The sequence below is a fragment of the Electrophorus electricus genome, chromosome 7 (assembly GCF_041902795.1).
Source record: "Electrophorus electricus isolate QZ-2024a chromosome 7, ASM4190279v1, whole genome shotgun sequence".
Classification (NCBI taxonomy): Eukaryota; Metazoa; Chordata; class Actinopteri; order Gymnotiformes; family Gymnotidae; genus Electrophorus; species Electrophorus electricus.
Genome location: NC_137503.1, coordinates 15,343,811 through 15,487,989, shown reverse-complemented (window position 1 = coordinate 15,487,989; position 144,179 = coordinate 15,343,811). Strand labels below are relative to the sequence as shown.

At 41.8% G+C, this 144,179-nt stretch overlaps 2 protein-coding genes across 17 annotated transcripts in view; one reads left to right on the top strand and one right to left on the bottom strand.

Moving 5' to 3' along the window:
* Nucleotides 1-37,693: 37,693 nt before the first annotated feature.
* Nucleotides 37,694-96,049, bottom strand: chl1b (cell adhesion molecule L1-like b). Of its 14 annotated transcripts, none has more exons than XM_035524140.2 (28): nt 95,766-96,049; nt 84,921-84,982; nt 63,025-63,224; nt 62,522-62,539; nt 61,538-61,646; nt 61,090-61,280; nt 60,406-60,528; nt 59,782-59,952; nt 59,275-59,313; nt 58,840-58,951; nt 58,341-58,522; nt 57,889-58,020; nt 57,425-57,565; nt 54,810-54,921; nt 54,495-54,661; nt 53,923-54,082; nt 53,709-53,833; nt 53,306-53,407; nt 52,709-52,906; nt 52,413-52,483; nt 51,049-51,271; nt 49,935-50,050; nt 48,510-48,714; nt 48,238-48,360; nt 46,482-46,661; nt 42,105-42,236; nt 41,260-41,332; nt 37,694-39,251 (listed from the first exon to the last, which is right to left on the bottom strand). In XM_035524140.2, exons 3-28 carry the CDS (start codon nt 63,122-63,124, stop codon nt 39,050-39,052), a joined length of 3,507 nt encoding a protein of 1,168 aa, XP_035380033.1. In that variant the 5' UTR covers nt 63,125-63,224; nt 84,921-84,982; nt 95,766-96,049; the 3' UTR covers nt 37,694-39,049. The 14 variants fall into 14 exon arrangements, with proteins under 14 accessions (XP_035380033.1, XP_035380036.1, XP_035380029.1 ...); XM_035524143.2 differs by having other exon boundaries at nt 63,025-63,137; XM_035524136.2 differs by lacking the exon at nt 84,921-84,982 and adding an exon at nt 65,988-66,069 and having other exon boundaries at nt 63,025-63,137.
* A 38,522-nt stretch (nt 96,050-134,571) lies between these two features.
* The window catches only part of cntn3b (contactin 3b), a 48,607-nt gene continuing 38,999 nt past the window's right edge, over nt 134,572-144,179 (top strand). The window contains exon 1 of one of the 3 annotated variants that reach the window (XM_081717805.1): nt 134,572-134,590. The gene's annotated coding sequence lies outside the window, so the exon portion shown is untranslated. Of the gene's footprint in view, nt 134,591-138,085; nt 138,728-144,179 lie in introns of those variants that run through there. The other 2 variants (XM_026999658.3, XM_081717806.1) reach the window with 2 other exon arrangements.

Genomic DNA, 144,179 nt, shown 5'->3' with positions numbered 1-144,179 from the left:
TTTTCTTCATTCAGAGTTAAAATAAACACGATATGAACTCACTGGTCTAACTAGTAGTGTATTGATTTTTGTACTTTTAATGAATTGTCAGCTACCCTTGGTAAATTTAATTGGGACAACACCTTGATTAACAAGGAAAATTTATTCATTTTAATTTATGTTTTTATGACTAATGATTCAATTTCAACTCATGAAAGTCATCAATTCGATATGTGATTATTTCTCATCTATCAAGCATTATAATATCACTGGAGGCTCACAGACATAATAACCAAGGTATGTTTATTGAATAAGCAGAGATAAGAAAAACATGCACTACAATTATGGACTAAGACCAGAAGTAGTTAGTTCACTAGAATCATTATAATTACAAGCCTAACAACGTAAACACTCTAAAGTTAACAAACAATTCAGTGTGGATACAAGTATCTAGATAAGATAATAAAGAAAAATAATAGAGAAACAAGATAAATAGATTGATTTACGCAATCTCTGGGAATAATCAAATGAGTAATCTACTTATCAAGACCAACAAAGGAAACTTATTAATCAACAAATTCGTAATAAAGTATGTCTACAGTATAATAGGGGGGATCAGGAGAGAAAGCCGTTGCAAACTGAAGTGGAGAACTAATTAGAAGTTATGAAGCTGTGTCATAGGTGAGGGAAAAATGTTAACGGATCTAATTTGATTAATAAACACTAAAGCTAATAATGATATCAGCTGGTAACATATGAGGGGAATCTTACGACTCGCTCGCGAACAGTCTGCAGATGCACGAGTGTTCCATTGGATCATGCGGACAGCGCGAAAAGTGCAAGGGCGAGTCCATTTGACTTCGGGGTCAGGTCAGTGTGCCAGATGTTAAAACCAGTCTTTCATTCAACTGCCTGAATGGCGATGTAGCGTCTTTGCTGTGAGATTGTCCGATAACTCTGAAGCAGTGCGCTGTTCCTTGACGTTCTTGGTATCCTGTGACTGCACAGAGACCAGGGTTCTTAGACAGAGGAATTGGACCTTCGTATCTGGCTTGATTGAGAGTCACATAGGCCTTCGCGGGCAGACCTTTGCGAAAATGTTTTTTTTTTTGTTTTGTTTTTTTTCCAGGAATATTGGAATTCCGCTCTCGATCAGACGGGTGTGTTCAATAAAAGGCATGGTGGGTCAATTCCGACGAATACACACTAACGAAATTAAATTAATAAGACAATAAAAAAATAAACAACGACATACAATTTAAATATGATAAACTAACACAACCCAGTATTTATAGCTGCTTATCAAGAGGTTATTGACTTGTTTAAGAAACGAAAAGAGAAAAAAACAAAACCTTTGTCTTTGCCGAAGTTTAGTCAGGGGGTAGGTGGGGGTTGACCTCCCTTCTTTGTTCAGTCGCAGTTCACACTTCGGACACGACTAGACTGATCGATTTGACAGACTCTTCCCCACACCTTTCAACTTCTCAACTCCACTCGCCCAATTTCCCCAGCAGGATTTGTCAGTTATCTTTTGGAAGAAAGGAGCCCTGTCCATGTCATGCATATTCAACAACCTCCGTTCATGATTGGGGGAAAATAATTTAAAAGATAGGAATACAGGCATACATAGGACCACAAACCAATTCTAAAGAAATTAAGAAAATAAAGCATAATAATAATAATAATAATAATAATAATAATAATAATAAAGAAAATCACATTCCTATCTATTTCTACCTGCTGGTCTTAGAATGAGGGTAGAGCATTTAGATAATCAGTTTAGTTACTTTCCTGATTTCTAGACGTTACAAACTACTAACTTTTATATATTGTCTAATTAGTTCATATTGGATTTCTGGTAAACACAACTAGGAGTGAGTAACAATTAGTTTACAATATGCATGAGGTTAAGCAACATGCAGATGAGGTAATATGAGTGAATAATACAAATTAATGAAGTACAAGTAATGAACAGAATAATGCGACAACAGGTATTTATAAAACGAGAGGAGCACACATAACCATTTGGAAATTATTTTAAAATCACCATACATTATTGGTTGATTAACTGACATCATAGGTTAAATGGTAACTTATTACTTTGTGAATATGTGGGATGAGCAAAGTTACTTGCCCTGGCAGGAATTTGAGTTTAGTGAAATTTATGGTTTTCCTTACTATACCCAGGATGGTAAGAGCTTTTCACCTTAGCATCCATCAGTTTATGACCGTTAGAGAGAAGGGGGCTGAGGGTCAGGGACCAGGCCATCTTGATAGCTGGGCCATTTATGGCTTTGTTGCTAATCCTCCAGGCACCAGTGTGTCACAGGTCTGGTCTGTGGCTCAGGAGTGGAGCCCCCCTTTGACCAGGTTAGAACTTCATCAGGGGAATAATTTTTATCTATCTTCACTACAACTGCTTAAAAAATGGATCCAGTATATCAAAAAAGCACAAGTATGAATGCTCAGAAATGTTGAGTACTTATACTGTGTTACTCTCCACCCATGCTTTTGTCATACTTCCATTATTAATTCACATTTGACCCCAAAACTATGAACATAGCAGCCAGTGTTTGATGTTACAAGCATGCCTTTTTCTTAGTAGGGCTTGGTTTGGACAGGCAGAGAAATCTGGTTTAAATCTGACAATTTCTGCTATAAATTTGATCTATTCCTTAATGTATAAACAGCAATTTTCTCTCACAATATCTAACATTCAAATCTGAATCACAGTTATATGTCAATGGTGCTTGGGAGTGCAAACAGGCAAATTATCCTTGATAAGGTACATATTCCTACATCAATCATTTTAGCTAATGGTCTCAGCAATAGAGCAACTAATCCCACAAATCTGGGCAGATAAAGAGCATAGCAAAATGTGATTTGAGCATTTTACCCTACTCTCCAACACAGCCTTGTTTCTTTGAAGTAGAAATTGGTACATAATTCCTCTGTGTCTCTGGGAATGTCTTGTTTGCTATAAACCAAGTTCTAGGGATTTGTTTTTATCATAGTTTAATCAAGTAATGTTTGGGTTTCCTTTTGATCTCCAGACTATTAATTATCTAATCAGTGTTGGAGTACTGCAAACCATCTTCCTGGCTCTGAGGCGAGAACTCAGAGGCACCATTTTTCCCCATAGTGCCTCACTAGTGTTGCCACCTGTCTTCACTCCGGCAATCCTTTCTTTAGGCTATGTGTCCAGGTGCCCAGTTCTGACTTGTATTTGTTGTTTTTTGCAATGTTTTCCTAAATTGTGTAGGGGTTTATTTGTCACTCCTCACTTCTCCTGCCCACTGCAAATTTTAGACCAATCAAAAGTTGGCAAGCAAAGTCAAATACAAAGTACAGGTTAAAGACATGTTAATGGTTAATCTAATGGAATGGGAGTGCCTGGGTTAGGCTTGAAAAGGTGTTAACCCTAGGCCTAACGCTGTTGCCACTGCAGGCATTTAAAGTATACACTAAGAGGAAGTTACACACTATAAATAAGTACACACTATAATTAAGCACACACTGTGTAAGTACACACTATGGTTAAGTACACAATATGATTAAATACATACTTTGAAAATCCTCTTGTCAATTGGCTATGAATATGATGGTGCAGGATATGGCTCCAATGTACTTTGTGTGTATGGCTCAAACCATGGCTTCAAGGTACTGTGTGTATGGCTCAAACCATGGCTCCAATCATATGTAGGCAACATGGTGGAAGAAGGAGCGTGGTGGAATATTCAGCATTTCCACTAGTGATGGTGAACATTCAGTTGTTCTGTATGTTCAAAAGCATTTAGCCCAGTATGGAGGTATTCCATTCCTTTTATATGTTCTTTTTCACTAGTACCTTTCCAGGCATAATTCTCTGTGAGACAAACATCATAAGAAAATATGTAGATGCTCTGAACTATTTGGATTTCATGTCAAAACAGCACATAGGTTTGCTCCTAATGAGGTAAAATAGTTGTGTTGAGCTCATAAATAAGATAGGAGTGATTTTCAGGAGTAAATGTGCATTCACTGACATAAATAAATCATACATTTGTTTCAGTAACCCCATAGTGTACTGTGTGCAAGGCAAAGTAATAGAGGTCCTGTTAAGTGACTACACAATTAACCTAACCAGATTTAAAAAAAAAAAAAAAACTTCAGCAATAAATGATTTAAAAATGTGATTTGTTTTTCTCCTGCAAGAATTTGGAATTAGAAAAATGCTTCTCTAGGCTGGCAATTCTGCACTGTTCATGTGTGTGAACATCAAACATGGGTGGGGGGGTGCAGAGAGGGAGGAAAGGAAGGGTTGGCATGGTAAAAGGGCTAGGTGAAAATGTTGCATTTTGGTGACAGCCCAAATGAATCACATTTGTTTTATATCATCCAGGGAACAGGAAAAGGCTGCTCTTGGTGTCAACAAGGCCCAAAAAACCTACTGCAAAAAGCAATGAGGCAGATGTATCCTGCTTCCTAAGAAACAGCTAATGAGGCATCTTATCCTCATAGTTCAAGCTCTTTTCCAATCTGTATATCAGTACTATGTCTATTGAATGAGTGTGTGTGCGCACACGTTACAAGATCCTCAGTTTGACTGCATCTGGAGAGTGCAAGACTGACATATTGAAGTAGCAGGGTATTATGGGGCCTGCATTCTCACTTGACTAGAGTATCTGGCTGCAAGTATTTAAACGTGATAAAAGTTGTAAGTGCATAGTTAATGAATGACACAGGCCCACTGAGTGAGAATGAGTGAAAAAGAGGTGAGTCCACATGAAGGATCAGAGTCAGTCTGCACCGTTTTGATGACAACTTACCCAAATTAATGTTTCCCCCAAGTACCTCACGTGAAATGCAAGCCATCAGCCTCTGTTTCCCACATCAAAGTCTTATCCCGGCACCTTTGTTTACAGACAACTAATCCATGGTGGCAGGTTTTTTTTGTTTGAAAGCCTGCTTCATAGCAATCCATCCCACATGCCCCTAATTGACATTTTCCCTCCCGCTTTGATAATAAACGAGTCTCAAGCACAATGAGGGGCATCCTCCCGTGTCCCAGCAGGCTCTGCCAGTAGCATGACCATGTGTGCCCAACCCCCATATCCTACGGGTGTCGCTGGGTCTCAGTGCGAGCAGGGCGGTGATTCACATACTGAAGGAGCATGGCTACTCGCTTCAGGGGTCTTGACTCTCACTTCTGCAGTCTGATCCTGTAATGAAACGGCAGAGTGAAAAGGAAATGTGAAAACACACACACACACACACATTCACAGCCAAAGGTCTCAGCTCTGAGATCAGAGGCACCCCTGGAAGGACACAGATAGCAAGAGTTGTGTGATCCAAGACAAGCTCCTTTGCTCCGGCTGTTGTGGAGGGTGAGGTTGTTGTGGTAGTGGTTACCCAAATGTATGATCGCCGCTGGGCATTGATTCAAAGATGCTATGGTTAACACAAGTATCCCATTATTCCTCCAAGTCTCAGCTTGAAACTTGTGAGTGGTTCTACAAGCTAAATACCAACAGCTGGCATTACAGCAGATTTAAAAAAAAAAAAAAAAAAAAAAAAAAAAAAAAAAAAAAAAACAGCTGGGTAACATACATGAAAGAACATTGTCCACAGCAAAAGAAACACTGCAGAATCTGATCCAGTAGGAGTAATAGTTTCAGGGGGAAGCACCAAATTCTGGCCCTGAGCACAGTAGATTGCTCAGGGCCCCCTCTCCCTCCACCCTCATTCCACCTTCCAAGAAAAGAAGCAAAGATCTCAAATTCTATATATATATATATATATATATATATGTGTAATGCATTTTTATTGCTCAAATTGTTCAGTCAATTTTAAATCGCTGTGGATAAAAGTGTCATCTAAATACCATAAATGTAAATGAAGCTGGTTGGTTTGTATTTAAGGGTTAATATCAGAAAAGGGGTTCCTGCTTTTTCTCCCTCAGTGACTATGGCTGCTTCTGAAACTAACAGTGCGTGTTTTAAAGTTGTTTGATGGGCTGGCTAACTGTTTGGGAAGGACAGCAGAATTACTGTGTTACTTTATTATCAAAGGGATTACTTGCTGCACTGAAAGAAAGTCCGGTGCTTCTTTATCCACATGTTCTTTTTATAAATGAACGCAATGAATGAATCACTATTTAGCTTACATCACTACATCATTTACACTTTGGCACAGTTCACACTCAAATCTTTTCTGAAAGAATTGTCACGAGTTGCCTGCCCTCTTTTTGCTTTCTCTTACCCTCTTTACACTCCATGTTTAATTTTAACCACATCTGAATTGCTAACTGCTCGCTAGTCAAGAAATTTCAGAAATTTCACAATAAATCTGTGTGTAGGAGAATCAAACCACTTTTGCTTTTGAAGGGGGGGTAGGACTAAAGGAAACAACAGAGAGAACACACAAACATGGAAGACACTGTTTGGTGATATTTATAATAACAGTATAAAATGTTCCACCATTACCCACTGTCTGAAGCCCCTGAGTAGCAAGCTCATTTTAATGGAATTTAGATTCCACCTCCTCCGGTGATTGTTCAACATAGGTCCTTGAGTAAAAGCAGACATGCTCTTGGTAAAATTGCTCCAATTAAATTAGACCATTTCATCTTAAATCTCCATGTGATTGAACAAAGTATTTGCTTTTAAATGCACTTGGTATCAAAAGTAAAACTACTGATTTATGTTTAATATTGTTAAAGAAAATGTATCAGTTAAACCAGATCTCTCTCCTTGAGTAATCTTCTAGTAACATGGAAAGACAGTTCATGCAGCTATAAGTGGTAACAGACAAGAAATGAACAGGTCTTGAGAAAATGCATTTTAAAGTGAAGTTTCTCTTTAATTGTTAAACCACAATTTAAAAAACTCGCGTGTGACCGAGTGCAGTACTGAAGCAAATTCCATAAGCATTAACAGGGAGACCCAGGATTATAATCCTTTTCTTCTACTCACAGCTATGTCAGTGTGATACATTTAGTGGCCGTGAGTGCAACTGGACAAAGCAAATTGACCAGTTCAAACCAATTGCACCCTGACTGGTGTGATCCAGTTTCAGAGTACATTATGTTCTGTTATATATTTTAGGCTCTTCATTTCCCCCCCCATTCAATCTCTGTGGATTATGTTTAGCCTGTCGGACATTGTAGGCTAGTCAGTTCCAAACTGGATGCCAGCCAGTTGACATTGTTAACAGTCCTACCACAGAATTCCAGTGGTCATAAACACATCATGTCTGCTTACATTTCGATGCACGCACACCTCCTCTGACTGAACAGTCACTGTCTGCTGAAGGTTAACGAGAACACTTTGAACTCTGGTGGGTGCATTTGTTCCCCCCAAGGAGAAAACCACACTGACTAGACCAGTGTTGCGAGGGTTTCAGGCACACGCTTGGATTGCCAAACTCTGACTGAATCAATTGGCTGCTCTTGCTCACCAGAGACTCTTTGGCAGGAACTGAGAGCAAGGTGGTGAAAATAATGCTGTTCTATGATGTCGCACTTCCTTCAGAACACCATCTAGTTCTTAACACCAACAACAACAAGGAGTGTGCAATGGGGCACTAGCATTTGCCAAACACAGTGGTGTGGGTACACACACACACACACACACACACACACACACACACACACACACACGATTCAACATGAGTATATGAAAGTCCCATATGTTCAGTAAAAGCCAGCATATGCTTGTGCTTTCCAAACAGGATGATTGATGACCTCATATGCTCTTTAACTTGGTACATTACCACAACTGGAAGAAGACCTTTTCAAAATTCACCTCCAGAGACGAAATAAGGAATCATTTCAGGCATCGAGTCAAGGCCTCAGGAATACTTAAGCTCTCCTGGGACATAGGGTGTCTTTCATAGAATGATCCTTTGAAAAAGGAGTTCAGCAAGTGAGGTGTGAATTGAATGCTTTCAACTACGTGCAGTGTGTAATCCGCTATGCTAGAAGCAGCTGACGCATGCATGGGGGCACCTGCAAAGGGAACTACCTCAACAAATCATCTACTTCAGCTCTATCCTCTATCCACTTCAGCTCTATCCTCTATCCACTTCAGCTCCATCCTAAAAGCTCAGCCTAGGCAACAGGTGGGAAGTGGAGACAGACTCCCAGAGTAAGCCTTCACCCCTTCCCTGTGATGACGGATCTTCAGGGACAAACGGCACCCCCTGAAATATTGATGCACAGCAAAAAAAAAAAAAAAAAAAAAGACCTCGGGCATAAAGAAGCGAGCTAACAAGCTGACTGAGGGACAAGCAGCGACACAAGTTAAGGCCGGCCTAATTTACCCCAATCAATTTCACTCAGAGGCAGGGCTGGAGTACGCTATCGGCGCTATGCCATGCAATTATGCCTACAAGAGGTCATGCTTATAAGAGGAACCATCCCCCATTAATACTAGAACTGAGTGCCACCATGATTGATGGCTTGAAGTCTCAGCTATGTTTATTCCTCTAGGCTCCACTGGGGGACTACTCCAGTGCTAGTCTGACTCAGGCTGAAACAGACAGGCTGGAAACACTGAAGCAACGCCGTTTGGATTTGTGTGTGCGCACCAAAGAACGGGCCTTTTTAAAAAAAAAAAAAAAAAAAACAAAACAAAACACACAGTTGCTACCACAAATCAACATTTCCAAAGTCCAGCTGCAGAATTCTAATCAGCAAGCTGATGGTAAATGTGGAAGAGCTCCCTCCATAGGCATGAGGATGTAGCTGCAGGATTCATACTCAAAAGCCGTTCAACCTGTCAAATTCTACTGTCCAGATTTTGATCTTGAAATGAGGCACCAAGTTCAAAGATACCCAAGTGAGAAACATCCCAATCACCCATATGAAATAACACCAAATGCCTTACACCTTACAAAGACTTCATAGACACTGGATTGAGTTGAAAAAAAAATACAGGATGTTAGATACCTGTGCAAGAAGTTTGAGTTATTTGGAATTTTGCATGATTTGCACCCAACATGATCAGTTACATCTTTAAAGATAAAGTCTTCTTTAAGAAACAACTCGGACATTTTATATGTGAAAAGTCATATTGTAATGAGTTTAGATAACTTCATTGTTATTAAACCTTTTTTTCCCTGTATAATGGCATTTTCTCTTCAATACACACAACATTATATTTGATACACAAGTTATACTATACAGATATTACATTTTTACATGCTACATGTACATGCTAAATCTAAAGACCTTGTTTTAGAGACCTTTTGACTTATGATGCAACCTCTGAGATTGAGATCAGACAATTCATTGGTCCATCAGTGATCCTTCCCTGGGCCCAGAGCCCCTTCACCATGCTTCACAGCTGGGAAGGGGGCTTGATATGCTAATATTTTTTGTACAGGATCTCAAAATACAAAGCTGTATGCAAATTGATTATGCCCTGTATTTTACTATACAATAATCTTACAATTTTATCAAACATTGCTCAAGTAGTTGAGATAGTCACAAAGTTTTCAAAGAGCAGTGGTTTCCTTCATGCTAACCTTATATTGATTACTGCCCTTAATTTTTGTATGGTAGACTCACAGTTCCTTAGCCGTCACCCCAGGGAGCTTCGTCACTTGTTTGAGGCTCCTTCAGCAAGCACTTGCAGAGATCTCCCACTCCCACTCCTAGGCAGAACAGCAACAGTGCTGAATTTCTTCCATTTGCAAACAATCTCCCTGCCTGTGGACTGACTGAGGTCTTGAGAAGTCTTTTTGTAACTCCTTCCAGTCACATTTACTTTAACAATGTTACTTCTATGGCTGTAGTGCACCACAATTCACATATTGAAACAAAATTCTGTTGTAACAGGCAGACAGCCAAATTGCGTGTGTTTTTCTTATATAGCAGGCCAGGCCAGACACTCACCTAAATTGATGGGAACACCTGACTCCAATTACCCTCTTTTAAAGAAGCCCTTAAGTATGTGAGGCTCACATACTTTTTTCCATCAATGACCTTGACTATTTAAACCATATCTTCAGTAAAGATATAGCAATATGAAATGCTATGACATTTGTTAAATAAGTCTTTTAATATTAAGATCAGATCACAATTTAATAGTCGTTCACACAGAAATCAAGGTAATTCAGAAGGCTTCACAAACCCTTTTTTGTAACTTTATAAAAACAGGGTATGTCAGAAATTCAGCATGAGCACATTTTGTATACTAAAATGAGTTCATATGTTGGTTGATAGTTCATGCAGCTATTTATAAACCACAAGTAAAGTCTGAGGGATGTGAATAGCGTTTGTAGCCTCCAGGTGAGGCTGTTCATTGCAGCATGAGGGTGAATGGCACATGGCTCTGAAACAGACCTGAGAGCAAGAGGAATAGAGCAGGGGGAACTCGTCCAGATCAAGAAAGCTGAGTGAAAGTTAGATGTAAGTCTTATTTCTATTATTGGCATTTTATATATGTATATATAGTGACCTAGTATCCCACATCTGCATTTACCAAGAGGTCATGACAACACTAGATAACATCATGACTATAATGTACATGCACTACATGAAAAATCAATGAAAATAATTTTTTTAAACATTTAAACAGTCATGCACATGTTTAGATGAAACAGGTATCTCTCAACATTACCAACCAAAGAAATATCTTAGTACAGACATGAGCTTTACCAATAAACTTGTACTCATACAAACAGCACTCCCTTTAATAAGGACGTCCGATTGCATGACTGTGTGGTCATTGGAAGGTCAGCATCCTGCACACATCCAGTAAAAAAAGCGACAGTAGCAATGATTCCAGCTGTAAAGGTCGCTTACCTGTTTGCCTGCGTGCTGTACGGTTCCAGGTGACGGATATGGCTGATGAGCAAATCAAATGAGGACCCTCGTCTGCAAACCACCCTCCCCCAGCCCCGAGCACCAGCACCACCTTTTGCTTCCGTCTCCCTAGTATGAAACTCTTGTAATGCCTCCCAGCAAATGGGATGAATAATTGATTCGAAAGGGAGCAAGAAGGTATATGATGTAATTTTCGCAGGTCAGTGCACTGTCTCGAGCCAGCTGCTCACCCTTGAAGAGGGAGAACTCTAGGAAAGTGGTCACACCTCGCAGGGAGGAACACAATTGGGCAAAGAAAACTGCTTAACATAACTCATGAGTTTCGAGGACTAATAATTACATTAATGCACAACGTAAATTGGATCTGTGGGAGTGTGTGTGTGTATGGGGTGTAATTCCGCTGTGCTTCCTTCTCATGGGCCAAAAAGAACCCTCTCAAAGTCTTTGTTTTTGCTCTGCTTAAAAAAAAACCAAACAAAAAAAAACCTTCGCATGGCTGGAATGCCTGAAACTTTTGCCCTCATAAAATAGTGTATTGCTTGAAGTTGTTGAGATTTCAGGCTTCTGCAGTTCCCAAGGTGTTGTACGGTTCACACCCGCCAAACACAGAAGACGCTTGCTTGCAGTCTCTCTCTTTCTCTGAATGTATGTGAATTTGTGGATTTCTAGGCCCATGTGATGGTCAGTATCTAAAGGTATGTGGGTCAGATTTCCTCTATGTATATCTGGATCGGCTAGCTTTCCTCAGTCCCCATCTGTATGCTTACATGTATGTGCAGCACTGCAGTACTCTGTGGCTGTCTAGGTTTCAACCGTCTGTGTCCAGTAGTCTCGCTCTTGCTCTAGCAATAATCTTGTTCTGTGGTATAGATAGGCTTTTGTAACCTTTTTACCAATTTACCAATAGATGTCTCATTATTTTCATTCAGTGGGCCACAAGACACTACTTGTACTGTCACTGGCAGTCCCCTCACCTCGAGGCCAGAAAAATGGGAAATGATATCTGATTGAAGTGTCCTGAGTGAAGTCTGATTATGGAAAAGGTATTTTCAGTGCTGGAAACACCCACACATAAAATCAAAATAAAAAATGAAAGACACTGTACTCAGTTTCCATGTCACTACAGAAACACACATTTATTTCAGAAATAAATAATCACTTGGCCACACCATTAAACATGTGACTAAAAACAAACATTACAATATTTTTTCTTTCAAGAATTTCAAAAACCTCTATGAGGATTTAAAAAGCATCAGTACTGAACATCTAGGTACTTTGCAAAATGCAAAGTTTGAAAAAATGTTTTGTTTTTCATAGTTTGTATCTTTCAAAGTCAAAGCCTGTTATATTTCTTTTGTGTACACTGATCCCTTGCTTTGAACCCTCCCTTTCAATCATGATGACAAAACTTGTCATGGAAGATGTTGTACATCCTAACAGCTTACCTGATGCAATACTGGCAGGCTTAAGACCCTACCACAGTTACTGGCGTGGGTTGAAACTAGGCTGACCAGTGATTATTTTGCTGAGATTTTAATTTTTTTTTTTTGCTCTACAAAAATGCGATCAACATAGAACAGGAAGCAGCAGGCAAGCCAGAAAAAGCCCGATGCCAACCTGTTACCTAGCCTATTTGTATCGAGGCAAGCAAGGTCAGACACTCGCGGATGTAGAGCGATGGATTTATTGTATTCCAAGTTCGTGGTGGGTGAACAAGCCAGGGTCAAAGCCAGGAAAGCAAAGGGGTAAATCAAATCATTAAGGTAAACAGTCTGAGTCAAAAAAACAGAGAACCAATCATAAACCAGGCAAACTATTCCAAAAAGGGGCAGGCAAAAATCAGAAGACAGAAAAGCAAAAAAACAAAACCAACACACAGGCGCAAAATCAAGAAAATAATGCTCGGTATGCACAGTAGATCCTAGTAACAATCATTTGCAATATTGAGAAGTTCTATGCAGGTTTTAAAACAGTTGAATGTAGAGAAACAGGTGATATCAATATTCCGGTGATGAGGATCTGAAGGAATATGTATGATTGGTTGAGTCATTAGCCAGGTAACGAACAGCATGTTGGGTGTTGTAGTGTGCTTAGGGTTCAGCTGACACTATTGGTACAGTTCCAGTGATGGTGAGAGACCAGCAAATAGAATGAGGTTGGTGGAAAGCTGGGTTTTATGGAGTGGTTCCAGGACCTCTATCTACTTCACTGGACTGCTATCTTCTTGCCATCTACTTCGGTGAGCTGCTATAGCGAAGAACCTGACTGCTGTGTGGGTGGACCTGAACTGCCAGGGTGAACTTAGAAGGATGGGGAGTTGCACAAAGCAGAGGAAGCACCACAGTCCCCAGTGTGCAGCTGTAATTCTCCGGTCTCTATGTATTTTTGATCCCAGGCATGATTAAAATCCAGCATCATCGTTGCTGGACATCCAGCATGAGGGGATGACCAAGTCCCAAGGCCACAGCATAGCTCCAGAAAATGCTTCCTGGCAATTGATGCAATGTTGTGGGCCAAGCTGGGGCACTGAGAGGGACTGCCTCTTAATATCCCCTCTTCAGGCTTTCCTGTTGGTTTTTGGCTCAGCCACAAAAGCTTGCAATGTTTTTGACCTTTTTTCTTTTTTGTTTGTTTGTTTGAAGGGGGGGGGGGGGGTCATGGATAAAGGACAGAGCTGTTTGGTTTCTGCTCCCCATTATGAGGTGTGTCTCATTTGTTGGACTGTTTAATAACAGAGCTTTCTAGCTCTATTTGCAACAGTAAGATGACAAGGATTTTGTGTTCTGTTATAAAACCCACATGCACAAGTAATGTTAATCTGTTTAAGATAAAAGACATGTATTCATGAGCCTGTGCTTTGTGTCTCAGTCATGATGACATGGCCTGTTTCCTGGCTGTTGTTACAGTATATTTTAAAATAAGTCTAAAATTAGTTTGGATTGTTACAACTGAAAGAAGTCACAACCAAATAAAATGCAATACTACCAAGGCAAATTATGTCTTCTGTTATTTTGACGCATTGACTTTCCCTACTGACAATCAGATCTTATGCTCTTTTTTAACAAGGTACTACAAAATATCATAATTTTACACTTTCTACTGACAGAGTCTTTCAGAGAGGTAAATATATGTAAGAGTACTGCTGACAATGTAAATGTATTTTATTTGATTAAACATTTACCAATTAACAAAGAAAGATTTTTTTTTAATTTGTTTCTCACACCCAGTTTGCACAACCTCTGTAATATGAGGCCTGCAATGTATCAGGCATTTTGCTGTAATGTTCATATAGATATCTATGAAAGATTTATAATGCACTGCAAGCTGTAGAGTATGCTGTATGATATTTACAGTATATTCCATAATACAATGCATGTACATATTTTCAAAGAACAGCTGTTGTCATCTGTCAGGACACCCCGAAAATGATGTAAGACAGCAATTTAATATACACAAATGTGAGGCTATTTAAATGGAGTTATAGCCTTGATTTTTTACTTATAGGGACAAAATTCTTCTATTTTTTCCGTTTATTATATATTTTTCAGTATATAATATCTGTCTAACTAGATAGCGCCTGTTTTGTATTTGTTTTGTTTTTGTGCTAAATAACCCTTACCCTAGTTAGTTGCTAGCTGGCTAAAACATTTTCATGGTGTTAAAATCATGCATCCATAAGGAATTGTAGCTGCAAACATGGTTTGGAATGTAATGGCCAACACTGCTCTTTTGTAAGTGAGCAAGTGAATAAACCATTTTAAATGCAGCTATAGTTTTCTACAGACAATCAATTAAAAGGGTTCCTAAAGGATATTAAGATAGGCTTATGGGGTTTTGCAACTACTAGATGCAGAGATCTTTTGAAGAGTTTCTTGGGGTTTCGCATAGTCTCAATTGTAAGGGAATGTAAGAAAATGGTAGAAATGTAACTGAAGTATCGCATGTCTCTTAATGTGGCCAATTGGTCAAGACTTCTTTGTCTCTGATGACTAATGAAGGGTGACAACACCCATGTTAAGATTTTTAAGTCATTATGTCCGAAGGTCCTTCTTTGGAGATGCTCCCTGGCCACGTATACTAAGCCTTCCCTAAGACTTTGTGTATTGCTTGGTCAATGCTAAAGAACACTGTAATGGCAGTGAACAGTACAGTAATGGCAGTGATGATCTGATATCAGTTACAGTAAATTGAAGTGTACCATTCCCTACCATGATGGTTCCTTATAGAACCCCTTTAAACTGAAAAATGTTCACCTAGGACAAGATAAGCAATGTTCTACCTAAAAGTAATTTTCTACCTTAAGGTGTTTTGTTTTTTTTTCTTCAAGATGCATAATTCACTACAGGTTTTTGGTCCCCTCCCCCCCAGTGTAGATACAGGAAATTGCCTGTTGATGTATTGTTCTCTGTAAGCCACTTAGGTTGTCCTTGCCTCGGGACGTATTATGAGTGCTGCATCCTTTATTTCCTCTTTGCAGAGAATGATTTCAGTGTTTCTTTAATTAGGGTAAAAGGTTCATTCCTCCCCCCAAAAACCATCTAACCCATTTGTTATTACCATGACTGCTTTGTCATGTTCAATGACTCATTTTGTAATGAGGTAGCACACATAACATTTAGCCTTGGTGGTCCATAGAAAAACACAGAACATTATTTTTCATCTCAGGTTTGACATTGGGCTTGTTTTTTCCTTGTCATTTAGTCACAATCCAGTCAAACTCAGACTTCTTCTTTATCTAGAGTGCACTAGTATATTATATGTCATGTGTGAAACCACCAAACCCAGCCCTTATGGTAAAGTAATGACTGGAGCAATTGAAGCAAAAATTGTTTTGAAGGAATCACATATCTGCTCCTCTGTATCTGGATACTTTCTGTAAGACTCCTGATTTCCCAAACTTTTGTGACAGCCGTCAGAATAGGGTTAGAAAAAAACATGGATTGAAAATAATGTTGTTGTTGGTTGTTGAATAAAGCTTGTTGAGGCACATCATCCAATAAATGGGGTGATATATTACTCTGTCGAGGTTGTTTTTCGCAGAGTCAAATCAGAAGCTGTCAAACTGGATCGAGGGTGTCGCAGTGGGGAGACTGGAGCCTTAGACATTTGGAGTTCCAACTGCACCCAAATGAAATGGGCAAGCCATTACTGACTTCCTTGAATTTTTTGTATGTTTGTTTTTTTTTTGTTTTGTTTAAATAAACTTCAGCTTGGTGTCCATGGAACACGCTGCAGGGGAAATCACAACCATGCCTTAACAACACAACCTCATGCAGCACTGCAAGAGAACATGAGTGCAGCTTGCACCGTTATTTATGCAAGTGTAATGGATTCCTTTCCATTTGAACCCGGTCCTTACAATAAAATGCTAATATATATTAACATCTCAATCGGGAATTGTTTAAATTAAACAAGACAGAACAAGCTGTGAGTAGTAACAGAGAGCATGCTCTATAAGTAACATTTAATATTTGTGAACATTTAATGTTTCTAAAAAAAAATAATTACTGAAAAACACCAAATATATATATATATATTTTTTAGAGAAGTAAAAACCAAAATCCCATATATATATATATATATATATATATATATATATATATATATATATATATATATATATATATATATATATATATATATATAGGTGTAACATGAAAAAAATGTGGAAAAGTTGTATAAAATATTGTGGAAAAATATGTATAAAATGATTTATACACACACACACACACACACACACACACACACACACACATATATATATATATATATATATATATATATATATATATATATATATACATGATTTTTGTTTTTAACTTCTCTAAAAATGTGACTGCACATCTTCCATCAAAAAAGAAGCCGCCTCTTCAGATTAAAGCATGTAATATGCTGAAAAATGTATTTAACACAGTGCTAAATAAATTAATAAAAAATTATGCAGTTCACTGAACCACAGAGAGCATTAAAGCATTAAATTGAGATGAAAACCTAGAGCTCTTTGAACTGCGCGATAAAATTTAGAATCTAATGTTCATTATTGCATTTAATCTTCCCAGATACTGACAGCAAGGCATTTGTTTGTTTTTGTCTACTTAAGCTGTGCTATGTGCAGTCACAAGTTATGTGTTGCCTTTAAACACAGTTCAACTTCCGATGGGAATCCACTCTAAAATTGTTGCTTCTAAAGCTGTCTATATTCCATGTCTCCAGTTCAAATTACCTCTTTTTGGTTAAAAGGAGAACATGCTAAAGGATGGGTCATTTAAAAATAGCATTTAGCTTTTATACACTATTATTAACATTAGCATTTTTCTTTAAAGGGATTCTTTAAAAGGTCTCTTGTTCCTCATAAAAAGGCGGGCTAAAATATCCAGGAGTCTGTATTTTTGGCTCAGTGTGTTTAATTATAATATGGAGCACAGTTAAGCAGTGAGGCGGAAACAAACCATTCAGAGCCTTTTAACTCTTCCTCAGAGGTGACATGTATGCCCATGGCTCACACTTAATCATCTGTTTGAGGCAGTGAGAGGCGTAGCCCCACATCTACCCCGCATGAGGGTGCACACAATCAACAAGCCCTCCCTGACAATATGTTTGTTTTGATAACTGCTCATAAACCTCACACCCTCCTCACTCCCCTCTGTCAAGCGGCATAAAAAGGACCCGAATAAAATGGTGCCCCGATCCATGCCACCTTTCAAAGCACAAACCTGTCAAGGTGGCCCCAAAGTGCTACAATTTCGTGCCCCTCTGGCATCTGCTGGTAAAGCAATTCTTTCGCATCACCAAGCCACGCTGGTGGTGAGCTGCCTGGGGTTTTTATGGAGCAGCCCGCGCATCTGCTCCCGCTCATAGCAGCAGCTCAGCCCAGTTTGGTTTCAGATGCAGCCTCAGCCTCAGGAGGAGCTCAGAATCCCGCCTGTTGGACCGCTCGATATTAAGCGGCAGCCTGTCACCCGGGGGACCTCCGGATCCATCCAGATGAATGGAAAATGGCCCACTCCCTCTGCCGTGTCAGCCATCGAGGTGCACAGATAAGCGGGGAAAATGAGAGGCCCAACACGTTGGGGAAACATGGGCACTATTGTTCTGAAAACCAACTTGCTGGAGTATGTCTTCCAAACAGCCACTGTGTACTCTGTTTGTCGGGCTGTGGTGCATCCATTCGGCAGGGATGCGTTCAATAAATGCAGCTGACAGTCTGCCAAGTGCAACTCTGCACCACATTAGACAACACCTTTTTTTGTTTCCTTGCCAAGCAGTAATGAGAGAAATCTCATAATTAAAGCTTCAGAATGCTGGGCCAATAGCTAAATCTAAAAAGAGCAAAATACTCTATTTGAGTTTGCACTACACAGAATTTGTAACTACCCATTGTTGTCCTTCAGGAGACAATACATTTGATTTCTACATCAAGGAGAGCTGTGAACTGGCCTCGTTGCAGCTATGAACAGCAAATTGTGTAAAGTGGCTATAATATGAACCCAGTTTTGCTAATGGAGAATATTTAGTGGTTTATCTTTTCCCCCAACTCATGACTGAATGTTTGAGTGTTTCACAGGGTTTGGGGTTTTGGAGGCTTGGCAATGCATGTGCCTCTCCAGTTATCCTGAAGGGCCATGTCTATAACATTGAATGATTTATGCTACACACAGAAAGCATTGATGCATTTGCAGAGATTGTGTAAGCGGTGACACAAGATACATGAGTTTTCCCCCAAATGGACACTGTTCATCCTACAGAGCATCAGGCTTTGTGATATACAGCGTACGTATGACCCCAGGGGCAAATGTTGTAGTACTGAATGCTGTAAGGAATGTTCAAACTCAAGAATTCCGCACTTTGCCTGAAACTTGAAAAACCTGACAGTAACTGAACTGATCCTTTGAATTATTACTTTTTTTCCATTTGAAAACCACACTCCACACCATATAGAATTACTTAAAGAGAGGTTCTGTACAAGGCTGCAGTATTTAGTGATGCACTATGCTAGACCTGATGCTACGCATGCCCACTCTGGCTGGGACAGCCGTGGACTTGATAAGTGGCAGACGGTAAACCAGCACGAGGGTGAAAAGTCTCTGCCGCATCCAAGATGGCTCCTGTTTCTCGTGTGCAGACCCCAGCCAAATGCTCCTTTTAGATCACCTTCCTGACAAACTCACTTCTGCTTTCCAATCGGAGCATTTTTTACAGTAAGTTACCTGGCTTTTGACCCACTTTCAGTTCTGTAGAACATGTGAATAAAACCCATTACTCTCAGGATGAAAGTATACATTAAGGATTGTGTGCCTATGTTCTCGCACTGCCATCTGGTATCTTGTTCCAAACAAGTTATAACTATTATGATTCCCATCGTGTCTGGACTCACATCAGTGCACTTGTTCTGCTATTTCAGCACTGGAGGTCTACATGCACTTATATGCCCTGAAATAAAAGGTTGGGGGAAAAAAATCATTTCATGTTCCTTCAAGGTAATTTGCAACATGGGGTTCTGTTTTGGATTACTTACATTGTATCCACTCATAAAGATGACTTCAGGGAGAGGCAAAATACTGGTGTTTTCTTCCAAATACATTATGCTTGTCAGAAGGTAATTAGGAAGGCCAATGTGTGCACAATAAGTACAAAACTTCTGATCTATAAATCTCATGTAAGAACCAGATGAGCTCAACTTACAAGACATGAATGGTGGATTAAAAACCTGAGTTGTTATCACTCTTGCATGCTGTTGCCTTCTCCGTGTGCTTCTTAAGACTTACTTTGTTTGTTTGTTTTTTTCATTTAGAAACTATATTCTATCATGGAGAACATTGTTAATTAACCCCAGTGCTCATAAACCTGCAGGCTATGATTATTCTGCAAACACACTCTTCATTACAGCAACTGCAAAAAGAGGCATTGTTCTAACAATGTTTCCTGGCCATACTGTTCACATTATGTGGCAATGCAATTATTCTTACAAATATTGTGTATTCCTACCCAATAATTTTGGTATCATTAGAGTTCATAATTCATGCCAACTTCAGACAGTGCTAGTTCCCTGACCTCAAAGATTAGGTGCTTTATCATTTCAGAGCAACACTGGTCTATTTTAACCAGCAAGTCCCACAGACACAACCTCTGCAAAGTGCACAGCTGTGCCAAGTAGGACAGGGAATTTGTGGTTACTGCAGCACACGGCAAACTTTGGCTCTGACTTTTTTGTGGACATAGGACTTCATTATGTATTTTTCATTCATCTTCTGAGTGAATGGGGTTCAGTTTATATATATCATAACCAGACAGTAGAGCCTAAACAAACTTGTATCCCTGGAAAAAAAAAAGGTCCACACTTATGAATCATCATCTGGCCCAAATGTTCCACACATATAAAATAACACATAGTCTAAATACCAAGACTGTGCTCATCACTACAGTAGAAGGTTGATTTATTCAGGAGCCCCTTACTCGCTAATGTGATTTTTGAACAGTTTAATGGGATTAAAACGACCCAAAGGACCATCTTTCAATTTTTATCGATTTGTCATTTAGGTTTGGTTTATTACCCTTGCAGCTTCATGGAACGGGCTTCTCCATTAAAGCCAATGAGCCTTTAGCATGTCTTGTTCACACTCGGCTCAATAACAGCAAGGTAGATTTTCATTCATCACCTCGGATTGCATTAGCTCAGCAAGTAAATGGCTGTCGGGCTTTTTTGGAGGCTCAACGGATCCATCCGAGAAATGCAGATTGGGACCTTGTCGTCGAGAGATGGTCCGGGGGGTGTGGGGGTGGGTGGCATCTGAATGGCCTGGCACCGGGGTGGGATATACGTTTCACGTTCCTTGGTTTCCACCTGTTTTCAATAGATTTATCAGCACACGGACGAGATAGATGGGGTTTAAAGGTAGCAGTGCAGCCTACGGGCAAGCTGTCTGGAGAGGGCTATTGACTCTGCTTTGTAATCATTGGGATAAGGCACACTCGTCACGTGCTTTTTTCTTCTTTCTTTATTTTTTTTTTATGTGATAATGCAAGCATGCCTCGCTACTCCCTTGTACGTAAAAGCCCAAAACCCGGTGGAGCATTGGATGGGAAAGCACTGGGAGACTCTCCCCTTGTCATCAAAATCCTCCGTTTAATGAGTCATCCCTTAACTGTCTCACCACGTCCCCATCAATGCCACAGCCTGTGCACTGTTTACATTTATATCAGCACCCGCTTGTTCTCTGACTGCCATGCAAAACAATTGCAAATACCACCTTCTAATTCAGACTCAAAATGGATCAGAAGGGAATGTATTAAAGGAAGGGGCTTAGTAGTAGGTGCAAGCTCAAAAATAATCAGCCTAAGCAAATACTGCTTGGTAGGCAGTCATTAGCTCCATTATCTGTACCTCCACCTCTGTCATTATACAATCTCCTGCGCAATCTGGCAGCTCGGGAGGGGGTAATTATGTGTCGGGAGTCTGGATGGATGGCTTTCAGAAAAGGGAGGCAGTCAATTAGTAAACAATTCTTGAAGCACGAGCAGATCTGGGGAAGAGTGCTGCCAAGGTGAAGGTAATGGGCCAGAGCCTATCAGCAAAGCGGTGGCGGCTGCTATCGGCAAAGTGGCAAATGCTGTTATCAAACACATTCCAAGGACCTGCTGCGGTCGCCAACGCGAGCGCAATCTCCCATTACACCAACTAATGAAATGGCTTCACCACTGAGTGACCACAGTCTAAACTAAAGATAACATCTCTGGCATACACAATATGGCCTAAAGTATGTGGACACCCTTTTTAATTAGTGAGTCTGCGTGTTACAGTCACACCCATTGGTAACAGGTGTATGAAATCAAGCACATAGTCATGTAATCTGCTTAGACAAATTCTAAGCCTGTTTGAGATAAAATGCACCTCGCCGTTATTATCAGCGAGAGTAACCAGCAGCAGTCTCAGGAAGACAAACGGGACAGTTTTACCTTCCAACTCCACGTGAGCTGGCAACTCTCATGGAATTCATGCAAATATATAACATTTATTTGAAGAATTTAAAACTAAGTTTCACATGTGAGCATAACATCCACGCACACGAACCATTTTTATAGCTTGCGTGCTGAATTAACTGCAGTTTGTGGGTATGTTTGACAGTGGAGATTCCAGTCAAAGCAGATGAAGCTCAGTTGTCATCCAGTCGTCTTGGCTTGTGCACCCAGGTGAAGAGCATCTGCAAACATCAGCTCTGAAACCTGCAGCCGCCTTGCTCTTATGAGATTATAATGCTGTATGTAATCATGAGGCATCGGTGGCGCAGAAGCAAATTGCACACAAAAAAAAGGTACCAAGGCCGAAGGTCTGTGTAGTGCTGCCTTAAGTCAAATAAGTAGTAGGAGGAGCCATTTTACATATGAAAAAGTAGATGTTTATATCATAACATTAATTCCATGGAGTTCTAAAGTTCCAAGAGTGTAGATGGGTTCTTTGAGTTTCCTTATTTCATTGCTGCCATAGCAAAAACAGGCAATGCAAACAGATGTGTCATTAATACAGTGTCCATTAGTATTAAAATGCCTGGTCGCTGGAAATAATGAATCCTTAATTCTGATGGTCTCAAGGTGTTCAACAAACCAATCAGCAAACTGTCTCTTGGTTTTTCCAATATAAAGCTGATGACATCTCTTGCAAGTAATACAGTAGACAACTCCCATAGTGATGCATGAGTAGGAATGGGTGATGACAATTGATCCTTATATACACACACACACACTTAATCATGTGACATGAAAATATTGCATGGAAGATGGTTCCACAACCATCCTGCTCACTAATAGCTCTGCTAAGATTAACAGTGAGCAACAGGTGCGAAGTGAGCCTATGAGTGAAAATATCTGTTTTTAGTAAATGTCAATACTGCCCCTTTTTCTGTGATATTATTTTGTTTTGCAAAATTGAAAATATAATTTGATTTGCATATTATGATATTTCAGACAATGAAAACAAACAATGACTTGTTTCTCTGTTTCTTGATATTGAATTTTGAAACGAGTACCAGTTAACATTCCATTTTCATTTTTTTTTAATTTCTTTTTTTGAAATGAAAATAGAATGACCAAAGTGTACACAGACCTAGGGTACCACCTTTGCTGTAAGTCAGTTTGTGAAATTTCTGCTAGATCTGCTCAGGTGAAATGTGATTTAAATATAGTGAAATGGAAGTGTTTAGGAGCAACAGCAGCTCAGTCACATTGATCTAGACCACACAAGCTCCCAGAGCAGGGTCACCGAGTACTGAAATGCACAGTGTGTAAAGGCCACCTATTCTCTGTTGCATCACTCACTAGAGATTACCATACTGTCTCTGGAAGTGACATCAGCACAATGGCTGTGCAATGGGAGGGGTCTTCAAGGCCGATCAGCTGCCCACAAGTCTAAGATCACTATGCTTAATGCCAAGCATCACCTGGAGTGGTATAAAGCATGCTGCCACTGGACTATGCCGCAGTGCAAATGAGTTCTCTGGAGTGATGAATCATGCTCCACTATCTGTAGTGAATAGTGCAGTCTGACAGACGAGTGTGGGTTTGGCAGATTCCAGGAGAACATTGCCTAATGGTACGAATAGTGCCCACAGTAAAGTTTGGTGGAGGAGGGAGAGTTCTTCATGATTTTTGTGCTAGGCCTTATTTCCAGTGAAGGATAATGTTAATGCTACATCATAAAAAGACACTTTAGACAATTATAAGCTTTCAACTTTGTGGCAACAGTTTGAGGAAGGCCCTTTCCCATTCCAGCAATGATTGTGTCTCTGTGCACAAAGTGAGGTCCATAAAGACATAGGCTGACGTCACAAATGGTCTTTTGACAAAATGGGGACAGATTCCCACACACACACTCTAAAATCTTGAGGAAAATGGAGCCTGTTATAGCTGCAAAGAGCTTACCATCTCCATATTAACTCCATGATTTTGGAATGGGATGTCCAACAACCTTATATAGGTCAGGTGTCCACATAACTTTGGCCATATAGTGTATAGCCAATTCTAATGCTTTGACCAAACAAATATCACTGCAGTTGGTTGTAAGTTTAGTATGATCACTGTGTCAGAGGTAAGGACAGGGTTTCGATGACTTCATTTCCTGTGGTCTGCCTCCATTGGCAGTCCACCTACTTTCCTGACGACAGTGTGCCTAATGCTAAATGAAAACGTACGGAGAGTTAGCCTGATCCTGTTTGCCTAGCGCTTGCTGGCAGCTAGTAGTATGTTAGCAGTTTTGGGTGATGGATTTAGCTGCAGACAGGCTTTCATCCAATCACGCCTCTGTAGTCATCACATCTGAGGCTGTACAAAGAGAAGCCACGTTGCCTGCAGAAACTCTGGAACACATGTAAAGAACGAATTTTATTTTCTAAGTCCTAGCACAGCATTCTGAGTGACTGTCTAACACAAAGTACAAACATTTGCTGAACACATTCATGGGTTCTTTTTGGCCAATTAGGTGCCATTACCGCCCAGTCAGCCATTAAAAGAAAGAAAAGGGAACTGTTTCTCTTTGTGCGACAATAACTGGAACGTTCGATCATTAGGGTTACAGCACAAAAGAGCTGGCATTTTTCTTTTTTCCAAACATTTTGTCAAGTTAAGGAACATTATAAAATCTGTCAAAGATATTGCTAAGGCAGTTGTGCTGATTTTCATACTTCTGCATAGAGCTAATGTCTAACTGGCAGGCTTTACCTGCTGGTTTATTCCTCAGCATTGAATTTTACATAAGGTCCCCAAAAGCATGGCAGTAGAGATCTCATGTGGTAGAAGAAGAATCACTCTGGATAGCTTCTCTAATAGATAAGATTGGGTTAACTCTGTGGAAACTGAAGCGAATGAGGAGAAAACATTATTTAAAGTAAATGGCAAGTTAGGTTTATACAAATGGCATAGCTTACGGATGTCTCAAAGAAGGCAGAAATGTCACAAAATGTAACCTTGTCCATAAGACCTCAACCTTTGTGATGTTGTTTTGTCACATTCTAACATAAAGGGAATACTGTGCACCATCACTTTTGCAAACAAGGTTGTATAGGTTTAATAATTCACTCTGTAATTAAGCTTTCAAAAAAGCTTTTCTGCCACTATGACATTGGTAAACAATGAAACCTGCTGCAAACTATGCTTTCAGTAATGGACATGGTCAAGAATTTGAATGGACTTTGACACTGAATTGTTGTATATTACATTCTGTAGACTGCTTGCATGAGAATAATCAGGAAGTGCCCATGTCAGGGTTGTCTAGACAGATCGATTGTTGGACCATTTACAGTGGATGGACCTACAGATTAAGAGAAATTAGAAAGTTACAATGAACTCTCCGTACTGCAAGAGAAAACGAGGGAAAGCTTAGCTACAGGTCATGATCATTACTGAGGATATAAATCATGATGAAGCTCTGGCAGTGACATTCTTACCTGGAAATTTAATTTGTAATTAAAGACGTTTGGCTATCTGTCATCAATGGCTAGAAATAAACAATGCTAATGAGAGCACTCCAAATGAGAACACCTATGTCTGAGAAACATTCGTTTTAACACAGAGATTAATTCTCTTCTGTGTGGCCATTCTCTAAAATTAGCTTTGTTTGCTTTTAATTACTTTCTTTTACCACCATTTTTTTAACCAAACTTGTCTTAAGGTGTTAGACTGGCCTTGGTATGTCTTTGCACTTATTTATCTGTTTGTTAAAACGTATTTTGTATTGGCCACAAATTCATAACTGAAGTGATACCATCAATCAACAATGTAGACATTCACTGATGCATGACCATGAAGGTTTTCATCCGATAAATTTCTGTTATTTCCTTAAATGACACAGGCAGTTACCCTGCATTTATCACACTTATACTTACAATTAATGCTGATGTAGGACAAGCTGAAGAGGAATTGCAGATTGTTTATACATTGTAATAGCTTACATGCACGTGCAAACAAACACACACGCGCACACTTAAATGATCTTTTTGGGGACAGAAAGCTACACTTAAACCCAGCCCTACAGTTAACATCATTTACCAAAAGGAAGTCTTTGGTTCTTTCTGTTTTTCAAATAAAAGCTGCAAAAAAAAAAAAAAAATACTATGGAGAAATATATTGCCCAGCATTAAAATAAATTACATACACCACAGCACACACACACGTCTAACAGAAATGTTTGTGAAGAGGATCATATCAGAGAAGATGCAACAGAACCGACATCTGTTTTGTGTTCTGTGAACATTGCTGTGCAGGTGTTATCTTGCATTAAAACGCAGAGGCACGAGCAAGCAAAATTTTGGCAGTGCATCGTTTTTAATTATGGCCTTTTAGTTATCGTGAGAATACCTAAATTTGGGCCAGGTGCTGTAGATTTTAATAACCTTCTTGTTCAGTCACAGAACTGGAGTAAACACATTTGTTGCCATGTCATATGAAGAGAAAAGTTTGATTTAATTTTACTGCAATCCCACATACATCATTAGTCTGAAATAACATGACCTCTTTTGAGGTGAGTTGGTAAATATCTCCACACAGGAACTGCCAAAGATAGGCTACCAGGAGTAGCCAAGGATCTGCCGCTTGTAAATCTTAACTTGGTTAAGAAATTCCACTTCTTGGATTTTTTTTTGTCTTCTTTTAAGCACATTTGTCATATTTGAACACATGAATAAAGAGCACTAAAAATGTAAATTTCACACAACAAAAGAAAGCAGAAATTAGGTTTACCCTGGCGGAAAGTAACATCGCTCAGTTGGGCAGTTTACATTGGTTCAGTCGTCCATAGAGGACTGCTTCAGTGGGGCAATAATGGTGTTTTTTTTTTTTTTTTTTTTAATTGTACATTTATGAACTCTTGTAGCATTGTTACTCTTCAAAACTTTGGCTGTCACTGGACCACAAAACCCGGCTGCCACTAGCAGCGATTCCTGACCCAGGCTTTAACCATCTGAATGGCTTTCAAGGTCAGACTTCATGAAAGTGGAGTGCACACTGTGGACGTTTGGGTTAGTTTCTCTGTGACACAGAGAAAGCCATTTACAAAGGATAAGGCCCTAATCCGCAAAGTGTGAGGATTAGTCTGATAAACGACCCCTATCTGGCCATGTAGCGAGGACTGGCCCCCATTCAAAAAGCTTAAGCCATGATTCAGACTCACGTTCAAAGCAATACGGTTAACCTTTAAGAAACAAAACATACATTGCACATACCTGAATGTAGCTACATTCTGTGGCAATGAGTTTCATGACAACACTGACCATTTTGCACGTGTGCTGGTTTCTGCAGTTCCTGCAATTTAAAGCCCGAATTAAGCATTATCACTAGAGGGTGTTAATATATTTCATGAAAAGAAAGCAATGAATAAATTAGAACAAACTACAATGGAGAAGTAGTAGTTATTTTGGTTTTCAATACTTTTCATATCAACATGACTTATATGTACATGTATTATTTTCAGTGACAAAACCAGCTGCACTGTTCAGCTCAGTTTCACCCTATTTAAAAAGATATATAAAGTTTATAATCCTTGTTGGAGAAGACCAATAAGGAGATTAACTGCTGAGTGGTGAGCAGCTACTATTTGCATCACAACACATCTGCCAACATGTGCCAACAAAGCCCAGAAACGGTGGCATTAATGTTATTAGCACAGAGCAGCAGTTATGTCCTACACCTTATAACTTCACATTTAGGCACACACATGGTACCTCACATGCTTGGTCCCATTTTTGAAATTGCTCAGCTTTACAATAGCTGTATGCTGTTGTGGTCCTTAAAAGATCAGTTTACCATTACCAAGATTAAATGTTTTTCTTAAGAAGCATGTTATTTATTTATTTGTTTATATTTTGGTTGGAAAATGGGCACAGCCTTGTGAAGATAATTGGCTGCTTTGACTAGATGCTAAAGACTGAAAGTTATTCCATTCCATGGCTTCTTGTTAACAATGTAAAGACAAGAATAAATGAAAAACTATAAATAAATGTCCAGTTTGGCTTTAACATAGAGCCACATTACCAGATTCAAAGAATGAAAATATTTAATCTTCAAATTAATTAAAACAATAACTATCAGCCAGTGTTATCACTAGGCACAGTGCCCTTTGGACATGTTATGCCAGCACTATGATAAAATAAGATAAGATAACAAAATAAGATAACATAAAATAAGATAAAATAACAAAATAAGATCAAATAAGATAACAAAATAAGATCAAATAAGATAACTAAACAAAAGAACAAAATAACATAACATAAAATAAGACAAAATAAGAAATATAAGATATCATAAAATAAGATAAAATAAGAAACATAAGATAACATTTTATTGATCCTGAAGGAAATTGAAATTGTCTTAATTTTCATCTCTCACTAGTTTGTGATTGCTACCCACAGTTCACTGGGGGGTTAGTACTGAACCACTTAACTGCAATCAGTCCCATTTTAGGTAACAGACTCAGACTCTTTCAAATAAAACTGCGCTGAGAATGTATCCAAATGTCCTTGAAGTCAAAGCGGCAGGAAGTGAGACCGCATTATAGTATGCATCCCATGCTCCTAAATAGAGATGGATGCAGGGAGTCGTGCTCTAAATCGCAGGTAGATTAACCAATTTAAGGATGCTATTTAAATGTGTGTGTTGAGGTAATCAAACAGGTTTTGGTGCTGTGCTAGGGGACCTAGTCCCAGTCCCAACCAACCTAAAGGACCATAAAAACATTGAAATCTGAAGTTAATTAATGGTGAAACTAAGCTTACTAAAGCCAATTTACTTGTCTTAACGGGCAGTGTTGTGAACATGATTCTGGCCAATTTGAATCCATTAGTCTTGCCCCCCTGTGGGAGCTCTCATGATGAATGATGTTTTTTGTTTCCTGTTCATCATTCCCTTATTTTGTTTTCAAATGTGGCACATGGTAAATCCCTATGATAGTAATACAAATTTCAAATGTATTTGTATTGGTAATGGGTCTGCTACATGTATGATTATCTTGGCATAATTAATTCGATATGTGTGGGCACACTTGTATTTGGTAGTGGAGCAGCGTGTACTATAGATAAATCCCTGACACACAATACAGAGAAGAAATACTTCTATAGTATGGCAGTCCTGCTTCTAAAAGCTGAAATGATGGGCTAAAATCCATAACATCTGTGGGGGATGGCCTACTATTCTTGAGATATCTGTCAAACCGACAGTTTCAAGGGAAAACACAAATAGTGGTCAGTTCAGTCAGGCTTGCATATCCTCTGGTCCAATCAATATGAAAAAAACCCACCAAACCGTCCTTGTCTTGTAGAGTAACTACAAAGGAAAGATGTACAAAAAGGGAAGATCACTGGCATTCAAAGACACCAAGTGGCAAAAAGGTGATGTAAATACCTTGGAAAGGGGGCTAGCCCTAGGGGCTACTGCAGTCCTTAATGACAGATGGGGTAAATCACACAACTGTCCTACAGAGAGACACCAGTCACCACTGAGACAAAGACAACTGATAACAGGTATAGATCCCAGTTTGTAAAACCTAAAGAAAATTAATCTGGGAGAGCACATTGTCTGAGTCCTAAAATGTGGCTTACTCATTTGACCTTGCTAGAGTGCCTGGAATGGCAGAGACTGCCAAAGGTCTTGATTCGTCTTGTCTAAACTGATCAAATATGAATGTGTATCTCCAAATGTTCGTATTCCATCTATTTTTGGTTTCAAATTTGGTTCCAAATATGTCTTTAGCACATCAGTGACTCAGTGCCAATGAATCCAGTGTGCTCTGTCTCCAGTGTACAGAAGATAACAGGACTATTGTCAAAAGCTTGACTTCACTGGAAGCTGTTCCTTTGATCTCTTCCCACACCTCTCAGTGCCTTAACGATAGTGTTGGGATCCAATCTTGTTCCAAATGTCATGTTTCATTGCCAGGACAACTGACCAGACCCTGTGCACGTGCCTCTCCTGGTTTGTCTCTAGTGGCGCTACAGAGACTTCATCAGGCCCAATTAGAGGAACGTGACCAAGGCTGTCTCTTCATTTAGATGTAAATACAATGAGAGAATGGCCTGTTGGTGCAAAGTACAGCTGACAATGCAATCTATCCTCTCAGCTATTAAGAAAAAAAAAATAATGTCGGCACATATGGCTGCTTCAGGTCCAGTTTCGTGGTCATAAGATTAACAGAATTATTTTCACAGCACTGCACGTTTCTTTTACATTCAATTTTTTTTTACAAGATCTGTGCCTGTGTCTGTTATTTTTACAAGGCTTTTGTGCCTGACTCTGGGTCAGTCAGCAGCTACCTCTGGAAAGTGAGATCATCGCCACAGGCACACGATACTGCAAACGGAAGAGAAGCGTCGGAGCACTCCGACACATGTCAGCGCCGACACAGGGAAGGGATTCTTTTGATTCCAGCTGAATTCTGTGCATACCTCACCTTGCCTACGCTTCCCCACCATAATCGCTTGAAGGAGCTCTGACATGTGCTCCATACGCAGGTGTGCGGGCCAGCAAATGTGGCAGGGTGCTGTACGCGCACATCATCCTCAGTCAAATAGCTGCAAGACGTGTTCAGAATCATTTGGCATACCACACAAATAAGCACAAACACTATTTAGCTATTTGTCGAGAGGGGAGAAAAATTGAGACGGCAAACACAATCAGTCCAGAGGTATGAATGGAATCTTGATCAACATGATCTTGGGTTGAGTGTTTTATATGCACATAAATTGGAATTTCCCTTCTTCACTCATTTTTGGTATAATCAGTAGGCCTGAGCTCAGACATATTTAGGGATCCATCAATAAAGCATTTTGTCCCTTCGTGTGTCAATATATCTCAGAGCAAAAATAATATTCATTTATTTGGTGTTTTGTTTTTGATGAGGCTGCAAGCTTGTGGCTGTAACAATCATGACCAAATTTCTATACCATATGTACTGGCTGTCCAGGCCTCTGAATATTGAGCATCTTGGCAATTAAATTAGTCTTGCAGTTTCTGTGATCAAGCAAAAAGGCTTTGATGCACATTTGATAGTGAAGATGCAGCTATAAAGAGGGGATAAAGGGATTCTAAATCAAGCATAAAATTGCAGATGGTGGCCTAGTCTACTTCAGTAGAAGCAGTAAATGACTGCCATCATCGCAGTCCATCTCCACTCAACCCGTGGCATACATCATTACCTTATCAATGAGATGTAACTCTAACAGGCTTAGGAGAAAATATTTTTCATTTGATTCTTTGATACTTGCAACAAACTAGCCTTTGCATAATTTTATTAGATACTTTTCTTTTTTCTTTTTTTTGGTCCCTGCATTAACTGTAGACCTAATTGCAAGCCAGGAGCAAGCCATTAGCTTTCTGCTTTGGTGCAATGCAGATGGGTCCTAACGTGTTGGACAAACAGCCATTTGTCTGCTGTCGCCATGCATTTGAAACCAACTGGGAAATGTTTCAGGGTGAGGGATTACTGCATGACTTGTAGCCCTGATGGCCTGGTGGCTTTGAACAGCAGATCTGCTTACCCTATTAAGGCTACGTTAACGTGGCAGGACAGGATCGGGGAGGTGGCCTTTCCCGTTGTGGTACAGACGAGATCACTTAATGTGCCACTTCACATTTAGCTCCTGAGATGGCGTGCGGGGCCATCACCTCCCGGAGAGCCAGCCGTGAAAAATGAAAAATGTCACTTTCGGCATGGACCTAATGCACCCACACCCAGAGAGAAAGAGCTAGTAGTTAACTTTTGTCCTTTGCCTTTAAATAAAGTTACCAGAAGAATCACATCTTATAAGATCACAGCACAACAAAGAGATCAAAAGACGTAGTTATTATGACACCAAGAGAATGGGGTTTGGGGGGATTCATGCGATAGCATAAATCATTTACATTTATCTGACACTTTTATCCAAAGGAACTTACAATTATGACTGAACACAACTTGAGCAATTGATGGTTCCTATTGACTAATAGGAAATGCAAGGAAGAAGGGACAATTAGCATTACGCAACCAAGGTAACGCTAAGTGCCTCCAGCAAGCCCTTTTCCACTGTTGGCTAAATTAACTCACAGTGAGCTAGTCCATAAAAAGTATTATTTCTTTTGGGGCATAGGCACCTTATTTATTGCTTATTTATTTCATGTCATATATTTGCTTTAAGGTAGAAGCGAAGTGGATATTTTAGCCAATGCCTGAAATATATTTCATCCCATTTTTACTACACCGGCCCCATGTGATGTCAATGTTTATAACAATGGCTTGGTCCATTGGCTGTCTCTTAGTCATCATACTGACACAGAAGGCCATTTTGACATTTCCCTGAGGATTCCTCTAGGAGTTTGAAACTGGCAGTATATTGCAACAAAAAATTACTAGCCTACTACAGGTAAATGTTGATAGCTAAGAATACCCAGCCTCAAATCAACTGCATCAGATGGGATTTCACTTGTCAAATAATTATACACGTTCAAATGTAATGTCTGAATGTCTGATTCAAAGATGAATCAGTATTGCAAAAACAATGACAGCAGGAATAAATCTGTAAATCTTTTGTGCCCCTTGGTGGTGCATGCAAGCTCCCCCAGTAGAGTTCAAAACTCCCTGCTGCAACTATGATGAGTGAGTCTTTTGATTTACTGTTCAATAAAGCCTAGCCCTGTTTTGCTCAATTAGATCTATTTATCTAAGAAATAGTATTTCATTCAGCTTTGCCCTGCCTCTGTAGTGTTGTTGATGTATGCATGTTGCGGTGATGCTTGACTTCTCATTTTATTCAATTTTATTACATTTTTTTATGAATAAACAGCTGGTGAGGAAATGTGGATAAGGTGAAATAAAAGATCATATGTTAACACTATTATTTTTGATAGGGAGGTAATGAGCTAATTTGATGGCTTTGTTGACAGAGTTATTTGTGTGGAGTGCCATGTGGTTTATGGCTGAGAACATTTTATATCACTATGAGATGCACATTTCAGTGAATTTTCATTCTCTATAACTACAGCCAGTGTGAATAAACGTGGTAATAACTATTCTATCAATCAATGAAATAAACCTTTAAGCACTACAGTTACTTCCTGTGTTGGTTACATTCACACATTATTGAAATTTTTTATTTATTTTTTAATTTTTTTTCCATGAACGACACAATGATCAAGGACTGGGGTGGAAAATTACTAATCTTTATCCACAACATAGGGTTCCCTTGCCAATCAGCCATGGCAAATGTGTTTTGTTTCACAAATGGTGTAATGCTGATCTACAGTTAATGCTCTTATCCTGTAAATTATAGATTATAGGAACTGAAGAGAACACTTTTGCTGGGTTTCAAGGACTAACAAGCAAAATTATATAAAAGCGCAGACAATGACCGCTTAAAAAAAAAAATGTAAAAAATCATTACGTTTTAAAAAATGAATAAGAAATGATTGTAAAAAACATGTTTTTCTGTTTTGTTTTTAGAATGATCATTTTTATGGTTAGAATCTCACACCATTCATATCTATTCTCTATGTTTTTTTAATCTCATTGCACGTTTGTAATATAATCCATTCATTAATGTTAAACACATGCTGGCCATAACCTCCATATTGGTGTCATATTTTAAAGGTGAAGCTTTCAGGGAAGTGAAAAGCCTTGGCTAGGGAACACCGAGGGGAATCTTAACCAGCCCACTGTCCTGGTGTCAGTGCTACCTTAGTTTACCCAGGCCTCAGTGCTGGTCTGGATTTCTGAACGTTGGATGCTAATCTAATATGAACAGCATACACCCACTCCATCTGGATGGCATCTCTGGAGACACCTCATTGCCTCTTCTTGACCCCACGTTCCGAACTGTGACCTACTTTATGGAGTAACCTGAGCTTTAGGAAAGGCTGTCTGTGTCAGGTTGGCTGACATGCCAGGGGCAGCACATTGTCAGGACTACACACGCATAGCTACAGCAACCACCATTAAGGTGCTGCATCGGTGAACCCTAAGGTTAATTTGCAATGCCATGCACATTCTTTAAAGCATCACATATGCATTATATGATAGTTGACTACTGCAGTTTTGAGTGTGTTTGGCCATCAATGGGCTCTGATCTCAAATAACAGCTCTCGTCTGAGGAATCTGGCTGCTAACCATCTGAACAATAAAATGTAACACCACTCAACACTAATTAGTAGAGTAAATACTCTTGTTCCAAGGTCACCAAGCAGACGAAGGGAGATGCACACCATTTAGAATGACTCACAGATAGACAGTAAGACCAGTTCGCAAAAATTATTGTTACAGTATGCACAATGTTGGTACACTGACAGCCCACAGCACTGGCACACGGTAGCACTGTTCTCTAACTGTTGCAGAATTTAATTGGAGCCACAATGCAACTCGTCTGGGCTGTTTCAGTAGCTTTATGAGCTGAGGTACCTGTGCCCATAGGCTAGGGACAAAAACCTGTATACCTCATGCCAGTCCTGGAGAATGATGCGGCACATATGCAGCGTGTTCTATAAGTATTTGGACAGCGACACAATTTGCGATGTTTTGGCTCTGTACTCTAGCATATTACATGGGGAAACCGCGTGGGAATAAATGTCCTCATAATACTATCAATTCCAGATAGCCTATAGATTGTACCTCAGACAATGATATACTGAGGATGAACTGAGTATTAACACCCAGAACACCTTATTTTTCTTGCTAGCATGAATGCATTTACCATTATTAGCATTTAAAATAAGCTATAAAAAAGATGTTTGTTGCATTCCCAAAATGTTTTACAGCGTAAAGAGATTTACTTCTGAATGTATTAAAATACCATATATTTAAGACCCCCCCCCCCCCCCCACACACACCCATTTACTCTGTAGTATGCTTTAAAAATATTACAGCATATGCAACATAAGTGTCATCATCCTAACATTTCCAAAGCCTTTTGCCTCTGGTAATATAAAATATGCAATGCCCTGTATTTGTATAGTAATTGCTTGTGTAGAACAGTTCAAGAGTCATGTACTCTACACCCTAAAATCCTTAACTGTTGGCATGTTTTAAAAGGAAGCAAATGCTCAAAGTTTCTCTCTCCCTTTCTGTCTCTCTCTTTCTTTCTCACCCTGTCTCTCTCCCTTCTGCTAAAAGTTGCTTCACATGGGCAAGGGGAAAGAAAAAAAATCTAGTGATGAATGAAGCCTTCATACAAAGTGAATAGCTGACAGCTCCTGAGACTTGGGGACCAATTCATTTGCTGCAGAGCTGCGATATGCTGAGATCATTCCCTCAGATGTCCCGGAAGCACTGTGGAGGAGGCTGAAATTTTGCCCACATGTCTAATAACCTTCGTGCGCATGTATGTCTCTCCACTGGGCGCGACGCCGTGCCTCAAACAGACCGAGGGCTGGAAGTGGGCAAAAGGGAGAGCGTCTCTGTGGGCTAGAGCTTCACTTTGGTGTGAAGGAGGATGTTTATGTGATAATTAAACGTAACTCCAGCGTTCAGGATTGTGGCGCAATAAAAGCTCCGAGACCAGTTTTATGGCAGAATGAATCCAAAATAAATCGGCATCATTTTACAATCACTTCCCAGGAAATGGTGCAACCCTCATGCCTTAAGACAGTGCGACTTAGCATTCCTCTCACTTTGTAGCGGTTAGGCTCCCTGTAATGGACTGCTGTTCTTCTTAGCACTGAATCCATTTGTTTATGCCTGTGCTTGGCCTGTGGAGATAAAAGTGTTGCATTATTAATATTGTCCTGCATGCTGCACAGATGAACTGCAGGTAGAGTCTTTTGTCTGCATGTGCCATGTCACTGGGCTATTTCCGCTCACAGTGGCTGTCCTATCATTTGCATATTGTGCTCTTTGTACATGAAAAAATTACACTTTTTTACAGTGTAATTTAAAGATGAGTGGTGTATCGAGCGAATGGTGCTCTCGGGAAAACATATAGGGGATCTGTGGGAATTTGTAGTGCAGGCAGTGAGGCAAACACACAGTCCAGTCAATGTTCTTGATGGACGGCATAGCGCCTCTTCTGTTTTGTTTTTTTTTCCTTTACAGTAATGAACTTCTTTGTACACTTAAGGATGCCCCTCATGCAGCAATTCATTACATAAACGCTCACACTGCAGACTCCTAACTGCCGCACTTAGGTTAGGACAGAAAGCCATACTTAAAAGCCTGTGAGTTCCTAACCCACTGATTGTCAATGTTAGCACACAAGTAGAAAAAACACAGTTCTCATATAAAAAGGTAGGGCAAAGTAAGTTGAACCCTCCTGTATTAACAAAAGTTTTGTTTACTCAAAAAAATCTAATTTTCAAATGTGTTTGCAATGAGAAGGACATACTTTTAAATTGGCATTTCACTGAGGTCAAAGATCTACACTAGACCACCACTTTATAACATCATACTAACGCTGGGTAGGAGCCCCATTTGCCCTCAGAACAGCCGCTCTTCTTTGTTGTGTCAATTCCAAAAGATAATGGGAACATTCCTTGGAGATCTTGGGCAGTCTTGGCCTGATTGCATCAGGTAATTGCTGCAGACTTTCAGCTCTACATTCATGCTGTGACCGATACCCCCCCCCCCCCCTGCCCAAGTTACCACATCCTTAAGGTATGCTACTGGAGTCAGATGTTGTGAATAAGATGTACACTGAATTGCACCAAAGTCATTGTCATGGTCATGGTCATGGCACCAGTTTAAGATGACTTGCTTTATAACATGGTACATTATTATGCTGTAAGTAACAGTTAGAAGATGTGTTAATTGTGGCTATAAAGGGATTCACATGCTCAGCAACAAGATTTAGGCTGGCATTCAAATGATGCTCAACTGATATTGGGGGGCCCAATGTCTGCCAAGGCAACATTCCCCACACCATTACACTACCACCATCACCAACCTGAACTGTTGTTACAAGCAAGGAATGCTGGTTTCATAAGCTGTTTCTGACCCTGCCATCTGCATGCCACAGCAGTAATCAAGATCCAGAATTGACTAGGTAGCATATTACCAATCTTTAGCTGTGCAGCTTTGGTGAGCCTGAGCCTACTGTAGACACAGACTCTTGGCTGGCAGGAGTGGAACCTGATGGGATCTTCTGTGGTTGTAGTCTGCCTCAAGGTCTGTCATGTTCTCAGATTCACAATTGTCTTGTTGTGTATGCCATGTTTCTTCATATTGCATTTACTGGTACGTTTTACAGTACATCTTCCTAATAGTTCCTAGGCAGTGGTGTAGTGGTTAAAGGAACAACTAAACTAAAAATGTCTACAAAAGAATAGCGAATAACCACCAATAAGAATGATGACATATGCACATTACCACTTATCTATAAGCACATTCATTATGTCAACACTGGCATTTAAAATTTCTTTTATGGTTTACTTAATAAATCTGGAGGACAATTAAGACACAAGGCCACACAAAACCTTTATTTTATCTGGGTAAGTTTATTTGAAAAACCTACCCAGAAAAGTGCTCACCCTGTCATCTTAGGCTTCCTGGTTCAAGTCCCAATGAAACCTTAACCATCTGTGGTTGGGAGCAAAATTAGTGCTGCTCTCTGAGTGGGAGTGATGGCATGCCTCTGGCCCGTCACTAACGGTGATATTAGCCAATCGTGATCATCTGTGTGCTCAAAGTTTCCTCTGAGTGTGTGCATGGGCTGCATCTTAAAAAGATGTGATGATTGACTTCATGTGTCTAGCATGATACACATGCTCACCACGACCTCTGTGGTTAGTAGTTGTTGTAAGACAGAGAACTAGGTAACTGGTGGGTGGGGTTTGGCATGACTAACTGTGGAAGGAAAATGGGATTAAAAAAAAAAGATGCAACTGGTCCCCTTAGTCATTTTCTTTAAGTTGACTTGAAAGTGAAATCAAGCAGCAAAGCAATAGTCTTGTCTTAGTCACCAAACTCAAAATGAATAAAAGTAATAAAATTTAATGTCAAATTGTTGCTCGAAAGACATTAAATATCCATAAACATGCAAACAAACATGTCTACACAAAAAAGTAACCTGATGCCATTGAAATTGTGCTATGTTGGTTCAACAATCCAAATCATTTCAAAGATACGGTTAGAAGACAAAACATACATGTGTGCATGTTACCTTCTTTAGAATTAGAAAGATGGACAGTAATAAGAATACAGTGGCTTAATATATGACATTTGAGTTATGCTCATAGAACTAATATCTTGAACCAAATTGTCTAAATATACCACTTTGCTTACCTAAACAAAGTGTATTGGTTCAAATCTTGAGGCAGAATTATGCTTTGTCCTAAAGCACAGATTATGAATTGGTGAAAAAGCACCACAACTGCCCTATAGCTGTACCACTGTTTACAGTGGGGTTAGAGAGCACATGTGTACAGTGGTGGTGTGGGTACAGAGCTCACGTGATATAAACAAGACATCGGAGGTCATGTAACATGTAAGTGTTTTTAAATTACTGTATGATACAACACGATTTTGTCAGATCACCAATTAAAAGGGAAGCGCAAGGTAACCTGGTGTTACTGTACTGGTACTGATATACTGGTGTACTATGAAAATGGTTACTGTGTCGTGAACTGCTATCAAAGCTGGATGTTCATCACGCAATAGTATGCAAGGTAATTGCTTGAAAATTCAGCCCTCATTTCCTCCTTTGTCCTCTAGTCAGCAACTTTTAAAAAAGAAATAAATTAATAAACTTCTTGTACACATATTAAACCACATTTAATGAATGCATATCGAGATATAAAATGTCAATAATATTTGCCTTGAATGAACAGAGAAGACAAAAAAATAAAAATGAAAAAAATACAAAAAAAAACAAGACTCAGAATACCTGCTTGACTACAAGTGGAGACATATGTGAAAGAACACAGAGACCTCACTGCATATAACAAATTAAGACAGGAGCCTTTTTTTCTCCTCTTTTCCATCATCAGTATTACAAACACAAGCTGCACTTACAGAAAGAAAGAAAGAAAGAAAGAAGGAAGTGCCGGTAGCTCAGAAGTTGACTCGACCGGTTTGAAACAATACACAAACAAAAAACCCACCTGATAAAAGTATATACAGCTGAAATGATTGATCTGTTACAACGTGTGAAACTAAACTTTATAAAATAAGTATGACAGTGTGATTGACAATAAACACATTAACCCCCCCACCCTTTTGAATGCGTTTCAGGTGGATTATGTCAATTTATTTTTATGTAGGTTTTTTTTTAGTCCTTTTTTGTCCCTCCGTTCTGCCAGATTATGTAAGCAATGTCCAAAACAATCTGTCCATTATGCTGTGCTCTGATTGGTTCCTTTGATTTCCATGGAGGACCTTTCCTTGCGTCCTGCATACTCTCCAATGAAGGACCCGTCTTCGTTGAAATGTGCGTCTTCGTCGCCGTAGTCCACCATGCTGTCCCCGCTGTCGCCTCCTTTCATGTCCCCAGTCAGAGTGTGCTGGCTACCTCTCAGTGGCTTCTCATCATTGTCACTGGATTACAGAAAACAGTACAAGCAAGGAGAATGGACCACATAGCGCTGCCATGGCAACTCTACCTGCTCAAGATTAAAGGACCGATACGCCCCAAAACGCTCACATCGACAGCAATGTCAGGGTCGAGTTCTAATCAAGTCCGAGGAATTGTGACTCGAGGCTGAATCCAAGTCCGCCTTGTGAATAACTGCACCCCAATGATGGGGCGAGGCTAAAGTCATCTTCAGTATGAGTTTACACGTACATTTCCAAAATTAATCTAAATCAGGATCTACTTACTCTAGGTGATCTGGTCCAAACCAGTTGTGTGCTGGCCAATTGTTATTTGGCTTCTGCTACATGGCTTAAAACCATATTCCCTCAAAACGTATATTTTCAGACATTGTTGTGAAACACGTAAAATCTGACACATGGCTGCATTTTTGCATTTATACTGCATCTAAACTCATACTGTGACTTTACAGAAGCACTATTCGCCACAGAGCACTTACAATGCAGTAGCACATTATATATTTATCTTGGAACCGCATATTGCCTGACATGTATCCAATGAGCAACTCCAAATCCGAGTGTCAAATTCGTGTCTGGGTCTAAGTACTGGACTCAAGTGATGGTGAATGAAAGCTAATAGTGGTCACTTAGCATAACAAAATTACATGCTATGGGGCCCTCACTACCTTCCAATAACTGCTGACCACACTGGCATTTTGGGGTGAACATTTCCTTTAAAGTCTACGGTCATGGGCAATTCTTGAGGAATTAACATTTTACTCAGAATGCTCTGGCAGACTTTTCAAGGACTAGCTACATTTAATGCATAGGTAACATTTGCATGAAATTGCTTCACCCTCTGGCTGGATGTTCAGTTTGACTCATTCACGTCCATTCATTTCAAAATTACCCAAGGGGGTGCATGCGAAACTGAGTGGATGATTTTGAAATGAGTTAAAAAAAAAAAAAAAAAAAAAAAAGGGAAGACCAGTTTCCCTTTTTAAACTGCAAATGAATGATTCTAATTCCTCATTCCTTTCGCTGCCTATGAGAAGCTGCAGGTGTGGGAGAGCTTACAGCAACACCTGCTTTCGCCTTTACAGGAGGCCCACTTTAGTTTGATTTGTGTGGGGAGAAACATTACGATTAAGATTTGTGGAAGTACTCTGCACAGTGTATTCTCAGTATGCTGCCCTGCTGTTCGTGATGCATGTGTATTCTCAGCCCGTCCACCCCAACCAACACCCCCCCCACAAGTGTAGATACATGTTCTGTGGATTGTGCTCTCGGGTTTCGCGCGCAGACCTGAAGAAAGCGAGTGGGTTCATAACCGCCGCTTGGTTTATCCACCATCCTCATTTATCTCAGCCAGGTCTTAGATAATCTACTGTTTCAAGTGATTGCCTTCCCATGTTTGTGTCTACATAGAGAGAGCCTTTGGAACACAGTTATGAATTGGATCACTGAAAGATTAATGAAACGAACACAGATATCGCTGCCCTAGAGATAAGTGCCTTTCAATTAAACCAGATTGTGCCCTAGCCCAAATCCCCCATCCCCCCATCCCCAGTCATCACCCCGCTGAGTGTTGGGCAGGCTCCTCTTTATTCCTTTCCCCCAAAAACAAAAGTGTTTCAATTTAATGGTGATACAATTACTCCTCTAATTCCTTCCACAGCACGCTAGGTACCCACAAAGCATTGCGAAATAGCAGCACTGCATCAGAGCCAATGACGCCTGAGCACCGGGGCAGGGGCTTGCCGCCGTTGTTCAGCACGTACGTGTGGTCGTTACTCAGCTCGTAACGCCTCCAGAGCTCAGGCTGGCAGGCCGCTCCGTGTTTTGCTCGTGTATATAAGGATCTCTTTTGAGCCATGACAAGAAAAGCACAGTACAGAAAAGAAGAAGATAGTTATGATACAATACAGTGGCACAGAGTGCAATATTTAATACTTTGCCAGGATATGACAATGTTTTGGCTCTTCTCAGAGCTATGGACTTAGATTTAGTCTACCTGTATTCACAGAAGGTGTCATCGTTCATGCCTTGTGACTCCACGTCTGGATGGAGGTCTTCCTTCTCTTTCACTGAAAGGGGAGAAAATTGGTTCCTTTAATATCACTAACACAGTTACACTTAAAGTAAATGAGCCAATAAATTAAAAAAACTGATATATGCAGATAGATTGCAACTATATAGTCATTAATACTGCAGTGTGCTCTATAATGGCAACAGCAAGATATGACTAATAATTACAACAAATTAGGATGCATGCACTTTGGATGTTCCTCTGTTTATTACGTAGCATTCCAATCTCTGTTAGCGGCCGATTAGTCAGAGACCAGCTCCTCTTACAGGGTGCGGTTACAGAGGCGTTTTGGGATTAACACAGGAAAAGATCTTGCAGTGCTAATGCAGAGCTCTCACAGCCATTCCATCATTTAGTTCTCAGGTATGCCACTGTTGTTCACGCCTGCTCTGTGCAAGTGTTTTTTGCACTCTGTTCCCATTGTGAGTCTGACTCCATTTGCATTCTCTAAATAGAACATGTTAGACACATTTAATACAAACGGTCGCTCTCCGCTCTGATGCTGAACTTATAAATATAGGAGCGAAAGCAGTCATCCAGTGATGTTTTTTTTTTCCATGTATTTTATCTATATGCTTGCTGTTTTCCTTTTTAATTTTTTTTTTTGTTTTTTTCTTTGTTTATTCTGTCTTCTTTCTTTTTCTCCACAAATTGTCATCCCAGCAGTCTGCCATACCCAGTGGGCTAAATGGCTGCTGAGCAAACACAAACGGGTGGAAGGAGTTCGCTGGGGTGGCAGGGCCATGGTACGGGGGGGGGCAAACCCTTACCAGAATATTTCCCCCCTTTGTTCCTGTTCACAAAGCAGGCGACGAGCATGACGAGGGTGAGGAGGGCCACAGCGCACATCAGCCCGATGAACCAGCCCTGGTTGGAGACACTGCCGTGGATGCTGGCCAGACCTGTGTGATACACAATGCCTGATCACAAAGTGCCCCCTGACCTTTCTCACCAGGGGCGCCAGATTGATGGCTTACGTTGACAAGGGGCTGTCGGACAGCGAACGGGTGACTGGAGAATCAGTGGCGGGAATGTAAATGCACCCAAATGAATATTAAACAGCCAAGCCGCTTGTCTAATTAATCAGCGGAAGGTGCTGTTTAAGCATAATTCCTTTTCATCAAGTCGGTGACAGAACACATGGTAGGGGATGGACAGCTCACACGTGATAAGTTTGTTTAAGGACCGTAGCTTATGGATTGGACAATATGAACAGCTATGAAAAGCAGCACTGGCCTTCCCGGTCATAAGTGGAGACCTCTCTCCCCTTAATTTTGGCTCTCGTCCAGGTAGCTTCATAAATTCTAGAATTATCAAGCCAGTCTTTAGTCATAAGCCATATGGTGTACTCTGTTCCAGGATCTGACTTCTCAATGACCAGTCTTAGAAGATGAAAGTCTTAGAAGAGTTAACCCGCTTCGACTATCTGGCATTTACCTTTACCTACAGCAAGTGCCTAACCAGAGAGGTGTTAACAGTCCAGTACTGCTGCCACAGAACCATAGTGATACATACAAAAGTCTCATACAAAAGTCAAGTCAAGTTAAATCCAAACTCAAGACGAGGGTAAAAGGCGAAGGATATACTCAAACCATTTATTTTGTGAATGTATCCATCATATTGCTTTTTAACCCTTTAAACCCTAGGACTGCCACCTCGGCGTATCTACAAATTTGTAACTCTAAAGTAATTAAAGAGTAAAGATGTCTAGTGAATGGCCAACAATAGACTAGGTCTTATGGGATTAGGGCTTTTCTGCATCTGCCAGTCACACTGGCACAAGCTACCTTAAGCTACTTTGACTTTGTGGTTACTTTACCTTAAGTAACTTTGCAAGCTACAAAGTCAGAGATGATAAAGAGCGGTAAGATGTGCTTAGAGTTGTTCATATACGCAACATACAACTCTGAATCCATTTGCTCCTTCCCCAAAAGTCCGGCGGACATTTGCAAAATTGTCACTGAGGCACTAAAATTCGACAGAGCTTGCACTGACAGATTAAAAATAAGAAGGAAAAGAAAGAGCAGAAAAACAGAGGAAGGATCTGTTCAAGCAACGACTCCGTTAGTTAGGAGAGGTGAGCTGCTGGAGGGCTCTGTTTTCATTTGCCTCATCTCCATTAGCATATGGCCTTATCAAAAATCTGACCTGAATAAAATATCGGCTATTAGCATAACTGGAGCATCGCTTTCCAATTCAAAAAATTTCACGCCATGGAACATTGTCAAGTACATTAAGACGCTAAACTAGCCCCCGGAACAGAAATAAACGACTGCTTTTGAAATGAAATCGCTAAGAGAAAAATATGACACCAACGATGAAGCAAATTTGGAGGCCCCAGACAAGCAGTGCCTCTGCTGTGCTGGCAACCTGCTGGACGTTTTAGTCTCCTGTTGCTAAATGACTAATTGAAGTCTGTTTGGTTGTTTGGAGCAAAGGAGATTTCAACAGATAGCTGGCTTGTGCTAGGTTCAGGAAGTAAATAAAGAAGCAAGCAAATATAAAACAAAAGAAATAGAAATATACGATAGCAAAGCAATGAACGGTTAGGGTTTGCACTGTGTAATGTGGACGTTAGTCTAAAAGAGAACACTAAGCTAATTGTTTTTACCACTTTCAGGTTTTCCAATTAGGCAAAGTGTCTTGAGCTGTCAGCTTTGCTTAATGTACATCTCAATCATGGCGCCTCTCTCCTCGAGGCCAGGCGTGCTAATCACGCCCATACCACATCTTTCTTAGGTTAGCGTTTCTCCAGCACATCTGTGACTGAGGCCACTGGTGCTTTCCCTGCCCACTGTGAGGTTTGAAAATGTCACCCTCTAATTGCAGACGTGCTCCTTTTCTCCCTGGCGCGGCAGCAGGTGCGTAACATTGGCAGCTCGCTATGACGCATTCCTGCCACAAGGAAAGAAAAAACAAACGGGGTCGGGGTATGGACGTGGGGAGGTTCTATAAATATCGAGCACTGTTGGCTGGGTCTGTCGCCCACCTGCACTGGGATTAAATGCTACAGGAAGCATCTGCCAGCACAGCAGGGGAGACAAGGCCCCGTCGTGTGCCGCTGTGTCCTGTAGGGCCCGAAAACCTAACAGCCAGGGGAGCGCTCTCGCAGTGTGCCACCCAAAAACGCTCTGATCCACAGCTTTCAACAGCTCCTACTTATCCAAACAGTGGCAGGCATGTCAGTCTCCCTCAGTCTCCCTCAGCCTCTCTCTCCCCTTCAGCCTCTTTCCCTCTCTCCCTCTTTCTCACCCTCAGTCTCTCTCTCTATTTCACCCTCTTCCTCATCCCCTCCCTCTCCCTCTCTGTCTCTCACGTTCCTACCTCCGGATAAGAAGATGTCTGCGCTGCTGCCTGAGCTGGTTCTAGCTGTTTGTTTTGTGAAAGGTTTTCCACCCGCTTGACAAAGCTTATCCATCTGGGGCATCGCGCGTGATCGGTGGACACGTAACGTGATGCTGTTCCTCAACCTGGAGAGTTTGGTCTCCCCCCGAAGGAGTAAGCAGAAGGAGGATCTGCTCGTCAACGCTTATGTATCCATTATGTTCAACACTCGCTGTGCAGTATCATGACACCAATTTTGGATGGACTCATGTTTGTACATATAGAAGAAAGTGTGGTGTTAGCCACAAAGGAGATGGTAGATGTTCTTGGGGGAGAATGGGTTCTGGGATGTCCTGAAAAGAAAGATAAGATCTTGAGTTTCTCTACTAAATCTTTATAGCAAAGGTTGTTTATTACTAGATGCAACATATTCTGCTATATTCTACTGAAGTACTGCTGTTAGTAGCACTGAGTACAGCTACTGGACATGAGGGAAATTTGAGGCTGGATTCTTTTATTAAAGGAACATCTTTAGTCCTGTCAAGAACAGTTTTACGTGAACACCACAGAAGTAGTTGCTAAACACAGTAGCAGATGTTAATTTGTTAATTTAATGGCTTCTCTCTTCTATGACAGTTACAGCCATTTCTGAGGAGAAGCAATATGACAGCATGTATGACTATCCAGCTGGGTTTGAACTGAACTACTACCATGACAAGCAAGTGAAACAAAGCTCAAGCTACTTTACTGTCTCCTCGCCATAATGTTACGTGATTATGGAAAAACAAAAATCCAACAAACAAACAAAAAAGGTTCCTTGTGTTACCGGCCTAATGTTTATGCTCCAAACTCTGTTTTTGCTAGATCTACAGCTACCAGAAGTAGAAAGCTTCATACTGATGCTGAAAACAGGGACATCTCTTGAAGCTGGTGAAAAAAACAACAAAAGTGTTTAAAAGAGACATGCAAAAGATGGCAGACACTGAAAGCAGACAGGAGCACCTACTCTCCCGCAAAAGCACTGTGTATTCCAGGAGCTCTGGAAAGGAGAGGCACCCATACAGCGTGCATGGAGAGATCCTGATCTCCTGGAAAATCAGGATGTTCAAATGGATGGCTGCATTACTGTGGGACTTCGAGTTTAATCTTCAGGCTGGAAGATGTATATTCCCATTTCCCTATCATTTTGGCCACATGGCACGACACAGTGCTTTTAATGGTCTGTTTCTGATAAAGGGGATGAAAGATATCAAACTCCATATCTAAGAAGCCATTTTCCTGCTTGTTTTGTACTACTGTGCAGCATATGAATATTGCCATTGCAGGACTGTGGCTTTGATGAGATCTATGTTGAAGCTGTGTGAATCTGCAGTCAAGTAAGAATAATAAATTGCACTTTATCAATCATCTTTTTTTTTTAGATATTAAGTATGCGAAACACTACATACCATACTGCACCTACTGGCTCATAAGACTGAATATCACCTCACTATCATCTTCAAAATGATGAGTATCCACCTTTTCCTATCCCAAAAGTAACTTTTTTCCTTTTCTAAAGTTTTCACCCTCCTCCCAAATCAATAGGCACTTGCTCTTTCCTCGACAATGACAAATGAGCCGCACCCGTGTCACTATGACATTGTTTAGCCATAAAGAACTGCTTAGACTGGCGTATACAAAACTTGTTGTGATGGGAGTTTGAAGCACTCTCCCGTCGCATTCCCCCATAATTCATACATAAAACACAAAGCCTGGCCCCCCAGATGCAAAGCCAAATGCCTGTGGGGGTAAGTCTGGAGGAGGTGGCCGTAGTATCCACTCACGTGCTTCTGGCCCAGTGGTGCTCTCCTCACTGGCCGCTGGCCCACAGCCCGCTCGAGTGCAGCAGCGCAGGTAGAACCTGTAGCGGCTCATGGGCTCCAGGTCCAGCAGTAGCCACTTGCTGGCGTCGGCGCTGGTGATGTTCACGGAGAGCAAGGGCCCCACCTCCTCAGTGCTGTTGACTGAAACAGGAACATAGGATTGAGTGGGACGCAACCTGCTTCGCCCCTGCACTGCCCAGGTTAGTGGCTTCTTGGCTCTTTCATGATTCGGCTTTTGGCGGACTTAATGATTACTTGAGTAGGATATGTCTGAATATGGGAAACCACTAACCTTTGAAGTTAGTCTTACAGGAATGTGAGTGAAACTTTCATGAACTAATACTATAAATAAATCTATTTGTTTATGTACACCAGTGTACTAAATGATAAAAGACATAACACTTGTACAAAACAATGTGAACATAGCACCACTCAGTAATAACAGCATACATAAAACATGGCAAAAGTAGCCGTGTTTGGACACCCGGCTATATGTGCCAAGCTGAACGTATTGTGAAAGTATCAGGCAAGTCCAGCCCAGCCTGAAATCAGCTCATTCGCTGACACACTCATAGGGTTCGTGTCTGCCCAAGGTGTTAAAACATTATCTCTGAATATTCTCACCACTGTCTGTGCTGAGCATGAAATATTGACTGCGTAAAAGCTCGGCACAGCCAGGCTTGGCTGCGAGACATCTGTGCGCCGGCGTTTTTAAATTCTGGGCACCGTTGTGTGCCATGGGCGGACAGCTGGGTGCATTATCACCAGCATTTTACACACCGCTTCCTTCGAGGGGACTTCAAAAAGCCGACTTCAAAGGGCAACCGGGGGACTCTTTTGCACTCCCATGATAAAAATGGCCCTCCTTTTAATATGTGGCATGGCACTCAGCCACAGCGATCAGCTGCATCATCAAACACAATTAGCTAACAAACCCTCCCAGGCCATGCGTATTATAACCGTCTTCATCTTTATTCCAGCTTGAAGGCCAGAAGGGCAATGAGTAATACGCGTGTTTGCCAAATCGCTGGTCTGTGGTCAGAGAGGGATCGAGAAATATTTCTGGCCTGAAAACACTGCCATGGCAAATGCTGAACAAAAGCTACAGGACATTTGTGAGCAGGCAATCTCCTGGAGACCAAGTAAAGTGGTCGGCAACAAAACACTTTACAACATTGGTGTTTCTTGGGTTGAATGTGCTTTTAGAAGCTGTGACCTGCCAGTGTCAGTCCGCGTGCCTTTGTACTGACGCTAACTTACAGATCTCGTGGGCTTCCCAAAAATCATTTCCTTTGATGGTAAAGTGGGACCTTCGTATCAGTTTGGAGGTCGAACCACAAATTCATTATTCTGTTCACCTGATCACTACAGCTGGCATCAAGTCCTGTTTCTGATTTTCTTGCTTTACAGTCGTCATGCACTACAACTGTTCCTGTGCATCCTTGAGTGTGCTATCACATGACTATCAATGTTAGATACATATGCGCCTATGCACACCCCCAAAAAAATCTAACAAGTTCTAAAAAACTACACCACATCTGGAGCTGGTTAGGCTTGGGGCAGGCAGATGTCTCTCTACACAGAGCAGACGCTGACTCAACCTTTGTGGGTAGGTGGCACAACAGTACCCCCTAGTGGTGACATGCAGGAATGACTATGCTGAGGAGATGCAGGAGGGCAGCTGCACAGTTGGAGAGGTGGCAGGGGTATGACATACTTAGCTGGTACTGCAGGACATAGCCGGTCAGGACACCACTGGCCTCCAATGGAGGAGACCAGGTAAGCGTGACTGCATGCTTCTGAATATCAGTAGCCCTGAAACCTGCAGCTTGGTCTGGAACTAGAGGGGAAAAGTGAAAGTTTTGTTTCAGTAAGCAATTTGATATAAATTTTTCCAAAATTTTTGAAAAAAAAAAAAATGTTCATCAAAATTTAGCTAATTTCTTGACATTTTAAATATCGAATAACTGCCATTTCTTTGGCTCCTACCTCCCTCTGGAGTTTTGAAACTGACAGGGTGGCTGCCTGGTCCATTGCCCCGACCGTTGAAGGCCGTGACACTAAGGCTGTATTCAGAGAAGGGCCGCAGTCCTGGAATGTGAGCATGGATCCTGTCTCCGGGAAACGTCAGTGTGTGTTTATCTCCGTGCGTCTTCCTTGTGTCTAGAAGACTGCGCACACGCCACCAGTTCACCTGGCGACACACGGTGGAGCGGGACAGGGCTCAGCATGGTGTGCGGCAATGTAGCGAGCAGGAAACATGTATGTAAAACAAACACTGGGCCTGTAATTTTGTGCCATATTTCTGCGCATATGAGGAAAAAGGTTTTTGTGCACACTCATAAAGGCAACGGCATGTAGAAATCTATTATAATGCGAGGAATGATTATTTTTGAGAAAGCCACACTGAACGCTGTGCCCAGTAAGAGTTTATTTGCATGGTTGCTACTACCCTCACATAGACAGATCTGTAACCTTTCTGTGCCCACTCTTCCTCTCTCCACATCTCTAATCTGAACGCTCACTCCACGTACAGCATTATAATGTGCCACAATTTCAGCCAATCAGAAATGTCAGAGGTCTTTTCTGATTAGATGGATTGCTTACCAATCAGAATGCTGATTTCACGACAATGGCAAAGACGGAAGGCAATCTGATTAAATGTCTTCCATTCACTCTCAACAAGCCAATACATCACACTCCTGTTTTATATCTGTTTGTTAGAATTGTTATGGTTTTTATTTGTATTTATGGTTTTTATGAGTCAGGTAATATAAAGTGGTTAGCCAGCATGCTAGTAAGTAATTTGTACTAACTCAACACCTACATAAATTTTCTCAGATTTCCCACTAGTCTTTCTGCCGTCATCATAAAATCAACTTTCTGATTAGATAGCTTGTTAACCAATCAGAAAATACCGCTGTCATTTCTGATTGGCTGAAATTGTGGCATATTATAACACTGTAATTATGGAGTGTGCAGATTAGAGATGAGAGAGGAAGAGTGAGACATCAGTGGCACAGGAGAGCAAGAGTGAGCACAGAAAGGTTAGAGTTCTGTGTATATGAGGGTAGTAGCAATCAAACAAACTTTTATTGACTACAACATTTGTTATTTTCTCAAAAATCACTTCCCATGTGATAATAGATTTCTATATAACATTTCCTTTATGCATGTCCAAAAATGTTTGTGTCTGCATAAAATATCCACTTGCTGAACTGTGGCACAAAAATAATGCTGTAGGCATGGTGTAAGGACCATCCTGTCCTGTGGCTGAAACCGCGGAGCTGGTGGGGGTGTGGAGTGGCACGAGGCCATGCCAGTGTGGGAGAGGTCATAGCCTGAGGTCCGCCCGGGGGCAGCGGCCTTCGAAACGAGGACTAGAAAAGCTGAAGGATGTGTGTAAGGGATTACCCTGTATCCTCCCAGATGGCCCTGCAGCTTGTCCTTGTGAACATGGCTCCAGCTGACCTTCACCAGGGTGCTATTCATCACCTCCACCGCCACGTCATCTGGTGCGGCTGATGGAACTGCAGGCACACACACACACACACACACACACACACACACACACACACACAGACATACACATGCAGACACACACCAAATCAAAATAAAAGCCCCATATAAGCTTCCTGAAGCTACAGTATGTCAGGATAATGACTGAGAAAGCCCCTGCTCCAGGTGTGCTCCTGACACAGGCACAGAAGTGCAGCGTCATTTCAAAAGTAAATTTGGTATATGTGTTGCCACCAGTAACAGCGTGGTGTCTTTTTTTAAATAAACACATTCCCTTCTCTAAACACTGAAAGTGTGTTTCTCTGAAACATTGTTTACTATTCTACGTCTAAGGAGTGCATTTCACTTGCTTAACAAGGGCTAGTATTACGTAAATAAAGGAAGCTTTCAGATTCATTGCATTGACCAAAAAAGCTACAAACTAAGCAAACAGAGAGAGAGAGAGAGAGAGAGAGAGAGAGAGAGAGAGAGAGAGAGAGAGAGAGAGAGAGCGAGCTGACAGAGAGAGAGAGAGAGAGTGATCGAGAGCGAGTGAGAGAGGGATAAAAGCAGAGGGAAGACATAGGCTAATCCTTCTACACAGAGAACAAGCGGCCTAAGATACCATCGGGAGAGCAGCTCCACAAGAAAACTGAAGCTAAGATGAATAATTAGAGCGGAAAATGTAAATAGCTCACAGCCTGCATTTCATTTGTCAGTCTGCGGAAGGGGACCAGGCCTCAATGTGAGGATATCGTCCCCCGCGTACTGTTTTATAACCTCAATAAAGGGAAACGGATCGCCGTAGCAGGCCAAGCGCACGGATAATTGTGCAGAGCACAGACAGCATTTTATCATAAGGTCACCGCCCACTAGGCTTGTTGATTCTCCGCCCACATGTGTAGCATACGTGGCCCACGTGTGTAGCACATGTGGAGAGGGGGAGTGCTTACAGAGGTGTATGGGAAATGCCTCTCGCACCAGCGGCACGCATGCTTTCGAGAAGAAGGGCGGAGCATTGCTGACTTACAGTCTTCCCCCGAGTAGCCGACCACGGTCCTGGGCTCCGGGGCCCAGCCGATGTGGTTCCTGGCCTGGATCCTGACCTCGTAAGGGACGAACGTGGGCGTGTTCTTCACCACGAACGAGTGCCTCTTCACCATGTGTTCGTGCCAGTCCTCGTCGGTGCCTTGCAGTCGGTAACTCACTCTGTACTCCAGACCGGGCCCGTTGTGCTCGATGGGGGGCAATGGCTGAAAAGGCAAAGGGGTTTTTAGTGTCTCTATTACACAAGTAAACAGATTTTCTTTGGGTTTTAGAAAACAAAAAACCCACAAGCGCACTAGGAATTAGAGTAAGCAATGATGCTTGTGCATGCTAATTGCTTATCCTGTCTGCTCCCCTGTACAGCTAACCTAGCGGATTGTCTTACATGAACTGCGCCAGTCGATAGGTTAGAAACCCATGAAGTCATGTGTTCATGTAAGGGAGTGTACAGAGGAATCTCAGGATGTGCATGACAGGGAGAGAGAATGCTCAAAGCTCAGGGAGAAAGAATGCTCGACTACTCGAAGCTCCCAGCTAATGTCATAAAAGTCACTCGGAGCATGCGTTCCCCCGCCAAGTGCACTTTGGCATTCCTAGTGACTGACACTCCACCCCCACAGTGCAGAAGAGCAGCGTTTAGTTGAGCCAGCATGGCTGTGACCATAATGATGTGTTCAAATACTGAAGCATGTTCACTTTGGCTGGCTAATAACCCCCAGTCTCCAATTAAGCTTTAGAATAATTCCAGATCTAAAATCACTTAACCACTGGCTTCTAGTCATACTGTTCAGAGGTATAACAGCTAACAAGAACTTGACAAAAACGCAGAGCAAAGCCATGACTCCTCTAACAATGTGCCACCAGAAGAAGATTGAATGAGATACAATTATCTATAAAAGGATGCTATTAATATTAAGAGACATCATAATTCTAAGACGCACAAATCAATCGCCATAGCCGGGAAACTGAGTAATAACCTGGAGAATGGGAGAGATTCATCTTTTCAAACAAAAATCGTAATTCATTACTTGTGTCCTGCCAGCTCCGTGTACTTTTTAATCAGAGGCTAGAATAGGACCCTTGCTCATTTGGGTTCACAAGAGGGCCTTTGTAAAGCTTCAAAATGTGCGATGGCAGAAATAACAGTTTCTCCGTGTAAACCTTTTTTCTGGGGGGAAACTCATCGATAATTTGAGCTAAAAAAACGATAACATTCGTTCTTTCCCTCGACGAGGGTAATGGAATTCTATATTTGAAAGGGGATTCGTTATCAGTGCAGTCCCCTCCAGTACTTTGAAAGTTAGATACTCTCAAAAGACTGTCAGAACAGAACACTCGAGCACCTACCTCCCAGTTAATATCCATTTCATGTGGCAAATGACCTTCGATCTTGATATTTTCAGGGTTTTTGTCAGGCGCTTTTGAAAGAACAGAAATATGGATTTTGTTGGCAGTGAAATTGTTGATGGTGGGGGGTGGGGGGGTGGGCAAGGGAGACAAAATGGGCTGTGAAATACACACATTAGAGAGCAAAGGTTCAACGAGTGGGGGAAATCAATTATATTGCGGGTTTGAACGTTTGAAAGTTCAGTGAGCAATGTGTTAGGCCGCTCTGCTCTGAAAGCAGCCGAGACATGTTGCACCTGCGGGTGGGGTCCTGTGTCTCTCGCTGGCTTTGCTCGCATGCCCCTTCCCCACCTCGTTGACGGCTGAGACACGGAAGCTGTAGTCCACATGGCCGTGGAGCTTCAGCACGGCTGAGTGGTGGTTGCCCGGTACTCGCAGCAGCTCCTTCCACCTGCCTGGCTCCCATTGGCTCTCCTCGTACTCGATGATGAACTCTGATTGGAAAATGTCAGAATGGTGGTCAATCTAAACCTTGCCTAGATGAGTCAAAAAAAAGCAATGACATTCTAAACCACCTGAGGCAAAATATGATAACATCACCGAGAATTCCAGTGGGTACAAACTGATAAAATGACATTATTTTGAGTGGTTTAAAGCTTTCATCTACACAAAACATTTGTAAACCACTTAAAAAATATGGCCAATACAAATTCTTTAGTGAGTGAAATCTGTCCAGTTCTGTGTGGCTAATAAAAACATTCTGATCATACTTTGAAATCCCAAAGCTGTAGTTCACAAATCTGTTTGTGCTGAATAAACAGCATCCATGTTTGTGTTTGTGTGTGTGTGTGTATGTGGCAGGGGGTACGTGATACACTGCGGGTCCCTGTTACCAGTGGTGGTGCTGTTATGGTCATCTCCAGGGATCCATTTCAACTTCACAGTCCTCTCTTTGCGTTCGGCCAGCATCACGTCCTCGGGGGCCTCTGGCACGTCTGAGGCAACAAGCACAAGAGCGTTGCTTTGACCGAGCACATAAACACACCCGAATAGGCCGCCAGATCTTGGCTAACAATGGAGGCTCTGATGTAACAGCAGCTCTCTAGAGTGAGGTGGGGCGTGCCATAAATCACATACTCCAGCACTGCGAAAGCGCATTCACTAGGAAACGTCATTTACAAAAGAAAAAAAAGGCTTAGCAAGGTGGATTCTTTATATGTTGAGTCATGTTTAGAGAGAGTCTTGTCTGTGGAGTCTAAAACTTTATCGTGGATCGTCTCCGCCGCACTTCCTCACCCAGTACTGTAAGCCAAGCCACAGCAGTGTCCTGGTCCACGGGACTCCTGGCCACACATGTGAACACGCCCTGGTGCCTGAAGCTCACGTTGATGACCTGAAGCATCTCGTTGTCCACAAAGTACCTACAGACAATCAGGACGAGCAAGACGTTGAGCGGGATCTGATCCAGTAAATGCTCGGCCGATCAAGTGTCGGCACTTGGCTGTCTTACCCCGCGGTCTCGCTCTCGTTGAGGGCAATGCCATCCTTCTCCCAGATGAGCTCGTAATCCTGAATGAAGGACGGGTCCACCTCGGCCCGGCAGGAGAACTGGGCCGTGGTCCCGACCAGAACGCGCAGGTCTTGAGGAAGGTCCACTATTCTTGTGGGAGCTGAGAGACACAGACATCTCCAAGTCCTAGCACATCACGTATGAGATCCCTTTGCCTTGGTATTGCCGTTTACTAATCAGTTAATCTAAATTCATTGCACATGCCTGAAATCAATAAATACAAACTAACACACTTAATTGTACAATAAATTTGCTTCAGGTCACTCAGTAGATGCAGTTAACAAACTGAAAGGAAATGCTTGAAATGGACTGTAGCTTGCTTTCTCCATAACGCATCCCTTAACCCTGGCCCTCTTCAAATAATGTATGACAGCTAGTAGCAACTCATTAAAATAATGTAAATGAGTTCGTGCTGGCAGGTACTCAGTAGCTTTAATTCATTTCTAGGCACGTGGTCCTTGCTCCAGAGTGAGGAGCCAAACGAGATGGAGTCGGAGCTGTCTCTCCCTTACCTTTGACCTCCAGTGTAGCTGTAATGGCGGACTTGCCCTCTGTGTTTTGTGCGAAGCAGGAGTACTCGCCCTCATCCTCGCTCACTGCGCCATGGATCTCCAGCGTGCCATTGGTGTGCATGGAGAAGTGTGGCCCCTCCACGGTGCCCACGCTGTCCACCCTGCTCCTGAAAAGGAGGATCGCAACCCAGGTGAAGCCACATGCACTCAGCCCCATCCAATACGTGTGGAACATGGGTGGATTAACAAACAGGGCCCATCCCCGTACTAACACATGCATTACCATACCCACGTAAGCCCATAACATCTGCTCACCAGGTAACGGTCGAGGGCGGGGAGCTGAAGACGTTGCAGTGCATGCCCACCCAGCTCCGCTCCACAGCCATGTAACGAAGGCCGTCCTCGGTCAGGATGAGCGGTGGCAGGTCTGAGGGCAAGAAGAACGGCACCGTTAAAAGTGCCCTTCCCCTCTCCTCCTAGTCTCCGGAGAGCTCGCTGTTTTATCTGGTCGGATGAAAGCCACACATGTCTGACTCGCTGTGTGTGAATTGGAAAGGGAAGGATGAACTTGTTTGCATATAAAAGAGCCTCACTACCACAAGAGGGAGCAGGGGACAGCATGGGGCCTCCCTGAAACAGAACAGCCCTACGTGTGTGTGTGTGTGTGTGTGTGTGTGTGTGTGTGTGTGTGTGTGTGTGTGTGTGTTTCTGGCCATGACGGCACAGTCTCCCTCTTATTGCCCGAAATTCAACCTCGTTGGCCATATCAGTACTCTCCGTACATCCGTGTCCTCACCAACAAAGAAGCAGGTATTTGTTCTTTGTGATGTTTTACGGTATTTTCTGTTTATACTCAGTGGAGTGAAGGGAATCCCTTGAATGCACTTCTGTAAGGAGCTCTTTAGACCTTTGTTCAAACTTTGCTCACTTCCACACAACACACACACATGCACACGCAAGCACACGCACCACACATGTGAAAAACTTTGATAAAGGAGAACCAAGATACACATGAAAATCTTGCATATACAGTCTTGTCTACATATATATATATTCCCCTAGGTATTGAGGTTGTCCTGCAGGAATCTTAGCCCATGTGGACAGAACAGTTCTCACAGTTGCCATAAATTCAATGGAAGTACTAAAATGCTCTGAACAGGCTGTTCTATGTTGTCCCAGAGATGTTCTACAGCATAAAGATCTGGGGACTGAGAAGACCAGGGAAGCAAGGAAAACTCACATGTTCCTGGAACCAATCCATGACTATATGACCCTAGCGGCATGGTGCACTGTCCTGCTGTCCTCCATAGGAGGGATGAACTTGGTTGGCCACAATGCTTAGTAAGCCCTACTGTCCAAATGTCCATCCACAAGTAACAGAAATCCCAGGGTATGCCAAGAAAACATTCCACACACCAGTACTCCACCTCCACCAGCCTGCACTGTGAACACCTCACAGGAAGTGCTCACTGATTCATGCTGCTTGGATCAAATTCTGACCCCCCCCCGCCCCCCGCCCCCCATCAGCATGGGGCAACAGACATCTGGATTCATCTGATTAGGTGATGTTTTTGCACTGTTCAGTGATCCAATTTTTCCCCACTTTTCTCCACTGGAGTCTTGGAGCGATGTTAGCTGGAACACCAACGTTGCATTTGGCTGCAGTTTGCTCGCCTGCTCATCAGAACGATGTTTGACATCCTCCTCTAACCCTTTCATTGCTGAGTTTTTATGTGTTTATGTCGAAATACTGTCCCGGGCTAGTCTAACACTCATGACACTGATCATATTGCTTGATTTTCCGATTCCCATCAAAAACGATTTATGGAAAACTTGAGAGACACCTGATTTTATGCTGCACCCTAGGGTCACATGTCTAATTTCAATTAGGGAATCTCCAGTCATGAAAGGGCAGGTGTCTCTCATAAAGCAGCCATTCAGTGTATATATAGGGTGTGTTTAGGGCAGAAAACAAATGTGCAGGGCAGTGGGTCTTTAATACTACCGCTGGAGTTGATGTTGAGGCCTTTACTACTACTGCTGGAGTTGATGTTCCCTGTTCCACAACCATCAAACTGACTCATAATCATATAAAGACAGTGACTTCATGGCTCTACAATGTCATTAAGCTCTGGAACATCTCCATCTCCTGGGTTTTCTTGATGCATTTGATGCACAGAGCACAGCAGTGAAGACATCACCAGTGCTCTCTCGTTGTGGCCATTTGTGAATAAAGGTCATGAGAACTCACCAATCAAATTCTGGTTACACTGAAATACCTTCATGACCTGGAATGGGCTAATAGATTACTCGTGAATTTCTGTGTTGATTTGAGTATTTAGAAGTGAACCACACAGCAAATTTTAAATCTTGTGAAAGTTTCCTATTGCAGTAATTATGTTTGTGTCTGTGATGCATCCATCATGCTTTTGTATGTGGTTTCGTTTTGACTTCCTTATGACATATTTGTGCTCTATTTGCAGATAAGGCTGCATCTGCACAGTTCGAATGGTCTGACATGCCTGCAAGACAGCGATGGCAACATGCGAGATCGCGACAGAGAGAGAGAGAGAGAAAATGCATTTTCAGCTGTGGCACTATTGTTGAATACATTTAGTCATCAAGTAGTCTGATAGATCAGAGCAACAGAGGGGGTTCTCATAGCAATGATGTATCTTACCATGAACAATAAAAAGTATAGCATGAAAAGAAAAAGCAGGTAAAAAAAAAAATCCCTTTTTAGTTCCAATTACAGTTGCAAGACTCATTACATTTAAGTTTAGCATTTTGTTCTGTATATCCTCAGTCTGTACTAAACTGTAGCTTATGGCAGAGGGAGTTTTAAAGACTAAGACTGATTGTGCATGTAATAAAAGCAATGAAACTCCAAAGAGTGTCAGCCTCAGTGGCAGGGCTGACTGTGTACTCACTCATAATCATGATGTTAGCATTGGCCAGTATTGTGCCATGTCGATTGGAGGCCTCACACTGGTAAACAGCGCTGTCTTTGGGGCGGGCATTGTGGATGACGATGCGGTCATCATACACTTTCCTGCTGCCTGCTGGAACCTCTGAAACAGACAAAAGCTCACTTCAGCAACACCCGGTGGTGTGCTGCCAACCTGAATTCATACTCAACCTGAGTCACCTTTGGAAGAATCACATTCCGACACAACAGACGCGAGAGGAACCTAAAGATATCGCATGAAAGCATTCATGTCACTCTAATTAGATATAATCTGAGGAGAAATGGGAGAAAAAATAAAATGTTCCTCACACATTGCTAGCTTTTGTGAGGGCACAGTGACTTGGACGGCTCCTCAAATTGCTACGGCGATGACAGTTATTTGCTGTATGAATACATTTAGAGGTGGAGGGAGAAATGCAGTCATACCATTGATAGGGTGACCATTTACCATCCAAGCAACAGTGGGTGCTGGTTTGCCTGACACCACACATCTGATGACGACGTCAGCTCCAATCATTTTCAACTGGCTCTTCGGTTCTACTTCCCACTTAGGAGGTTCTATGACAAAGAATGAAATAAAGAAATACAGAAACAGATATTAAGGATGTTAAAATGACCCAAATGAAAATGACACTTGACTGAGATGTTGCAATGTTGTAAATTGTAAGCGCTACGATTTAATTTGATTTATTGTCGCTATGAACAGTAGATGGCGCTGCTTTCCACTATTACACGAATCCTGCAATTGCTAAAACTGATGCGACTGACATTTAGCTAGTGCGCTAGTCCCCCAATCTCCTGCCCTATGGGGAGTCTCGCTTTGTAGACATCCTATACTGTCTTTCTCCTCTTCTGCTATTTGGTAATGAGTGTCTCACCCTCTACCGTCACGTAGAAGTAATGCACAGCCTCTCCGTGGGCATTTCTGGCCTTGCACATGTATTTCCCTTCATCCTCTTGTTGAACCTCCTCTATGCTGAGGATCTTCCCATGATTCTCCACCACGGCTCGATCCGAAAGGCCGTGTCCGACCCTGCTCCATTCGACCTTCGGTGTCGGGCTAGGGAAAGAAACACCATAGAAATCGTGACTATTAAGTCGCATTACAAAAAAAAAAAAAAAAAGAAAAAAGAATTCACTTACATGTGAACATATGATTGTGACTGCGCTGGACTGGATTTGACTGAAAATGGATAACCCATTAACTAATATTATCTGGATCTGTGTTTGGTCATTATCTATATGATGCCACAGTAGGATTGCAATATTACTTGGGCATGAATGAATGCTGCTAACGACACAGTCCCATAAACTGAAATTAGTAAATAAATTTTAAAAAAAAATACAAAACAAAAAACATCGGAGAATATTACTTACAAGCCTTCAGCAATGCACTCCAACAGCAGCTCTTCGCCTTTCACGTGGTGTGTGTACGTTCGGTCACCAGGGGGCGACATAAGGCTGGGCTTTCTCTCTAGAATAGAGTTTGCTGGGAAGAACAAGAGAGGCAACATGACAGTTAATACGTGCTAAGCGACTGCTTAAGCAGAACATTTGTGGCGGTTGCGCTCGATTTGTCCTATTTGTCCTTTATTACGTGTAAGTATAATGGTGGCATATGGCGTTAGATGGGGCAAAAATAATAGTTTGATGCTGCAACTAACAGACGCCTTAGAACAGGCAGCTTTTTACAGCATCGTACAGGCGTGATTGGTGTGGGCCCTTTACATCTGAATGGATTTGACAGCTGTTTCTGTAGCTGACAGGAACGCATGCTATTCTAAAGATGCAGCTATCGTCAGCGCCACTCACCAGTGCCCCTGCCGCTACTAGAATCACTCATTGACTTGGCTAGAATGGAAAAATGGGGAAAACACATGGATTCAATCCAAACATAAAGGCGATGAAGCAAGAATTACATGGTGACATCTGGCAGCTGTGGTTAAAGCTACAATCAGGGATTTACAGTCATAATATATCTGCGGTGTATTCAAGGATTTTCAAACATCTGTACGTCTCGCTCATGCAGATGTTGTATGTCAATGGAAGTTAAACTTCTAAATAAGCTCCTGTGTGTTGTTTACTGTGTCCAATATGTTCATTCATTGTTTTGGAAAATTTAACAACAGGGATTTCATTACCATACATATACAATCCCTGATTGTGACTTTAATGACCGCCAAGATTCAAACCCACAGTCCTTATTGCCCACAGACACAAAATGGATGGCACCCAGGGCGAACACGGGCGAACTTCAGATGCCGCTGTGCTGAAGCCGGCCGTTCCCGCTCCGGAAGTATGCGGCGCGCGTTGACGTACTGTTGGTGACAATGACGGACATGGCGGTCTTCTGCACGATGGTACGGATGCGGGGGAAAGCGGCGAAGCAGCAGTAGTCGTGCCTGCTGTCTGCGCGCACAGCGTTGGAGAAGTACAGGTTTCCGTTGAGGCCCACCGACACGCGTTCATCCTGTTCGATGTGCCGCAGACCTTAACGAGTGTCAGAGAGGGAGTGATTGAGAGATTACAGTTGATAAGTACATGATGATTACAGATCTACAACTGCTTCCTACATCAGTAAGGACTGGTTTGGGTGCATTGCCATGCACAGCCTCGCATACAGAGTGTCTTCTTTATATTTCTTGCTGATTTCTTCTGATAAAGGCCAAGGAGATGATCATTCAGAGGACTAAGGGGTACTACAGAGGAAGTGCCCTCTACTCAAATCAACTCTAATGACTGCAGTTCTGTGAAGCAGCTTTAAGCTAATACCTTTTAAATGATCAATAAAGTGATAAACTTCCTGGGAGAGAAATGATGATACTGTCTAAAACACCTGTTGAAAAAACCTTGCTTAACTACAACTTGAAATTATTTAGAAATTGATACACTTGCATGCGTATTAAGTCTTCTTAGTAATGCTTGTCATGTTTTGTAACTCACCAATGGTCATCCAATAAATCTGCAGTGGTGGAATTCCTTTCGGCGGGCTGCATTCCAGGATAACTGGCTGACCCTCCTCGACCTTGAGTGGTTCAATTTTCTCTTTTGGGAACTTTGGAACGTCTGGGAAACACAGCAATGAGCAAGGCAAGGGTTGAAATCATTGGGTACAATAATATCCTCCAGCAGGGGGCACTAAGTGGCCTGGTTCTCTTCAAAGGGCAAGTGAAGTAGAGTTGATTTACAGCACTTTCTCAGCCTTGGTCCCAGAGTACAGTAATAACACACGCCATTACTGCTGCACCACCGCATGTCAAACTGTGCTGAGTGACGGAAAAGTGGCTATGTTTTGTCACCGCTGCCCCCTCTGGCCTCGTTCCATCGTGGGAAGATTTATGTGGTAGGTTTTAGAACACTGTGAGGAATGTATCTGGGAATATGATGGAGAGAGTAGCAAGTCAATTTTTCATTGGCGCCATCCTCAAGGTGCACACTCACAGACCCACACATACACACGTGAGGAAAAGAGAATGAGAGAACAATACTCTGGGGTTTTGTGGTGGGCAAATACAACGGACACTCCCGGCGAGGGCCGAGACTGTCGTTCCAATGGATTCTGGTCTCTAAATCACCATGAAAGAACTGTAATGGGATACCGAAATTGAAGACTTATACTTTACTCACTGGGAACGATGAATTCAATTTCCTCTGACATGGCCGTTCCGAGCTTGTTTGAGGCGTAACAGCGATAGATGCCCTGGAATTCAGTGAGGTTCCCATTGTTTGGAATCACAAATGTCCCGGAATCTTCTTCAGTCAACAGCCTCAGATCCTGATACGGGTCAAAGTCCTGCCCATTCTTTGTCCATTTAAATCTCAAAAACATAACCAGAGAAACTTGATCCTCTAAGAACATGTGCAGTACACAAGCAGATGTTTCAGATGCTCATATCTGTACTGACATCAGATACTCAGATGGGACTTTGAATTGTGCCTTGAAAGTCTGAACCTGTAGTTGTTTTTTTGTGTGTGTGACTGGCACTACTACTGAGCTTGTGTGTGTGTGTGTGTGTGCGTGTGTGTGTGTGTGCGTGTGCGTGTACGCATGCGTGTTGGGAAGTGGAGCGCTTACTCAGGTTCAGGGTTGCCTGTGGCCTCACACTGCACGGCGAAGCTCTCATCAAAGGGGAACGCGATCAGAGAGGCAGGCGACTGCTCCATTATAGAGGGCAGCTGCTCAACTGGGTAAAGAGAGTACAGGAGAGCCACTCACATTTTGCTGCAGGACAAGAGAACTGTGCAGAGCTTCAGACTTCATTAGACACATTAACGACGGGTGGTGATGTGTGTGGGAGGGGGGCTGAGGGACCTAGTGAGACCTTAGGCCCTGATTCACAGGGAACACTTTTCCCAAGTCCTCAAGTCAAATTAATTCACCAAGCTGTGCGAAAGGGTTTTTATATGATGTGTGGTATGATGTAGAAAAAAAACAACTAATCAGCTAAACTGTAATCACAATCAATGGCTCAACCATGGCCTAGGGTCAAGTAAACAGCTGATTATCACAGCCAGAAGTGTGCAATAACTAATGAACAGTGATTGCCCCATCAGAGTGCCACTATGGTCGTTTATGGGTGATGACAATCAAACTATCAGTAGCTTGTGCAACATATTTAATGTGCCATATGTCCCCACATGGGCATTTCATTGCATTTATGTAGGAAATCAAGGGAATTTATAGGCATTTATTTTTCACCTTCTATAAATTTGAAGTACGTTTTAACATATGTTGGTTACTAGGTCCACCCAAAACACAGGCACAAAATCTAAAGCAATGAAACATGTTAATAGCCATGCCAGATTCACCACACAACCACACATGCCAGATGAGTGATGTACCAATCTCTGGATCAATGGATGCTCAAACGACAGATCTCAGTCCTAAGGAATGGATGGAATTTGTCTAATGGGTGAACTAATGGGTGAAGTTCCACATGGTGACATGCCCTCTACACATGGACATGTGTTCGATTAGCTGGCCAGCCCGTTATGAGATGAAGAGAGCGAGGGCGTGGCTGTCACTGAAGCTATGCTCAGAGTGGCAATGCAGACTTACTGTTTATTTGATTTAAAACTAGACAGGAAAGTCCAGGGCAGCATGGAAACACAAAAAGAGAGATAAAGTATGCAGTGATATGTTAGGATTCATCTGATCAGATTCTTGGGCTCAGTGGATTTGCAGATAAATAATTCAAAAATTGGGTCGTTCCCAGATTGACACAAACAGAATTATGGCATTGCACTCCATCAATGATATTCTACAGGCTCCGAAGATACACTGTGAATAATTTATTAGTAGAAAAAAAACATGCATCAGGTTTCCAAGGAAACACAACCATAAATGATACCTGCTTAAAGCGCAAGGGTACCTGCATATAAATATGTCCATTAAATGAAATGACTGGCGTTAAGAGAATAATTGTGCAATTAGTGTACTTAAGACCTTAGATAAAAGGTTAAACTGTACACTTTGCTGCGTATTAAGGAATAAACATAGTAAATTACAGAAATTTGCATTAACTGAGTGAGTTTTGATATCATATATGAATCATAACTTACCCTCCAATGGAATGTCCAGAGCATTGGTGAGGTGCTTACAGCTTGTAAGGAGAAACGCCCCCAAAAGGAGGGCTATACCCATTCTCCATGGCAACCACATCACTGACCACACCCTTGGAATTGAGTGGAGGAAAAGGAAAAGACTGGCGTTAGCCAGATATCAGTGCATCTCACTTCTGCTGGAACAGGGGACTCAAGACCTACACAACACACACACACACACACACACACACACACACACACACACACACACACACACACACACAGAGCGAGAGAGATACTCTTCTATTATCACCCACACATCAGCTGTTCATAGTCAGTTGGTGTCTTACACTACCAAGGTACATCCAGGCTTAGGTACACCATATTCTGTCTTTCATGCACTTGTGCTCTCTCTGTCTCACACACACACACACACACACACACACGCACACATACAAATGCACACACATGCATTTATATACACAAAAACAATACACCTACCTACCTATGAGATAATGGACATAATGTTCTAAAGTAGTTACCTTTCCCAATAGCTCACAGTAAGTCTTCAGTAAAACAGTTACAAGCACAAGCTTGCAGATATTTCTATGAATACACACACACACACCAAAAAAAATATGAACATACCATGTATCAAGGCCAGAGCACACTTGCATCAGCAGTTCCTACTCACACACCTTTCATCTTAAAATGAGGGGAATCTCCATATTAAAGCTTTCTATAGCATGCTCCCCAGAGACACCCGTTGTAGCTCTATTTAATATTTGTCTCTGTGAGTGGTAGGCACACATTTTCCCCGTCTTCCATTTCATAATGCCCAACACAAAAAAAAGGCATAAAAAATAAATAAACGGGTGCCTCCCGTGGCTATGATAATGTGCAGCAGATGTTGCAGAAATTATTCCTAATTATGCATTCATGGCACAAAAACAGAGATGGATCCTGATTATCTGGGTACAATAGCCAGAGTGATGACAAGAGGCTGAGGCGACATGCATCCAGTATGCAGCTGCCTCAGGATTCAGGCAGGTTCGCAGAATCGCACTGTAATAGCTCTGCTGGAAATGGTGCCATAGTTAAATGTCATGGTCTTTTAGTTTCGTTTCGCTTTGTTTTCTTCTGACATTAAGGTCTTGTGAAGTGGACCATCACTCATGAAGGTAAAATGGGCATTCTGGGTGCTGTGCCAAAGAGTTGCTTCTTTGGTCTGCTGGTCAGAGCATGCATTACTCCCTGGAAGACCTGGGTTTGACACTGGGGTGTTGTTGCTGCCCTCAGCTTTTGACACAGGTCTCTTTTTTTTCTGTTTTCCATTCTCTGGGTGGATTTGAACGCAATGAAGGTTCAGAAGATTCAGAGACCTTTTGTTATCGTACAGGCAACAAACGCCTGGGTTAAGTCAGGCAGAGTATGAACTCTTGTTCTGGTTGGTGTCCTCATAAGATTTGTTTTCAGCCAACGTACTCTGGAAGAAGCCGCTCTAAGAACCAAAGATTAGAGCAGCATAAATTTAGAAGATATAAAACGGGCAAAGTTCTGTTAGACAATTTGTAGACCTACATCAAATGTAAAACAAGTAGTTCCAATGCATTACACTATTAAAGGCATAATTTGACAAAAAAAGATAATATGGGTAGGTAATGATAATAGTATCAGTTACTATGAGAACACGCTATTTGGTATTATTAGTTACATAGCTAGCAATGAGTCAGTCAATAGTCTCTGTTAGCATGATCTGCTAGTTAATAGTCCCTGTTAGCACTAACTAACTTCCAGTCATTGCTACATTAGCATTGTCTTTTTTTCTTTTTTTTCTCATTTTTTGTGGCATCAGATGATTATGTCTTCAGGATATGGGCCAGCTTATGAGATTAGTTCTTGTTGGCATTAGCTAAACATCCAGAAGTATAAGAAAGTCTGATGAGAACATAATAATCATTTGTGGAAGTGGGAAGGGGATAGGAAGAGGAGGGGGGTATAGCGAAGCCACCGACAAAGAGAAATAAGGAAGAAAAGAGCCCCAACCCCCAGCAAAACACCCAGAATACCTGAGTCCACAAAACATCTTAATCCTTCCATAAAATGAAACATAAAATATTAAAAAAAGACTTCTTCTAACCTAATTAAAGTCAAAAGAAGGGATTTCGTTGACAAGGCTCTCCTGGCGCTAAGCTCTTTATGTTAGCAGCAGGGAGCAGCACTATGAGATAGACACGCTCTGCTGGCTCTTTCACTTTAACCCCCGCAAGCTGCTTCAGCCACACCACTCTCTTCTCTTCTCCACTTAATCTTCTCCTCCAGTTAACAAACCCAATAGGAAACACTGAGGTCAAGCAGGAGGGCATGGGGAAGTAATTGAATAACTGAACAGTGCACGAGAAGGAGTCGATTCTCTTCACTTCTCTGTGGGGCGGCTCTTGTTTTACATATGGGCGAGAACCCTGGTCCAGAGCCTGCGTCTCTTGATAATGGTATTAACTCCATCTGGGGGCTTTTGTTGAGTCGATGCTGGTTGCTCTGACCCCGCCTGATGACCTGTGTGATCTCAGTGGGAGACTCTGAGACCAGAAGGGGGTTGAGATCTACACGCCTGTATTCTCAGTGGAAAGCCTGTGGTTGCTCCCTGACCTCCTATAGTAACCGATTCTTGCATGCTCTTCAGACCTCAAAATGTAGCCTTAAGCACTACCGTTTCCGGCAACAATTCCCGCTATCCCACAGATGGTGGTGAGTGGGTAGAGCCAGATTAGAATCAGAAGACACAACTCTAGGCTAATTGGATTGGGCTCTGTTGGGCTCTGTTTGCTTCCAATGTAATGTGCATCCCAAGACCAGTCAGATGGGTCATGTCTCCACTTGAATTCTGCTTGAGTGCTTGCCCTCAAATTAAATTTTCCTCCTTAATATTGAGCTTTTAGCATGATACAGTATTTGGGCTACATGTAAAGGTTTAACCCTACCTCATCCACATGGTATATGCAGTGTGAGGGTCCATTCATGAAAGCATCTCAGTAGTACAGCTGCCACTCTTGAAACATGGACCTGGACAAAGGGAGGGGTAATTATGTTAAAATGCTGTTCAGCATTTAACACTATCATCCCCTCCCTACTCACTACTAAGTTGGAGGATCTAGGGAAATAATCTTCTCCTAAACGTCAGCAAGACAAAGGAGCTGATTGTGGACTGCAGCAACAAGCAGGAGCAGCACTACCAATGTGTGAGGATCATTGGAACCACGGTGGAGAGAGTAGACAGTTTCAGGTACCTTGGAGTTCACATCTCGCAGGACCTGTCCTGGTCCTGCCACACCAACTCCCTGGCAAAGAAGGCTCATCAGCGACTTTACCACCTCAGACGCCTAAGAGACTTCAGACTGCCCTCCAAGGTACTGCAGAACTTCTACACCTACACTATCGAAAGCATCCTCACGGGGAACATCACAGTCTGGTTTGGGAACAGCACCAAGCAGGACAGACAAGCACTCCAGAGGGTGGTGCGATCAGCAGAGTGCATCAATCATACGGAACTTCCTGACCTGCAGACCATCTATTACAAGCAGTGCAAGACCAAGGCCAGGAGGATTGTGAAGAATGCCACCCATCCCAACAATAGGCTCTTCTCTCTGTTGAGGTCAGGGAAGCGCTTTCGCTCCCTGAAGACCAATACAGAGAGACTGAAGAGGAGCTTCTTCCCACAGGCCATTCGGGCCCTGAATCAGGGCAACTGATAAACTGTGGGGACCACCACCACCATGTGACTGTAAATCTGTAAATTTGTAAGATGGAATTGTACATTGTGTACATACACATTTATCCATATATAAATTTTACATTGTATATATATATATATATTATACATATATTGTACATACATTGTTATAGATAGATAGATAGATAGATAGATAGATAGATAGATAGATAGATAGATAGATAGATAGATAGATAGATAGATAGATATTTCCCCTTATGCACCCCTGTTTTTTTTTTTTTCTCAATTTGGACAGAGCACTCTCAAACCATTTTACTGCGGGTTATACCGTTCATGACTATGTACGTGACAAATAAACCGAACTTGAACTTGAACTTGAACATGTTGTCCCGCTAAGCATAATGAGGCCCTCATTGGTAGGAAGAGACAATGGTGTAGATCACAAAGGTCCAGGATCATTGTCCACGTCTGTTAACAATCTTCATTAGCGCATTTTAAAGAGCAGAACCGATCCAGAAGCAGTCCCCCTGCCCAACGAATGCACATGAGCAGAGGAAATGGGTCTGCTTAAGGGCCTCAGGCTATTTCCCTAATCCTCTCGCTCATCGCAGGGGGCTTATGCCTGAGCCTGCCGAAAGCTGGCAGGAGGTTAAAAGCTGCCCAGCGTGGGAAGGCCAGCGTGACCTCTGACCCACACTAGTTCTGGCACTGCCTGAGTATAGGCAGTCTAAGGCAGGTGCCAGAAGAGGAGGAGAGGAGGCAGACAAAATCTGGGGCAAGAAGAATCTGGAGCAGCCTTCTCAGCTGATGGATGGCATGTTCTCTCTCTCCCTCTCTCTCTCTTCTTCACTTCTCTTGCATGCCATGAGAACTCATTTAGCACTGCAGGTGAGCATAAATCAGGAAAGCGTAATGTGGAGGAGTTAAGATGAGAGAGTGGGAAGCCGAGCGTGACTGGCTGTGAGCTCGGCTTACCGGCGGTGGGGCATGGAGTAAGCCTCTCCGCACACCAGGATCCATCAGCATCCCAACGCTACTGTTCTTCTGCTCATTACCATCCTCCATCCTTGCTTCTTACAGTGCTTGTAATCAGGCCACTCTTGGGTCGCTTATTACCAGGAACACAATCTGGCATGCCAACACAGCAAATCAGTGGTTAGAGCCACCTTGTTGCATTTGGCAACCTACATTCTACAAACAATACTGTGAAATGTAAAATATTGCCTAAGCTATGTGTGTACAGTGTCAGTCAATGCAGGTTTTTAGCACTTTCAGAAGGTAAAAGACACTAACATCAAGCGCTAGTTCAGCAGTAAAGTGCCTGTTGTGTAGGAGGTTCTGAATTTGCTGTGTAGGCCACTAGCAGGATTTGCTCAGTCCTGGACTTGCCAGACTATCAGAATATTCTGGAGAGTGGAAAGTGTCGAAGAGTTCCTATTCCTTTTCCATGCCTCCTAAACCCCTGATTTAATCACTTCATCATTACTTAAATTCCTTGAGGGTTGCATTAAATAAATTAAAGTGTTTCATTTTAGTCACTTTATTCACTTGCTTTGTTTATTTTAAATGAAGTATGTTTGAAATGAGTGAGTTTCTTAATTCGATTTTATGCTCTAAATTCCTACATTTAGTTAATTATATTACCTTATTATAACACAATAAATCAAAATTGTCTGTTTATAAGACATTAATGCATGATCATGAGTGAATATTAATAGAGAGAGAGCAGTTTCTTATCACTTTTAAAACAACAGCATGAACAAATCTATCAGTGCACCCTGCTCAGTAAACCCTACATTTATGTCATTGCTACTGATGCTTACAAATCTTTCAAACTTCGCTAAGCGAGATTTAAATATACATGAGGCTAAACTGGCACTACCAACTGCTAAACCGTGTCATTAATGTAACAGATACGCCCAGATTCATGTTTTATTAAAACTTTGCAGTCACTGCAAAACAAAAAATAAGACTGGCTAATGAGATTAGGAAAATGGGGGCATTATTAAATAATAACCTTGCCTAATTGACGATTTGGCTCCGTTTCTTTATTTTTTTCCTGGACTCATCCTGAAGAGAGAGTGGTTCAGTCGCCTGGACATTAATGCTGCAGCAGCATGGAGAGGGTGGGGTGGGTGTGGGGGATGGGCTTCAGGGAGAGGGGGATTGAAGGAATGGAGGCTGTGGGTGGATGAGTGGGGAGAGGCACGGCTGAAGTAGCTTGCATGGAAAAACATACTTAATGTGTTCAGTCAGTCTATTCAAAGGCAGGTTGTAGAGCCTGTATATAGGTTTGTGAATTGGGGTGCTTGCTGGAGGGTGGTTGAAGGTGATGGTGTGAAGGTGGAGGAGGGGAGGGACAGCATGGGTGTGAATCATGAACCAGCTCTGGAGTCGAGGAGAGCGAGGGGAGGGTGGTTGGTGAAGGAGATAGCGAACAAAGAGCAGGAATGGGATGGTGGTCCGTGTTGCGACAGACGCATACAGAGACAATGAGAGACAGACAGGTAGGGTGGAAGTGGCTGGTGGCACTAGACAGAGAGTGAGAGAGAAAAAGAAAGAAGAAGGATACGGCCTAGCCTGCTATAAATGGACTGTGGAGTTCCTGACCTGGACTCCTCAGTGACAGGAAGACAAACGATCCTGTGACCCAAGTGAACCACACCAACCAAAGACGAGCAATCAAAAGGTTCCTAGTTCATGAAAAAATACAATTTAAAAGCCCCATCAAGTGTGGAGGTTTTCCCCAAACGGTAACCTGCAACACATGCTTCTTGATTTTTATGGATCGGGCTTTCCTGGGGCAGGGGTCAAGCCCTCATCTCATAAAGGTCTCACTGCAGGCAAACAGAAACAGCAAAGAAGGAAGCAGTTCTGCCACTTGTAGAACATTTAAGTGAACAATAAATGTTTACCGCAATTTCTCATTCCCCAACAAGCTGTGGAGCCTTCCGCTGTGCCACTCTGGTAGCAGAGGCCGTGTTCGTCTTCCTGAAGTGCAGCAGCGGCAGATTGCTGAGCGCATTGAGGAGCAGCGCGTGTCCGATCTGCACCACGGTACCCGCGCCAGTTAGCTTTTCAGATGCTTCGCCAGCATTCGGACGCCAGGCTCGGGGAATTTGTCAGATTCTAACAATGCAGGCCTTACCCCGTGTTATAGAGATGTGCTGGCTAAGTCTGTTTTGCAACAGAAGGGGGGCTGTTGGCATTACAGACCAAAGAGAATAATAAATTGCCTTTATGGCTAAGGTCACACTCAAGGCAGTAAAGAGGTGGTTGAGGGGCTCAGAAATCACAGCTGTGCAGTAATTTTGAAAGTAACGAAGAGAGAGAGAAAAAGAGTGGGAGAGAAAGAGAAGGGAAGAGATGAGAGATCCTGGATGGGATTTGGGGAAGGAACAAGGAAGATGTGTGATTATACTTAAACTGCATGTAGTGTAAATGAGTAGCACTGGATTTGCCCGTTTCTGTGAAATCATTTTCTGTAACTTTTTTTCCTTTTCCCTGTTGGCTCTCTTTGAAGTCTGCACATCACCAAGCACTGCTGCGGGACACAGTAATCACATTAGGCTGCGATTTGCACTGAGTGATCTGAAGTTGGTGTTAGCGGGAGGGTGGGAAGGGAAGGAGGTGGGGTGCTGGTAGGGGCTTGAGAACAATTTCATACAGGGAGCCATGGATTATTTGGTGGGAACCAGCACTGCCAGGACCTTTGCCATATTCATTCCCAACATCTGACAGATTCTGGGAATCTCCCAGGACGCAACTCGGCCACAGTCGGGTATGACGGATGAAAATTGCTTCCCAGATCTGACCGGCCTCCTCTGTCCAACCTAAAGCCAATTTATTTTCCACACAGACGTTGGGTGAGTTGATTTCCCAACGCTGATGCTGAGATGCAGTGTGCTGAACTAAAGAAATTAAAGAATACCCCCCCTACACACACACACTTCGAGCCCACCCCCCTAGCTGTATCTCCGCTAGCGAACACCTGATGTTTGGTTCAGGGTCTGTGATTAAATTTGTGCTGTGCACAGGGGAAAGCATATGCTCTGGTGCAGAGGGACATCTGGACAAGCTCTTGCAGACAGACTGTTTAAAAGTTCCGTGGGGTCATGGATAATGTTCCAAGTTTTTGCTTCGTTCTGGTGCTTACATGAAACCTTCGCCTTTTGTCTTTTATCCGCTGCTTTTAGAAACATCACCTGAGACAGTGCAGTACTACAGGAAGCTTTCAGTCGGCGCAAATGACAAGTACTTAAAGGTTACTAACATTGGTATAAAAGAACATGACTGACCGAGTTATACTATCCAAAAAGGAAATGCGTACACACGCGCACACACACACACACACACACACACACACAGATGCACTCTTTCAGATAAATGCAGACACTGTTATATATGGAAATGTGGGACACTGCAGTGGTTCATGATAAACCATAGCATATACTGTGCAGTAAAGAAAGACATTTTCAGCTCTGACTATTGCTATAAGGAAGAAAGAAGAACAAAAAATCAATGAGAACAGCCCCCCGCACTAGTCCCCAGCTCCATCACATCCTAACGTTCTTCTCTTCTCTGCTCTTCTCCCTGATGCACACGCAGCCACGGGAAAACTGTGCAGCACTGCCATAATCCCTTGTCCAGCACAGCCACAGGAAGGATCTCATGCCGAGCTGTAGCACCGCTCTTCCCTGATGGCTTCGCCGTGAGCCTTGCAGGTGGTGTTGAGGACCAGCAGGGGGTGTGAGGTGTGTTTGGTGGGGGTTGGGAGGGGTGGAGAGCAAGGACGAGGGAAAGACGGCAAGATGCGAGCTGCCGCGGTGCTGCACAGAGCTGTATGTGGGAAACGCGGGGGGGCTATGTTGCCAAAGTTCCAGGTTGCCTAAGGAGCTCATTAAGTGAGTGACGGTCATGGCACACAAAGCCTAATCTTGGGGCTATTCAATTCTCTGGGTGGGTGAGAGAGATATGAAGAGAGTATGGGAGGGAGAGAGAGAGAGAGAGAGAGAGAGAGAGAGAGATGCACCAATACAGGAATGTTGAATAGGGAAGTTTATCATTTGAAATACCTTTCTAATTGGTAAAGATGTCTTCTATTAACTTCTAATATCACACTGAGATTTCTTCCACTACAATCCTTAAATGTAATGCAAAGTCTCGTTATGACATCCACCGTTAGGTGGAGCAGCCTTGTTCATTTCAGCTGCTGTGTACATACAGTGTTCCTGAGTAAAGAATAAAATAGTTTATCAGGTCAGGAACATAATCCTTAAATCAAACCTCACTGAAAAAAAAATCTTCAACATTCCCACATCTGAGAGAATGCAGCTATATTCAGCAGAAAATTAATTCAGAAAAAAAGACCAAGTAGAGTTCATGTGAGCTTGTACGTGCCTGTGTTTAACAAGCTATCCTGTTTCCATAAAACCTAGCTTTCTTTGCAATGCTCTGCCCCAGTTCCCTGCCATACTTACAGACCATCTTCGAACGAGTGCTTGCTTATGTTCAACTAATTACCACCAGTTGGTGGACAGCGGTAGTGGTCCAGCAGTTCACAGCTGGGTTCCAGGGCACCGAAGCTCTCGCGATCTGCGTACTTGGCTCATTGCAGCGCCCTCACTAGCCAACAGATGTGGCTCACATTCCCCCATTTAGGTGGGGGTGGGGATAGCGATGGATGATGTATGTGGAGCACGGTGTATGTCTCCCGGTTTCTCGGGGCAAGAGAAGCAAATTGGAAGTGGGGGCAGGGAGTGGAGGGTCATGCTTGAATTTTGCTGATATGGGCTGGTAGAGGGTGGGATAAGCCCAACACACTTTAAAGCATGGCCGTCAGGCAGGACAGCGTCTGCTCGCATGCTCATATGAAGCAAAAGGCGCCATTATTGCACAATGCTGGCCACGAGTCGGACTTTAGGTGGTCGGTATTTGCTGCATGAAACACCATTACACAAGGTGCCATCAATTACACTGCAGTATCATTAAACTTACAGGCACCATAAACACACTTAATTAGACTTCAATTATAATAAATGTACATTTGTACTTGCTGTTTGGACATTTCATTAATTTCATCCTCTGTGACTTGATATATGTAATATATGTAATATGTGAATATTGTGCTTTACCATTCCAACAGATGCTTTAAACTGCGGTTCCAGTCAAAACAATTATTTACTTAAGCACAAATCTGTTGAACCAGAATCTCTTCCCCCCTCTGAATGTGACTGACAGATGCTCTGGCCATTGAAAGGCAATGCACATTATGGAAATAGGTCAAACAGTACACAGATCAAAAGACCTGTTTAGGTTGATAAACTGCTCTGATTACCCAGCCATTCATCTCGACTTAACCGATAAACACAAGCCAACCTTGAATGTTCTCCGCTCCAAAACTGGCTCCCTCATTCACAGCCAGCTGAAGGAGGGACGAGGACATCCTTTGGCAGGAACACTGTGGCCTGTTTGATAGCATGTGCGGCCCTTCCAAAAAAAAACAGACAACTCTCCGGGCAGCGCAGTGCCAACTTGGGGCTGGGGCAGGGGCCCTGTGTGCTCCCTGTAAGTGCCCAGGGGACAGGGACCACCAGGCAAACAGAGGGGTGCCTTATGAACCCGTGCACAAGCACTTACGATGGAGAGTGGCGAAAGGAACCGAGCACGAGAGTGGGGACCCGGGAAGAGGGAGAGGGGGCAGGCTGCCAGCTTCCACTGGCTTTAGCCGGACCCAACAGACCTGACATTGTTTTGAGGGCTGCCTGGCGGGGGGTGGTCTCCCCTCTGCTCCCGTCCTCTTTTCACTCCGTCTCTGGGTCTAGCCTCTGCCCTAGTCCAGCCTCCTGCAACTTCGGTGGGCATCGTTAGATTTGGAGTTCAAGCCTCCAAAAGCAACTTCTGCACTCACTTCTACATACTCTGACTTTTGCTGTAGTTCTACCAATTGCCACTGCCTCTAATTATATTTGTTGTAAATGATGGATTACCTCCAAATGTAATTCAATCATAACACCAGGTGTTATACCCAAGGGTCATTAAAATGTCGATGTATTAGATGAAACAAATGAATAAAGAAATAAACATATGTGTTCTATCGGGCCATATATGATTCTAGTTTGAATAAAATTATGAAGTATATGACCCCTCAAAAGAATGCCTCATTTTTCTCCTATGTTGATGCCCTACTGAGCCAGCCAGTCTCAGGTTCTCCTTCAGCCAATTAGATCGATGGAAGAAAAACCTACACTCACCTAGCCAAATGTGAACCAGGGGAGCACAGGTGTCCTCCCCTATAGGAAATAACCCGCCAGTAACCTTCCGGCAACTCTGACAACCTGCACAGTGTGCTGGCCTGGCTCCTGATCAAATCCCCCCCTCCCTCCTTGGTTGATCTATGCTTTCAGAGCGGAGTGGGGACTCCGCAACCTATCCTGCAGGCTGGGGAGGACGAGGGTTATGGGATGTGGGAGGGAGTGGGTCAGTGGTAGGGCGCAGTCAGCTCCACCAGACTGAGAGGAATGACTCCTGCTGGTTGGGCGGTAATCCGTCCTACAGCAACTGACACCGTCCCAAGCTATAACAGAGCAGGATGCTGCTAAAGGGAGAGTAGCTTTCCGTGCTCTGGTTTCAAATTGTAAATATGTTACCATTACGAACATGAAATCATTTATTATACTGCTAGCTAAATGTTTTGGGGCCAACTAGCTTTCCAGAAATGTTTTTAATAAATGAGCATGTTTTCTCTGTTTGCAAGATCTTAACACATTAAAGACTAATCAGGTTGATTTTGAGGATAAAATCCTTTTGCAGATATAAATGCATTAAACACATTTATAAAACAGTCAAATATGGGGCTTTTGCATACTTTTCTAAGATGTAAGGTTTTTACAATATATGCTTTTAACAAATTATTTTAAGTAATTTGTAAAAATCCTTACTTAGGCAAAACATATTCTTCTTAACTGGTAAGACACTTTGCTGAATATGAAGCTGAGTACTGCAAAATATATGCAAATATATTAGTATTTGTCTGTTTGTTGTTAAAAAAGAGATAAAGGGACTTAGGGAATAACTGCAGTTGGGGAGAAAGACCATGTCTGAAACTCCACACTTATTTCTCAGTTTCTTCTGGTGAGTGTCACCATTTTTCTCTGTAATGAATCTCTCACCCCTCCTCCTCCTCTCTCCATCTTCTCCCTCCTATGGAGGCCACCCAGAACTCTAGCCCAAAGTTTACTCAAGGCCCCCCTCCCATTCAGTCACACAGTCACTACTATTCCTGCCCCTATAGAAGGCGTAGTCCGCACTTGCAAACAAAACCTTTGTACGACTTTTTTTCTTTTCTTGTTTCATTAAAAAACCAAGGGAGCAAAAATGTTTTGTTTTGTTTTGTTTTTTCTGTCAGTGTATACTTCATGGATGAATAGAAGAATCAAACTGATGTACAGTATGCAAAAGGTAGACATAAGTATCACAAAAAAGATGCAATAAAGAGAACGCCATGAATCATTATGCACTGCATTGTTGGAATGTTAATAAATGTCTTCTAGCCTTAAAACATTATCTACGCGTGTGAACCACAGACGATTGCAAATACTCTCAGGAGCAATCATTTTGGGCCATTCCCACTTGTTTAGCTCACGACTAATTTAGTGAACGTATGTTGCAGGTGTTTTCAAAGCACATTCCCTGCCTGTTTCCTTCCAAGCCCCTTGCTTAAACTCTCGCATATGACATAATCACCGGCTATCTGATCGGTACTCTTCCTGAACTCCAGCGTCTTAAGAGCCTCCGATTAAAATACCCGTCTTAACTGTGGGTGTTTACACGTGCTTGCCCATTAGCCGTAACACTTTAATAGCCTCTAAATTGCCTCCAGACCCAAGTTTATAGGTGAGTGGAACACAGAGGCCACAATTTACTGTGGGATCAAATGCATCCAGTATTCATTTCCCATTCTGTCCGAGCATGGAAACTGATAGCCGCTGCGTGCTTGGCACAGATATTGCAGTCGCAAAAGGGCTGTTGTCTACTTGACTTAGCAAAATGTTAAGCGTGTTAAATTGCAGGGTGAGGACTCGCGCTCGCCGTGTGATACGGTGCGGGGCAGTGTAATCTGGCGGGAGGAGCGAGTCGGGTCTCCCCTCTTCCTCTCTCTCAGACTTTCCTCTGGCAACTTCCAACGCAGATGGCAACTCCCCGCGAGCATGGCAACGAGCGTCATGAGATCAGTCTTCCTGATTAGCACCCCAGCGGAAAGGCCTCGTGCGAACACGCGTCTGCTAGCGGCTGTGCGCCCGTCGCTAAACTGGCTTCCAAAAATCGCCTCAGGTTGGCTTGGAGGGCGAACGCGCTAGTCAAGGAAAAGGTGGTGGAAAAACGCGCCACTGGCCGCGCGCTAACTCCAGAGACCGTGGAGTTCCAGCTTACCCTCCCCCGTCAATCCCTTGTACTGTTGACAAGTTTAAAATGAAGAGTCCTGTTGAAACCTTTTTTAATCATGTTACCCCAGAAATCAATAAGCTGTGTCCCCAAGGGGTCGGCCTTTACAAAGCCGAGGTCCCATAGCCCAGGGGTATGTTTAAGTGTGTACACAAGTCGATGGAGAGTAGTGAACAAACACAAAGTCGCAAAGACAAATCCATTAAAACAACCACACCGGTCTTTCAGACGGAGGGGTGCGCATAGCAACCTAAGCCCTTGCCAGACCTTCTGTGCATATACTCGCGGCTCAGCGCTGTCTGAGTAGTTTTAGAGTTGAACCAGTTGAGAGCAAGAAAGAGAGAGGGAGGGAGGGAGGGAGGGAGGATAAAGCTGTCTTGAAATGGAAGTGGTTCGATAGTAATTTAATGCAGAAGCCCTGCAGGCATTGTTGCTGTTTGGATTATCACCATCATCTTCCCACCTGTGAGCAGACAAGGTCCATCCCCAAGCACTCCAGACAGAGCGTGCGAAGCTATGGCGGCATCAAACACCTCCGGTGCAGCTAAATCAGATTCCCAACAAGAGAGATTAATGTTTCTGGGAAGCATCCCTATCTATCCACCCCCCCCCCCCCCCACACACACACACACGTTACCTGCTTTTAATGAGATATAACATGGGCTAATTCTGGGCAGTGGGCACAGGATAAGACCCCAGCATGTATCGGATGCCTTTTAAGGAGAGATGAGCTTGACGTCTGTCTGTGGAGTCCTGGGCGCCGGCCTGGATGAGGTACGGGCCATGTAGTGTTATAATACACCTCTAATCCAGCAGTGTAAAAATGCATCGAGGATCATCCTCACCTGAGCGAACTCGTGTTTGCAAGTGCTCCGCCACTGAAGGGGAAAACAAGGTGTGTGAATTGGTATGCTTGTCACAACTGCACCAGGTTCCCAAGAAACCAAAACAGTCTACTGCATGATAAATAAAAAAGCTAAATATCTATGAAGGATAAATATGAGTGAGTGTGTGGGTGCGTGTGCATGTGTGTCTGAGAGTGTGTGCAGTGATTACACATTCATTCCACAATTCAAAGTTGTAACATTCAAGAATATTATCTGTGTCCTTGCAGCAAGTCCACTGAACAAATGAAACCAAGCACAGCTTGTGCACTGGCCTCAGTGCTGTTCAATAATTCAACACATTCATTACACAGCACTTTATATATTGCCATTATCACATATATGATCTATAGAACCGAGTAAAAAATATAAACAAACCAACATAAAACTAGTTACTGGTAAATTAAAAAATATGTTCTGTTCCCACACTTTGGAGAGAGGGAAAAAATACAAGCTCTTTGCCAGAAGGTTCCGTACTGGTGGGAAAGATGTGTTCTTATTGTTCTCAGAAAGCTGCAATTTTTCCTTCCTCAAAGCTAATTAGGAGATGGCAGGTAGTGGAGCCTGTAGGCAGAATTATAGAAGGTGTGCTGAGAATCCGCATTAATATGCAAATGTCCCTGCTGGCTTCGTACAATTGTGCTGTTTAATTACCTCACTGGCAAATGGCACCTGATTGCTGGGACATTCAGTCTGAAAAGCCATTTGGAAAGGAAGGATTTTAGAACCCTTTACTTTAAATTACAGAACTATCACAAACCTGCCGCACAAGCCAGCTTCTTTGCAACTGGTAGATGCCTTGAGTCACATAATGAGACGGCCGACTATGTAATATTATTACACATAACGTGTGAATGTAAAATGTGTAATACTATCGGGTACCCCTAAGCAGTAAAAGTGTCAAAAAAAATATCCATTAGATGATTTAGGGCATGTTCTGGGATATAACCTGCTGAGTACTATAGGAGTTTCTCCTCAATGCGAATCAACATTAAAACATTTAAAGCACTCTGGGTTTAATACAGCCAGAGGAAACCCTAAATATTCCCAAGCACTGTCTGTAACCGAAGTGCCCATATTTTACAGTGCAATGACCCCCACAGACTCATAAGACAGTGCATAATCTGCACCTGCAGTGCACATCTGGTATCTCTGAACCCAGCGGACCAAACGTGCAGGCAATTTCCTTAAAGCTGCCCCAAGACATGACCATAGAACCACATAAGTGTCCACTTATGTCTTTTTAAGATGCTGGGCCACCCCATAGCTTTATAATCCACACACAACTTTACTTTAAAACAGAACCAGTTCACTTTAGCCATTTTATTGTATGACATACTTTCAAGTGAAATTCCATACTTGTTTTGCCTAACACACTGCAATTACACAGAAAAAAAAGCCCCAGCCTATATCACAATTCATCTATTTTGAAAATCTGGATAATCTGGCTGGCCTGTTCCATCTCAATAATGGAAAATAGTTTCCACATTTAGCATGCTTGAAAGGCTTTCCAATGTCTCCATCAAGGGAGAGTGTGGTTCTTGAAAGGGGTTTCAGGGAAGACATGTATGTCTGATTCGTATGAGACGTTCTGAAAGTTATCTTTCTGGAGGCTTGAAAGCACTGCCAGGGCTCGGGGGGGGGGGGGTTAAAGTGTCACCTTTGTCAAAGTCGCATCAAAAGCGGCCCTTTGTGTGTTTGCTGTGGCATCGAGTTATTGCCAGACAAGCACACAGAGCTCTCTCAAAAAGATTTGCACCATTCTTTAACTAGCTGTTCTTGTCCCAAGACCCCACCACCTTAACCTCACCACCCCACATCCCCTAACCCCAACACAGAATATTCTATGTTTTGTTCTACCTTTATCCTGTACTGGAATGTACTTATTGCAAAATCGTTCTGCTCCAACCAATTCATTCTTTACGCCCCCCCCCCCCCCCCCCCCACTAGAAAGCAGACACTAATACTAAACATCACATAGACAGCGGGACCATAATTCGCCACTACTCTATGAACTATGGCGTGTGAAACAAATTAGAGAGTGCTGGACATGGGTAATGTATGACGGTCAGAGGGCCGGAGAAGTGCTCGAGCGGGTGGGGGGCTGTGGGGGGGGGGGGGGTTGTGTCCGGCTCTAGCGAGCTATGCTGAACGGGTGTTAATGGCACTCTCAGGAGACTTGCTACTCGGCTGAAGGAAACGCATGTCCTTGTTCCACTGGTTTGTTTCAACTCACCCTCACTCAATATACTCAAACTTCACATGCATTGCACATGCCAGCACTCTTGCTTGGGTCTCCTTGCCATTAACACTGATCATCCATTTGTGGAAATGACACCTCCCTGTCAAAAAATGTGAGTTTCTCACAGGACTATTCAAGTGAATACCAAAGAGACAGATGGGTCTTCGTCTGACTACGCTTTTATTTAACTTCACTCCTACCTATGCAGCTGAACTATAATAGCTGCTGTTTGAATAGTGAGTGCTCGCTGTGTACTGCTGACAAAGACTTCAAAGATGAGAAACAGTGCAGACAAATAGAGTCCCTTCAAATCATGCTGCAATACTTGAGCAATATTCCAATAATCTGCTCTGCAGGAACATATGTTCAGAGAATAACAAAGAAAGGCCCGGTGAGGCCTGATCTCACACAAGTACGTGTAACAGATTGTTTGCTTGCACCCAGATACTCAAACAGCGTGCTAGGTCGCTGTCTATCTCAGAGGTCACTGAAGCTTGGTCTCAACAGCTGTTGCCCACAATGTTAGTTTGGGTAGTCAAACCCTTTATTGGTTGCTTTTGAGTTGAACTACATCAAACAATGCAAATATGTCAAAACAATCCCACTCTTGGGGTACTCACTCTCCAGAGAAAATTGGCAAAGTGGTTAAGAAAAGAAGTAGGAAAAATAAGAAAGGAAATAGATGTTATGGAAAAGAAAATAGGTTATGTCCCTAGATAGCACTCATGAAAATTCATGTATGCTAAAATTATGAGCTTTACGCTTTTCACCTTATTGAATAAAAGACATTTTATCTCAAAAATAAGCATGTTAGGGTAAATACATTGTTCTGAGTGTCATACAAAATTCTTTCATATGTGTGGAAACTGAACTACCCGCTGTCAGGAGCTTGCTGAGACTGATTCTTTAAAAAACAACAAAAATAAAAAAATAAATAAATGAACTGACAGGAAAACCTAATTTGACACCTATCTATGTCTGGCTGTGCTGTCAGATTTTCATTTTTGTTGTCTCACGAAAATACAATACATTTAAACCCCAAGAGAAAAGGTATGCAGACAAAACAACAAACAGTATACTGTGTATTATGCTATATTTAATTCTATTTTAGCTACACAATAGCCTTTTATCAGTTGGGTGAAATGTTATTAGGAATAAAATAAAATCCAATGTTTAAAACACACTCACACACATGCACTTATATTCTGCATCGTGTGTGGCCACAACCTGCCACACGCTGATCACACGGGAGCTTTGATGTCATGTATCAGGGAATGTGCCTGACTATTTCCAATGCATAAAATTAGATTCTGCTTGGGAATCCAGCTCTTTGAAGGTAAAGGAAGTGTCCTGCTAAGCTCGTTTTTATTACGGGCTGCGAAGGTAAGGCTGGATCTGGGCCAGCAGAAGCCAACCAGTCAGCCTGTGGATTCCATTCTGAAGTTGGTGACTCTGGCCTTGCAGAATCCCAGATAAGGATGTAATTGCTTTCGCTTTGGCTGGCGCTCACTCATTAGAGTGTGCGACAGTGCACTTCCTGACTACAGGGCGCGTGATCCTCGGCGGCAAAGCAGCACCTGCGTTTTGTTTCCCATCCCAGGAAGCACCTCAACTCAAAACGCAAGTGGCAGTTCACTCTGTAATGGAAACTTAGGGACCTCAGAAAAATCAAGTTGCTGTTGGCATTTTCTCCGTTCAAGTTAAAGGTGTGGAGGGCATGAGTGTTCTTCATCTTATGCACACGACACCTAAATCAGTTAGGGCTATGGTTATAAATGTTCACTAGTGACTAGTGTGTTAGGATATCACTTATTGCCACCCTTGCAGCATCACAGTAAAATATCAAATTGGTAAGACAAGTAACAGGCCTACTCATTCTGGATGCGTGTCTTCTGGTTTCTGTGACTTACTGAGGGTATCTTCCTAAGTCATTAGTATGTATAATAAGGAAACTGTGAAGTGATAAGTCCTTATGTTTCCTACCAAATTTCTTACACAACAGAGTTTCTCACCGAGAGGGAGAAATCGGCATGCCAGGCTTTAATGTGGACAAAAGCTCATCACCGTCAGCAGCGTGCGAATAATGTCACCAGACTGCACACGGCAAGTCCGGGCGACTTGTGCTTTCTCCGCTCTGGGGACGCATTCCTGTTTTCCACATCTCCAACGCGGCACATGCGAGAAGCCACTGAGCCACTCTCCGCTACACTGTGACATGGGAACCACACTAAAGGGGGAAAAAAGTGTTAAGGGCCAGGGGCATTTGCATTTTGGAAGGCACTGAATAAGAGGACTTGTTCGTCTTCCTGTGCCTCCGTGAAAGGCTCAGTTAAAAAGCGAGATTTATAGTTCCCTCCATTTTTGCTCATATTAAAAGTCTGGCAGGTCACTGCAGGGGGGGGATGTTGGGGGGCATCGTCTGATGGTTAATGTGAAGTTTATATAGGGGGCTGGTTCACTATAAACGAGCGAGTTATGCATTTAAGAACTCTTCACTTGCAGCTCATCGGTCAGCAGCGTTCTCTGGCAGGACGCTGTAGGTGCCATAGAAACAGGGGTTTTATCTTAAAATTATGAGGAGAAAATAACAAGGGGAGTGCACAAACACACTTCCTGGGAGTTTATCTGAATGCAAATGTCAGGTCTTTCAGTTCTTACTAAAGACTTCTCATTAGAGGAGGAACTCCGAGGTTGACAGAGGACCCCTGCTCTAAAGTCTACTTTGGCTAAATGGAATCGCATGTCAGATGATGAGTTTATAAGCAGAGGAAACAGGGCAATGGAGTTAGTAGACAACACACTCTCAGGGTATTACAGAAGTGAGCAGTTAGATGAAGAGAATGGAGAGAAATGCAGACTGGTCATTTATAATTGTTTTTCTTTTGGTTTTAAGCTTGTTTAAAGGCAAGTTAAGTGAGTTCACCTGCACCATGTCCTTGTGGGCTTCTATTCCTGGTGACTCTTCTTTGAGTAAGCTGTGATTTGTGATTGTACCTAGGCCTGGTGTCTCAGAGTTTACATGTCTCAGAGTTAACATCATGTTAACGTGGTTAAAAAAAGGCCAAATTGTCTAAAAACGACCTACTCTTTTCTTTTTTGTTGTATGAATGCAAGAAATGCAAAACATACATAGCTACCTCCATCTTCACGCACAACCAAAAGTGTGCTAGTTCTTAACAAATCTGATCCTAATTCCTGTTAAGAGCTTTGTAATAAACAGAGCAGAAATCCCCGTCTGCTGTTGCTGGCAGTTGGCTACCATTGATCGGAGCGCCAGACCAATGCTGTGTGGACACAGCAGGACATTTGGTCAGTGAAGTGCCATATCGCAGCCCCACCCCACCCCCCCAATCCCCCAATCCCCCAGCTACTATCTTGCAACCAGAGTCAAACGCTCATGTCAGAAAATCTGCTTTGCCGCTTCCACCCCAAAACGTACAGAGCGCAATCACAACACATCAGTGTGTGTGTGTGTGTGTGACATTTCATGGCTTTACATGCTCTTAATTTACATAATTGCTCCGAAGGCACACAGGACACAAAGTTTTCAATGTGTGTAAAAAGTTGAAACTGTCCAAACTGCTCTCCCGCTAGAGTAGTGACATGGGAGGTGGTATGAATTTGTGAGGGGTGGGGGGGGGGGTATTCTCCCAGACATCAATCAGCATTCCCTCTGATAAGAAAAATAGACACAAAATCAGGTTACTGGGCCAAAGACAATTGATCAAAGTGAGCGTGGAGTAGTGTTTTTCTCCTCATCAAACAGCCAGTTACAATGAGGGGTTTGGTCTGTTCTGGACATAAGGATCTGATCTGGGGTGCTGGATACGTTCCCTTTCATTCTGCTGGTGGCAGGACGGCCTTTTCAGCATTGAACTTCTGGCGGGTAAGCAGATTAAAGAGTGCTGGAGAGGTCTGGCAGATTTACAGCACCAGAGTTCAGTCATTTACAATACAGAGGAGATTTCCTTTTTAAGAAATGCTGCACCTATAAATTTAAATAATGCTCCAGTAAAAGATCGAAGTCCAGAAATGGCAGGAAAAGACAAATGAAATACGTCTCCCCTTGGTCTCCTTTCTATAAGGCTACATCTGTGAAAACCATGTGGGCAGGGATGAGTGCTGCCGCTTTATTGTGGTTATGTCCAGGTCCTTCAGCACAAGACATTAGATAGTGGGCAATTACTTCCCACATATTCACACAGTCTGAGTAGTACGTGTTATTGTACAAGGAGGAGACCAGCATGGAACAAAGAATGTGCTGATTAGGAATAAAATGAAAAATGAAAAACTGAGACAAATGACTCGTACCCCTCCTGTTAGCTCAAACCAGATATCTCAACAGAGTAGAACTGCCGAAGCGCATTACATCTCTAATAAAATCACACCTAAGCAGTGGTGATGCATCAAATAGAATACCATTAATAACACACTGTCACCTTTTGATACCCCCTGTTCTGCATGGCTTGTGGATCTAAAGAATGAAAAGTATCGATCTGCATCAGGTAGGGGCCCCAGAAGCCCCAGTCTAATTATTATCAATGTCTGCTGCTGTGACAGCAATAACTGAGTATTTGCATAGGCTAAAAATGATACATGAAATAAAAAGGAGAAACTAAATGACTGTTACGTAAAAGACAACTTGACAAAATATCACTATTCATTTTTTTAAACTGTCTGAAGTTCTTCTCAGTTGTCTCTTTGTTCACATTTAAGAGGAATTATACACAATTTATTTTCCCCTTTTTATTTTTGCTCTGTGCCATCCAAAATAGAAATCACATACTACCTCTTTTGGAGACTGTCTAACCTGTCTGAAAAGTAATTGTTCTTTATTTTGGAAAGTGCACAGAAAAAAAACATAAAAGGCTACGCTCACATTACAAGCCACATTGTTCAATTCCATTTTTTTTTTTGTTCAGATATTGAAGGTTCACATTCATAATTCAAGTGACCTGTATCTGTCTGTTATGTGAATGCATATGTCGGCACGCACGCGTTAATATGTTTTTTGCATGAGTCCTCTGAATCACCACCCAAAAAGAAAGTAAAATCCATGAGATTAGTCATGCTATTAAATCCAGTAAAATGGTCATCACATTTTGCTTTTTATAGCAAAAGGTTTTTCAGTTGTTTCCTTACCAACCTATGAGTGTTCGATGAGTAAGCCACCTCAGATGATTTCTGTACATTAAATATCCATTTCAGTGTTAAACCCTGTTCTGAGCACTTGGTTATGTCAACTCAAACCGATTATCCCCATAGAATAACATGACGTTCAGAAGTCAGAAATGAATCCTCTTCTAAGCAAGTGATATAGCAAAGTTCTCTTAGCCTGTTAGGAATTTCGAGCGTTAAATCAGATACTTATAGATCTGACAGGGTCAATTTGAAACTGAAAGAGCAACCAGTGCACAACTTCTTCTCTGGTTTTGAAAAATCAACATCCAACCACAAAGAGCACTCTGCTTCATGCAACTGTGATCTCCGCTGGTGATGGTCGCTGAAACACTTTGTAAACAGAGTTGATTAATGTGCATTGTCGCCTTATTGTATTGACTTGCTCCATTTTCGGCACCCCTAGTGACAGTTTGATGAATGTAGATAGTATTACCCTGCATCTCCATGTTAACGTTGGTGGGCATCTCTCTGCAGCTTGGTGTCTTTAATTCTGAACTGTCGGCAGAGAAAGGCAGAAAGTGGATGTGAGAATATGTCAATATAATTAAGAGTGTGAGGCAGTGCTACACCATTACCCAAAGAAGCACTCCCTTCCCCCACCTCAGACACCACTGCACCTCCTTTCCTGTTGAAATGCCTAATACAGCAAGTGGGAAACCACCACTTACATGAACGTAAACTAAGGCCAAAACCCCAATTAGTTGCCTATGGAAGAGTTAGACTATTTGCTGTTTAGATGTAGCAAGAAAGGGAGCTTCCTTCCATAATGTTGATTCACTTTCAGGAGCTCACAGATTCACGCAAATGTCCCGCAGCCAATATTTTATTGGTCGCATGTGTGAAATGAGCCTGTAGAAACTGCAAATGTAGCAAAAAGAGGTTGATGTAGTCTTGGGGCCTCTGGTCTGTAATGGTTGTATTTTAACGAAGGTGGAAGTGGTGTTACTTCCCTCCCTCAGCAGTTCCTGTAGAAACATCCCCCACTCATGGGCTTCCAGTGTTGCTGATTGTGCTGTCTGTCTTCATTCAAGCTCCGAGCACACAGCCTACATTTCCCAGTAGCACATCTATGACATAGCCCATGTTACTCTCTCTCTCTTTTACCCTACCCCCCCACCCCCACCCTCTCTGAGGACCTCATACAGACTCTGTTTTCATTCCATTCCGAATGCTTGAGTTTGCATTGAGCTTGGGCCATGCTTAAACAGACTTGATTCGTCTGGTGACTAGTGCACTTTAAATGATGAGGTATTCTCCAAATTCATTTAGCATACATTGATTTAGCTTGTCGATTAGTCAGATTAAGTATTCAAGCAATTAACTGATACACCATGACTTGCTGAATGTGTAAAAATTTTCAATAAATCATTAAGAGCACACATTTGGCACAGCGCACCGGAAACCGGCCTGATGGTGATTGATGAAGTCGCAGCTGTGAGCCTGTCTAAATGCAAAACTTGTTCACCCTCCCTGTCTTATAACCGTTCTCTCATAAAAACCGTCTCCCTTGCCACTTGCCAAAACTCGTGGCGTGCACTTCAGTTCTGCTCAGGTTTGCCCTTTAATGCGTGTCAGCAAGAAGGAAGAACAGGGCCATTGTTTGTCAGCCACAGCGTGGAGTGCAATCATCCGTTTCCAGGCTGCGCGCCTTCATGAATTCCTAGCATATCTGCTCACTCCACCTGTCCTTCACTGACAGTGACAGGTAAAGCTCTTAGCCCCTCCCACCTCCATCACAAGAAGCCAGATGCATCCCATACGTATTCAAGTGGGAGACAAAAACGGCTTTAAAAAGTAATCACTTGCAGCTCGGGAGAGGGAGAATGGGCTTTTTTGCTATGTTCAAGCGCTAGTAGTTTTCCCTGTCTCAGTATGAGTGATGGAATGTTCGCGTTAGCATTCTGGGCTAGCACTGGTTTAGCTCCCGTTATGCCATCCACACTTCATAGCACAAAAGCAGGCTGACGTGACTCCACTGCCAATGCTAACATACTCCCAGCAGCTTCTGACAGCAGGGCTGCTACCAATCCATTTTCTATTATTTACACAGCAGAAAAGATGAAAGAAGTCATTACGGCAACAAAAGGTCTCTGTGTGGTTGTAATGAAGCCTTAAGCCTGCATAAAGGGTCGGTGGATGGGCTAGTTTGAAGTCCCAGATTACGACGCCCCGTTCAATGACCGCCTTTGTCTGCCGTGCATCTTTGTTACTCCGTAACACTTCTACATCAACAATAATCTTTTCGTGTTTCTTTATGACGTCCAGTGGGGTACACCATGAGAAATTTCAATTGGCAGCGCCAAGGGGAGCCTAGGAACGCCATCCAGCTCCATGAACAGCTCCTGCTAAGCAGGAGTGTATCAGCCGAGACCGACTTGTGTTCTGAGACGGTTACCAGCCACGGCAAAGAACAGTGTGGCCACTATTCAATGGCCTGGATCAAAGGCAGTTCTGGCGTGGCAAAGCACGTCCGCTTCCAGCGAGGCGAATGCCAACAATTCCAGCATGAATTGACAGAAGCTTGCATGAGCGCCACTGAAAATGAAGTCAGAGGTTAACGGTTTCTTTGGTGCTCTCGGGGTATTAACGGCACGCAGCAAAGGAAGGGTGCTGTATTTTTTGGTTTTGTCATAGAGACTGTAAACACAAGTGACATTATTTAGAGGGTCCCTGTACATTGGTAATGACATTAGATACGCAACAGCAGGAGGGGAACGTAAGTGTGTGTGCTTTGAACTCTGTCTTCCTACTTTGTTTTAACACTGCTTTGCTCTTGCTCACTTACCCACTTTCTCTCTCATCTACTCTGTAGTCGCACAGTGGGAGACCACAATACACAGAAAACAAGGGCATCCTGACCACAGGCAAGGCAGAGAAATGTGTGGGGAGGGGCTGTGGGGGTATGTGTGTGTTTCTGTGTGTCTTTGTGTGTTTGTGCATGCAAAAGGTGTGTGTACCTGGGAATGAGGCTGGATGGGTAGTGATTCAGATATGAAAAAAAAACTGTTTTAGCAACAGCACACACAGAGGCAGAGCAAAGCATTCAAAATTGTTTTTTTTTCAGTGTGGGTGTGTGTGTGTGTGTGTGTGTGTGTGTGTGTGTGTGTGTGTGTGTTGCCTTAGTGCCAAAGGCATCTCACACTCTAATAGTTCCATCAGGGGTCCCATGTGATACAGGTTGCCCATGGTAACCAGCTTAGCCTAAGTCAATGAAAAATAATCATATAAAGAACAGCTTCAACCACTCTAAACACACCAGTTCTGAAAAATGCGCTTAGTGGTCTGTGGTAAATCAAATATGACCTGCCTGTCAATCATGGCTGACGACCTGTGAAACTATGGTCAGATCTTGTTTGGCCATGCCGTTTCTATGATAGACAGTGTGGCTGTCCAATTACTGGCACTCAGGTGCAAGTCCCTGCAAGGGTCACATTCAACAGAGCAGGAACACCTGCACCATACAATTTAATTTGACACATTCAAGATCTGTGACATTTGCCAACTGGAGCGTGAAGAGGTCCGTTTAATGGGGAAGGAAAGAGGTACAGTATACATTAACACACACAGCAGGTTACATGTCTGTGGAGCCAAGGTGAGGAATCGCTTTAAAGCCAGATACAGCTGACGATGTGACCGATAAGTAGCGCATGTCACTGTAAAGGGGTAAAGTTGAGTAAAACTCGTGGCGTGGTTACTGTTGTTCTGTCATGGACATTTAGTGCCAAACATAGCTCGAGTTTGGATCTACGCATATGAACATTTAGTGTGGCTGAAAGCTGTAGCGTTCATCATGTCCAAATAACGTTAACAAAGGAATGCTGGGACAAAGGGTTTTGTTAGCATTACTCCTCTGCATGTCAAAGTACACAATAACTGTCAAAAGAGTTAAACGAATTTAGCAGCCATTTTTGGAGTGAGTCATGTAACAGAGCACTTCCAAGAAGCTTGCAGTCATCAGACTGACGAATTAATGCTTCAGACTCTCAGCTACACAGGAACAGCAAAGACCAGTATACGGTCAAATGAATCTCATTCATCAAGGCTCATGGGAATATCCCTAAATTTGAAATAAACACATATTTGACATTATTCCTTCATAAATGTGCATGTTTGTATGTATGTGTGAGTGAGTGAGTGAGTGAGTGAGTGAGTGAGTGAGTGTAAGAGAGTGAAAGAGTTGTTTAAGAGTTGCGACTATGATATCTCTTGCACTAAGAGATCTTTGTGCATAGTTTGTCTGTTTACAGCTAGCTTATGTCTGTAATCCCTTGATTTAAAGAAGAATATCATACAAAATCTATAATTTATTATGTGATTATCTACCATAAACTCAGTTTGTTTGATGAAGTCAATATTCCCCAGACACTGTAGCTGGACAAAATGAGATTAGGTCTAACAGGTAAAGGGGCATGATATGTGGCATCTTCAGTATAAGGATGGGGGGAAAAAAACCTTCGTAAAAAGTTACTTTAGCCAAACACACCACCTATTTAGTGTTATCTTAATGGAAAATCCCTCTAAACTCACTTCACAACAAAAAATGACCAATTATGATTTTAATACAGAATACTCATTTAAGAACACTTGCATTGTTAATGACTATGGACAAGCTACAGTAGCTTTCCATAAATTTGGTTTTGTGGAATTAGCTTATAATAAACTAATTTTTTCACTTGAAGTAGACCGTTTTATTCAGGATTAAAAGAGGCAAGGCAAATACACCCATACTTTATTCATATTCCAAGGAGCGATGCTGAAACATTTTCCCTGTAAATTTCTATTGCCTTCCACAGACTGAAGAGTGTTTTGTCAGCTAAAAGTGCAACCTGCCACAAACATTTTCTGAGGCTCATATTTAAAAATGAGAGTAAAAGAATGCCTTGGGGCGCATGTAGTTACATGGTGTAGTAGCGCGAGACAAACAAAATCCAATCATCAGTATGTTTATCCTTCCAGGTTAATTCACCTGGAAGACCTGTATCTTGAAATTAATTAATCAACACACTGGCAGCCTGGAGACTGCTGCATGCTGGGAGAGGCTGAGAGCATTTTAATGAGAATGGAATGGAAAGAAACAATGCTTCTGAAGCTGAAACACGATATTTCAAAGCTCAGATGTTCCACGGCAAAGAGACCCAATGAAAGACTATAGGGCATGCCACACAGCCGTGATTTGGTTTAGTGGTGCGAAAATACTGCGTTCTTCTGCTTGGGCTTACAACAATGCAATCTGCTGCCTGAATTGCTGAAAGCACAGAAGGTCCATACATATAGAAAGACTCAGAATCTTATGAGAAACAGTAAACTGATTCTCCGAGTAGAATGCACTGTTCTTGGAAATCTCGGGAGAGTAATTTACGGCCAAACCATTCCAGGTTTGTAGACACTGGGACACTTTAAAATATGAAGTGGGAAGGTGGTGGAATGGTAGGAGCTCTCTCTCCTAATAAATATCGATGCATCAAACAAATTGGTGCCTGGGTTTTATTTGGACAGTGCAGTGAGAAAAATAATGAGGTCAGAAGGTTATTGGTTCTCTGCAGGTGTTTCCTGGGTCAAATTTGTAATTACGGACATGGGGTAAAGTCCCCAAGCATAACACTGATTAATTGTCCCAGCACTCTGACTGGTTTGGCAGAGTTATTGCAACAACAGTTGCCGTTTCTGCAGGGTGAGAACATTAAGATCTGGACCATCACTGTGTCTTTGGCCTCAGTGCAGTTTTACAGCTCGGGGATGCCAAGAACAGGCACAAAGACTGTGCCTTTGCACCACCCCTATTAAATATCTTGAAGATTTTCCAAATGACCTTTTGCTGTGAGACATAGAGCACTTGGACATTTTATAGGGATTTGATCAATAGGATAAAAACGGACTGGTTTATTTGACGTTTCTGTTGCGCTTTGGACCAACCCTCCCTAAATCTGAGACATAAAAGACAGAAAGAGTAAAACGAAAGTGTTCCTCCTTCTCTTGTATGCTGGTTGCCAGCACTGCTGTTGTAAATGTACATCTTTAAGCTCTAGAAGCTGAACTGCTTAAGCTGTTGATTTAGCCGACGTAACCCAGTCACTTAGCATGCTCTCCACACTCTTTTATTCTAATCAAAGCTCATCATCAGCCCACTGATCCTCCATTAGGGGATAAGGGTGTCAGGCTCCAGGCATGGCTCTGCCTATAAACAAGCTTTTGCCATTCAGAGTAGATGAGGACATGCAGCAAAATGCCACACCGTAAGCCACTACTGGTGCAGCTTCATCAGCTGGGGGCCAGTGCATCTCCCTATAGCACGCAGATTGAATGGGTCCCATTGAGGTTGCCTGCACGTGGGTCTGCCCCTCTGTTTGCTTGATGAACAGGCATTATGGGCCGTGCCAAACAGGACAGTTTATCGGGGACATAGCTCATGCTAAACAAGAGAAGGGAACGATGCATTAGGCAGAGCACTGAACCAAATTTGTTCAGCCACATAGGCAATCGTGGGAGAGAAAGCACCTGGCACCCATATTTGCTGCAAGCTCGATATGCAGATGGGCCTAGTTGGATGTTTACACTGAGTCACTGGGTGTCTGTTGACAATATGCAATGGCAAATGTGACATATGTAGTAATTTGCCTTTCGGTACAAAGCCCAGCACAAAAGGTACCTTGCATATTATCAATTGGTTAAATTCTCCAGAATTAGTGCTTTGTATTTACTGTGAATCAGTTCTGTTTAACATTGGTGAAAGAGAACGTGTTTGTTAAAGGCGCAACAGGGCTCAAACCCTGCTCCATTAAATGTTCCTCCAAGTTTCTGAATGGCATACCCTTGTATTGAGATAGAGAGGGGCTGGAGCGAAGGGGAAACCCCTGCATGTTTCATATCACGTCCCTGGGCACAATGGGCCCTTTTACCGCCGCAAACTTCTGGGTCCACATGGCTGTCACATCCACCCTCCTTCATCTTTTCTCACTCCCATCCTTTCGTCTTCTCCACTCCGTCTCTGCGGGGTGTCTGTTCAACTCTGTCCGAACCCCTAAAACACATTCTCAAATGTGCTGCTATTCCACCACCAGTCAAGAGCATCCATCATTTTTATGGTTCTTGTCCTTATGCATATATTCGGCAGCCTACCCGCTTCCAGCCATACTGTGCAGTCAGTTGAATTATGGCAAGCTATGTCGCAAGCTTTACGTTTCGCGCCGAGGCGACTTTACTAGACACGTATCTATATCAGAGACATTGAAGTATCTCACGTACACATTAAAGGGACATATATTTTGTGTCTGTACCACGGTATCCCACTATTTCATATCTCATGCTGTGAACGTGTCAGAGTAGACTTCAGAAGCTAAGCTCCTCTTGTTTCTCTGGTACCATCCCCCACACATTCAAGGTTTAAAGCCTACACCAGCAGGGATTTGTAAAAGAGATAAGCTCCATAAAATGGAATATGACCTAAGGCATGGAAGTGTGTGTGTGGGGGGGGGGGGGGGGATCAGGGTTGGGGTAAGCAGTGGATAGCTTATTGTGTATTATTATATCACGCTAGCTTTGGGTAGGCCTAGAATAGGCTGTGTTACATTGGAAGTACCAATCTTATTAAAAAGAAATGTGAACACATTCAACCCTTTTAATAAGCTTATCAAGGATAATCTTCTAATGTTCATATAAGTCACCTAACATAAGCATGGTGGGCTTTTTGGGCTTCTATCCCTCAAAGTGCCACGATTAATACGTCTGAGCTGGTGATATTGATTGCTCTCTTTGCCATTGAGCAAATCTTGGCTCTCCTGTTGCTGTCATTGCCAGTATAACAGACAAATCAGCCAGAGGGTGCTCCAGAACCATATCAGGCTTTCAGTAATGAACCGCTAAGCTACAGAGGAACAGAAATGGACGTGTCTCTTGAAAAATGCGTTAGTAAACATTAACAGCTACTGTTTTTTTTTTCTTTTTCATCAACCAGCATCATATAACAACTCATACATTCACCACTTCATACCTCCCTTTGTCATGTGTCACATTATTTCATACTTAGCAAGTGGCATGGAAATTGTCATAACCAGGTGCTTTTTGGCCATAGGGGGCCAAAGCAGCTTTGCCAGCAGAGCAGACGTGCTTCTCTCTCTTCTGTTCTCCCCTCCAGAGCGGACCGGGCAAAGGAACCCTGAGCACATGTGATAACATTGACCCCACTTTCAGGTTTGTCCTTCAATGGAAACCGCTGATTAATTGGCCGTGTCGTGCGGTCTGCAATTGTTTATGGCCATTCACTGGTTCCAGTCCTGTGACGGTCTGTTTAATAAGATACGGGGTCTCCGGCGGTCGATGCCCTGCAATGCCCCGCCCCATTCCCCCTTAACCTTCCCTGCACCCCCTTCCACCAGCACCGAGCGGATGGAGCGGCATCTCATTCACATGCGTTCACGCGTGTACGAGAACCTCTCCCCAAAGTCACCCTTTTCTGGCATCATAAAGGAATCTGTGAGTGATAACAGGAGATGATGAGATGAAACAGAAAAGCAAAGGCTTTTTGAAAAGCATACACAAAAAGCCATGAGATACATGCAAAGGGGGAAAAAAAACAAAGGCAGGGGCTTCTAGGGACACTGCTGCCAGGAAGAGTGGATGTAGAGTAAATAGAAGTCAGACAAAGCTTTATTACACCAACACACAGTGCAAATGAAATGGCCCACGTTGCCTGTGCACTTTCAGTTTGACTGGGCATCGGTATCTTTCTACTCAGTAAGTGCATTAGCTACTGAACTAAAGCCAAGCTTCAATGTCTATAGACAAAAAGGGACTGGAAAGTAATAACACATGACAAATGTGAATCTAAGAGCCCAAACTAAAGCTGAGTGGTATACTTTACATTGTTCCAGGTGAAAGCTATTGGCTGGTCATGAGAGCTTGTCCACAGCGAATTGCCACACAGTAAATGCTGTAATATGATCTCTTCTGGCATTTTCCTTTCTTTTTTAGACAAAAACTCCCCCACCCAACCCAGTCATGATCCCAACCCAACCCTCTCCTGTCATCTTTCCCAGTTAATGCCATCCTGCCTCAGAAGACTTTACACTAGGCTTTGTATAATTGGACTGGGGGGGGGGCATATTTTGGCAAGGGTGCAGCTGCCTCCAAAGTAAATGCATCTGACTGACTGAATCGAAAGCTCCACATGGAAATGAGAGGTACCACTGTTGACTGCGGATTTGATCTCTGGCTGTGATGAGTGGATAAAAATATCGAGATGCTCAATGAATATTTTCAGGGAGCAAAAGAAGCAACAGCAGTTTTGCAGGAGAGTTGGGTCATGAGGGAGTGCAGTCATCCCTCTGGATTAGAGGACAGAAAAAGCAGATGAAGTTTCATGTAGTGTGGTTAGTATGAACTGCCTTAACTTTCCAAGCCAGGCAAACCGGCTGACATTTGCCCATGGACAGGTGGAGCTGTAGATTTTACTTCCATTGGAGTAATGAGTTTCATTATTTGGGGGATGCTGAGAGGAATTTGCCCTAATTTTCTCTACTGGGCACTAGTGGCCTGAATAGGCGCAACTTGGCACACTCAAGTGGTGAGAGAGTCCATCTAGGGATATTCATGAGAGCTTGACTAATAAAATCCAACTACAGTGACAAATTTAACAGAAGGGATAGTTATTTGTGTAAGTTATGTAGCACTGTGAAATTAGAATGGGAGTAGCGTGTTTTTTAAACTGGTGATGTGTACAGAGGGGATAGCTAAAAATAAAACTTCCCCCAAAATGTGAAAGACATCCGAGTAACTCAATTTTGATTTTTTTTTCCTTTCTTTTATCATGTTAAGCACTACAAAATCAATTTATCATCCCTTTGAGCTCAGTATCTGCATCTGAAAAGGGGTTTATTTTTAACAGTGCCTGTTCATGCTCCTGCAGTCATTGTATATTAAAGACATTTGATTAAACACAGGAAATCTCACCTCTATTTACCACAGTTCAATGAATGTAACTGTGATGCTTATCCTCTTTTTGCCAACACACTCAATGCACTATCAGTACAGGAGAGTCTGACTCATAACACTTTCTCTCTCTCTCTCTCTCTCTCTCTCTCTCTCTCTCTCTCTCTATTCTTTGAATGCTTTGTTAAAAACAGATAAACTACTGCTTCACCCAACTCAATTCAATTACAAAGCCTCAAAGCACTAGAGTCTTCTGACAGTAGCCTGCCTTCTGCCTTTAATGTGCCCTTAATTGCTGTCATTAAATTGTGGTAACTCATCTGGCTGTCATGACACAATCTCTCTGAGATAATTTAATTTTGCATCATTAGAGCAAAGCCACATTGATCAAGTTTCTCCACTGATGCAGATCGGAAATGGGCTGTATTGTAAAATTGAAGCATTAGTGGTAATGGTGTGCAAATAGTTTCTCATATAACTATCTGTCTAGAAGACCTTGTTGTGATAAGAGTCCACCACAGAGGAAAGAGCGAAAGGAAACACTCGAGCATCCGGCATAGTGTGCCGTGAGTGGTTTGTGTGCTATTCAAGGACAGACTTGTCAAGGTGACTGGAAATCAGACTCAAAGCAAACTCTTGTGAATATTTCCAGGTATTCATAGTGCACAAAGCTTCATATGGTAGCATATCTGGAAAAAAAAAAAAAAAAACCTACTTCAACTGGATCTTTCAGTTATATTACCAGGTACTATACTAACTGAATGAGACTGAATAACTGACGATGGATAAGTGAGGCTGAATGAAAAATTAAGATAATTCAAAAGCTTGACGTGCTTATTCATAACTGCATAGAAAAACTGTGAAAAACATGTCATGCCATTTGATATAAATCGTTATCTTATGGAGCCAGCATTGTGTGTAACAAGGCACATGTGCACCAGCAAGTTCACCAATAATTTAACTCCCTTTCTGTATTTAGCCTTCCACAGTAAGCAACAGAAGCAGTGGGACCATACGGTGTCACGGGGCGAAGTAAGCGCGAATACAACCTATTCTTGTGCAGCCTTCAGTGAAATTACTCCGAAATTACATCTTAAGGCAAGTCTCTACCTCCCAACGTGTCTGTTCATTTTGATAAACTCAATTACAATACACACAGTAACCTACTTTTTGATTATGCTCCACTGTCATCAACAGGCTATAAACAAGACAACCGCGACGGACAGAACCGTGGTGATTTTCAACTGTCAGCTACAAGCGGGAAAAAAAAACATTTCGGCACAAAGTGTTTCCAAACTCCGAGGAAATATCACACATAAACAGCATCGCAAACAGAAAAAAATAAACACTTTACCTGAACACTTTGTGTCCCTGCAGTTAAGCTTTCGTCTCGAGCGCTGTGTGATGCAGCTCACTAACGCACAGAGCAAATGCGTCGGGTCTGAGGAAACTGGCAAGAGAAGGCTTCCCTCAAGATTCAATCGTGTTTCTTTTTCTTTTTTTTTTAAATAATAGGTTCCCTCTACAAAGACCCTCAGTGAAAGAGACCCAATCGCGGTCAATAGCTTTTAGAAATCCATGGCAACCGAGAAAAACCCTCCACAACTTCACAACATTGTGACCGGGTTAACACACCCCCTATGACAGCGGCATTATTCCCGCGAATAAAACAGCCTACCGGTAGGTAGGGACGAGTAAGCTATTTAGCTAGGGAGGTCTGCGGGGAATATGTCCTGAGCATGTACAACTGTTCATTTCACCATATTTACGCAATTCCTTGGATATTTAGATAATTAAGCATTAAAAAATTAAAATTGAAAAGTAGCACGTGTGATGTCGATTAGGCTTCAAAGTTACAGACAAGGCTGCGTGATTTAATTACGTTTTGATGTTCGAGAAATATTTGGCAGTAGCGCATAGCCTATGTCGTAAGTGGCATAAGCTTTGTGTTTGGTCCTTGCTAGGTTGGTTTTCAGCACCTCAGACAGCAGCTTCCACTCGTTTCTTGATGCTGCCTGAGGGTGAAGCTGAGAACGCTAACCTTTCAACCTTTCACGTTTGGTTACCCTGTGCATTATCATGATAATTTCTCACGAGCTGCCATGTACTGTGCAAATGTTCGAGGACGTTAAAAAGACACTGTTGCTCTTAAAAGTCTGATGCTTTTCAAGACCATTTGGTGTTATTGGGGTATATAAGCAGAAAAAGGCTGTTTTGAACACTATTCTACTTTCCAACACCATTTAACAGCCAAAACCAGTGTCAAAAGGGGACTCATCGGAGCTCTGTGCTAAATGAGTCAGCCTGTAACTCATTCCATGGTCTACCCCATACATCCAAGACTACAAACAAGCAAAGCTAATCAAAACTAATCTAATTTGGGCCGATTTAATCTTATTGGGAGGCTTACAAGATGACATTTGCCAGGCACCAAACGTAATTGGATCTTTTTATGAAGCTACCTACTCCTCAAAGGGAACTCTCAAATCTAAATTGATTTATTGTCAGCCTGAGGACACCTGTCAGGCACAAGGTTCCACTCTGGAGTGAGAGAAAATTATTTCTCACCCTCCCCCCACCCCAGCGGAGAAGTCTGCAATCAGATAGACACGTGATAATAGAAAGGTTGGGGGTGGAGGGTGGGGTGGCAGCCCAGCTGTGCATGAATGATGTACCACAGCTGCCTAAGAACAGATAACAGGATTTTAGTATGTCCTTATATACTCTTTAGAAACCCCACAAATTATCTCAGGTTCAAGTTAAATATTAAAGAACTTATGCAACTACAATGAGAATTTATGTGAGAGTATGTATATATTTGCATTTGACATTTGATTAATGGGTATTTCATTGTAACAACAATAAAGAGTGTTCATATTTGCACAAGTACAGTTTCTGATGTTTTTGTACATCAGCATATCAGATGTGATATGAACAGTGACTATATGTGTCTCCATAGGAAGACCAGACCCTAGATGTAAGTGCAGTCTTTATTCCAAAGACACAAAAATCCAGCAAAAAAGGGATGAGTCTAAAACAGCCCAGAGTCAAAAACCATACTAATCAAAACAGAGAAAGACAAATGGCTCAAACATTGCTTTCAGGAACAATTAGGCAAGGCCTTGCAAACATAACTTTGCTTGAGGCAGTCTTTAAGTGATCCATCTGATTATGAGGTGCCTATGAGAATGTGAAACAGGTGGGTAGTGGGCAATTTCAGTGATCAGAATTCTGGGAACACAGCGTATGGATGGGTCCTTTCAGAAGGAGGACGTGACACTATGAAGTTAAAGCAGAGAGCCCTTTCTTTGCATAATCCTCCCATTTTGTGACTAGTAAAACTAGTCAAAGATGGGTGTATGTCCTGCAAAAAAAAACACTGTTTTTATGTATTTTTTTATGTTTATTATGTATTTTTGCATGTTGAATCCAGATATTTTTTTCTGAATATCACCCATAGTTTTTTTGTTGTTCTAGTATATTCATGTCCTTATATAGGTAAGTGCTGTATTGGCAGACTGCTGCTGGACACTGAAGAGGAATGTTTCTGAAGGCAAATATAGACAAAAGTCATACACTGTACATTTCAGAAGTAAATCTGTACACATTTTAAGTGCAAAACACCCTCATTTATAAATAGACATAATTAAACAAGTTAAACTTAATTGCTCTGCCACTTAAAAACCATACTGTCACAAGTGTAGATCATGCAGGAAAAAAAGGAGAAGGGAAATGCAAGTCTCCAGCTGAAGAGTTTAAATGAACAATATGAAAGTCAACATAAAAGTGCACTAACCAGAGCTAAAGAAAACCAACGTAACAAACAGTATCAATGACCGACAGTCAGGCATGACAATTTGACAAAGGCTTATAAAGGGAAGAATACAGTAACATAAACAACCTAATAACACACAGGTGGTGCGGACACTAAGGCAAAACATGCTCCACCTGAGAGGGGCGTGGCAATAAACCTAAACAGAGCACATGCGAAACAACATGAAACGTAAACAGCCACGTGCAACGCCACCGCTGCCTGACAGAGGCCACTGATGGGGGGACACTGTCACACATACATGATAGAATAATTCTAATAACAGATTCACATTCAATGTAAAAAGTACCATTAGGGCCACTATTTTTTTTGGGGGGGGGGTTAAGTGTTGTCTATTGAGCTGTATAGCTGGCTGCTCACTTGTTTCTTGAATTTTATGCGACATTATTATTTTGTACATAAAAGGTTTAGAGTTTAATCCAGTGAGGTCACTTGCCCCTGTAGTTTATTGCTGCTGACTCTTACCACGCATTCCAAACAAGTGTCAGTATAACCAGCACAAAAACTAGGTTCAACAAAATCAGCTGTCTGGCACATGGTTAAGAAGCAAGAATGTACAAGTGAGTTTAGCAATAGCTAACAAGCTACTCAAGACCACTGTCCCAATGTAGTGCTGACATATCTATGAATTTTATCAGTAAAAATATGGAATGTTCTTGTTTTGTCAAGTCTGTTATCTGATGTGAATATGTATTTTGCCCACTAAGGACAAGCCTGAAACCATAGTGCCCCTTGAACAAATAGGAAGTGAAAATGGCTGTAATACATATTACATTATATGTGATACCTAACACAATAAGTACTTCATATACAACTATATATGTGTATGGCCAGTACATATGAGTTCATTTTAGTTTGAGCAGTTTGTAGTCCCTTGGAAAGGGTAAAAGTATATATAAATAAGACTGTGGTCCACATATTGCTCACATTCCACGTTAACCTCCTTGTTTCTATGTTTCATTATTTTATATCCAAGATGCTGAACTGGCTCCTTGAACTGAGCCAAAAACTGTGTCACTGTCCAAATAATTACTGGTTGCTCCAAAGACAGAGCTACTAGTGATAGAACTGCTACTATCCACTGACACTTTACATTATGCCCTATGAACTATTATGCCAGATTTACAAATGACAGGTTTAATAATGTTCAAAAATGTATGTATCATCTAACAATTCTTTCTGTAAAACCACATTCAACCTTAGCTCATTACATTCAGAAGCCATGGAGGCAGATAGCTGGTGCAGGAATGAACCAGCGACCTCTGTACTCCTTTAGCAAACACTAGCTGACTCTGTCAGAAGTGTCAAAGGTCACCAGTTCAGCTTGAATAGAATAATGCCTTCCGCATACCCCCCCACCGACCCCCGACCCCCATTCTGGGATCTCAGCAGCATAGAGGTTCTTCCTTTGACATTCTGAGGGCTGCATAATGAGAACAAATGATGTGGAACTCGTAATGCGGCTTGTCTTCTGCCTGCTGAGACCCTGCATGTATCTTCCAAGGAAATGCACCAGAGAAAGACCAGATTGCAAAGGCAGATACCAATTCTAGAAGGTTTGCTGTAATCAAATCTCCTTTAAAAAATTCAGACACTTGGCAGTTTATATTTTAAAAAGCAATATATGGCAGTATTGCAAGAAATGTGATGCCATGGCAACAATTCCATATATTATTATGAAGTTGCTTGTTCATAATCTTGTGCACCAGTGTACCCATGAATCTCATCCCTAAGAACATATGTTAGCATGATTTAAATATTAGTTTAAAGTTAACATATGACAAAAGATGCTCCTTAAATATGTTCCTTATATATCATCTTATAAGCGTTAAGCATACAATAAGAATTTAGACATTAGACACATTTTCTGAAGAAGACTAATAGAATAACATGGTCTGGAACAGTGCCCCCTCTACCTCTCTTGTTTTCTTTTTTTGCTCTCTCTCTCTCTCTTTCTCTCTCTCTCTCTCTCTCTCTCTCTCTCTCTCTCAAGCTTTACACTGTCTGAATATACAACGAAGGGAAGACCCACCACACACACACAAATATACATTCACTCATACACACACACACATGCTAACATATATTTCAATGTATCATTACAATTTTTTTAAAGAAATGTATTGTATCCCTTGGTCCCTTTCATTGTTTGTAACAAATCCAATTTCCATCAGCCAGTCTCAAACTAAAAAAAAGAAAACATAGAAATATCAGAACAGTGGCTCTGCATTTGCAACACTTTGATTTGCCTTTTTACATTATCTCAATGGTAAAATTATACATAATTTAATGAATGATTGTTTCTTTTGTCCATACAATATTTTTTTTACATTATCTCACTTTTGAAACCCCCAGCAAGGCATACTGCTTTGTCTTTTGTCAAGTTGCCATTCATATCTCACACCATGGTTGCGGGGTGATATATGATAGGCTATTAACTGGAGTGCTCCAGTGATATCCATATAATTCTAATATCATGCTTTCATACTTCGTTTCTCTATAATCCCCCCACCAGGAGTTCCGGGACTGAATATATTGCAAGGAGAGGCAAGCAAATATCACAGAATGTGCACGTGTCAGACTAAATCCCAATGAAAGATCTCATCCCAGGGGGAGGAGCAGTGGAGGCAGGTCCACAATTAATATCAGTACACTGCAGAGAGACGTGACTGTTCTAAGGCCTTAGGGGGAACAAGATGTGTAGTCCCTAGAGAAATCGTTCCACACTGGTTAGGGCCCTAACCATGGGATTCCGGGAAGTCATTTACTCTTAATGATTATCTCACGGAGGCAAAGGCATGAAGGAAAGGCTCCTCAAACAGGTTGGAATAAAAGCAAACTAGGCAATGTGGAACATTTTTAAAAGTATAGAACACCAGGCATTTGTTTATCGGAATGGAAAACATTGTGCCAGGCTGAGGTCTTATCATGCATGTCTCTGGAGAGAGTACACAACAGAGACATTGGGGCCCTTGTATGTGGGGTGCTGTCTGGGACTGCACTGTGAGAATTTAACATAACATAATTACAATCCTCAGTAGATGACTGGCGCACAATGATGGTGTGATCATGCAAGTAATTGACTGTTCGTTCATGTACTGACATCCTGGAAGGGACTTGCATCTCCATATCAGATCTTGGTGCGGCACAAAGAACCTCAGTGTTTCAATTTATCTTGACTGATCTCATACATTCAAGCTCACTGTTGAAAAAATATGCTACCTTGGGGTGCTGAAAGCAATAATATCCTTATGAATAAAAAAAGGTCTCTCAGGCAGGCCAGACATGGCCTGGCACAGTGCCCTTGTTGAAGGCGAAACATGATGCTACCACAGTTTGGTCCTGAATCCCAGAGTTGACTCAAATGTGATGATCATCCTCCCTCGAGGAACTGAAGATTGGATTTTGGTCACATCTCAGTTCAGAAGCTTGTTTCAACTGTCAGAGGCTGATCAAATGTTTAGTGATGAGCCAAACGATGGACTCGGGGGAAAGAATGTACCACAGACTCAGCAGAGGGTGATTTTAGCTGGAGTACAGACAATCGATTCCAGTAGTCTCTGGGGCCAAGTATGCAATTTAAGCTTCCATGCTAATTAAAAAGGAAAAGGATTCAAATGAATGTGGGTGAGCTTGAGTATTTTTGCCTTCCACGTTTTGACTCTATAAAATAATGTATAACTGACAACTAAATGCCAAGGAATAAGGTTAGTGGGACAGGGAGAAAGATGAAAGATGAGATAAAAGGAGAGAGAGAGGGACAAGGAGAGAGGGAAAGATGGGCACAGACCTGAGGGAGAGTAGGAGAAAAAGAGAGAGACACAGCATGGAGAAAGCTTGTTTGAGACAGGAAGGAGAGTGAGACAGGAGGGAGATAGGAGGGAGAGATGGAAAGACAGCTTTCAAGGGAACCAGAGACTCTCCCAGCTCTCTGTGTGATTATCCTTCCAAAACACTGACTATGAATATACACCGTGTTCCTTCTGAGCGGAGATCCAAGGCTGGGGTGCTTCTGATTAGGCCTTTGCACTAGTTTTCTCCAGAGAAGCTCACCGACGACTCACTTCCCCAAGCGAAGGAGTCATTTTGACTGACAGACAGCCATCAAACAGGGTTGTGCATTCCAGGCACCGACATTTATGAAGTCTTTTTAAATGACCCGTCAGCGCTTATCACGAAGACATCACATCTGGATCATCAGCCTGCATGGCCATATAAGTCTGAAATGAAGTGAGATCACTGTTATGGGCGCGACTAGTCGGATGCCTGGACTGAGTTTTGGAACAATCCTAAAATGAATTGCTCATCTTCATCATAGTTTATGGGTGCTTGTGATCAATATGCTGACAGATCGGTGCATGACTCAGCAAGCACTTCATCCTTACGGGAAATGCTGATAGTCAGACATCGAGCGCCACGATGTCATAATGACACAGGCACCGGGAAAAAGGACAAGGCCCACGCTGCAGTATGACACCGGCCTAAAAGTCTGCCCACTCCGCCTCTCCCTGCTCTGCCTCCTTCCCTCTCATCCCTTGTATCTACACAATGGCCCTCAGTGTAACTGCTCAGACAGAGGATTGGATGAGCAATTTTCCCAGTCCTTTGTCTGATTCCCTCTGGAAAATCTGACACTATCACTGTTGCATAGTTCTGTCCAGCTACTGATTATATGTTGACAAGGCTCATATTTACAGTATGACAGCTAAAAAGATCCATTATGGGCCTATTTACAGACTGCATTTGCTATTAAAATACGTTGAACATTGCCTGGCTGTAAGAAGATAGAGGCTATAAATTTCATGCTACGAAGCTTAGTGTTGAAATCTGAGGAGTAGGCCAGGACACCCACATCTTCACGGGAAATATAAATGGCAAAATTGTCCCAGAAAGTCTTTGGAAGAGAAACGCAAAGGTTTTCTAAATGTTAATGTTCTTTTCCTCCCCCCAACCCTAGCTGCAACTGCTTTGCAACACCCAGCAGTTGCTATGGAGATAGAAGCTATGTGGCATGCAGGAAGTTCATTAACTATCCAATTGCATATCATTAGATATTGTCCAACACGTAGGCCCCGGCGAATGAATGTCGGCTTTAGTATCCACTCTTTATTTTTAGCTAAGGCACTTGCCTTAAACAAATTCATCGTTTCTTTCCAGTGCTGACGACAGTGAACGATTCTTCTTCTGCCCCCGACAGTCCAGAGCGTTCTAAGAGTCAGAGCTCTCTTCCTTTGAAATCATAAATATGGCTATTGTATGTCTCAGCCAATGAATAGTCTTGATGGGGCACATGTGTTTGCGTCCTGTCTGGCTGTAGAGGGCGGCGAGGGGGCGGGAAGCGGCCACACAGAAGAGTGCCTGATAAATCTGTCGGGCCGGATAAAGTGACAACTGGTTCTGGTGTTCGACGTCTGTTCGCGTGTACAAAGGCATCCAGTGTTTCAAGAAGGTCTATGCTGTTTACTTCACGGTGTTAGTTAAAGCGAAGCTGCGCGCTGTACACAGCATCAACGTTACGGAGCCGCACGTCGCAGATATAAAAGAGCTTTTATATTTCTCTCATAGATGGAAGTGGTTCTTCCCATGGAAATTGCGTTGGCGATTGATGTTTTCTATTAAGCAGATATTAAAAGAAACAAGGAAAACCTTCATCTGCTGCAGTGTTGTTGCAAATGTGGCGGGTTTTGTTGTTGTTGTTGTTGCTGCTGCTGCTGTTGTTGTTGTTTTTTAAAAGAAATAATTTATTACTCAAAGCCTGAATCGATAGTGTACGTATTAGACTACTATATTGTGCTGCCAAGGCCTGTTTGTCACTACAGGTTTCACTCTAACCAGAAATGTAAGCAAAGCTGCATTTAGAGCTGGGAACCTACTGCAGACAGTAGGAGCTGATCAGTTCTGTTATAGCAGTAATTAGCTGCTGTGGAGATAGGCAGACGTTCTTTGTGGCAGTTTGAGGACATGAGCAGCTCTCCCTAGAGCTGGTGACGATGTCTTTCCTCCTTATCAAGACAAATAAAGCAACACTTTGATGATGTCAGTCATGAGCCAGAGTCACCTAATCAGTCTCACGGCTGCTTAGTGTGTGCATTCATTTCTTGCTGTTTTGGTGTATGGGTGTGTGGGTGTGTGTGTGCGTGTGGGTGTGTGGGTGTGTGTGTGTGTGTGTGTGTGTGAGAGAGAGAGAGAGAGACAGAGACAGACAGACAGACAGAAAGGGGGTCTAGACTGTATAATGAACATCCTTTGCCTGGTTATGACATGTTGGCCTTTTGAAATGGGTTGTTGTCTGTGTGGAATTAGAAGCTAAAGTGCAAGTGTTAATGGCTGTAATGAATTTATAATAGCTCATTTCTAAAACTACAAGTAGGCCTAGTCAATGTGATGAAATGAAGGTACAATCATATGAGAAATTAGCATTTAGGGTCTATATTCAACATTTCTGTGCCGGTATACCCAATTACTACAGACATGTAAACCTGAATTTCAGGGTAGAAGATCTTAAGGAGTTCTATAGGATGATTCTAATGCATGCACAATCGGATAATCTTTTAATCAAAACTCAATACTTTTTCCTATTTGCTAGCTGTTTTCAACACAACGTTTAAGAAACAGATCGTCTACTATTAAAAGTGGGCATCAAAAATAAGAAAAATTGACATAGGCAGCGGAGATTTTACAGTAGAATTAGGTCTTAATGTTTTTCTCCATTTATAAAAAATAGAAATTGCTGAATGTGATTTGGTGCTCGGCTGTGTTTAACTCATGAGTGCGGTGCATTGTTTCGCGCTTTGCGTTATGCATCTATGGCGGTTTAGTTTCGTTATGCAGCTTGCGCCAAACTGGATGTTGAATGTAAGGTTGAGCTGCCCTCTGCTGGCTCATCATGTTACAGTGGTTCACATATGCTTTTTGGCCATTAACAACTCCCCTTCTTCCATCGTCACTTTCTCAATTCTATAGTACATTTTTGTTATTAAAATATTTACAATTTAAATATATATATAAAAGCAGGAAAAAGCAAAGGTTTTCAAGCAGTATTTTACACTGTATGATGTTGCATTACGTTGAGCCATTACTCCATGTGTAAATGTTTTCCCTGGTCTGTGTTGCCCCCTGATGGTGGAAAAATTCAGTGGGCCTCTTTCAACGAAATGCGCCGATTATCCCGAACGCAACATACAGAACGCTTACAGTAAGACTGATAAGTTAATTAAATTGTCTGTTACTTTTGGTACAAAGCATTTTCTTATTATTGTTTCCACAGTATCCAGACAGAATGCACTGTATTCAGCCTACATGTAGGCCAATATTACTAACAACAGATAGGCAATACACACAATATTCTGAATATATACACACAGATAATGCACAATGTACACTAAACCATATAAAACGTCTGAATATGCAAATATGATACAGAAATGACATGGTATAAACCAAAATTGCAGCCATGCATTAACAGTAGGCTGGTTGTGAGATTTTAATGAGATCCAAATTGATTCAGTGACTAAGCTTATTAGTAAGACAGATGCTTAAACTTGTTAATAATGTGTACTGCTTGTGGCCAGATCATGGTGGAACCTGGTGTGTGGCATGCATTGGCTTTTATGACTCTTAGTCCATAGACTGTGATGCGACAGTTTGGAACAGGTCATTTGGGACAGGTCATTTGTGGTATCGGGGAATTTACTGGCTTTGTGGTGGTGGTCAGAATGTGCTAGCTCACAGAGGTTTTGTGTCAATTTGACACTTGTCTATAGTACATTCCTGCCCCAGAAAGAGTCATTCTCCTATGTGTTAATGCACTCTCTCAGTTACACAGTAATAGAAAAGCCACTCCTGACTCATCTATGTTAAGTTGGCATGTCTAAAGTCCCCAAAACAATGCCCCAGTTCCATCCTCAGTGTGAACGGGCATAAAAAAATCCTCTTTCCGGCATAAAAAAAAAAATCCTCTTTCCTTTTGAAGCCCGACATCTCCAAAGTCTGCTTTTGCAGTTTAGCAATATTTAAAGATAAAATTGCTGTCCTGACAGCCCCTTGATGATTCCTCAGTTTGCTTGGCGTCTGCGGATGTGTGACTACCACCCGTAAGTCGGTTTATTGCGGTATTGTCAGTTTCAAAATGTGGTTGTTGCTATTTTCAGCCATGTACTCCAAACTTGAGTTCAGGTTGCAGCCTTCAGGGACACAATAGCACTGCTGCTGTTCAGAGTATGTGCTTCTGAAAGTCCGCTACAGAATCATATCAGCTTCAGTTTACATAAAGACCCACAGCCACTCTAGTGGAGTAAACGTACTCCTGTCCACTAACTTTCATGTTAGGTTTGACCAGTATTACAGTATTAAATGCAAAGCTATATTTGGTGAATATGTCATAGTGTCTGTACTGTCTAATTATTGTACCAGCCTTTTAGCTGTGGAGCCCATAATGTCACTAGGCATCTAACTACGTAATGTAATTTTATAGAAGAATCTATGAGCCAGCTAGTCAAGGAGGAAAATGAAACATGCTGGCAATAATGTCGAGATTTTGTAAATTATTTTGTGAACTAAAGCAAAGAGTTTATTCCCTTACTAAGCAGATCCTGTGGTGTATTTCTACTTTATAAAGATTGTGTGTTTTAGTTTGTTGTTTATGAATGTGTTGTTTATACATATACATATACATATATTCATATGCTCATCACTCATACACTCACCAGCTGTTTTGTTGCAACACCTTGTAGGTCTACAGTCAGAGGCCATAGTTTATCTGCTGCCACACACAGTTGTATTATCCATCCTCAAACTCTTCATCAAAGGTCAGTTTCTGACCACAGGACCACTGCTGGCTGGATATTTTTGGCTAGAAGACCATACTTAAGCCACCAATGGCAGTGACACATTAAATCTCCAGTGATACTGCTGATACTCATACTCAGCACAAAACTCACTACCGGACCACTACCCTGTCAATGTCATTGCTTCATTGCAAATGGACTGCCACCAAAATAAAATAAAAATAATATCACTAAGGGTGCTTTGGTCAGATACTGACCAGATTACATTAAAAACATTTTTTTTTAAATTATTTTACATTTCTGTGACTCCTTTCTCTTTCCCCTGTCTGCACAAGAAGCATAAATTGCTGTTATTTAAAATAAGTTCTGAATAATAAAAGTTCAAAAAGTCATACATGACTATACTGTCTACATGACGATCCTGGTTTTCAAAAAAGCAGATTCAAAGGCTTTTCTAAGGCCTAAATGATCGCCCCATTGATTTGTGTTTAAGAAGGTAATGAGACACTGTGTTAAGGAGTGGTAAATGTATCAGTACTGAAGCTAGACACTTGATGGGAAACAAGTTTTTATAAGATGAAGGGAAGTTTTTATAAGATCTAGGCTGCAAAAGAGTGAGCCTGCTCTTTCAAGACTTCAACAAGGCAAATTGTGCCCTTGTCTTTAAAGTGACTCACCTTACAGTCAATGCCAATTCTCCTCCTCTGCTTACAATTAAGGACCATTCCTGACTGTGCAGGATAGAACGAGGAAACACAGGCCTGCTGCTTTCATTGTCCATGCAACCCCAAGAGGGACAATTTTTGTGCCCTTGAGGAAGGATCCTGTCCTTAATTACTTTGGTTATGGCTCTTTTGGAAAAATGTGAACAAGTATATGTGGTTTATAAAGTGCTTCCCAGCATGAAAATGGGTTTAAGATCCTTCTCTAGAGATAACTTCATTATTTATTCAAGTGCTATATCAAGCGAACTCAACTACATCTGCCACAGTTTTCCATAATTGATGAGGGTAACCTTTGAATTTTTCTTTCTTCCTTTTTATTTGAAATATGTTTCTTTATTTTCTTTGTATGATTGCTTGTAGGCTTGTAGAAAAATATTGTAGATTGTGCATGAAGTTCAAACAATGCTCTGCATAACACTGTGTGCAAATTATTAATTAGCTAGCCAGCAGAATGGACTGTACTATATATTAACCATGAAGGAAACCAGTTGCCTTGGGAACTAAGCACATCCATTGTTTTACCCATCCAGACATCATGCCATTTGAAATGAAGATACAGGCTATATATGACCAATAGCTGGAGTTATTCAAGAAAGCACATCTCACATTTTAAGCACTTCTACGAAGCCCTACACAAAGGCCATCCTAACTTGCTACATTTGAACAATCACAGTTAGCCCTGCTTCGGATGTGCATCAAGAGACACTACTGCCACAAATGTGTCACCACTGCTGCTGATTCCTTGGTGACCTGCACAAGCCCAACACAGTGCCATGCTCCAGTGCCAGCTTGAGCTCATGCCCAGTACCATCTGCTAACAGCGTACAAAACTTGGCTGCAATCTCGTGCAAGGGAGATGATCCCAAAGTGCACTTCTGCTAAGATAATCCAGCTCCTCTATCCAGCACTCTCAAAGATATGTCTCACACCCATGTCTCTTCTTAAAAACTAAACTGAGTTACAAGATGAGAAATTCAGCTTATTCATGGGAGAAACAACCACAAAAGAGGTTCGATAATGAAATATGTGTCTAAGATGAGAAAAGTGCCTACAAACAAAGCAGACAAGAAACCCATCATTTGAGTCAAATCTATACAGCCAGAAAATGATGAAATCGTATTGATATGGTGACCTTTTCAAAACACTTCAGATTAAAAGTAGCCAGTGAAGTCCTGAGTTAAGCAAGAGGGATAATAAGGGAAAAGAAATGGATGTGGTGCAGCTGGCTGCATGGTTTCACGCTGCACGGTTCAGAACGAATAAATGACGACCTGTCACTTTGTTCTCTGTAAAACTCAAAAAAAGGGTTGAAGGCTGTATTGCCACAGATTTATAATCAAAGCATGACATTCAAGCAAAAGTAGTCAATATCCTGTAACAAAAAAAAACATGTTTGTGTGTTATATATGAGCTCAAAAAATCATCGTGAACAAATCGTCCAAATACGGCATGTTTCGAGCAGCTTTATTCAGTTGCATGCGACATTATATGTGCAAAGTGGCATTTTCCTTGACACCAGCCTCTTTAATATCCCTAGTGCTGGGCGTTCTCCCAGGTCTTCACAAACACACAAACAAAACATGAAATCAGCACAGTTTCCAACATCTAAAGCCTGCTCTGCATCACCTTTCCAGCCGCCCCACAGCACAAACCCCCAATTACAGTGATCTCAATGAGGGGGCTCGTCTGGGACAGGGTTTGTTTTAAGATGGGGGAAAGCAAGAGTCGTGGAAGGGCCTGTTTGATTAATCTGCACAGTCAGTGCATGTGAAAGACCCAGGAAGCCCTCAGGGAGCAGGGGCTGGAGGGATGAAACAGCTAGCAAGAGAGAGAGAGAGAAGGAATGGGATGGGGGAGCAAGGCTCAGCCGGAGAGCAAGGGAGGTGGCCGCTGACAGTCCCTCTCCTCATTAGAGGGGCAGTGGCAGGGGCCTGCCTCTGCATTCTGCTGGAATGCGTCTCTCCTGCGGCACTTGAAGCTCTCTGAAGCCTGCTGGTGCTCAGTGGTTATGTCAGGCAGAGAGCTAAGCCACAGTCCTGCTGTTCCGCTGCACTGTTTTGACATTAATTATCCACAAAGTCCAGCACTGCCAAAACTTTCCAGTGCAACTATGTAACATTTATTTATCTCTCTCTTTCCTCATATTGACTTTTTGTTTATCAACTGTAGCGAGGCACAAAAGCAAGAAGTTAGACAGCATATGCATTGAAGAACCATTGTCCACCCTAAAATGCCCCCTATTACATCATCATCTACTAGCAATTTAGAGATAGGCAGAAGGCATGGCCGTGTAATGAAATATGTGACTCTGGCGATGGAGAGGTGTACAAAGAAAAAAAAAAAAGGGGGAAGACTGAAGTGAGAGACATGTTTGATCTGAATATGTATGGGTGGAGGTTTATAGCGGGGGAGTGCGGGAACGAGAGTGAGGGAAGCAGATGGATTGAGGTTGGATTGGGTGATTAGCAGCACCGCGGTGTCTGAGCAGCTGCCGGTGGCTGCCTGTGTCGTGCCTCCGCCCAGACGGGCACAGCAGTGGGGTGGAGCCATCCAGTAGCTTGGGTAATCAAACAGCAAATTGTCACAATGATAACATTTTATCACAGGCACAGACACAGGGGAGGAATGGGGCACTTCCCGTGGAAGAGATGGGAGAGGTAGAAGTTCTGAGTCCCAGTCTTGCAGTAGAGAATTCAGTTACTGCCAGGAGGAACTGGGTCATAACAACCTGATCCAAGAACAGATGAGCTCTTAACTCTACATTCTCTTAGGCTTGTAAATTAGGTTTGTTGCATAGGAAACACATGGGCGTTTTTGTTAGTATCATTAGCTGGCAATACAGACAGCATTCAACTTTCACAAAATGGACTATGCCCACACTCATCAGTGACTTTATTAGAAACAGCTACCAAGTATATAAATTCACTTGCCACTTTATTAGGTACATCTTTCTTAAAGGTGCTGAGGTGCACAGTCACGGACTGTAGCTCACTTGTTGCATAATCGCTGGCATAATAGCATGGTTATGGGTGTTGAGCTGAGACAAATTTATCACACACAGCAACTGTGTTGGGGTTTTCCACTTGTCATTATCACTGCTGCGTGCAGAGTGGTCTGCCAGGCAAACGTATCCAAGCAACAGTGGTTCAGTGGTCAGAAACCGATAACTGCCGGGGTGAGAATATGTCTTTGCATGAACATTGCCCTGGAGCAAAGTGATGGCTACATGGAGGCTGTAATTTCTAAGGGTGCATGACGGAGCACTGCTGCACCTAGTTTGCTGACTCATTCCCTGTCCATCTGGAGCCTACATCTTACTACGGTGGGTCCTCTATCTTGTTCAGTGTTGTACCTACAGGTGATGGGAATCAGGTAACTGTTTTAACTGTACTAAGAACACTCTTAGTCCTGTTTTGGGACAAATTCTCTGACCTCCTCTTTTTCCCTAATGATAAGATCAAAACAAATAAACTTCTGCACTAATTTCGAATTCCTCAATATATCTATATACATACATTTTCCTTGGAAAGTGGTCACTCCTTGGGAGGATTTCTGATATAGATGCTTTTATAATATTCCAGAATAGCCACAATCCATCACTAGCGTAATCAAAAAGCAGGGTACAGACCTCTTTACTTATGCACTGGAAGCTGAAATTGCCTGGGTGGGTGTTACAGGAACACGCTGAATGGTGTAATTCGATTTATTCATTGCGCATCTTTGACGAATGCTCCTTAGCTTGTCATTCTCTGCCTTGATATCTGTTCAGTATTAAATCAAGGCCATTAGCTTTAAAGTGTGTTCAGAGCAATCTCACCTCTCATTATGTTAGTTGGTCTTACACAGGCACTATTAAGATGATGCAAAACTCAGAAAATCTCTCAGAGCTTGAGTGATAACTAAAGCGAATGCTTACCAGTATGAGTCTGAAACCTTTGACACACCTTTCAGTATAGTGCAAAAGACTCTGCATTAAAGAGTTATTAAAGAATGTGATGTTAACACAATCTTTGCAGCAGGCAGAAGCTTATATAGATTTTTTTGCAACTCTGTGTGAATATCCATGTCCAGGCCACTGTGGCCACTGTGTGTGAAGAATGCAGACACACACACACACAAAAAAAAACTACAAGGTTTTCCAGGGGAATGGTGGTGTCTATTGAAGCCCCAGCTGTTTGAAGACTTTGCTGACCTCAGCCAAAAATCATTAGGTGCCTTGAGGTAAATGTGCAGGTACAGCACTACTCTGCTCTGCTGGGAAGGGGCTCAAGAAACTCAGGACAGAGGAAAGAAGAGGAGGAGCATGTGAGAATGTCCATCTTCCTTGCCTTCCATTTTATCAAATGCTGTAAATAACCATGTCTTCAAATTAAATAAATAAATAGGGCAAAAAAAAGCTTAAGCGATATAATTTATACATACTTAAGTAATGTAAGTTATATATACTTAAGTAATATAACTTACACATAGTTTTCTGCACTGAAGCCATATAAAATAATAGATGACCTCCACAATTTAATTAGACAGGGGGCAGACAAAAAGACGACATATGAAAAGACAGCATAAGAAAAGAAAAATAAGTACATCGCATTTATAAAGCACGCAGCACAAGTGAATAGGATGCCAATTGGAAGTATGATTGGACAGGTTGGACAGTCAACACATTAGTAAGGATTCTGTGACCTGTAAAGCTGAGGGAAGCAAACATGCCCCATCTCAAACTTGGAAGGTGCATGCAATAAATGTACTCTGACCTCCAGATCAAAGAGCCAGCTCTCTAGGACAGCAGCCAGAACACACATTTGACCTTCTATAGTGACAGTCTCCATCACATGGACAATCTTAAAAATCACAATAATATACCAAACAGACAAAGAGCACAGAGCAAGATGAAGGGGGCGACACAAAACAGAAGTCCTAAAACAAGGTACCACTTAGAAACCACTTGTACCCAAAGCCAACGCACAAAGAAGAAAAACCTGTTATAAGGGTTACAAAATCAGAATTCCCAGGAAACTGAGAAATGTAATGCAGTCCAATACGTTCTTTCACCCTTTTCCCTACATCTGGATGTGTTTACATTGGGAGAAAGCATCAGCATTTTAGTCTAGTCATTAGGGGCAATGGGAATCATTAGGGACAATGATTGCTCCGCATGGTTCTATAATGGCCAGGCAATATGAGGTTGTTTTACAGCGGCATGCATCCTCAGTTCCCTTATAATGTTGCCATATTCTGAGCTGATAAATCCATCATAGTGACTGATTAACAAATTCATGAACACTAGGATGTGTTCAAATTCCTTCCATGACCTAGCCAATCACCACATACACATTTATGGGACGCTCCAGAATGCAGAGTCATTTCCCACCTTAAAGAAGTTAAAGAACCAGAGGACTTTTTTTTTTCTTCAAAAACATACCAGTATCCCACAGCACAGTGTTCAGGACTTGTCTGGCACTGTTCCAAGAAGGTTTAATGCCGTGAAGCTCAAAGGCCAATAGCCAAGGTAGCTTTAGTCCTTACTTCATGTTAGGTGTTTCTATTGTTTTGTCTATCCCATGTATATATTTTGTTTGCTAATCATAGGTAATGCTTCATTTGTAGATCCTTATCTTATGCTCCACACGCAGCTGTACTCAGAAAAGCCTTTTGTTCAGATGCTCGTTCCATGGTGGCACAGTGCGTCGGAGCTTGTCACTGCTGCACGCCACACAGGTCGCACAGAGACATGGTTAGGTATGGAGAGCTGAAGGGCACAGTGACAGCAGGGAGGACAGGATGACACACGATGGCAGCGTGGCATGGGCTCGCCCACATCATTCACACATGCCCACGGCGCTTCTCATGGTGGTGGGGGGTGGGGGGCTCACGGTCGGACATGTGCTGGTATGACTGGAGCTGAACAAGAGCGCAAGGACACAGTCAGGTGCGCGCTTGTCTGCGGCACTGACTGCCGTGTTCCTGTAAGCCCAAGCGACTTGTGCTCGCATTTCATTCACTCTTGCTGTCAGTACATTGGGTGGCTTAATGTTAGCTGCTTAATGGGGCATGAGCTGCTAGATAGTGTATCGTCATACTGCTGTCTTAATGACAACTGTCATCATCGAACAATACGCATAGGCCTGACATTTTTGCAACAAAATCTGTGTGGAAATTCTTCTTAAAGAAATACAAGAAAAAAGATACAGGAGATGTAAAATCTGTATGCTTGGGGGGGTTTTCTGAGTGGATAATGTTAAGTTTGCAAGCATGTATTTGCTCAGAGATAAAAGTTGGTCGGAGAACTTGGCTGTTAACCAAGAATAACATTCTGCTACTGTAGTTGAACGTTCTGGCCTTTAAGTAGTTTCCACATTTTGAAAGTGTACAAAAATACATGGACTACTCTGATATCCATATATTCCTAAATATAACATATGGGGAAAAAAATAAGGATTTGCAATAACTGCTACTATCTGTGGTTAACAAATCGAACTGAAACTTTACAGAAGCATAAATGTCTGCAGGGGAAAATCATGCTCCCATGTGTGTTTTCATCAGGAAAAGTCTATTTAAGACTGTTCCCAGCTGTCCTGAGAAGAATGAAAACACATTTTCCTCCATCAATCCCCTCTGTGTTGTATAACTGGTTGTATCTGACATGGGAGAAGCTACTCTTAGGCCTGCTATCTTTATCTCTCTGGTACAGGGGTTGCATGCTGTGGTCCTGCAGGCATACGCCTTTGCAATTTCATATTTTCCCTGCACCAGCAGATGTAAGACATAATTCAGAAGCTAATTATCAAGCCCTTCGTGACTTGAATCAGGTGTGTTGAGGCAGGGGGAGATATGAAACTGCAGTGGGTGCCACAGTTAAGAAGCCCTGCTTAAGATGTAATACAGTGGCAACAATAACCATTACTTTATTGAGGTTGCATGTTCCACACTTGCCTGCTATTTTGTGGCAGACACACATGCACACACAAAGAGTTGTCTCTTCCCTCGTTGATCTGTTTCAACTTCCTCCCTGTATGACGAGCTGCTCTGACAGCGGTTTAGCCTTTGCCCACCTCAGTTTGCTTTCAGCTGCCAAGGAATTATTTCCCATAAGTAAGCCAAGCTTTGTTGAAGAGGTTAGGTATCCTCTTGATATAAAAGGCAGGGATGAAGTCCCTCAAGAAAAAAATGACATTTTTAGTTACCATTAGGAGGGTAACATCACAGTGTCACTTTTCAAAAGTGTACCATGCAAGCACCAGCTATCTTAAACACCACAAGAGAGACTGGGTACATTACTGGCCACCATATTTTGTTGTGTCAAAAAATGCATATGTGTGGAAAATGCACATCCTCTTTATGATTGAAATAATTTACTTTAGGTCTGCTTGTGAAAGAAAGCCTCATGGTCAGTGAGAAATAGCTACCAACAAGGCACAGCGCACACATACACACACACACACAACACATTGTGCCCAGCTGGTGCTCTCTATGATGAATTAGAGGGTTATTTTCAGCCCTGGCTCCCTGCAGAAACATGTGGCAAGGAGCCAGGACCAGGTCAAATTGGCACCTCCAGATCAGGCTGGAGAGCGCAAGTTTCAGCTTGCCTGGACAAGGCTTTGGACTCACTGGCTTGGACAAGACTTCTCCAGTGGAGCAGAAGGAGGTCTCAGGATCATCTCATCCTGAGGCTGATTGACTGGCAGGGCTCAGAGGAAGTGGGATGATGGACATATGCCCAGTGGTCAAAACAAACAAATCGGACAGATGCTTTGGAAGTGAGTCGGAAAATAAAAGTTTTTGGCCTTAAGATGTTTGAACAGCAACAGAGAGGGTGAAATACACTCTGAAATAGAGCAGACGTGCACACATACACATGATTACACACGCACAGACACACATATGCATGCACTCACACAGACACACACACACACACACACACATCTTCCAGCCATCTCCAATGTCTGTCACTCATGGTGAGTGTGTGATAGCACATTTCTGATCAAGAGCTACTTATGCAGCTTGTGTATGCGTGTGTGCTCACCATGTTCCTGACAGCGGGCCCAGTTTTAACGAGGCACACCTGGCCCTCATTCATAATAGAAGGCATATTTCATATTAATTTGGTGGCACTTCTCTGTGTCCTGGGTGATGTTGAACAGCTGCAGGACTTCTCTCACCACTGCATTATGCATGCTGCATCACTCTCATTTCATCCCAAAGATAAAGTCTTCATTGTTAATCCAGCCACCCTATTAAAGACTGTGGTGTCCCATCCTCTTCCATCAGTGTGAGTGAGGCAGCAACTGACCTCAACACCTGAAAAAAATAGTGGTAATAGAAGTAATAAAGTAATCACTATTACTACTAATGACAATAAAAATAACTGCAATAATAGTTTTGTCATTACTGTCATCCATCCATTGATTGAGCCTTCACGCAGGAGGGTTTTTAATTAGAAACCTCTAATCTGTTGGTATTACTGCTCTGTGCTCCTCTGCCCATCATCATATACTGAAATATACTATACTGAAATATATACTATAAATACACCACCAGAAATAAGTAAATGCCCTGAATCCAATACATCTTTGATATTCCTGCAATTACAAAAAGCAAGTCTGTGTGTGGAAGTTTTATGTTGGCCAGTTTTGCCTTGGCCAAAGTTCTTCTCCATTGTAGTGTGAACAAAGATGCACAATGACATCCATTTGCCATAAGAAAATAGAGAAAATATTTTCTTTGCTGTGCTGTGTTCTTATAACTTTATTTATTTCTATCATGGACAACCTTGAGTTCTCTCATGTGGAGATTTGCAGAGAGGCATGGTTATATGGCCAAAACAGGGTGAGTTTTTCAAGGAAAAATCTGTGAAAATAGAAGACGCTCCATTGTGCAGGACTTAATGATGTGCGGCCAGGCTGAGAGGATGAATCATAAGAAGGTCTTTAGCTTTTTTCTTTCGTAACACCATAAACCCATGTAACCATACAAACACACACACACATACACACACACACACACACATACACACACACACACACACACACACACACACACACATACACACACACACCATCTTATATGTACATTAACACACATGCAAACACCAGCACACACATGCACTCCTGCACAATAAGTACCAAAATAATTAATTATTTCTCATTCAACTATTCAGTGTTCCACCAACAGAAAAGTCTGGCAAGACATATTTCAACACAAAATGGTAGAATGAAATCTTTCTGACAAAGCACCTTCAGACGATCGATGAGCACTTAACCATTAATCAATCAAAGGTCCTTGTCATCCACTCATATAACATGAGGAACAATACCCATTCAAACACTTAACCCATTGATCATGCAAACTTACCTTCATAAATCTCTTTAAACTGCATTTTAAAATTCTGACTAAGAAAAGGTCACTTAAACAGTATTGAAATAGGCAATAATAAAATGCATATACAGCTCCCAAGTACCAAAACTCTTGAGGCAAATCCATCTTCAAATAATAAAAAATTAATGGTTTAAATGATTAAAAATCAACAAAAGTATCTCAACAGATCTATTTAAACATTAAAAAAAACTAACCATAATATATACTTGTGAGGCACTACAGACCTTCACTGAATCTGTGACAAACTGTCATTATTATGCAAGAGAAGCAAGTGTCCAGTTTTTGAGTGTTGAGTTCAGCCCTAGTGATGGACTTCATAGCCACCAGCAGCAAAGGACCAAAGAAAGCAAGCAATCCAACACCTCATCAAATGTCTACCTCAATGAGGAGAGTGCTATTGTGCGAGTGGTTAATAACAATACATGTGTATGTACATACAGGTCCAACAGGGCTGACTTTATGTCCAACCCACCTGGTGTTCCGGATCGCTGGGGCTCAGCTCCAACCGCCAGCAGCCTCCACCTTGGCACATCCTCCTCTTCACCACAGACACCTTCTGCTGGAGTCAGTAGCACCCACAACCTACTCCCTTGTTGGCTTGTGGCCCTGGTTCGTGAGTTGAGTGTCTGAGATCTCTGGTTGTCTGGGTGTAATGTGTTCTACAGCATCCTGCATGCCATGCTGGTCTGGGCTGTTTAATAGATTGTTTGGCTTTGGGCTGTTGAGTGCATTGTTCTCTCTCAGGAACGTATCCAGCACATACCTCCTACCTCTCTGAGTCATTCATAACAGCTTTGATTTCACATCACCCATAGGTGTAATATTGAATCTGAGAGAAGAACAAAAACGAATAGGTTTATATGCCTTTAATAATTTAAACTTTGGGTTTACAGTTCTAGGGATACGGCTCTATTCGTACATTGCAAGGTTATTGTTGTTGTTGTTTATTGCATGTTATTTCACAAGTCTTTTTTGTAGACATATGCCAAACTACATAGAATCATTTTCAAAACATTGCTTCATTGGCTGGTTCCTTGAAATTCAACCTAATCAAACTGCATTCCCATGCTCAGAAAAGCATCCCCCTCCTTTACGTTCACCAGCTTTCAATATGCGTGGATTTTGTATATGAACCTGACATCATGGAAGCATGAATGTGACTATTTCAGAGTGGCATTATTTGGCCAGTGGGCAGAGTAAATGCCAGCCTTGCTCACACAGGCGACAGCAACAGCCTTCGTTCCAAGTGCTTGACGAAATCCCCTGGTTTTGTCCTGAAATTGTACTTACAAGAGGCTTATGGTGAGCTAGGCATCAGTGAAGCACTGAAGACAACCCCCTTTCCTCTGTACAGGATTACACAAGCCAACGACCTTAGCCTGGAACACTGCTCTGTACATTTGGAATGCCTTGTTCCTACTGGAACCAATTTCCTGAGCATTTTAAATGAAACTGCTATTTTTGAGCATTACATGTACGTATTTTAATTTGGTCTTTCTTCCTGATGCTGTGGAATTATACTAAAAATTTCCAACCAGTTACCAGGGTTTCCAGAGGTTTGATTTTCTGTTCCTGAGGGCTAATATACTTTATATTATCAAGTGACACACATTTGGGACTCCTGCAGAGGAGAGAGTTTTGAATGTTGTTAAGCTTATGAATATTCTGAGCCACTCCTATAGACTTGTACACTGTATATACAGCTTAAAGCATCCCTAGGTCCTCTTTTGCTGTTTCTACAGCACTGACATTAAGATGCAATGCTCCAAGATGGCAAGCATCACACTGAGAATTACTCAGCCTTTGTCATCAAAGGGTTTTTGCGTCTGGGGACAAAATGGGCCTGACCTTTATGAAAGAATCTCTCCCTGTGCTTCCAAGCTAAGCCAAATTAGACTGCAAAATGATCTGACTAATTGCAACAGAGGGATGAAGGTCCCCTTCCTCATTATGTACACTAAGGACATGGGCGTTTACCCCAGTGTCCAGGGTAAAAGATTTAGTATATTCACTCACATTCACTCATTTGTACTCACACAAGAGCAAGGGAAGTTTTACTCTCATATTATTTAACTGTTAGCATGGGGAGTTCTCAGTAGCTAAAAAAAAAAAGATGCCAGCATGAGTGTGTCATGTAGCCTAGATACAAAAAACAGTATTTAATGGCCCTTTCCATTTTACACTGACTATACAGATATAGAAGTACTGATCTAACATACTGATCTAACATACAGAAGTACTGATCTAACATACTGATCTAACATACAGAAGTACTGATCTAACATACTGATCTAACATACAGAAGTACTGATCTAACATATTTAACTGTGGTATTACTCTGGTTTCTGTTATCCATAAAAAGTTCAGTATGTCCCATGTGTGATCAGTATTGCATGCCCACTCTGGGAAATGTTCCCTCTGTGTTTAAAAGCATGAACGCAGTGAAGCTGGAACAAGAAATTAGTTTGCTCTTCTAATTTGCTTTGGGTGCAGCTTTTCAAAGCTAAACCCACAGTGCATGAGTGGGGTTACATTTCAAGAATCTTACTGGATGTTGTCAAAGTTGTAAGTAACAAATTTTTAATACTAGCGCAAAGAACTTCTGTAACTCATAAAAGATAAGATTTCCATCCTTCACTGTCATTGCCTTTCAATATCTTCAACAAGAAATCTTTACTCATTCCTCAAAGGAAATGCTTCTCATGTATTAATCAGTACAACACTCCTAATTGCCACTTTCCTCATATTCTTTAACCGCAACAAAGTCAGAAGAAAGGTTGGCCAGATTTTCCACAATACATATGTTGAAATGGATAGGTTTTAGACTGATATTTCTAAATAGTTATTGTCAGATTAGAAATGAAACTTGTGCAAGTTGCGGAGCCGAGAGTGAGTGTCCTGATCTTGGAGAGACCGATCCAAATCTATGGAGGTGGTGTTCTTCTTTTAATGGTAAAAATTCAGTTTACATTCTTAGAGATGTGACATGCTGTGCCTTTAGAGGGAAGATTGGCAGTGCTCTATCTGAAAGACTCCCAATCAGTATGCACTTGCCAACTCTCTGTTCTAGACAAAGATTATTATTTTTATGATAATTTAGAAGATGAAACTTTAGATTCTATTAACTATTGATCCAGGGAGGTATGTGAAGTTATGCTTCAATAGCTATTACTTCAACAAAGGTACTTCTGATGGTGTACTCAGTGCTGAGGTTTTATTAAAGGGTCTCTTGAGAAAATTAACAATAAGATTTGCTTGTACAAAACTTCAGCAGTTGATGTGGTGTTATACCACTGCCATTTTATTGGAAATATAAGAGCCATAAGTTAGGATGTCAATAAGGGCATGGGAGGGTATGGGAAAAGTAGGTGTTTTTCAGTTTCCCTCTGCTTGTTGGTAATCTCTGGAGTTAAGGGGATTCCTACAGCCCATTGAGGTAGTTTCTTACTTTGCTTCAGAAATCTTTTAAAAGGCTACAATCGAAACATACTGGTTCTGTTATGTTCAGAAGGTTCCAAACATCTTGGTCATTTTTAATGTGATGGACAGAGGCTTCTTAAGGATAGGAAATGTTAAGGCAAGCAGGGCTCAACCAACCAACCAATCAGTGGCAAACTAACTCCCCCCTGACCTGCAGAATGACAGTTCAGAGAGTGTTATTAGCTCTGTTTCTATGGTTACTCAGTGTGTAAATTCTACATTCCCAGCCAGTAGCTTAATGTGCTCATGTCATATTTTGGTTACATGGGGCTGGATACAGAGGTGACTGTCAAGGTTATTTATTTTTAAAATAAATGTCTGTTGGTCATTAAAATCATCCGGATTATTCTAAAGCTATGGTTCCATGTGTTTTAGGTATGAGTTTTATTAATAAGTAATGTGACAAAAACAATGACAACATTGGCTGCACTTTGAACAAGTTTATTAAAATACTATTTATTAAATAAGTGTTTTAAAAGGTGCGTCATGTAGTAGAGCAGGAGATCATATAATGTTTGCATGCTAAAAGTGGCTCTGCACTGTAATACTGAGGTTTTCATCTCCTTTGTGTGAAACAGGCCTTGATTCCTCATTTCTTGTCCCTTCCTGTAATTTATGGACATCATTTTTTTGTCCCAAACTGTTGAAGCAACACCAGAAATTAAGACCTTTGTCACGGTCAGCATACATTTTAAGCAACATTTGGTTTAAACAAATATTTTGTGGGGGAAGAATATTATATTTCTTGCAAGCTTTAGTGCTCTTTCTGTGCTAGAAGTCCCTGTATTTCTTCACGGACAGGTGCATATTTCTGGCAAGAAACACTGTAGCAATGCTATGAAGCCCAGGTCCCAAATCTTTTAGATCATTCTGAATGTGTTCAGAGGGATAAACTTCCTCATATCTCTAGTGGCACTGTGAAGCTAGTAACAACATCAACACTGTTGGTCAGAACAGGGATATTTACGGATTTCTGAACCTTTTGCCGGTGGTTGGCAGACCTTACAATGGTGAAAGTGACTTAGTGGCACTGCTTAGGCACCTGTATTTAGTCTGGTTGTGACTGACATTTTACCTTATACCTTTAGCCATTTCTATACAGGTGATCATTATTACCATACACCATACACTAAACCTCCCCCTGTTGTCTTAGCAAGAACAGAGCAGCTGAGGTCTATGATGCAAAAAAATATGCTCTAGCATTTTAAATTATGGGGGTGAATTGGGTTGTTCTATTTTGATCTCTTTTGAGATCCCTTTATTGATGATGTTACAGTTAGGAAGTGGTACATGCTTATTTCTGCTGAGGAATGTCACAAGGCTGAAATAAAGAAATAAAATCCTGTATTCATTGGCTGCTGAAGGTATAGGTTAATTGATCAGGTAGTAGCTCATATGACTGTCTTATTGTCTTGGTGCAAAAAGGCAACCTTTGCATGGGTGGATTACTTTAGACATCCAGATCCATAAAGATGCATTTTCCTTGCCTCACACTGAAGAATCCTCACACACCCCTACTAGAGCTCAGAAATATTCAGCTATGGATCTAGCCAGTGGCTACAATCACTGGGGCAGACAAGCTGAAAACTGTTACATTCCTTTTGGGTTGTTTACATGGAACCTCATACCATTTGCACTTTGAATTGCACCTGGCATATTGCAGTGGTTGATGAAACAGATATTTGTGGCACAGTGCTGTAACTCCTTGTTAATATATTTGGGTGTAATTTGGATTTGGATGTTACATATTATGTTCTCTTCCAGTATAGGTGAACAATAAAAGCCCTTGGAAGGGAGTAACCTGCTTGGAGAGGCACTGACAAGAAGGTTCAAAGGCTCTGATGGAGAAGTGCTCCTGTCTTCCCCAGGAAGTAACCTGTCTGGCACATGGCTTTTCCAAAGAGGGAGTGACTACTAACCAAGGCAACATTGCTGCTATTAATTGGAAGCCCCTAGAAATGGCTCAGAACTGCATTCCTTTATTGGCATTGTCAGCTGCTACCGAAGTTTCATGGAGGGCTTTGCCAAATTGGCTGTCCCCATCCTCATTTGGTGGCTGAACTGACAAGAACTGAATAGAAAAGAAGCAGGCAAGCCCTTCACTGACTTATAGACAGAGGTGCATCAACAAAGTATTGAGGAACTTAAGAAAAGTTAGTGAGTGCCCTAGTTATAAATTATATAGTCATTTTAACCTGTTCTTTATTTTATAAGTAGATGCAAGCCACAATCGTGTAGGGTCAGCAACTTTGCAAGAAAAAAATGTGAAGGTTAGATCAGCAGTCAAGGGCCAAAACCAGCCAGAATATGTCCAATTACAGTTATATGAACTGCTGGTTATGACCAGTGGGCTATGAAAATAGCCTATCACTAGAAATGTTTAATATTACCTGCTGAGACAAATTATGTTCACTGATAATAGTTCCTTGAGCCATATTAACACTTGTAAACTAGGTTACACAGTGTCACGCTGGACAGTCTAACTTTCTGACAAAGTCATTAGGCACTGTAAGGAAGCCCGCAGTATATATCAACTGTAAGAAATGGATAGAAAAAGAATGACTATATTCTCCTAGTATACTCCTAGCTAGTATTCTCCTAGCTTTTTTGAAGCTCCCAGGCATCTGCTTCTTGCATTGTGGTTTCTCTTTTTTATGCATAATGAGGATAATAGCCAGAGATAGAGAGTGACCAATGCAGTGGCTCTCGTGGTTTTCTTTCACTTGCTCTTTTTGTGGGGTATTCTGTCACCTGCAAGGTAATTGTCTAATTGCAAATTATAAAATGAATATTTCCACTCAGAATTTGTTGTGTTGCTGACTTGCTCCTGACTCGATATTTGCCTTTGAGCCCAATAATTACTTTTCTGTTCCAGGGCACTTGAATCAGTGATTCAATTGCTAATAGTTTATATACACAAAAGATTGTGAACTTGTGAATTTTTGCATATTCACCTCTGCCCAGTGTGTTAGTTATTTGCTAAAGCTGAGGTGTCAGTACAATCAAAGCATTTCCAAGGTATGTACTTATAAGCGCATACCTTGGAAATGCTTTTATTGTCTCTCTCTCTCTCTCTCTCTCTCTCTCTCTCTCTTTCGCTCTCTCTCTCTCTCTCTCTCTCTCTCTCTCTCTCTCTCTCTCTCTCTCTCTATATATATATATATATATATATATATATATATATATATATATATATATATATATGTGTGTGTGTGTGTGTATGTGTGTTTTTACAGTGCCTTTTGAAAACTCAAGGTTGCTTTACGAAATACATGTACAAAAGAACACCATACAAACAAGGTACACAAAAGGATGCAAAACAAGCAAAAAAAAAAAAGGGAACACATTACAGTCAGAAATAAAGTGAAAATAAGAGCAGAAACAACATATACCATATAAGAGAAATTGCACCAGAGGTAAGTTTTGAGTTAGATTTCTAAAGGCCAAATAGTGGTGAGATCCTGTCGATTTTGAGAGTGTGAGATCCAGAGTTAGAGTCTGCTACATAAAAATCCTCGTCACTGACTTAAGCCTATTACAAGATACCCTGAGCAAACCAGCAGCAGATGACCTAAGTGTAAGGTCTAGGGTGTAGGGATGAAGTAGATCAGTAATGTAAGAAGTTTGTGTACAGTTTGGGTATAGTGTATGGTCTACAGTGTATCACTGTTGTGTTGAATCAACAGCTAACTAGTAATATGGCAACAGTTAATCACAACATATATAATATAATTTATAATAATATCTAAATTATTAATAATTATAACTGGAACAATATAACATATAATTGTTCCTGTGAAGAGTCAGGCTGCTGAGTTTTGAATATTCAGTGGTCTATTGAAGACTTTTTCTGGGAGATCACAGAGGAGGGCACTAGTATAGTTTAGTTGCTAGTAGATATTTGGATGTAAGGCCACCATAATTTCACCACAGTTTGTGTGGTTTGGTATAAATCTGAGGAAAATGTCCATACAGACACAGTAAAAATGCACTGCTTCATTAGGGATGCTACTTTCATACATTTGGCACCTAGTGTCTGACACAGACCAGGCAGCAGGTGTGGTAACACTGAATTAATTAAACTGACTCATCGGGTTTGCTTTTTCTTTATGATGTTAAAGAGATAAAGTCTTATTTATTATACTCCTGTGTTGATATTTAGAATTGTAATGTTTGTGGTTATTCATCTTAGGAATCTATCATACAGTTTGACAGGTTCCGGTGGTGGGAGAATTTCCTCTTCATCTTGCTTTGCAAGATGGTAAAGTTAATAGCACTGAATCAACTGCATGGCACTTATTGCTCTGCTTCAGACAGAGAGTGCATGGTGATTAGCAGCTAGACACTGAAGTAGATGTGAGCACCTCCCTTATGTCAGACCCGAAGACCTGAGTACTTCTTAGGTTTACCTTTCTATGCTATGTGATCATTGTAGCATTCCATGGAATAACCATTTATTTAAATTAATTATTTCATTTCATTCATGTCTTCAGTTTTTGTACATCAAACTTTTGACGGTTCTCCAGTTGTTTGTGGTGTTTTTCTTCCCTTACAATTCAATACTCTTTTTCAGGGGTTCAGAGATATCTTGAGATATCGCTGAGATCTACATAGATACCTAAATAAGATGTAAAAGAAAAATAAATGGTGTGATTTAATGTGAGATAAATAAAAACAAATCTGAAATTATATCTCAGTTTTCATCCAATAAAAAAATTATATCTCAGTTTTCATCCAATAAAAAGAAGGCAGTCTGTGTTATGTAATCCAGTTGTGCAATGATCAGATTGTTTAAGAATTACAACTATTTCCTTTCCATAGTCTGCTATGGCTCACGAATAGTTTTAAACTTAGCGCTTGTCTCCTACCATGTTTCTTTCCACAGAGTTACACTCTGTGGAGTAGTCACAGTTTATGGGATTTTATGGTATTGGTTTTACAGAATCAATGACCTTTATGGTCCTTCAAGACAGATCTATATACACACATAATCTCATATTTCATAAAACATGAATTTGCATTCAATTAATTTGCAACCATAGCTGAGCCTATGTTGAGAAACCCACAAAAGAGTGTGGTGTAGGTGGATATTATTTAAGAGCAGTGTAAGTATATAGATGAGAAACATTTTTATACCATACCCCAGGGCAAGGTGCTCATAAAACAGATCTTCCTATACAAAAAAAAAAAAAAACAGCTAAAGAGTTTTAAGCGTGACTTTCACTGCCACAACTTTTTGATTTTTCATATATTGCGTATACCTCAAGGCATAATGTGGCTAGTCAACCATGACTACGACAAAATGCACTTTGCAAAGGTAGCGTATATAGTTAGTGTAAGATATTTCATTATATGTGGCAGCACTGAGATTTTCACCTATTTTGGTTTTCAGTTTTTGTTTTTGTGATGTGATAGGGTTTCTTTTTGTGACTCTGGTTTCTGGTTTAGAATCTGTGCTTTTTTTCTATCATGCCCATATACATGTCACTTGTCATTACAGTGCTAGAGAGGATAGGGACTTGAAATAAATATAACAGTGGGTCTGACAGAGTGCAGGAGTGAATAATAGAGACAGAAGACAGTGTTGTGTGAGTATGTTTGTGTGTGTGAGAGAGAGAGAGAGCGAGAGAGAGAGAGAGAGAGAGAGAGAGAGAGAGAGAGAGAGAGAGAGAGAGAGAGCATGTAAGAGTAAAGAACTAAACCAAGTAAACCAAAGTATAGAACACAACTCAGGTTTTTTGTTATGATCCAGGATCCAGTCAAGATAATAATTAGGTCCCATGCTCTTTGCTACTCTGCTCTGAGTGCTGTTTGGAGCTCAGGTTGTCCTCAGCTTTCCTTTCCACATTTGCTGCTCTACCACACATACAGAGCAGCTGAGGGACTCTAGTGGACACTCCTCCTCACAGATTGGTGATGCATGGTGGGAACTAAAGAATGAGACTGTGCAGAAGCAATCAACTTTTGAAAGGCTCTGGAGCAACCATTAAGCACTGTGCACTCAGTGTGTGTGTCTGTATATGTGTATTTTGTTTTCATCTTTTTGTGGAGAAAGAAAAGGACAGCATAAGTTATGACTGTGAGAATATTATGCTGGTTTCTGTCAGGACCCTTTGTTTAACATGCAGCTTTTTTTTTGAATAACAAATGTATCCAAAAAGTCAAAAGACTTCTTATTGGTTAATGAGGCTAATTTTAATGTAAAGTTTACATATTTTCCAGAGACTCATATAGTCCAGCCTTACCAAAACATTCAAATTAATATTGAGTTAGAAATGTATTTACAATGTAGAAAAATATCAGTGTACTTTTAATATACTGCATCACATGTAAGGTTTATGTATTTTACAGACACTGATAAAATCAAGCCTTACAGAGAAATTCTAATTAATATTGAATTAGAAATGTATTTACAATGCATTAAAATGTCATTTTAATATACTGCATCAGATTTCATCACCCTAGTTCAGGAATGTAATATATTTTATAATGAAGCGGTCCCATTGACAATGCTCCACTGGGTTTAATTTGTATCTGGAACACCAGCTTACAGAGTGTTTACACTGCTGGAGCATTGAGAAGTGAAGCATTCTCCCTTACTAGCTGCAACGACTCATCTCTGTTCCCTGCTGTTGCCACGAGATTCCTGCCCTCGCCCTAGTGGTTAGCAAACGCAGTGGGGGCAAAGCTCATCTTCACGCCAGCCAGCAGGGGCACGTGGGTGGCATAATGAGTGTGAGGCGCCAACCGCTTGCCGTTAGCATGCCAGAGGCTACATCACTCTCTGCAAGGTCTCCCATGCGTGAACGCTCTGTTGAGGGAGAGACCTCCACACCCAGTTGACTAGCGCAGAGGGACCTAGTCAGTGATCAAGCTTAATTAAGCCCAAACTTACAGTCCGTGTGCACTGTTAAAAGGACTGGATAGCTGAGGACTCCTGTTAAGATGATACCATGGTGGGGGCTTTTATTCAAATGATGCCATATTGCTGTTATCACTGTGGCATTGTTAACAATGGCCAAATGTGCACAGAGGACAGGAGAAGGAAAACCTTAGCTCGCCAACAGGTCAATTTAGGTCATAGCATTAACATTCTCACTGAGAACAGGTCCTGAAGCTAAAGGCTTCAGACCTCGTTATGAAATATTAAATAGTGATCAAATCCAAATACTACTGCCTGTCATTTATATTACAGTGTGCTAACAAGCAAATTGGCCATTTTCATCCTCAGGATTTAGGCATACTTCAGTAGCTACTGCATTGTATATAAAAAAACAAACAAAACAAAAAAACATCTATTCAAATCATCCAGACAACTGAAAGTAAGTAGGAGGCTGCAAATCAACAATACCACCTGTACATGCCTGTCCCAGTCTTTAACGACTTTCCACAACCCTTGATATTATACAGATCTTCAAGCAATTACTGCACTGTGATGAACAGCTTGTGTCCTGTCACTCGTATCCAATATCCCGATGCCTCAGCGAGAAGCCAGTGAACATGGAAGCAGCAGGGAGGAGCTGGGGAGCATCGCTAAAGCCGGGCTTGATGGGCGCCAGACCTGATTGATTGTGTTATTGCTGAGGACTCCAGCTCCATCTGCCTGAGGGACTCCCTCCCTCCCCTCTCTCCATTCATCCGGCCACTAGCCCATTTGTTCTTCCTCCCATGATCTTTTATGGACAAGAGCTGAGCTCTTCTGGGGCACACAGCCATTTCACTGAAGCAGGAGCTTCTGCCCTCGCTGCCCAGGTAGATTGCTCTAGCCCTGGTGGCCTCACACAGATTTGTGAGACACTGGAGAACAGAATGCTGTTGTGCAGTATTAGCAGGGCATGCAGCTGATGTGAGTCCATATCTTAATGTCCAAGCATTTTGTTAAGGACAGTTGGCTGGCTAATAACAGTAAAATATGTCCAGGATGAAGCCTAAGAAACGATAAGAGAGTGAAAGCTATCACTTTTGATTGGTATTACAGTAAAATTATTGGAGAAACTTAATCATCAATTAAAGAAATTCCATGATATCACAACAAATGAACTTGACTGGAAAAAGGTCAAATGTGATTTAAATTTAACAGTTCAGGAGGGGAAAAGATCTGTAAGGATTTGTAAGTACTTGTTACACATCAACAAGCTTCTATGCTTTATGATAAACTGTGCTAAAATACCACCATCATGCCAAGCATCTATTTGATAGGGCTAAAAGAAGTCATCAAACCACAAACATAGGTAAGTACAACCTGCATAGTGTCATTGTGTTGCCTGCCCTCCAGATTTTTGGAAGCCCATTTCTCAACATTCCCTTTCACAGCTATGAAATCCAGACCACATTCCTCACCTACTTTCACCTGTTTCCATCCAATCCACTCACAAACAGTGCACATAAAGACTTTCAGTGACACTCTGCTAAGCCTAGCTGCTGTTTTAAGCTTTGTTAATTGTTTCTTTGGTTGGCATTTTTTTTCTTTCTTTTATGTTTGGAACTTTCCCTTTGTTTATTGGCCTATGCCTGTAGCCTTCTCATTTTAGTTTTGATTGACTGTGCTTTGTCAGATTTGGCTCAAGACTAAATTCTAGTTTTTGGGCCAACCATGTACACATGGCTTGAAAAGAAAAATAGCCATGCAGGAAATAATTTAATCCCCACTGTGAATATGGCTGCTAATGTGTGATATTACATAACTATTTTATTATTTTGCATCTTACACTGCTCTTCCAAGTATTAATGTTTCTGGATAAAAATGTAATCTCAAATGTTGTGTAGAGATGTAAAATAAAACTATTGAATGTGTATGAGTTTGTATTTCAAAAGAGCAAAACATTTATCTACATATTCACTGTTCTGACTTCAACTAAACTATCTTCACCGAGTATCCAAAATTTTAGAGGTGCCTGTTCCACTGGAATATCCAGTTGAAACCTAATTTATCTGAAAGTTAAAATGATTGATTTCACCTATAAAATCTAATTGAATTTCACCTGTAAAATCTACCCCAGTCAGGGGAGGAGACAAGTTAAATAATGATTATACAGCCTGACACACCTGAGACATTGAATTATGTGAGGGATATTGCGAGAGGAAAAAGATGTGTTATGATAGATTTGCCAGTTGCACTGATTCAAGGATCTGGAGAGCTGAAACAGCTCTGGGTGTCATGTGTGATACGTTGCTATAATTCTCTCTCTGACTTCACCACACAAAACAGTCTGTCCATGGCACACCAGTGGCCTGATTGTGACTCATAATAAAGAGGTATAAAGAGAATAATCCTGTGCAGATTAGTAGACAGGTTGTAGATAATCATCTGACAGTTCTCAGTACACATTTATTTTATACATTCTCCATAGCCCTTAAATGCAGTTGCACCTTTTAAAGCAGCTTTTGAATGCACCTTTTAAGGCAGCTGTCAATCATCAGCACAGAAATTAAATATATATTTATATATCATTTATATTCATATATGATTTCCCAACTCCCCTCCTCTGGGCGATCATTTTCTGTCAAGCTTGGGTCCTCTACCAGAGACCTGGAAGCTTGTGTAGTATCTTAGCTATTCCCAAAACTGTGTTCTTCTGGTTCTTCTGGATGGAAATCTTGTATGTTTTTCCTAGAATCTGCTGGAGCTCAGTTTGGAATTCACAGCCCCTAGTGCTCCGATTACTACTGAAACCACTGTTGCCTTCACCTCCACATCTTTTCTATTGCTTGAGATTGCTACATATATCATTATGGCCTTCTTCTGCTGTTTACCCACCACTACTATGTCCGGTTCCCATAATTAACGATTTTCATTTTGTCTGTCTCTATCTGGAAGTCCAACAGGATCTTAAAATGTTAATTTTCTGACAACCTTTAGGGGAGTATCCCACTCTGACCTTGAAGTTTCCAACCCGCACTCAGCACACATGTTTCTGTATACTATGCCAAGCCACTTGGTTATGTTCGCTCTGCCTTCTAGCATCTTGCATCCTGCTGTTATGTGCTGGATTGACTCAGAGGCATCTTTGCACAGTCTGCATCTGGGGTCCTGCCTGGTGTGATACAGGCCAGCCTCTATTGATCTCGTATTCAGAGCTTGTTCCTGTGCTGCCATGATTAGTGCCATCGTGCTGTCTTTCAACCCAGCTTTTTCCAGCCAGTGGAAAAATTATCCATACCAGCCACTTCTACTATCTTTTGGTGGTATATACTGTGCAGGGGTTTTTCCTCCCATGATGGTCCCTGATACTCCTCACTTCCATCCTTCTCAGGTTTCTGCTGTCTGAGGTATTCACTAAGTACTTCATCCTTTGGGGTCATTCTCCTGGGGTTCTCGTGGATCTTGGTGGTTTCATCCTGATTAGTGGATCTGACTCTCACTAGTCCTCGACCCCCCTCCTTCCACTTATAGTCTCAGAGTGCTGGATTTGGGATTAAACCCTCCGTGCATTGTGAGGAGTTTCCTTGTCTTTATGTCAGTGGTATCTATCTCGTCCTTAGGCCAGTTTATTATGCCAGCAGGGTATCTGATGACTGGTAGAGCATATGTGTTGATATCTTATATATATTCCATGTGGGTAACATATCATCTGACATCAATTTATGAGGTTCTAATTAAGTTTAAAGTTTATTTGTTGTTTTAGTTGGAAGAAGACACATACCATGATAATCATTTACTAAAACACCATTGTCTAATAACAGGTACTATTATTTATTAAAAACACTTATAATGTGAAATCAGGAAGATATGATTTATTTTAGATCTATTTTTAGACTCAACTGCAATTCATTCTTATCTCAGGCTTAACTCTTTATATTTAAAACTTGTTTAAGTACAAGCAAATTCACACATGTGCTGGAAAAGTATTCAGGGTATGGCAGTTTTGTTGAGCAGTGTCCTCAGGTATTACTGTAAAGTATTAGTGTTACTGAAGTGTTAAGCAATGGATAATTGCATTGAATTTGTGATGAGGGGAAGTGAGGCGTTGAGCTGGAGTGAGGAGATTATGTACATGAATAGGAGGATTACATGTATTAAATGAGTTATGGGTACCGAACATCAGTCTGTGTCTGTGTCTGTGGGTGTGTGTGCGCGTGTGTGTTTTGTGTGTGTGTGTGTGTGTGTGTGTGTGTGTGTGTGTGTGTGTGGAGTATGTGTATATGCATGCGAGTGCGTGCTTCTGTGTGTGTTTGTGTGTGCCAGTGTGTGTCCGCACATGTGTATTTCTTAATTATAAAACAGTTATCACAGATGGAATAAATAAGCTTTCTGGCATGCTGCTGTCTAGCAATCACCCCAAAGTAATGTCCTGTCTGCAGTTTTTGTTTTGTTTTTTATAACAGAATAAATACTGCAAGCAAACATGTTTAATTCTTGCACGGATCAGCTCAGAGGCACATGGCAGGCCAGTGGGTGTGCTGATGCAATGGAGCACTTGAAATATTTATCAGAGGCCCACATATTCAGCCGAGGGTCCCTTTGTGAGTGCATGTGTGATCTCCGGCAACATGTTTGCAATTGAAATATTGATGCCGCTTAAATAAATAGGCAAGCAACTGCAGCCCAAGTGCCAGAAAGATGTCTGGAATGGGTGTGATAAATAAATAAATAAATAAAAAGGCACACCGCTGGACATGGGGCCATGACACTGCTGGCTGGGGTCTGGTCGATCTCATATTCCTTTTGCGTCACATCCAGTGCCGCGCAACATGCCGGAATGTCGGAGGCAGGAACCTTCACTCCAACACCGGGGGCAGGCGGGAATGGTCCAGACGGCATGTGGCTCCAAAACGAAGCTCAATGACACTGGAGACGTGACACACTGCCAGCGGGAGCCTTCAGTGGATTAAGGGGCCTCCAGGCTGTAAGGGGTGGGTGTCGAGTCGAAAGCGACTGCTGCTAATAGGTAAATCGATGTTTTAAGGTTGTGCGCGTGGAAAAGAGGCGTGCTGGATGAGTTAGGTTTCCCAGCGAGTGTTCCTGTCTGCTGTGGAAGACGTATCAACAAGGTACCAAATGTGAGCTGTAATTAGAACTGTCAGCATGAGTGGGGGCATGACTGACAGAAAGATCAAACTTCCCATGGTTCTCGTGTTTTTGATGGTTAGTCGAGCAAGCGCACTCCAGCAGCAAAAGAGTAAAGAGGCCAAATACAAACACATATGCACTAAAATCCCCAGCGCTGAATTAACACAGACTTTGGTAATTCTGGTGGACACAGACCAGCTGAACACATTCCAGCTGAACACAACTGAATAATTATAAGAATTAATTCACCGCTGGGAATTTGCTGTGCACACAGATGTTAAGAGTTTATTTTTCCCAGTGTACTGCTGAGAATGCCAGTGATCAGTGCATGCTAGCTCAGAGGATTCTCTCTGACTTTACTCTGGTAGCATCTAAGCTCAGTGACTGTAAAGCAGAATTACTGAGAAAACAAGAATAGGACACTGAATCTCAGAAGCTTGCTTGCCTCCTGCCATCTCCCAAAACAACAATACTACACCATGAACATCAGAATGACTTATCATTATTCCACTGTTCCACACCACAGAAACTGGTTAAGATGATAAACTCAAATTTCTACAGTCCTTCAGTGTTGCTGTGGTGATGTGTACATATGCTGTTCGTCACTGAGGGTATAAATAGTGACCCTTTGGCTGTCAGACCAGGCTGCTGGGGCTCTCTGGAGATATGAACTAGATATGATGATCCCCTTGAGGAATTAGGCATCCTGGGCTACATTATTCACACTATAAATACACTATAAACAAGCAAGTGTCATGAAATCAAAACTCATCTGGAACAGGAATGTTTCAGGATTATGATTTACATAGCTGTATAAATTAACCTGTTTTGGAAAGTTCCTGAAATGTGACTGCATCTGCATGTTTGACCAAACTTCAAGAAACCATTAGTGAAAATTATAATAGGTAAGTGTATTACTTAAGCATGTCCTCTGCATAATGGCTTTAATAGTAATCATATATATCATGTAATATAATGTGGCTTTTATCTTTCTAACTTATGTTACTACACTCTTTTCAGAGAGACCACTGCAGTGGAATGTAAAAATACATGTATGCTACTTGTATTTATTTTTCGTGTTAAATTTAGTCTGAATATGTAGTGGGAACCAATGACATGACAGAGTAGTTCAGAGCTTTAAGTGAGCCTCGTGATAAGTTATTGGTGCAAGGTCAAAAAGAGAAGCGACCCCTCCCCCAAAGACAAATCATTTTTGATGACGAAATTTTGGAAAATGAAAACGGAAAACTAAATCAGTTCAGGGAAGCAAACAACAGTGACGTCGTCGATTATCAAAGCACTAAAGATTTTTACAATATACATATAAGTGGAATATTTCAACAAATACTTTATTTGTAGTTTTCTAATCGTAAATACCTACATATCGTTCCCTTCCATTCCGCTAAAATGACAGCATTTCATTGTCAAACGTCATACACTTATGGCTACAACCATTAACAGGAATTATCCAACTGTAGCATCAGTTTAATTGACAAAAATAATCTTAAGAAACACTTGATCTTCACTCTCCCCATTACAAGAGGACTCATGCCTTGTATCCACAGGGCCCACAGACATGAATCTACCTACAGTTTCATGTCATCTCTCCTAAAACGGCTGCTAGAAAAATCTTCAAGTGTTTCTCGGGAGTGCATCTAATTGTCAAGCGGGTCAGCGCTGTGCCGGAAAGATCCTTCTCTTTTTAATTAGTACCAGTGGGCCGAGCGAGGCCGCCGAACAGGGAGCCCTGAACGAGGAAGTGTTCCCTCAGCCCTGTCGCTCGCTGACTGAGAGGAGAGGGGAGGGGAGGGGAGGGAGGGCACTGGCGTCTCACGCTGATTGTGCTGGTCCCTGGCACGGCGCGCGTAACAGTCTTTATGTGCACGTGCACTGCTCGTGCGGTTGAAAGCAGTCCTAACAATCGGCGGCAGTGTTTAGTTCATTCCCACGAAGTTCTGGTTGAGCTCGGTGAGTTGTGAAAAATAGTTGCCATATCTCTATATCACGGATATTCCTTAAATATTCTACATTCTGCAAATATCAAGCTAGTCACCATTGCACATTAATCGGAAGATAATGTTGGCTCTTTATAATATGCGATATCAAAAGGTTGTTGATGGGCATAATCAAATCCGTCACGAGAATAATAAAAAAAGTAATATTGCAATGGTGACGTAATTAATTTTGCTGTAGAAACGAACATTTATAAGGATGTCAAATTGCTTATTATAGTAATCTGCATTATCAACTGGAAGTCACCCTTCACAACCTAACATATTTATAAATGTAACATTAAACACGGCAATAAACTAAAGTTTTGGGTGTTAGTATAGCCTACATAACATTTGCAGGATTTAACTTTTATTTTAGTCAGTTGACAGTATGAAAACACGAGATATTGCATAACACGAAATATTGACCTATAATTTGTGTATTGCTAACTATGTTTTGTGGTTTTTTGTGCATATGATTACCTTGTCTCTTATTTCTCTGTGTACTTTTAAAAAGGACATTATCTGCAGTTGGCCTATTACAAAACTAACTTTTTTAAACTTTTTTTTTTGAGTATACGAAGAGCTCAAGATAGCACAGTGAATTCATTATAAAAGTTATTTTGCACTAAAGAGAAAATCCAAGGAATTTTGATAAGAAACCACCACCAAACAAAATTGCTATCAAAGCCCTTAAATATGCGCACACACACACACACACACACACACACCACACACACACACACACACACGCACGCACGCACACACATTGTCAGGGCTTAACTGTTAACCAGTGTGAGACACTTAATAAGTAACAACACAATTTTACAGAAGAGAAGAAAATAACATTTTTGACAATAGGGCCACTAATTTATGTTCAGTTTTAGTCTGTTAAATCCTAATTAATATGGTTAAATGTCTAAAGTTCCAGTTCAGTTCTGATGCTCTGAGATGTTTAAGTATTTAGCATGTATTAAACAGCCAGGACTAAATGTCCCTCTATGACTGTTCAGTTGTGGGCAGATCACAAAGTGTTGTTATGGATGTTGTTTTTTACTCTAACTAACCAGGAGAGCTACTATTTTCACTTGTGTAATCACTGGTCTAATCATTGGTCTCTGTCTTTAAACAACTGATTAGCTTCTGCTTGGTTGGTATGAAAAACTGCAGTCACTCTGCCCTTGTGTGGGTAATACTACCTACGTCTGCACTAGACAGAAGGGATTGCTACCTGGGCATTAAATGCATTGTTCAAGTAGAGAATGAGTAACTTTAAAATATACTGCACTATCACCAAAAGGACACCAGGGCATTTCAGATGAGGCCAATGATTCTAGGCTCAGAGCAGCTCAGAGTCAGGTGCGAGAGCAGCAAAAACCCAATGGAAAAAAAAGGATTATCACATTCATTTTAGACAGATCTTGTGAAGGTCCACAGACCATTACAATATAGGCTATGTTGTTAGAGAGACCCTCAGCATAACAGGAAGTAAAATTTAAGAGATGCCCTTGGTGTTGTTTTGACCTCCTGCATACACAGATCAACTCAAGAGCTCTCCTTCACCTGACTCCCTTTTGAAGTGCCAAAATCCCCAGTAGGATGCCCACCAAATAAGGGGATCAGATTCTGTTTGATGCCATTTTCTATATATATATATAGTTTGGCATCCCCCAGTGTTGGCTCCAAAGATGTAGTGGTCCGGCCACGTTTCATATTGAGCAGTGTTGAGCCTACTGGAGACAGAAGGCCATGGAAACAAAAAACAGAAGTGAATCAGCAAAGTGCAAGTTTCCAATGTACCACCCACATACTAGGCTTTCAAAGCCTGAAAATAAGATACAATTATTATTTAACAAATATTTTAAATATTTGTTTGTTTCCTTGTTTGTTTTTTAGAGCTACTCTTATTTTTTATGGCCATAGTCATTCAAGGCGTGTTAAAATTGTTATAATAATCTCCTTTTTTCTGTGTAGACCCAGTTTCGTTCTTGCTGTCTTCATGTGTTTTCCTTAACATTATACTGAATATCAGAAGCTGCAGTAAGTCACTGTCCAGCTATATGAAACAGTTGATAACATTAACCATCCACCCAAACCCTTTCACTGTGCTCAGTATTTACAGGGATGACAGACATGCCATTGACCTGGAAAATTGTATCTTCCCCAGATTAAGTGGGACTACCTCAGGACACACCATAAACATGGGTAAGGCCGTGAAGCATAAAGGACTGTTCGTCACAGGCTTTTTCAGCCATTTTCTGGGTGCCTTACTTTTTTCTCCTGGTACATGCACCATCTCTTGCCCTGTTTGTCAGAGTACACTGTGTTTTGACATGAGGTCAGATAGAGGCCTGCACCTTTAGGCCAAAGGGCCCGGTTGTAGATTTATCCTCAACATCCATTCATTGTGCATTTACAAATCCCTGTGCTTCCTGTTCACCTTTTAAATGCTCTTCTGTCCTAGTTTTAGGCTCTCAGAGAAGCCCTTTATGATGGATATCGCATGGGTTAGGAGTCACTATGCACAGTCATGATAGGGCTGGGGGATGTAATGGAGAAAGAGTTAAGTCCTTGTTATGTTCATGTCGACTCTGGTGGAATGAACAAACAGTGGCAGCAATAGCTATAACAAAGGGTGGGTCACAGAAGGAGGCCACTTAAAATTCAAAAAAGGAAAAAGCAATATTGTCACTTAGAAGCACTTGAAGGTACATTGTAGGTAGCCATAATTATACATTTCTGTATATTTGAAATGGAAAACAATCTCTGATAGATTAACAATAATGATGAGTCATATTCCAAATGGAAAGCATTGTAATAGCAAACACGTAAAAACAGAAAACAAAAAAATATATATCCCTTATGCTTTTTTCCCTTAGCTGTTTTAGTCTAAAGATGTGTGACTGAGAAAGGAACAGATAGTTCTTAAATCTTGCAGTTCATAGTATATTATAGAGTGAAAAAGAAATCCAAATATGGGTTACTAGCACTGACCTATAATAAATAACCTTATTAAAGATCAGTGGTTAGTAGACGAATGGGTGGATAAATTGAGTATTGTGGGATAGTTTTCATATTTGCCAGTAGGGTGTGCTGTTTTGCAACTTGGGCATTTGAAATTGCCCGAAATGGATTTATCCTTTCAACGGTCCCAAAATTCCTGGCAATGTATGTTATGGTTCGTTAGCCTTAGGTATGTACTGATGCTTAGGAAAGATAAAGCCTTCAGAGGAACACTCAACAAAGTAGCCTGAATATGAAATTACAGCTATGGCTCATGCTTTCTTAAGGTGAAAAGTAAATATCTGATACTGAGCATTTCCTGCTAGTCACAGGGATATCTCCCAGAATATCTGGGTGTAAATCTGTGCAAAATTAATTTTATAATGGTCCCAATTCTGAATTAATTGATGCATAACTAAGATCCATGTAAATCGTGTTTGGTTCATCTTGAGGAAGGGACAGGTTTCGGTTGTGTGGGGCGCATGATCATCGCCATACCATTGAACGGCTAGGCACAGACACTAGTCTTAACTACTTCGAAACGGGCGTGCACACAGCGATTATCAAATCCACAAACCGTGGCGCATTCGTGTCCTGTGTGTCTCAAAGCATCGTCACTCCACTGGCGCCTTGCTTTTCTCGCACAAACGGCGATGGTCTAGAAACGGAAGGGAACGATCCAAGTCTTATATGAGAGGTCCTCGTCCTGTCCTTTACTCGTTGTGGAGCACACTTTACCCTGCCGTGTAACTGGCCGAAGTCGACGCGGAGGCACTTGCAAGAGAGCGAATGTTCAGAGGTTACGACGACACAGGATTTAATTTATGGACTAATTGCGGGACTCTTAGAAAAATACAAGGGCCAGCACCTCTGTGTAAATACAAGGATAAACGTATATTTTTTGGTGCATCTTACGACTGTGGTTTTAGTATTCGAAGCCTTCAAATACGCGCCCAAACTGAGTACAACCTTGGAGAAATGGTATTAAAAACTCTCGGAAGCTAGAAGCGACCTACAAGCGGGATCCGTCCCAGATATTGGAATAAAATAACTACGTTTTTAATTAAGTTGATGAAGAGGAAAAAAACATAGACCTCGCAAATAAATCCCGGTATGTATTTTAAGTTGGCTTTCCTTCGAGTACAGAATAATGCATGCGTTTGCAACTGCTGCATTTGGCCAGTAATGCAGTAACCGTATAACCCAAGTTTCGTACTGTGATTAATTGCGTCTTACTGCAGTCGAAGTTAATTGATGTCCTAATGTATGCCACTGATGAGCGATTCAGTAGCATGCAGTACGGTATAGCATTTGTCTTTGTGAAGTATCAATCATTTGGGGCAACCTGAATTTCTTGTTTGCCGTGTTAAACTTTCACCATCTCCTTCTACTGGAGATAAATACGTTTTATTATTTTTGACAAACGCCAGACAGTCTCTCACGTACAAATCCAATGTCTAATGCCTCGCTAGTGGGGCTGAATATGGTCCAAGGCAGACCGTATTCATCTGACATGCAGGCTGATTTGTGTCACCCAGGGCTAAAGTCCATATGGGGCTCTCACGCCGCGGTTAGCGGGGGCGCACACGTCGTTATTACTACAGATTGAACTTCACATATAGCTAACTACTTGACTCGCCGCTTATTTCTAGATGTGCGTATGTTAAAGCATTAAAAATGAGCCCGGCTCCCTTGCGTTCCTAGTAGGTCTGACTGTTCGTTTATAACGTGATTGTATTATAATGTTCTTGCTTTATCGCACCCACAGAAAACCGAGAAGAAAGATAAATGTGATGAGACGAAAGAGTGCTGAGGAAAGAAACGAAGGAAAAGTTTAGTTACAGACAACCATTACAAGTCATCACCGTTTCTTTTATGGTTGCCGAGCCGTAATGTGTGAGTCTCATGTGAACTTCGCTTCACAGAGTTATGTGAAAAGAGTCAGTCAGACAGACACACTCCAACAGTGAGAAGAAAGTGAGTGAAATAGTAACACCGAGAGATGGAAATGGAGGGTGAAAGACGCTGCTGGAATGTTTAGTCTTATGCACAACGCACCCCTACCATGCACTATTTAGAAGGGAATGGGTTCCTCTTTCTTGTATTCATGCTTATTTATAGGTGCATCTGCGATGCTTGGCCCATCTCATTCTGTAGCTACCAAGCACGGCCAAATTAGAGGTGGCAAACACTGTGAAGCAGCATCGCGCAGAATTCTGTTTCAACACGCTCAGCTGCTTGGTATCTTCAGGCCTGTGTCTCCCATCACTTGTGATAAGTATGCGAAACACAAAGGCTGTATTCATCAGATGAAAGGAAAATTTGATTATGTGATTAAGCGTGTTGATGAGTCTAAGGCTACTGTCTGTCAGTTTCATTCTGTCTCTGAGGCATAATTTACATTTGCTCTGCTTCTATCTTTGGATCCCTAGTCACTCCCCAGTCAAATCTTTCTACATCTTTTTTGTCTATTTATGCCCCCCCAACCTTCTCATAGCCATGGCTGTATGAAGGGGCCGGGGGGAGGGGGGGGGGGATAATGGGCAGTGTGATGATGGGTTTGTGGAGCCGATCACTGGCTGCTGCTTCTCCACTCCGTTAAGTGCACTTACTCCACTGGCCTTACCACTTATCTCCGCGGTTCACCCTAACATTTTGTGCATGCTTAGAAGTGAGTAAGCCTCCAGGAAGTTCTCTCGTTTTCTTTTCCACAGTGCCTGCTCTGAGGTTTTGTGTAGTGCTGTGTGTGGCTTAGAAAAGCACTAAACTTGTAAGAGGTTGCATTACATGGAGAATGCATTTTCATCACATTCCTGTCTTGGGACAAATGAAGTAATCTGTTGTTATGAATTTCGGATTCTTTTGTTTTTTGTTTTTTCTTTTTTCTTTCATGTTTTTGTTGGGTGCAGCGTAGGATAGGAAGAAGAGGAAAAAAAAACATGATGGAAGACATACCGTTTCAGTGGAGATGGTTTTCATTGCATGCAGTCTTTTGTCGTAGGCTCCTGGCAAAGAATTTGCAGTCTGTTGCTGTTTGCTTTGGATTTGGCGTCCGTCTTGCCGAGGGACGTAAATAACTTATAATTTGCCAGCCAGTTAAACGCTTTCAACGTATTACCATCTGAAGCCACTTTGTTCACATGCCGAGTGTGCTCTGTGCCTGTTCCTGTGCGGTGAACGAGTGTGGTCCTAGCACAGGTGCACAGGGGTCGCCCCACGGGACGAGCACTCACTGTGGAGGACTTCAACCCTCTACCAGGAGATTAAAAAAAGAACCAAGTTGCAATGGGCAAATAACATTAACCTCCTCTAACACTGACATTCATTTACAACAAAGCTTAAGGTATCCCGGGAGAGGATGGGGGGCGGGGGGATTACACACATTGATGCCGAGTCTTTCTCAATTTTCTCTCAGCAGCCTGTGGATTTTTGGGGACATCTGTGCAACATACTATAGGCAGCTTCCTCTTGATTTTTTTTTTAAAGGAGCACTGGCTGAGTATCACAGCCGAGTGTCAGATGCTCACAGGATGGATTTACTGTAAATTCCTTGTGCCCTCACATACACATGTTCCATATGCAGATATTCTCCTGCTGCAGTTTATTATTATTAATGATAATAATAATAATAATAATAATAAACTTACTGTGCATCAAAAACATTTCAGAACAGTTTCTGTATAATGCCGAGTAGATGTTTCAACACCAGCATCACTACTAATTTTCTGCTGCCATTTGACAGATAGACTGGGATTTTGATTTTCCATTTTCATGCCATTACAGATCTCGAGGAGTATCCACCTTATATCATATTTAGCAGTGTTTTGTGCGTGTGTGCGTACGTATCCTCCTGTCTGCACATGCAATGATCACTTGATAATCCATGGAGCATGACAGATGATCAATTACTTAAGCAATAATCACAATGCTGCTTCATTGCATCACAAAACCACATGACTGACACAAGCACAGGATCCATTATGAGAGTTTTAAATACACAGCAAACATGACAGTTGGCATTTAGTGTCGCCCACTAACCATTGCTAACAAGGGATTTATTGTGCCAGTTTTTAAGCTATGAGTTCATGCTTTTATTATTTGGACCAATACAGCATGAAGTACCACTTATACTTAAACAAGGCAATCTTTCAAATCATAGTCAAAATAACTTTTATCATGGCATTAGAGTTTAAAGCTGCACATTATGGATAAAAATATTTGGCTAATTCTCACTGGCCTGAGAATTGTGAGTATAGGTGTTCAAACAGGCTTTTGGCAAGATCTAGCCATTAATATTTGTGGATAAAAATGGGGTCCGTTACCTGAGTCGGCAAATGGGGGGAATTTATATGGTTGCCATCATATGTTGTCTCGGACTGATTGCACCTTTTTTTAAAAAAAATGTTACTTAATATAATTTAACACAACAGCAATGTATTTCATACATATTGTATTACTGTCTCTGATTGCAGCCGTATGCAGTTATAACGAGACGTGCCTGTGCAAATGCCATCTCCTGCACTGGAAAATTGCCTGTGTCTTTTTCTTCTTCTGCTTTGAGACATTTGGCTGTTATATGAACCCTTGGGTGTCTTCGACTGCCTCAAGCTGCCTCAAAATCACTGCCACCTTAACCAAGGAGTCCCATCATTTGCCAGAGAAATAGGATCGGTCAGTGGATTTCATTACGCGATGCTTCCCTGGCTGGGAAACAGCGCAGCCTCATTACGCTTGGCAGGGCAATATTGAGCTTATAGTTCATCTCCTCACAGTCAATGGATAATGATGGCACACCATCCTTACGGGGAAACATAAGAGACCGGTTGTAATTAAAATGCACGCTGGCATTTTTTTACGTGGGCCCAGACCTTTAAGAGGCTGCCATGAACATTTAAGGTAGGAAGCCCACTGGTTTGCTTGCTTTGTCAGTTCATTATCACTTGGATTGCAGTTGAAAACATGGGATCTGGACTTTCGTGGTTGTGTGCACACCCCCTGAGTGGGGAGGGATAAGAGATCAAATTAAAAGGTGTCTGGAAAAGACATTACCATCGAGTGGAAGATTGGGCATTTCTTTCTGTGTGTAATGAATGCGGGGCCCTTTAATCCAATGCGACAGAAGGTCCAGTTGAAGAATGTGTCTCCAGAATTGAAGAAGGTGGGTAAATCTACCCATCCTCACAATTACAACAAACATGCACAAATTACTAACACCAGAGGTGGCACGCTTAGTCAAGGCCTGATTTGAAGATTATGCAAACCTGTCTAAAGGATAACAGATCGCCCCTGTTCGAAATCTCTGTTTACAGCGTTGGGAGGCACAGCTCGTAGAATGCAAGAGGTCACTTTGTTTGAATCAGCCCAAGACCAGATTGTGTATACAAATAGTTCTGAACCTTGAGGTTGACATCTTTAAACGCCTTGGGACTGTTCATCTTGTGTTCACAGAAGATGTTTGTATAGTCGTCTCTATGGAATGAAAAGATTTTGTACACAGCACTGGAACAGTGACAATTATTAGCTCATGAAGGAAAAGTGGAATACAAGCCAAGTGGAAAAAAAACTAGTACACTTAGGGGAAAAAAAAGTATTTTTGTTCAATAACTCCAAAGTCACAATAGGGCTGTACTCTTGGCTTGTCAGTCTTGGTATATTGCAAACAATTTTCATTTTGTTGCACAAGAACGATTACCATGTGCCATAAATATATGCAATTTAAAAATTTATTTAAAAATATTAGAAGGCAAAATAATACCTTTATAATGTCTTTTTGACACCTATATATTCTTAACTCCATTACATAGCCTGCTACACAGAAGCCAACAAAAACACATGCACAGAAAGGGTCTGTCATTATAAAACGCCCTAAAAGTGCCCTACGCACAACAGCCAGAGGCTATGTCAGCGAGCTCTGGTTCCGGATGACTTGTGCTCGGTCAGCCCAATTCTTGGCTTTAGAAAATGCCTAACAGACTTTTCAGTCGCTTCTTGGTACGTCTCAGGAGAAAAGGTAACCAGTGGAAAGGAATGGCCACGTAGTCCTGGATGGGCCCGAGGGCCGGCAGAAGCGCAAAGATATTTAGGTTGGTTGTTCCTATTAATAGGTGAGGAAGAGGAGCCTTTCAGGTCTGAAGTTGCAAAGCCCCCAAACCTAGTTACAAAGAGTATTCTTGTTTGTTTGGGCTTTTTTTCCACACCTTGATCAGAGGCACATCATTCGATGGTGGTGAGTTTCTTTGGCCTCGTCCTAATTCCGGGCTGTACTGCGAATAATTTCTAAGAAGCGGAGGTTAAAGGGTTCCAATTATGGAGCACTTTCAAAAAAGCTGTTTGAGCTCCTGCCTGTGGTTCATAATTAAAATGTCATCTTGCTACTACAATTGTCGCTTTCTGACTTCATGAAAAGCCGAATGTACTTTAAAGTCTTTTGAAGAACTGAAACCTTCTCTTTCAGTGGAAGGAGAATCTTGACTGCACTGATGTTTCTGTCAATGGCATTTTTAGTGTCTGGAGAGAAAGGGGTGGACTTCAACAAAAGTGTAATCACTGATGTGTCTTTAAAG

Coding starts and splice junctions, on each gene's coding strand:
- chl1b (XM_035524136.2), bottom strand. CDS start 66,022: ATGGACCCTCACACTGCATATACCATGTGGATGAG. Junction 46,662..48,237: donor TGTCCTGCAGTACCAGCTAA/GTATGTCATACC, acceptor TTCCTGTTTCAG/TCAACAGCACTGAGGAGGTG. Junction 42,237..46,481: donor CACCACTGGGCCAGAAGCAC/GTGAGTGGATAC, acceptor TGTATCACACAG/GTCTGGCCAGCATCCACGGC.